Source organism: Thamnophis elegans, chromosome 12 (genome assembly GCF_009769535.1).
Source record: "Thamnophis elegans isolate rThaEle1 chromosome 12, rThaEle1.pri, whole genome shotgun sequence".
NCBI classification, from domain to species: domain Eukaryota; kingdom Metazoa; phylum Chordata; class Lepidosauria; order Squamata; family Colubridae; genus Thamnophis; species Thamnophis elegans.
Window position 1 is genome coordinate 5,886,252 of NC_045552.1, and position 144,179 is coordinate 6,030,430.

The 144,179-nt window shown below is 42.5% G+C and overlaps 4 protein-coding genes and 2 pseudogenes across 6 annotated transcripts in view; all 6 read left to right on the plus strand.

The window, feature by feature from the left end:
• LOC116515452 (guanylate-binding protein 1-like) overlaps positions 1–14,821 on the plus strand; it is a 16,114-nt gene extending 1,293 nt beyond the window's left edge. For both annotated transcript variants that reach the window (XM_032227503.1, XM_032227502.1), the window contains 10 exons: positions 2,296–2,423; positions 3,754–3,863; positions 5,905–6,101; positions 6,970–7,212; positions 8,498–8,778; positions 9,880–10,092; positions 10,263–10,365; positions 12,389–12,582; positions 13,674–13,844; positions 14,627–14,821. In XM_032227503.1, the coding sequence (XP_032083394.1) occupies positions 2,296–2,423; positions 3,754–3,863; positions 5,905–6,101; positions 6,970–7,212; positions 8,498–8,778; positions 9,880–10,092; positions 10,263–10,365; positions 12,389–12,582; positions 13,674–13,844; positions 14,627–14,656 (1,670 nt within the window). In that variant the 3' untranslated portion in view covers positions 14,657–14,821. The remainder of the gene's footprint in view (positions 1–2,295; positions 2,424–3,753; positions 3,864–5,904; positions 6,102–6,969; positions 7,213–8,497; positions 8,779–9,879; positions 10,093–10,262; positions 10,366–12,388; positions 12,583–13,673; positions 13,845–14,626) is intronic.
• A 4,023-nt stretch (positions 14,822–18,844) lies between these two features.
• LOC116515453 (guanylate-binding protein 1-like) lies at positions 18,845–34,946 on the plus strand. Of its 2 annotated transcripts, none has more exons than XM_032227505.1 (11): positions 18,845–18,921; positions 19,534–19,727; positions 20,533–20,660; positions 21,077–21,186; positions 22,246–22,442; positions 23,385–23,627; positions 24,521–24,801; positions 25,859–26,071; positions 26,227–26,329; positions 33,235–33,428; positions 34,521–34,946. In XM_032227505.1, the coding sequence occupies exons 2-11, from the start codon at positions 19,556–19,558 to the stop codon at positions 34,716–34,718; spliced, it is 1,839 nt and encodes a 612-aa protein (XP_032083396.1). In that variant the 5' UTR covers positions 18,845–18,921; positions 19,534–19,555; the 3' UTR covers positions 34,719–34,946. The 2 variants fall into 2 exon arrangements, with proteins under 2 accessions (XP_032083396.1, XP_032083395.1); XM_032227504.1 differs by having other exon boundaries at positions 18,882–18,957.
• A 3,572-nt stretch (positions 34,947–38,518) lies between these two features.
• Positions 38,519–52,871, plus strand: LOC116515454 (guanylate-binding protein 1-like). The gene is made up of 10 exons (XM_032227506.1): positions 38,519–38,716; positions 39,915–40,042; positions 40,563–40,672; positions 41,333–41,529; positions 43,338–43,580; positions 46,636–46,916; positions 47,338–47,550; positions 50,078–50,180; positions 51,159–51,352; positions 52,545–52,871. Exons 1-10 carry the CDS (start codon positions 38,545–38,547, stop codon positions 52,779–52,781), a joined length of 1,878 nt encoding a protein of 625 aa, XP_032083397.1. The 5' UTR covers positions 38,519–38,544; the 3' UTR covers positions 52,782–52,871.
• Positions 52,872–57,575: 4,704 nt separating this feature from the next.
• LOC116515565 lies at positions 57,576–74,737 on the plus strand (annotated as a pseudogene).
• A 15,388-nt stretch (positions 74,738–90,125) lies between these two features.
• Positions 90,126–103,840, plus strand: LOC116515455 (annotated as a pseudogene).
• An 18,403-nt stretch (positions 103,841–122,243) lies between these two features.
• On the plus strand, positions 122,244–131,460 carry LOC116515569 (40S ribosomal protein S19-like). The gene is given in 7 exon segments (XM_032227688.1): positions 122,244–122,274; positions 122,277–122,316; positions 124,257–124,312; positions 124,315–124,356; positions 127,260–127,443; positions 128,295–128,349; positions 131,398–131,460. Coding segments are annotated over 7 exon segments (471 nt in total).
• The last annotated feature ends 12,719 nt before the right edge of the window (positions 131,461–144,179 follow it).

Here is a 144,179-nt window from a genome sequence, read left to right on the forward strand (position 1 = left end):
TTTTTAGGCAGTGTCTCCAGGCCTAGATGCCCAAGGCCTTTCCCACATACCGTTACACAAACTTTAAACTGCTGATTTAATCAATGCATATTTATACTTTTGCTCCTGAGGTTTTTTTCTTTCTTTCTGAGAAATGTAGCCCCTTCCCTCTTTCTTTGAGGATTATTTCTTCGAGCATTTCCACTCACGGCAGTAATACTATTATCAATAGTAGATGCAGATGATACATCAGTGGTGGGACTCCTCTCTGGGGGTGGGGGTTGAGTCTGCCTATTGAGATGTGGTGGACCGGTTGCGACCACAGAGACATCTTTGGACAGTGCTGGCTCTTCGGCTTTGAAACGGAGCACCACCTCCTAGAGTCAGGAGTGATTGGCATATAGGTGCAAGGCAGTGGTGGGTTTCAAAAATTGTTTGAACCTACTCTGTGGGTGTGACCTGCTTTGTGGGAGTGGCTTGCCACCCATGTGACCGGATGGGAGTGGCTTGCCACCCATGTGACCGGATATGAAGATGCCGACAACACTTGTCAGAACCACCTTAAATTACCTCACACACAGCACTGGCATGCATAAGAATATGATGTAAACTTGTTTTTTAAAAGGCATCTTTGGTTTGCGTTAAAACAACTTCAACACACGCAATGTTCTGATTGCACCACAAACGCAGTAGTCATCCTTACCTTTCACAGAGGCGCTGAGTTTTATAAATAGGAGCATGATAGTGTAGAATAATCATATCCAAGGACCAGTGGTGGGTCCTTCTGTAGGTGTTGCCTGCTTTCCGGGTCCAGTGGTGGAACCTCTTCTAACCGGTTTGTTAGATTTGACGAACCGGCTCTACCGAATAGGTGCGAACTGGTAGGAACCCACCTATGGTGCAAGGGGAACCTTTACCTTTACCTATAGAAGAAATAGATCACCCATCCAGCCCTTGCTTATCAATGGAGACCAAGTGGAGCAAGTGGCCAGTTTTAAGTTTCTGGGTGTTGTCATAAAAGAGGAGCTGACTTGGGGTACCCACATTGCAGCACTGGTCAAAAGGGCCCAGCAGAAATTACACTACCTGGGACTTCTCAGGAAACAACAACTGAATGAAAAACTGCTGGTGACCTTCTACTGCACCATAGAGAATATTTTAACCTACTGAACCCGTGTATGATTTGCCAATTGCACAGTGGCAGATAGGACAGCACTCCAGAAGGTTAACATCATTGCCCAGAGGATCATTGGTTGCCCTCTCCCCTCTTTGGAAGAGCTTTGTAGCCCTTGCTGCCTTAAGAAAGTTCAAAACATTCTTAAAGATCCATCTCATCCTGGGCACCCTTTTTTTTTAACTATTACCATCTGGCAGCCGGTACAGGGCAATTAAAACAAGAACAAATAGGCTGAAAAACAGCTATCCCAGAAAAGTAACTATATTGAATTATACTATATAGTGCAATATTAATGCAATATCAGGGGTTTTCAATTCAATAGTTTAGAATGTGAAGGATGTGTGCTTTGTCTTATTTTTTATGTATATTGTACATTGAAGTTGGCATTTAATTTTGTTGTATGAGTGCTGTTAGGTAAGCTCCCCGTTTCAAGAGCAAGTACGTTCAGCGAAGTGTTGTGAGAGTTGTGTTGGAGAACACACAAACCAGCATAGAGAGACACTGCAGTTTAAATAGGCTTTTACTTTCGTGGGAATAGAGGTATCTGAGTCCATCAAACAGTCCAAGTTATACACGGATAATTCAGTCAGTTATCAACATCTTTCAGTTAAGGGATAATTCAAATAACATAGTCCAGTATCATATAATCAGTTCGGCATTCAAAGTTTGCTCACCGTTGCAAAATTTACAATAGCTGATGGCACTTTCAGCTTCCAAAAACACTCAGATCAGATCAGCCCAGCATCTAACGGAGAACTAACAGTCGTTCTGGCTCCCTCTTATGGCCGATTGAGGAAAACAGCAACCAATCACATTTTACAGTATGATTTAAAAAAACAGGTATAGCATTGCTATATGATTTATATATATTGCCAACCCAACCGTTAGATTATATTCCTAACATTTGCAATGATAATAAAATAACTGAACTAACTAAACGTCTGTTCAACATGATATATATTTGATTATTTTCATCTGGGAAACCGCACCCTTGCATAACTTCCTGCTTCAAGGAGTAAAGACAATGAACAACCAGAAAAACTAGTAGTGAAAACCTGTATCTTATTATTAACTGTAGCTCACATATTACAAGACGGCCGTTTGGGATTTAAACCGTATCACATTTTTTCCATTTGTAGGTTTCTGTTTGGGCTCCACAGTGCAAGCAAAAACGAAAGGAATCTGGATGTGGTGTGTTCCCTATCCGGACAGGCCTAACCAAACCCTTGTCCTGCTGGATACTGAGGGGTTAGGTGACGTGGAAAAGGTGAGTTTGTGTTTGTATATTCCTTTTTACAAAAGAATGCCATTACACATAGTCCTTGACTTACAACAGTCACACGATAAAAGCTGAGAACCGGCATGTATGGTATTTAGGATGGTTTCCCAGGATCACGTGTGATTGCTTAGATAGATTAATCCTAGATTAATCACTATGGCAAAAAAAAAAAGTTGTAAAAGTAGGTAAGACTCATTTAAAAACCACCTTGCTTGACAATGAAAATTCCCAATTGTGATCATACATTGAGGACTATCTGCACTAAATATGACTTTCCAGAAAAAAGATTTCAATATTAATATCAGGCCCAATATACCTCTACCAAATCTAAAGATAAAAATCTAAAGGCTTCTAATTGTCTCTGAACTACAACTCCCAGTACCCTGTATAGATGAATGAGTTAGTGAATGAATTCTGGACTCATTCTCCTAAGACATTACCTTGGGTATTCCAACACTAGAGATTTTAAAGAAGACATTGAACAACCTGTGTCTGAAATGGTATAGGGCAGTGGTGAGAATCAATTTTTTTTACTACAGGTTCTGTGGCCGTAGCATGGTGGCCGTGGCAGGGGAAGGATTCTGTTAAATCTCCATTCCCTCCCGATTGATTGATTGATTGATTATATTTATATGCTGCCCTTTTCCCCCGAAGGGGACTCAGGGCGGCTCACAATTCAAATCAGGGAAGGGGGTACAGACAAAAAAATAAAAGACGAAACATAACAATACATAATTTAAAAACACACAACAGTCATACCATTCGAAACGGGGGCAACAGCTCTTTAGCCCCAGGCCTGTCAGAACAGCCAGGTTTTAACGGCTTTGCGGAAGGCCTGGAGGGTGGTGAGGGTTCGAATCTCCACGGGGAGTTCGTTCCAGAGGGTCGGAGCAGCCACAGAGAAGGCTCTCCTCTGGGTAGTCGCCAGTCGGCACTGGCTGGCGGATGGAATTCGGAGGAGGCCTAATCTGTGGGATCTAATCGGTCTAGTGGAGGTGATTGGCAGCAGGCGGTCTCTCAAGTACCCAGGTCCAATACCATGAAGGGCTGGATCAGCTGGGACTCAGGAGGCAGAGAATAGATGGGGGCGGGGCCAGCCAGAGGTGGTATTTACCGGTTCTCCAAGCTGCTCAAAATTTCCGTTGCCGGCTCTCCAGAACTGGTCAGAACCTACTGAATACCACCTCTGGTATAGGGTTTCCTGCTTGAGCAGGAGGTTGGACTAGAAGACCTCCAAGGTCTCTTCCAACTCCGTTATTTTGCTATATACTCGGAAGAAGTCAGAAAGAGATGATAACTTTTTCTTATCCCTCTTTAGGGCAGTCCTCAAAATGATACCTGGATCTTCGCTTTGGCCGTGTTGCTGAGTAGCACCCTCGTCTACAACAGTATTGGGACTATTGATCAGACTGCTCTGGACAAGCTTCAGTATCCTTCTCACGGATAGCTTTGTTGTTCGATGCCAGAGGTGGGGAAGTATAGCTGGCCCAGGAATTCTGGAAGTTGAAGTCCACAAGTCATAAAAGGGCCACAGTTATTCGCCCATTTTTTAAAAAATTATTATATAAAATATAAAACCCAGGAAAGAAAAGAGAAGAAAAAAAATAAGGGCGTGAAAGAGAACAGGAAAAGGGTGTGGGGAATACAAGAGGGAAGAGAAAGAGAAAGAGAACTCTTCCTAGCTTAGTACAAGACAAACTTTTTGCTTTTACTCATTAATATGTAATTAGCCGTTTCTATAACACCAAATCGTTCTAATCAACAAAACCACGATCAAAGTTCTTTTTTCTTCAAGAGCGCAAATCCCAGTAGTGATATCCAAATAAGAACATATTTTCCTCTTTAAGTAAAATAATCACGTTAACCATTCCTGCCTTATCTTCCTTGCTATGGAAATAACATATATTTCTATTTGCACCTAGTAATCTTTATAAACTCTCACCATTTTTTTTATAAAGTTTATTATATTCTTTCAAATTCTTTGGCCTAAAAAAAGGGGGGGGGAGGAGGAATCTTTTTTTTCTCCTCTCCCTTTCGCCCCTTTTTTTTCCTTCAAGGTAGTAAACATTTAAAAAAAAATTTTTTTTTTGCTTCTGTCAAAACTTTCTAATACATCTTATTGTTTAACTTTTGCATACGAACTTTAAACTTCAATGTTATTTTTAGCTCCCTACCTCCCAACTAGCCTTATATAATAATTATTTTTTTCTTTTATAAATATCCTTTTTAAGATACAGAGTTTTTCTTTAAACTGACGTATCATTTTCTTTTACTTCCTCTTAATACAGGTACTCTCAAATATATTTTCAATAGCTTTTGCCAAACTTTAAGAGTTGTTTAATATATATCAGTGTTTTTCAACCTTTTTTGTGCAAAGGCACACTTTTTTCATGAAAAAAAATCACGAGGCACACCACCATTAGAAAATGTTAAAATTTTTTAACTCTGTGCCTATATTGATTATATATAAAGTAATTTTCCCACGGCACACCTTACACTATGTCACGGCACACTAGTGTGCCGCAGCACAGTGGTTGAAAAACACTGATATATATATATATATATATATATATATATATATATATATATATATATATATATATATATATATATACATACATACATACATATATATATATTGCATTTGTGCTGATAAATAAATAAAGGGAGACTAGTATAGATCTATTTCAAGCTATTTAGCTCTCATCAGCTAGCCATACCCTTACTGGGATTCGAACCTGGGCTGTATTACATATTAGGCAGTTGTATTAACTACTAGGCCACAGGCTCTCCTCCTATCTATCTATATCTTCTATATCTATATCTATATCTATATCTATATCTATATCTATATCTATATCTATATCTATATCTATATCTATATCTATATCTATATCTATATCTATATCTATATCTATATCTATATCTATATCTATATCTATATCTATATCTATATCTATATCTATATCTATATCTATATATCTATATCTATAATCTAATCATCTATATCTATATCTATATATCATCCATATCCATATCCATATCCATCTATCCATCCATCCATCCATCCATCCATCCATCCATCCATCCATCTATCTATCTATCTATCTATCTATCTATCTATCTATCTATCTATCATTCCCCATCCCTATTCTATGCAATCAGATTTGGAGTGAGGCAGCTTTCAGGAACATCCTTGCCTACGTCATTTCCAAATTCATCTGTTTGCATTTTCCCAGCATGCTAAACTTGATTGATTGAATGTTAACTGGTTTGGGATATTGTGTAGAGGCAGAAAATGGGTTGAGGCAACGAATAAGCAAAGCCTGTTATTAGAACCACATTGCTCTTCAACTCTTTCGTTTTGAGAGCTATATAATGTTGTTTCATTTATTTGACAATTGCTTGGCCACCCTCTTTATTCACTGCACTTTATATACATGTATGGATTCCTAAACTGGCCCAACAGTTTTGTGACAGAGCTGTCTGAACATATCAAGACCAAGGCTTCCTCCATTCCTGGAGATAGAAATGATACTTCTGAATTCGTTGGCTTCTTCCCAGCTTTTGTCTGGACGGTGCGAGATTTCACACTGCAGCTGGAACATGATGGGAAACCCATCTCGGAGGATGATTATCTCGAACATGCTCTGGAATTAAAAACAGGTACCGATGACAGATGCCGTGTGAAGATCTCCGTGGTCGTTTGGATAAGGAATAGGAGCCATTGGGCCTAAATTTTCCTTCTTCAGGGAGAAACAAAATGGTCCTCGGTTATTAGTGAAAAGAGTCTCTTGAGCCAGTTTTGGAAAGAGCTGAGGTGGCGCAGTGGTTAGAGTGCAGTACTGCAGGCCACTTCAGCTGACTGTTATCTGCAGTTCAGCGGTTCTAATCTCACCAGCTCAAGGTTGACTCAGCCTTCCATCCTTCCGAGGTGGGTGAAATGAGGACCCAGACTGTGGGGGCAATGTGCTGACTCTGTAAACCACTTAGAGAGGGCTGAAAGCCCTATGAAGCAGTACATGTCTAACTGCTATTGCTAACTGCTATTGCTAGTTCCAATTTTTTCTTTGATCTCTCTCTTTGAAGTCACCAGGCTAGAAACCAGGAGATAGTAAGTTCTAGTCCCACTTTAGCCATGAAAGCTGGCTGGTTGACTTTGGCCAATCACCAGGAGACTGTGAGTTCTAGTCCCACATTAGCCATTAAAGCTGGCTGAGTGACTTTGGACCAATCACCAGGAGACTGTGAGTTCTAGTCCCACCTTAGCCATGAAAGTTGGCTGGGTGACTTTGGGCCAATTACCAGGAGATGGTGAGTTCTAGTCCCACCTTAGCCTTGAAAGCTGACTGGGTGACTTGGGCCTTCACTGGAAGAGTGTGAATTCTGGTCTCACCTTAGCCATGGAAGTTAGCTGGGTGACTTTGGGCCAATCCCTAGGAGACTGTGAGTTTTAGTCCTGCCTTCGCCAATGAAATGTCCACTAGCAGATGCAATTCAGACTCACCTTGAAGATGGACATGTTATTTTCTAGGGAACACCGAAAAGGAGCAGACATTCAATCTGCCACGCAAATGCATCCGGCTATTCTTCCCCACCCGGAAGTGTTTCGTCCTTGAATGCCCTACAAAAAGGAAGAAGTTACCTTTCCTAGAACAGATGGAGGACAGTGAGCTGGAGCCTGAATTTGTGGAACAAGCGAAGTTGTTTTGTCGTTACGTCTATTGGACTTCTCGAGAGAAGACTCTTCCAGGCGGGCACGTTGTCACTGGCAACTGTAAGTTCCTCTAGTTCTACTTTTACTACAGATAGTCCTCCACCGATTGAGCCCAGAATTTCCATTTCAAAGTGAGACCTTTGTTAAGTGAGTTTTGCTCCAATTTATGACCCATTTTATGACCACTGGGACCATCTGGTTGAGAAGGCCTCAGAGGAGAGCCTTCTCTGTGGCTGCTCCGACCCTGTGGAATCAGCTACCCCTAGAGGTCCGGACCTCACCCACCCTTATGGCCTGTTAAAACCTGGCTGTTCTGGCAGGCCTGGGGCTGTTGACCTTATCATGTAGGGTCCAGCCCCGATCAGAACGTATGCATGTTGGGGAATTTTTTTTATTTTTTTTATTTTTTTTATTTTTTTATTTTCTTGTTCTTTGTAAGCTGCCCGGAGCCCTCTGGGATTGGGCGGCCTACAAATCTAATAAATTGAATTGAATTGAATGAGAAAGGCAAAATTTTGTGGGACTTCAGAATCCAGATACTGACAAGCACTTGGCCTACAACACACCTGACATAACAATAGTTGAAAAGAAAAAAGTATGGTTCATTGACATTGCAATACCTGGTGATGCACAAATTGAACATAAACAGCAAGAAAAAAATCACAAAATACCGGGACTTGCAAATTGAGGTTGAGCGACTGTAGAAAAAGAAATCATGTGTTGTCCCAATTGTAATTGGAGCCCTTGGAGCAATACCCAAAGGGCTACCTCACTATTTGGAAATTCTAAATTTACCTGACTTGAACATCCAGACTCTACAAAAAAACACCCTACTTGGAACAGCTTATATCCTCCGACGTTACCTTAACAGTTCCTAGGTCCTTGGTTAGGACTCGAGCTGTTGAGCTACCAACCAGCCCCAAAGGCTGTGAATTCTCACCAAAGATTAAAATAATAATAATAATAATAATAATAATAATAATAATAATAATAATAATAATAGATCACATACTCAGCTGCTGTAAAAAAAAATCATGCAGATTGATTATAAAATGCGACACAATTCAGTAGCACAAATGATCCATTGGAATTTGTGCAAAAATTATAATATTTAAACAGCAACAAACTGATGGGAACATAAGCCTGAAAAAGTCACCGAAAATCAGATGGTCAAGATCTTGTGGGATTTTCGCATACAAACGGACAAAATACTGGCGCATAATACATCAGACATTACACTGGTTGAGAAAAATAAGGTTACAATCATAGACATCGCAATACCATACTATCTACACCCATATATGCAGCTGATGCTCCAAACAATCTATTATGTTTGTCTATGCAGTGTTGGCAAAGTTAGCCAAGGGCTATGTGGATGCAATCTCTAGTGGGAACGTTCCCTGCCTGGAGAATGAAGTCTTGGCCTTGGCGGAGATTGAGAACAGGGCAGCCTTGCAGGAAGCTGTTGCTTGCTATGCACAACTGATGGAGCAAAGCATGGAGCTACCCACTGAGACTCTCCAGGAACTCCTGGATGTACACAAAAAATGTGAGGAACAAGCCCTCAAAAAGTTCATGGCTCGTGCCTTTAAGGATGATAAACGTCTGTTCCAGGCTGAATTCATGGTAGGTAATAATAAGACAGCAACCTTCATAGAAGATGTTTGTTTATTTGTGTCAGAAGCATCATAATTAAAATAAGGCATACTATACCACATATAAATTAAAAAATACGATACAAGATTAAAATATGTGCGAATTAAATAGATCTTGCCCAGAAACCAGCAACATTAATTGTGTTTTGTCACACTGCTGTGAGGTCCTCAAGTGTGTACTGATGAGGACACGAAGGGCAGGTAAACATCCATGAGGCTGTCTGCATGTCACCACAATCGCAAAGTGCAAAGGCCAGGAAGGACGGGGTAAAATAGCCTCATTTGTCCAGAGTGTCTCTGGATCTTGCTGGATCCGTGTGAAGTTTATTCAAGATTTCCATCCTGCTCAACTTTCTCCAGACCCAGGTGCCAGATCCAATCATCCCGCGTTGGTTCTTGTAGCTTTCCACAGGTCCTCTATTCATAGACAGTATTTAAGGCTTATAGGTCTGTGGGATCTGGTATCCTGGCCTCCATATCTTCTGTATAAGGATGGGTACGTAGACAATATTTAAGGCCCGTGGCTCCTAATGCTTGGCCTCCAGTAGTTTCTCTATTTTTAAGAATACAGAGCATAGTATTCTTGTTATAGTTTCACACAGATTGTGTAGATTTTCTTCATCAAGTGGAGGATGGCTGCCACCAGATATTTTGCTTAAAAACATTCATGATTGCCCAGAAAGATACAAGATGGGTGCGGTTAGGAACAGCCAGTAAGACTGACAAGATGGCAAGCAATGTCATCCTCAAGCTTTTATGGACAATCATGTTCCTGCTCTAAGGCTTAAATATCCTTTTGTTTACTGTTTCTCAACCTTGGGGGCTTTAAGATATATGGACTTCAATTCCCAGAATTCTGGCTGGGGAATTCTGGGAGTTGAAGTCCACACCTCTTAAAGCCTCCAAGGTTGAGAAACACTGCTCTAGTTAAATTGAAGGAAGAGCACGAGTCATTTCAAATTGTGATGAAGTTCTGTTTAATCACGGGACATCACTCAAATTTATACAATGTACAAACATGGATTTCTTTGTTAAATCTCAGCTCTTGCTTTGTTTTGTTTATTCCTAACAGAAAACTGTGGATAGCAAAAAGGAAGAGTACTGCAGGAAAAATGAGCGGGAATCTTCTAAAATCTGTTCAGCTTTATTGAATTCACTCTCTGAGAACCTGGAGCAGAACATCAAGAACGGAAGCTACTCCCGATCTGGTGGCCACCAGGAATTTGTAAATGACCTCCAAAAAGTGGAGAAACAATTTTTGGAGACACCTAAGAAAGGAATAATGGTACAAAATGATGAGGGTTGCCAAATTAATACTCATTTTGTCGCTCTCATTTTGAGAGCCAGGCCATCCTCTGGGGAGATTGTTGATTTACTTTGGATTGGTTTACTTTGGCAAAACTTCTTTCTCATTCTATACTGCTCCAGATTATTCTCTTTTTCCCCTTCAATCAGGGAGGGAATATCCTGAAAGAATTCCTCCAGAGCAAGGAAAACATCAGCAAAACCATCCTTCAAAGTGATGTGAGCCTTCAAGAGAAAGAGAAGGAAATAGAAGGTAAATGTGTGAACAAGCTGTTGGATGATGGTGGGATGTTGGTTCTGCTTTGAAGGTGGGAAAAGACCTATTTATCATTAAACCCATCACTCATCGGAAAAAGGCTTTCCTCTCCATTTAACTTCGTAATAGAGAGGTTTTCTTTTTCTGCCGTATTATTCAATATTTGCAAATGTACTCATATTCTCAGGTAGTCCTCAATTTACAACCATTATTTAGAGATCATTCAAAGTTACAACAACACCAAAAAAAGTGATTTGCAACTGTGGTTCCTCTCACTTAAGACTGTTAGCATTTTCACAGTCATGTGATCAAAATTTGGAGGCTTGGCAACTGGCATGTGTTTATGACTGTTGCATCAACCTAGGTTGTCATGAGCCGTGGTAGTGCAATGGTTAGAGTGCAGTACTGCAGGCTACTTCTGCTGGCTGCCTGCAATTTGGCAGTTCAAATCTCACCAGGCTCAAGGTTAACTCAGCCTTCCATCCTTCCAAGCTGGGTAAAATGAGGAATTGTTGGGGGCGATAGGCTGACTCTGTAAACCACTTAAAGGGGGCTGTAAAGCACTGTAAAGCAGTATATAAGTCTAAGTGCTAGTGCTATCTCAATTTGTGACCGTCCCAAGTGGCTTCCAACAAGCAAAGTCAAAAGGGGAAGCTGGGTTAACCTAACAACGGGGATGATTCACTCAACAACCATGTCAGAAAAGGTCATGTGGTCAGGTGATCACCATTTGTGATCTTCCCTGGCTTCCAACAAGCAAAGTCAATGGAGAAGCCAGTAGGAGGTTTCAAGTGGGGATTATGTGACATCATACCTAATGATGGAACTCTGTAGAGATTCTCAGTCATCCAAGTCATGGTTTTTCCCAAAGGTGCTTTTTTCAGGAGGCAACTGGACTTTCTTGTTTTTTTCTTTTGAAGACATTCTGCTTCTCACCCAAGAAATTTTTTCAGCTCTGAAAGGATAGTGGGCAATGGAAGGATTTATATTCCTTGTAGACTCAGGGGGATGTGCTGTGAAGCAACAAGGAAGAACAAAACTAGTCACTACAGTTCTGCATCCTTTCAGAGGGTCGTTGAAGTCCTTGGAGGTTTATCTGTGTCCTGTGGGTCACCAGAGTAGTCTTCCTGGTTCTTGGAGTCAAAGGGTGTTCATCCCAAATTGAGCCAGCAGTGTGTAGCAGCTGCCAAAAAAGCCAACACAGTTCTAGGCTGCATAAACAGAGAGATAGAACCAAGATCACGTGAAGTGTTAATACCACTTTATAATGCCTTGGTAAGGCCATACTTGGAATACTGCATTCAGGTTTGGTCTCCACGATGTAAAAAAAGATGTTGAAACTCTGGAAAGAGTGCAGAGAAGAGCAACAAAGATGATTAGGGGACTGGAGACTAAAACATATGAAGAACGGTTGCAGGATGAAGAACGGTTGCTGGGTATGTCTAGTTTAATAGAAAGAAGGACTAGGGGAGACATGCTAGAAATGTTCCATATCTCAGGGGTTGCCACAAAGAAGAGGGAGTCAGACTATTTTCCAAGGCACCTGAGGGTAGAACAAGAAGCAATGGGTGGAAACTAATCAAGGAGAGAAGCATCTTAAAACTGAGGAGAAATTTCCTGACAGTTAGAACAATTAATCAGTGGAACAGAAGTTGCCTCCAGAAGTTGTGAATGCCCCAAAACTAGAAGTCTTTAAAAAGATGTTGGATAGCCATTTATATGGTGTAGGGTTTCCTGCCTAGGCAGGGGGTTGGACTAGAAGACCTCCAAGGTCCCTTCCAACTCTGCTATTGCATTGTATTGTATAACTAAAGTGGCTAATGATGTGATGCCAGAACTGGTGTCGCTAAGCATCCCAGTCACATGACGTTGTGGCTTATTTCGGTCCCAATTACTACAGTTGAGCCAGGACTGCCTGTATGCCAAATCTATTCACTTATCACAGTATTTGCAGACTACCAAATCGAGCCACCTTGCACACCACCTGCAGATGTTTGTCCTTTTTTTATTCCTGGTTTAGAGGAAAAAATGAAGGCCAAAGCCAAAGAACTAGAGGATGAGGTCCAGAGGCAGGAAATGAAAATGCTCCAACAGAAGGTGGAGGACCAGAAACAGAGTTATGAGATGAACCAACAGAAGCTAATGGAGAAGATGGAGGAAGAAAGGAAACAGATGAAGGAAGAGTATGAGAAGATGATGCAAAGCAAACTCAGGGTAACGCTCTCAGCAATGGTTTGTTGTAATTAGGCAGTTGGGTATTAACAAATATGCAGACTTTCAAAAGAGAAAAGCAATGGATTTAGAACAAGTTTGTATACCACAAGTGCTTCTTTCTTTATTTTTGTCACTTTCTCTTCACTTCATGTCATTTTGATAACGTTGGAATACATTTATTTGCACGGGGTACATTTTAAAGTCAGTGGGACCTTATTAAAAAAAGGAAATTGTACCATCAGGGGAAGAGGGAGCATCCGAAAACTTTCTAGTGCTCAGGGGGATGTGCTGTGAAACAGCAAGGAAGAACAAAACTAGTCACAACAGTTCATAGCACTTACAGAGTTACTCTAGTAGTAAAGAAAGTCAAGGAACAGAAAGTCAAGAAAATGTTGAGCTCAATTATGATCGTAAGTCAAAGACTAATTGCATTGACAGTGGAGATATTGAAGCGTTGAATAGCTTCTGCCTTTTAGGGACCAACCATCAACAATTAAAAAAACACAGCAATCAAGAAACATGCTGTAATGCAGGGGTGTCAAACTCAATGTCATATTGATGGCCGCATCCGAGCTGTGGTTGACCTCTGGGGTCCGGGTGGGTGTGGCTCACAGGGTGGGCATGGCCAGTTTGGCACCACTCACTGGGTGTGGCTGACTGGGTAGGTGTGGCCAGCTTGACACCACTCCCCAAACTGCTGGCATATTTCCTCTTTGCATTGGGTAGATCAGGCCGAAGGGACGCGGGTTGGCTGCATTTTCCAGGACAGCCCCATGTGTCAAATCTGACCACATCGCAGGCCAAATCCGGCCCACGGGCCTTGTGTTTGACACCCCTGCCATAACGGATGAGCACGTGGAAGAGGAGCAGCAAAGACCTTGGAAGAGATGTGTCTGTACCTTCAAAGCTCAGAATTGTGTATTTATTTTCATTTGATGCCTAATTTCCATTGACCTCACATGGGCCTCTAAAGGACTGGATGTGGCCCAGGAAAGAGGGGGTAAAATGGCCAAATCTATTGTTGAACCTGGTCTGCAAAACTAGTTGCATGTCTCCTTTCACTCTAATAATGATGCTTGCTCTGCCTGCAGGAACAGAAGGCTTTATTGGAAGAGGGTTTCTGGAAGGACGCAGACCAACTGAGCAAGGAAATCCAGCAGCTCAAAACCGAAAAGGAAGCTGCGGAAGGACCAAGTTGGCTCGACACAACTCTTGACTTATTTAAAACTGCACTAAATATTGCAGCACCCATACTTTCTACGGTATGTTTTAAATCAATTAAGCGTTTCTAATCCAGAACTTCTGCATGGATTTTTTAAAAAGATGTCCCCGCTTTAAGAGTTGTATAACCTTTCAGGGGTCAGGTTTTTTTTTTTTTTAAAGAAGTGAGAAACTCAAAGTGGTCTGGCAGAAGAAAAACAAGTTAATTAGGACAATAAATAGCATTTTCTGAATCGATTTTCTAATCCAGATAATTTTATTTCAAGTGAAATTTCTCTCCCAGGAAGTGCCTCTACTTCCTAGAAAGGACCTGGCTGCCCTCATGATACAGTTATTTTACATTCATTACATAGATTTAAACTCATGGCGTGCAAAATCATTCTCGGACCTTAAGGATTTCTTTAAGAAGCCTGAGATTTGATTTCAAAGCGTCATGAAAGGTTTCATAAGTTGAATTCAGGCTTCATGTTAATCTCCTCCTATGATCTTGATCAAATCAAGATCACGTAATGTGTTAATACCACTTTATAATGCCCTGGTAAGGCCACACTTGGAATACTGCATCCAGTTTTGGTTGCCACAGTGTAAAAAAAGGTGTTGGGAGTGCAGAGAAGAGCAACAAAGAGGATCAGGGGAGTGGAGGCTAAAACATATAAAGAACAGCTCCTTGAATTGGGTATGTGTCAACTCTGAAGCTGGCCTGGCCGAAGCCATGTTGGAGCTTCAGTGCACTGTCACACTGGAGCTGAGGGTTAGGAAGGAGGGATTAGAGATAGCTTGGGTTTTTGTATCCATAATAAAATACTTTCTCTTGTGAACCAAGGTTTTTCTCACACGTGACCGAAAAAAGTAGGAGCATGGTCGCCAGGCAACTGGACAACACCGTGATTGGATCATGTGACAGATTCTTTGGAGTGGAGAGAAAACATTGACTTTTAATTAGGTGAAAAACAGCAGGAACCTTCAGAGCTGTTTTTCACCAGGGCTGTGCCAATATGATATATCCAATAAAGCTACTTTTGAAGGAATTCATCTGCCTCGGAGTTTTTCTTGGTATGGGTCTATTACTTGGAACTCTGACAATATGTCTACTTTAACGTAAAGAAGGAGTAGAGCAGGAGTGGGTTCCGGCAGGCACTACTGCCGGTTTGCTCATGTCCAAGCTGCATGCGTGCACGCATGCGCAGTGCAATTAAAATTGTTCTGAACATGCGCAGAACTGCAAAACAAGATGGCGCCACTGTAGGCGTTGCTGGAGAACTGGTCGCTGCCGGTGCCAGCAACCCAGGCCGCCAAACTACTACTGGTTCGGCCAAACCAGTCCAAAACGGTAGGAACCCATCACTGGAGTAGAAGTGACATGATAGCAGTGTTCCAATGTCTCAGGGGTTGTCACAAAGAAGAGGGGTTCACTATTCTCCAAAGCACCTGAAGGCAGGACAGGAAACTAATGAAGGAGAGAAGCAACCTAGAACAATACCTGACAGTTAGAACAATTAATCAGTGGAACAACTTGCCTCCAGAAGTTGTAAATGCTCCAACACTGGAAGAGTGTTTTAAGAAGAGGTTGCACAAGCATTTGCCTGAATTGGTATAGGGTTTCCTGCTTGGGCAGGAGGCTGGACTAGAAGACCTCCAAAGTCCCTTCCAACTCTACTGTTCTCTGTTATCCTGCTTGTTTGTTTTAATCTCAATGCTTTTAGTCATGTTTGGAGGGGTTTACATATGACAGGAAGCCCAAATTAAGCCAATCACTTAAGTGCTAGTAGACCAGTTCTTTCAACATAGACCAAACTTAGGTTATACATCAGAATGCCCTTCGCATAATTTATTTTACTTCCCCTGACAATATTGATCCGTGTTTTTCAACCTTGGCAACTTTAAGATATGCCAGAATTTCCCAGGCATTGATTCAGATTTTTAAACATTTTCTTTAATAACAGTGCTATTGTTCCGTCTGTTGAGTGAGAAGCCTATTTACACTAGTTCACAATGGATGAATGGCTGCAAAAGTTGATGGAGTTAGCAGAGATGGCTAAACTGACTCTTTTGGTCAATGAAAAAAAATACTTTTATGTCTACTTGGAAACCACTTCTGGACTTTGTGCTTGAGATGGGGAAAAATGAAAGTTTGATTTTGGGTTTTGCCGATTAGATCAATTTGTAGTCATAGAAATGGCTATGTTATTATGTAAAGGTAAAAAGTTGAGGTTTGATGTTAATGCCTTATTCTACTGCACCAAAGGAAGTCGGAAGTCAATGCCTTCTTTTTCTTATTTCCCCTTGCTTTCCCCCACTTTTTTCTTCCCCTTCCCCTTCCCTAACTTTTGTATTCTCTTTGTATGCTATATTATAAAGGAATAAAATATTATTTAAAAAAAACAGTTGCCATGTTGATTAAACCATAAATTGACTCCGTCAAATGCCCAATTTGTTGTTCCCTGATGTGATGTAGCCAATTATCACACAAAGGAGGAAACCTCAACCTGTTCATTCTGTACATGGCAAAGAGCTTCCTCTCATGATTAAATCACAAAACAAGAGAGCCCCAATTGGCATAGCTTTAAACACTTTTGGAAAACCAAGGAACGCGATCATTAGCAAGCAAGTGGCGACAAGCAATAACGTATTGTCATATTGAGAGTGACCCTCCAAAAGTGGGTTCAATATTAAAATATTCCAGCCTGTGCTCTCTACAGTGTGAAGTCTACATAAATTGGTTTCCTTAGTTTTTAAATTCCTGCTCTGCGTTACGGAGCAGAGTAGAAGGAAAACACCCATTTCGGTTTGGTTTTAGGTTTAGGTTTTATTGGGATTTATATGCCGCCCTTTTCCCTGAGGGGACTCAGGGCGGCTTACAACCACAGGGGAGGGGAAGTGCAAGGTCAAAACAAACACTTTGTGAACAAAAGAAAAATAATAAAACACAACTTTCATTCAGCAATCAAACACTCGGGCGGGTAATTGGAAGCCTATCCCCAGGCCTGCTGGGAGAGCCAGATCTTGAGGGCTGCGCGGAAGGTCTGGATCGTGGTGAGGGTGCGGATCTCCATGGGGAGCTCGTTCCATAGGGTCGGGGCAGCAACAGAAAAGGCTCTCCTCCGTGTGGTCGCCAGTCGACATTGACTGGCAGATGGAATTCGGAGGAGGCCCAGTCTGTGCGATCTGATTGGTCGATTTAGGGAGGTAATCGGCAGAAGGCGGTCTCTCAAGTACCCAGATCCACTACCATGGAGTGCTTTAAAGATGGTCATCATTATCCTGAAGCGCACCCGGAGACCAACAGGCAGCCAGTGCAGCTCGCGGAGGACAGGTGTAACGTGGGCGAACCGAGGTGCGCCCACTATCACTCGCGCGGCTGCATTTTGGACTAGCTGTAGTCGCCGGATGCACTTCAGGGGCAACCCCATGTAGAGCCCATTGCAGTATTCCAGTCTAGAGATCACAGTCTAGATCACAGTCCATTTCAACAGCGATTCAGTTATTTATCAAAGCAAACTAGGCTTTTTTCAGGCTTCTGCATGGATTTTTTTTTTAAAAAAAGATATCCTCTCTTTAAGAGTTGTATAACCTTTCAGGAGTCAGTTAAAAAAACAAAAACAAATCAGAAACTCAAAGTGGGCTGGAAGAGTAAAACAAGATAATTAGGACAAAGTCCCAGACATTTGCAATAAACTCACAAATCATCTTGGGTTGGGTTGCCCAAGAATCATTTTGAATATAGATAAGAGATAGAACATGCTCAGATAATGATCCAGCCCCGTGACCAGATCCCCCCCAAGAGATTTATGTTTTCTGACCATAACTCTGAATCAAGTTGTTCCTTTTAAGCAGAGGTGGGAAGCCTCCAGATTTGGAGGTCGCCAACCTGTAGGAGTTCATTTCTTGGAGGCTGGGTGGGGAATATTATTTTTATAATGAATAAATATATTATTGATATTGAGAGAGTAGAATTTGCTCTTTGTTTATGAGAACTTGGTTTCTTTCCTGGAATTGAAGAGACCGACCAGCCTCGCTTTCAGTTTTGGTCACTGCTGATTTATAAAAGCTATGTTTATACCAGGTTTTGGCAAGGGCATATTGGCACAATGCCTTAAATTCTTGAGTCTGCTCCTCCAATGAACAATGATGGCCGAAGATGTCTGGCTGATTGTCCAACAATCTGTATTATTTTTCTGTATGCAGTGTTGGCAAAGTTGGTTGAGACCTATGTGGATACTATCACTAGTGGGAAAGTTCCCTGCTTGGAGAACACAGTCTAAGCCTTGGTGGAGATTGAGAACAAGGCAGCCGTGCAGGAAGCTGTTGCTCACTATGCACAACTGATGGAGCAAAGCTTGGAGATACCCACTGATAGTTTCCAGGAACTTCTGGATGTACACAAAAAATGTGAGGAACAAGCCCTCCAGATGTTCATGGCTTGTCCTTTCAAGGATGATAAACGTCAGTTCCAGGCTGAACTCATGGTAGGTAATCTTGTATGATACTAGCCTACATAGACAATATTGAAAACTCGTGGGTCCTCTGTTCTGGTACCTTATACTCCAGTATTTTCTGAATTTATAAGAATATAGAAAATATGGAATTGATGGAAATGGCAAAGCGGTTTTAATTAAAGAGAAGAACTTTTCTCCTTTTGTTTCTACCTGGAAAATGCTTCTGGACATTTTTTGCTCAAAATTGCCTTTTTTCTTATTTCCCCTTGCTTTCCCCCACTTTTTTCTTCCCTTTCCCCTTCCCTAACATTTGTATTTTCTTTGTATGCTATATTATAAACAAATAAAATATTATTTTAAAAAACAGTTTCCATGTTGGTTAAACCATAAATTGACTCAGTCAAATGCCTTTTAAGGCCCTTTTAAGCAGAGGTGGGAAGCCTCCAGATTTGGGGGTCACCAACATGTAGCAGTTCATTTCTTTGAGGCTGGGTGGGGAATATATTATATTTATAATGAATAAATGTATTATTGACATAGAGGGAGTGGAGTTTTCTTTGTTTATGAGAACTTAGTTTCTTTCCTGGAATCGAAGTGACCGACCAGCCTCGCTTTCACTTTCGGCCGCTGCTGCTGTGGAAAAGCCCCGAGACGAGGGCAGGAAGGAAAAGATCGCGCAGAGGTGCGAAGAGAATCCATCGATTTCTTTGGAAAGACGGTAAAAGGGGGGACCGACCGAGGGGGGCGGCTGCTTCCCCCAACCTCCCCTCCGGGCTTTGGTCCTTCGCCACAGCGGCAGGAGCTTTCTGGGCGTGGGGTCCTCGGGGCGGCTGGATGGGCCCCCTTTGCTGGCTCTGGCCAAGCAGTTGCGGGGATCCGGGGAACAGAAGCGCCCTTGGAAATCGGGATAGGAGGAGGGAAAGGCTGGCGGGAGGGTTTGCGGGATAGAGAGGTTTCTCCCCAGCGGTCGGTGCGGGAGGGTGTTGGAGGCGGTGGGGAGGGGGCTTCTGGGCGGAAATGCCTCTTGGGAAATTGCGGGGAAGGTGGTCCAGTTTGGCCCCCCACTCCCTTCGGACGGGTTTGCCGCCGACGGCTGGGTTGGATCTGGAGACCCCCTGCCCTTCAACTGAGTGGCTTCTGGAAATCTGGGAAGAAGAGATGGCTCGAGGAGGGATCTGGGATTACAAAGCTCATGTGCTCACTGACCTGGGATGGGCTTGATGTCACCTGGAAGTCATGAAGTGTCTCCTTCTTTGGGAAGAAAGTTCTTGCAGCTGCCACATCTTCTCTGCAGCTGCATCTCCTCCAAAGCCAGGATGGAAGCTCCTGTGTGTCTGATTGAGAACAGGAAAAATCACCTCCATGTTTCTCCGGTGGCCCTTCAGTTGCTCTCAGACATCCGGAATCCGGTGGTGGTGGTGTCCATCGTGGGACCGTATCGCACGGGCAAGTCCTACCTGATGAACAAGCTGGCTGGCAAAAATTCAGGTGAGAAGGACAGAAATGAGCCAGGCCAATATCCACAAGGTGAATCCCTGGGTGGGAAAAGGAACACCCCCAATTCCAGGGTTCTCTGCTCCAGTAGAGAGGTTGTACATGGAGCCCAGGACTTTCCTTTTCCAAAATGCCCATTGTGGACAAATGACAATCAATCTTTTAGGCTGATGGGATCTTGCAGAATTTTATCATAAGCTTTATGATAGTAAGATTACAAAATGTCAGCCTTGTGGGGAAAACCAGCCAGGAAACATGACCAAAGGAGCTATTTTTACATTGTTGTGAAGCTGCCTTGACAAATGTTGCATGTCTGAAAGTGCAATTCTTCACCCATCTTTACCACTGGAGAAACTAGGGAGGGTCCCTTCTGAGCCTCTTGTCCCTCCAAGTATTAGTCGACAGCCTGTATTGTTTCTTATCTGATTGTTGTTTAGGTAGCATCTCTCTGTCCATCTCCCAAGGACTTTCACACACACCATTACAGAGTGTTTTAATTGTTTTTAATCAATACATATTTATAAGTCTTCTTCTGATGTTTTTTAGTTTCTCAGAAATGCAGAACCCTTTATCTTTTGAGGGTTCTTTTGCTTTTTTGTATATTGCAAAATGAAATATATTTGATAAGCATTTTCATCTGGAAACTGCACCCAAGCATAACTTCCTGTTTCCAGGGGTAAATTCAGTAAACAACCAGAAAAATCGGTTGTGAGAACTTGTGTCTTATTATTAACCGTAGATCACATATTACAAGATGACCGTTTGGGATTTAAAACATATTACATTTTTCCATTTGTAGGTTTCCCTTTGGGCTCCACAGTGGAAGCAAAAACGAAAGGAATCTGGATGTGGTGCGTTCCCCATCCGGACAGGCCTAACCAAACCCTTGTCCTGCTGGATACTGAGGGATTAGGTGACACAGAAAAGGTTATTTTGTATTTGTTTATTTCTTTGTATAAAATCGCAATGATGAAACATCTGTTTACAGGTAGCCCTTGACTGACTATTTGACTATTTGAAGTTACAGCAGCACTGAAAAAAGTGTTGCATTGCAACTATCACAGCATCAGTATGGTCACATGATCAAAATTAGGTACTTGGCAATTAGCATGTATAGTTGTAGAGTCCCAGGGACATTTACCATCTTCCTAGCCAGCTTTTGACAAGCGAAATAAATGGGGGAGACTTGCTTTTATGTAACACCCTGCAACTGTCATTTGAAACTCCTACAATGCATGGCCTCAAAGCTTCCTAAACTACAACTCCCAGCACCATAGGGCTGAAGATATATATATTCAGCAGAAATCCGGAACAGATCATAACTTATTCTTTTTCCTCTTTAGGGCAGTCCTGAAAACGATACCTGGATCTTCTCTTTGGCCGTGTTGTTGAGCAGCACCCTGGTCTACAACAGTGTGGGGACCATTGATCAGACTGCCATGGACAAGCTTCAGTATCCTTTGCAAGGATAGCTCTGTTATGGCCTTCAGGAACATCCTTGCCTACATAATTTCAAAACTCACCCACTGCAATTTCCCACATGCTAAGCTTGATTAGATTGAATGTTGACTGGCTTATATTTTGGGGTATTGTGCAGACACAGGAATGGATTGAGGCAAGGAGTAAGTGAAGTCTGTTATTAGAATTTTGTTTTGTTTTATTTGGGGTATAAGTTTTATTAAAGGTTTCAAGAAATGAGGTAAAAATTAAGAAAAATAAATATAGAATAAGAAAATGAAAGAGACAAAAAAGGAAGAACATTTTGTTTTGTTTTAAACAACTCAAGACGTTTAAAATGGTGTCTGATCTCGTCAATCTATCCCAACCTTCTCATTGCAACTCAAATTAATCGGCACTTTTGGATTCTTTCAGAAATCTTTCAGTAGCACTGAGATGTGTGGCACTTGGTCTCCTTAACAGTAGAGAAAAGGGAGAAATCTATGGGTAACCTTAGCTGTATGTTAATTATATTTTATCTATATACAATATATTTTAATAAATAATGATTGAAGAGAAACTAGTTTTTTGCATCATGAGTAGAATTAATACGGAAAAACAAATATTAAGAAAAGAATTTTGGCAAATAAATATAAATACAGAAACTCATTTCAAATACAGTAAGTAGTTTTTAGGAACCAACCAACCCATGTGCTTCTCCTTACTCAATCAACCATGTCTGGCTCTGTGGCAGGGAAAGAACTGGGCTTTTCACAGACATGTTTTCTTTGGATGTCAGCATTATCAGGTTGACCAGAATAAGAATCAGACACCATGTAGACCTAAAGTTACTTTTATTAGAATAGCTACAATTATAGCATCTTGACAGTCTGCTTCTGCTTCCTTTCCTCCCTCCTTTTACTTCTCAAGAATTGAGATCTCAGGCGTTTTTGCAATCTCCTTTTTTGCCTGATCTAAGTTTCATTTATTTGATGGTTCTTATCTCCATCCTTCAAGACCATCCTCTTTATTCACTGTACAAATATATTGTTTGATTCCTAAATGGGGCCAACAGTTTTGTGACGGAGCTGTCTGAACATATCAAGGCCAAGTCTTCCTCCACTCCTGGAGATACAGATGACACTTCTGAATTTGTTGGCTTCTTCCCAACCTTTGTCTGGACTGTGCGAGATTTCACACTGCAGCTGCAACGGGATGGGAAATCCATCACAGAGGATGAATATCTTGAAAATGCTCTGAAATTAAAAAAAGGTATGGATGACAATTCAGTGTGAAGATCTATGTGGTCATAGGAGGAATGGAATAGGAGCCATTGGGCCTAAATTTTCCTTCTTTAGGGAGGCTCAGAATAGACCTCAAGAAGAAAAAGAGTCACCAAAGGCTTTTTGGTGTAGAATGAAGGCATCAGACTAGAGATCAGGAAATTGTAGATTGCACCAATGCCTCAGGCATGAAAATCACCTGGGTACCTTGGGGCAATTACTAGACATCCTGATAATAGAAAACAATTATATTAAAAATTTTCTGTTGGAATGACTGAGATGCTGCCATTCTACCTGATTATAGGGCATTTTAAAACGAACAAAATAAAAGCAGATATAATAAGAATAATTGAATTAAAAAACCCTAAATAAACAAAATATCCAGTAGGAATCTGTTTTCCTTAGGAAATCCATTTCAAGGTCAGTAGTCATGGCACGGAAATAAAAACTGAATTGTCTTCCTCAGTGTTCCCTGACCACATTATTTGTTGGAAAACAAGCAATGGTATTATTTCTTCATTGCTCTGTTTTCTCGATTAATTTAAATCAGGGTTGGAATTTCAGAAGGCACCGCATGGAATTTCGGATTGCAGCTTGCATATACTTTGTTGGCTGAGTTGACACTTTGAAAGACCAAATCACCCTTAATTTGTGCATTGCTTTTCCACAAAGTCCTTCTGGGCAAATCACAGTGCAGTGTGTTAAATAGAGATTATCCAAAATCCCTGATTTGGAAACAAGAAAAACTCACATTATAGATTTGTGGCCTCTATAAGAGGGGAACGGTGAGCAAAGTAAGAGGATATACTTGTATTTGGAAGGATAACAATTAAATAGTGCTAATTAATACGGATGGGGACATTCCCCAGTGAAATGCCCACTGGCAGATGCAATTCAGATTTACTTGCAAGATGGACATGTTGCTTTCTAGGTGACAGCAAGAAGGAGCAGGCATTCAATCTGCCACGGAAATGCATCCGACTGTTCTTCCCCACCCGGAAGTGCTTCGTCTTTGATTGCCCTACTACACGTGAGAACTTATGCAATGTGGAACAGATGTCGGATGATCAGCTGCACAAAGGTTTTGTGGAACAAGCAAAGAAATTCTGTCATCATATCTATGAAACATCTCAAGAAAAGACTCTTCCAGGAGGGCACATTGTCACTGGCAACTGTGAGTCCTTCTAGCTCTATTATAATTATGCTTGGTTGCATACTGAGCCAGATGTTTACATGGATTGGGCATTTTTGTCCACCTATCAAGGATCTGGGATAGGCAGATGTGCATATTTGATGACGTTAAAGGTATCGTCTTGGGTTATACTCTGATCTGAGTAAAACGGCCATTTGCAATTGACTGATGGGGATTTTGTCAATGCTGATAGTGTTGAAGTGATGCTCCAGTTGTTTTGAGTTTGCATCCCAGGCACCAATTACTATTGGTTCCACTTTTGCTTTCTTCTGCCCCAGTCTTTCTATTTACAAGTCTCTTATCCAGTCCTTTATTTTTTATTCTGCTGTCTCCATGTTCTGTCATTTCCGCTATTCAGACTTTTTTGTCTTATCAGCTATTGTTAAGTCTGGAAGATCTGCGCTCATTATGCTTCATTCTATTGAATGAAATGTCCTCCAGAAAGCCATGCAGGTGGAAAAATATGGCAGTGACCCATCCATCCTATCTGGCAAACATGTCCCAACAGTACTTTTTCAAAAGGCAACTGGACTTTCTTGGCTTTTCATTGACATTTCGACCCTCATCCAAGAAGCTTCTTCAGTTCAGCTCAGTTCAGTGAACTGAAGAAGCTTCTTGAATGAGAAGAGAAACATCTTCAAGGACAGACCAAGAAATTCCAGTTGCCTTTAGAAAAAGCACATTTGGGACAATCTGGGACAACCATGACCTGGGTGACTGAGAACCATGACCTGGGTGACTGAGAAGCTCCATAGATGATTGGCAAGCATGTTATGGCACAATGCCTTAAATATTTGAGTGTGCCATAATGAGTAATGATGATTGAAGATGTCTGGCTGATTGTCCAACAATCTGTACAATTTTTATCCATGCAGTGTTGGCAAAGCTAGTCAAGACCTATGTGGATACTATCTCCAGTGGGAACGTTCCCTGCCTGGAGAATGAAGTCTTGGCCTTGGCAGAGATTGAGAACCGGGCAGCCATGCAGGAAGCTGTTGCTCACTATGCTCAACTGATGGAACAAAGTGTGGAGCTACCCACTGAGACTCTCCAGGAACTCCTGGATGTACACAAAAAAAGTGAGGAACAAGCCCTCAAGAAGTTCATGGCTCGTGCCTTTAAGGATGATACACATCAATTCCAGGCTGAATTTGTGGTAGGTAATCATAAGACACCAACCTTCATAGAGGATGTTTGTTTATTTGTGTCAGAAGCATCACAATTAAAATAAGGCATACTCTACCACATATAAATTAAAAAATGCGATACAAGAATAAAATATGTGCGAATTAAATAGATCTTGCCCAGAAACTAGCAACATTAATTGTGTTTTGTCACACTGCCTTGAGGTCCTCAAGTGTGTACTGATGAGGACACGAAGGGCAGGTATACATCTGTGAGGCTGTCTGCATGTCACCACAATCGCAAAGTGCAAAGGCCAGGAAGGACGGGGTAAAATAGCCTCATTTGTCCAGAGTGTCTATGGATCTTGCTGGATCCGTGTGAAGTTTATTCAAGATTTCCATCCTGCTCAACTTTCTCCAGACCCAGGTGCCAGATCCAATCATCCCGCGTTGGTTCTTTTTAGCTTTCCATAGGTCCTCTATTCATAGACAGTATTTAAGGCTTATGGGTCTGTGGGATCTGGTATCCTGGCCTCCATATGTTCTGTATAAGAATGGGCACGTAGACAATATTTAAGGCCTGTGGCTCCTGATGGTTGGCCTCCAGTAGTTTCTCTATTTATATGAACACAGAGCATCAAATGGAGGATGGCTGCCACCAGATATTTTGTTTAGAAACATTCCTGATTGCCAATAAAGATAAAAGATCGATGTGGTTAGGAACAGCCAGTAAGATTGACAAGATGGCAAGCAATGTCATCCTCAAGATTTTATGGAAAATTATGTTCCTGCTCTAAGGATTAAATATTTTTTTGTTCAGTGTTTCTCAACCTTGGGGGCTTTAAGACATATGGAACTCAATTCCCAGAATTCTGGCTGGGGAATTCTGGGAGTTGAAGTCCACACATCTTAAAGCCCCCATGGTTGAGAAACACTGCTCTAGTTAAATTGAAGGAAGAGCACGAGTCATTTCAAATTGTGATAAAGCTCTGTTTAATCACGGGACATCGCCCAAATTTATACAGTATACAAACATGGATTTCTTTGTCAAGTCTCAGCTCTTGCTTTGTTTTGTTTTATTCCTAACAGGCAACTCTGGATAGCAAAAAGGAAGAGTACTGCAGCAAAAATGAGCGGGAATCTTCTAAAATCTGTTCAGCTTTATTGAGCTCACTCTCTGAGAACCTGGAGCAGAACATCAAGAACGGAAGCTACTCCCGATCTGGTGGCCACCAGGAATTTGTAAATGACCTCCAAAAAGTGGAGAAACAATTTTTGGAGACACCTAAGAAAGGAATAATGGTACAAAATGATGAGCGTTGCCAAATTAATACTCATTTTGTCGCTCTCATTTTGAGAGCCATGCCATCCTCCGGGGAGATTGTTGATTTACTTTGGCAAAACTTCTTTCTCATTCTATACCGCTCCAGATTATTCTCTTTTCCCCCTTCAATCAGGCAGGGAAAATCCTGAAAGAATTCCTCCAGAGCAAGGAAAACATCAGCAAAACCATCCTTCAAAGTGATGTGAGCCTTCAAGAGAAAGAGAAGGAAATAGCAGGTAAAGGTGTGAACATACTGTCGGATGATGGTGGGATGTTGGTTCTGCTTTGAAGGTGGGAAAAGACCTATTTATCATTAAACCCATCAGTCATCGGGAAAAGGCTTTCCTCTCCATTTAACTTGGTAATAGAGAGGTTTTCTTTTTCTGCCGTATTATTCAAAATTTGCAAATGTACTCATATTCTCAGGTAGTCCTCAATTTACAACCATTATTTAGAGATCATTCAAAGTTACAACAACACCAAAAAAAGTGATTTGCAACTGTAGTTCTTCTCACTTAAGACTGTCTTAGCATTTTCATAGTCATGTGATCCAAATTTGGAGACTTGGCACCTGGCATGTATTTTTTTTTTCTATTCAGATATGTTTTTATTTTCTCATTTTCATTTTCATTTTTATACAGTCACATATATACTGTGCATAACTGGGGCCATATAACATTGAGCAATAAACACAGCCATCCTTGTCAAAAATACTCCCCAAAATACAAAGCCAATATACCACTTCAACCCTCCATACACCCTTTCTTTCACCCCCCTCCAACTTTCCTTTCTCCCCTCCAACATTCCCTCTCCTACTTCACTCCTTTCTCCCAATACACTCCCTCCCTTCCATCTCACCCTCCTTCCATCCTCTCTCCCACCCTCTCTACCCCTCTTTCTTCTTTCCCTCTGCTCCTCTCTTCGGTGTATTTCTACTATCTATCAATATATTCAGCTTCTTATTTTTACACTAAAATTAAAAAGGCAACAGTATACAAATGCAATCATGTTACTTTAAAATCTGGGACATACTATATTTCCCCCCTCCCCCCTCCCCCCTATGACCCCACCTCCCTTCCCCCCCCCCGACTTCCCAGAGCCCGTACACGGTATAGCTTTTTATCAAACATAGTCTAAGATATATTAAAACCAAGGAAATTTAAAAAAAAAAAAGGGGGGGGGAAGAAAAAAGAAAGAGAAGAAAAAAAGTCAGTAAAATCTCTGCGTTGAACTCAGCTTCTTACCATTACACAAACTTTAAGCAGTTTACATTGTTCCTAATCTTAGTTGTTTGATTACCTGCAGGATTTCCCCAGAAGTTATTTGTTGGTTCAACTTTTGCCTGTACTCTTCTCTAACTAGGGGCCTTATCTCTTTATCTAAGTATCTGTCTATATCTAAACCCTTAATTTTGTCCCCTTTGTACCTCCTTCCTCTATAACACAATTTGGATACATTTCAAATTTTTCTTTTGGTTTCCTCTTCCAATTCTTTTCGTTTTTGCCCTTGTTTATGTCTATGTATTTTGTTTATATTCATCAGTACTCCTCTCATATATGTTTACTTACATCCCCTACAAATTCCATGAATATACCCTTATTCGTAATCAGAACAAAGTATTCAGATGGCAATTTTTTACAATCATTAATATACTTTTCATATCAAGATAAACTCTCATTCGACCTCCAAGACCTTCTTGCCTGCACTACCCTTCCCAATTCCGTCCAGACTGGGTTATGATCCAAGAGGACCCTCGCCGCAATCTTTGTCTTCTTCGCCCTGGAAGATAAATCATTAGTGATTTGTATAAGATCAATCCTTAAAAGGGATTGGTGTCCATCAGAAAAAAGGGGTGAAGTCATATGCCTCTGCGTTTCTTTCTCGCAAAACATTTCTCAATTCGAAGTTGTCCATCAAGCCTTTTTCCCTTCTAGAATTAGGTCTAATGCGATATATCTTCCAAAGGGATCTGCTTGAATTAACTCAGCCTTAATGTCTTTTCTTAAGTATACAACTATACAATTTTTCTTTTTCGTAGCAGAGGTCACAAAATATTGACCAAGTTCGGGGTTGAACAGATATTTTTGATCAGTTAATTTGATATGAATTTCTTGCAGACAAATTATATCGTTCTTGAACTGTTTGAGATAGTGAAATATTTTCTTTCTCTTCTGTAAAGAGTTCAGACATAACTCCTTGATCAATGGCCGATGATTATTAAGGTTGTTGCAATATGCCTTGTTTTCCCATTCGTCTGGTAGTCATATGGCTAGATCTTTGTTCTCTGGTCCCTTGCCCTTCCGGAAGGAGGAAATGGTGCTTTTTGTCTGGTAGTTGTGTGATTTGCTGTTTATCTTGTCCTTCTCGTAGCCTTTCTCCAGATCCAGATAATTCAGGGTGTCCCACCTTCAGGGTCTTGTGATAAAAATCTCGGGCTTCCCATACAGAGTTGAGACGATATTTTTGCTTATCAAATGTAATTATGATACCAAATGGCACATCCCATCTATACTGTATCTGACGGTTTCTGAGTTCTTCCACTAGAAAAGCATAATCTCTCCTGGCTCTTAGCATTTGGGGTGGTATTTCTTTCAAGACAATCAAGTCCTGTCCGCCAATTTGTAGCCTGGTATTATAAGACTTTTGTAGTATCATGTTTCTAAACTCTCTTGTAGTAAAATATATAATTACGTCTCGAGGGAGTTGCCTCTGTTTTGCCACCCAAGAGTTAGTGCGGTAAATTTTTTCGATCTGCCAGTCAAAGTTGGTCCCCGGTCTTCCCACCAGACGGTTAAAAGCCTCTGAGAAAATCTGCTTCAAGTTCTCCTGTTCGTTTTCACGCAGCCCCCTGACTCTTAATGCAAGCTCCATCTGTTTGTAGTGTATCATAACAATTTGTTTTTCTGCGTTTTCAACTTTTTGTTGCACCACTTCAATTTTGGATGTCAAGTTAGTGTTGGCTTCATCAAGAACCTCTAGCTTATCTTCCATTCCAGAAACATATTCTGTCAATACAGTTACAAGTCCCACCATATCGTCCTTTGTTTTGGCAATCCTAGTATCAAGCTTATCATATAAGTCTGCATTAAATTTCTTTATCTCCTCTCTGAATTCTCTGAGAGTTTCTAGATTCTGCTCTCTAAATTCTCTAAGAGTCTCAAAAAAAAGTTCTTTCGTTAGCAAATCTCCAGTAGGGGGCGTAGAGGGTGGAAGCTGCAACTTTGTGCCAAGTGCGTGAGGCGTATTCCTAAAAAGAGGTCTCCCCGACTTTAATTTTGATGCCATTATATCTTTTCTTCAAACAATTATTCAACAATTATTCAAACTCTGCTGGCCCGTTGTGTAGCTTGCGAGAGAAGAAAGTATTAAGTCCCCCCTTTATTTGTTCTTAGAAGTTTTTCAAAAGGTTTCAGAAAAGAGCATTGTAACAAAGCAAGTTCAAAAGATTAGCATTGTAATGAAACAGTTCATATTCATCTCTGTTTAGAATGTGTCTATATTAACAAGGAGACTTTTACAGCTTTTAAAAGTTGATAAGAAAAAAAAATCTTGGAAGCTCTTCAGAGAAACGAAACTAATTAGTCAGAGAATGCTATCTGGCTGTTCCTTTGATCTTTTTCTCTGTCGGACAGTTAAGAATGTGGCACCCACCATTTTAGGAGCTTATTTTTTTAGAAACGCGATGCACAAAGAAAGCTCTTTCTTTAAAAAAAAAAAAGGCAGATAAGGTTCTCGGGTACGGACTCTGCTTGTATTAATCTCAAATAGATATATCAAAAATTGTCCTAAGCGGGGGTTCCTTACTTTGCTCCGTAGTGGTTACGGCATAGGTTCCTGGCACGGAGATGTGACTCAGCCTTCGGTAGGCCCCCCTTCCGTTCGCAGCAAAAAAAAAAGCTGCAAACTTCAAAGAAAAGCTCTTGCCAGCTGGATCTCTCTCTCATTCTTCTTTGCCTGAAGAATGAGTTTATCTACTGGGTATTTAGGCAGATAATGCAACCAGGAACCCGGGGGCAGCTCGTTAAGCTGCCGCCATCAGCAAGGTCCCGCCCCGGAAGTCTCACACCTGGCATGTATTTATCACTGTTGCATCAACCTGAGTTGTCATGAGCCATGGGGGCACAGTGGTTAGAGTGCAGTACTGCAGGCTACTTCTGCTGACGGCTGGCTGCCTGCAATTTGGCAGTTCAAATCTCACCAGGCTCAAGATTAACTCAGCCTTCCATCCTTCCAAGCTGGGTAAAATGAGGAATTGTTGGGGGCAATAGGCTGACTCTGTAAACCACTTAAAGAGGGCTGTAAAGCACTGTAAAGCAGTATATGTCTAAGTGCTAGTGCTATTTCAATTTGTGACCGTTCCAACTGGCTTCCAACAAGGAAAGTCAAAAGGGGAAGCTGGGTTCACCTAACAACGGAGATGATTCACTCAACAACCATGTCAGAAAAGGTCATGTGGTCAGGTGATCACCATCTGTGATCTTCAATGCTGGCTTCCAACAAGCAAAGTCAATGGGGAAGCCAGTGGGAGGTTTCAAGTGGGGATTATGTGACATCATACCTAATGATGGAACTCTGTAGAGATTCTCAGTCATCCAAGAAATGGTATTTCCCAAAGGTGCTTTTTTCAGGAGGCAACTGGACTTTCTAGACCCCTTCCAGTCAGGCTTCAGACCCGGTTACAGCACAGAAACCGCTTTGGTCGCATTGAGCGATGATCTCTGGAGGGCCAGAGATGGAGGACATTCCTCCATCCTGGTTCTCCTCGACCTCTCAGCGGCTTTCGATACCATCGACCATGGTATCCTTCTGCGACGACTGCGGGAGGTGGGAGTGGGAGGCGCCGTGTTGCGGTGGTTCTCCTCCTACCTCTCGGACAGGTCGCAGTCGGTGTTAGTGGGGGGGCAGAGATCGTCCCCTAGGCCCCTAACTTATGGGGTGCCTCAGGGCTCGGTCTTATCCCCCCTACTATTCAACATCTACATGAAACCGCTGGGTGAGATCATTCGCAGGCACGGGATTAGATACCATCAATATGCGGACGATACTCAACTGTATCTGTCCGCCCCGTGCCAACTCAATGAAGCGGCAGACGTGATGAACCGCGGCCTCGAAGCTGTTATGGACTGGATGAGGGTTAACAAGCTCGTGCTCAACCCAGAAAAGACCGAGTGGCTGTTGTGTTTCCCTCCCAGAGATTCGACCAATATTCCATCACTCAGGCTGGGGGGTCAAATTCTACACCCCTCAGAGAGGGTTCGCAACTTGGGAGTCCTCCTGGACTCACAGCTATCGTTTGACCACCATTTAATGGCTGTGACCAGGGGGGCATTCGCCCAGGTTCGCCTGGTGCGCCAGTTGCGACCCTACCTGAATCGGGAGGCTCTCACAACAGTCACCCGGGCCCTTGTGACCTCTAGGCTGGAATACTGCAACGTGCTCTACATGGGGCTGCCCTTGAAGAGCATCCGGCGACTTCAGCTAGTACAGAATGCGGCCGCGCGAGTGATTGTGGGTGCACCTCGGTTCACCCGCATAACACCTATCCTCCGCGAGCTGCGCTGGCTACCTGTCGATCTCCGGATGCGCTTCAAGGTGCTATTAGTCACCCATAAAGCCCTACATGGCAGTGGATCTGGATACTTGAGAGACCGCCTTCTGCCAATTACATCCCTGCGACCAATAAGATCACATAGATTAGGCCTCCTCCGTATACCATCGGCCAGCCAGTGTCGGCTGGCAACTACAAGGAGGAGGGCCTTCTCAGTAGTAGCCCCGACCCTTTGGAACGAGCTCCCCGTAGAGATTCTCACCCTCGCCACCGTCCAGGCCTTCCGCACAGCCTTGAAGAACTGGCTCGCCCGTCAGGCCTGGGGACAAGGATAGTTCCCCTCCCGAATGATGAATGTATGTTGTTTATTATTTTATTATATGTCTTATCTTAATGTCTGTATCTCCCCTTCCCCGATTTTATGTGAGCCGCCCTGAGTCCCCTCAGGGAAAAGGGCGGCCTACAAATATTAATAAAATCTCTAAAAAAAAAAAAAAAAATCTCTTGTTTTTTTCTTTTGAAGACATTCTGCTTCTCATCCAGGAAACTTTTTCAGCTCTGAAAGGATAGTGGGGAATGGAAGGATTTATATTCCTTGTGGACTCAGGGGGATGTGCTGTGAAGCAACAAGGAAGAACAAAACTAGTCACTACCATTCTGCATCCTTACAGAGGGTCGTTGAAGCCCTTGGAGGTTTATCTGTGTCCTGAGGGTCACCAGAGTAGTCTTCCTGGTTCTTGGAGTCAAAGGGTGTTCATCCCAAATTGAGCCAGCAGTTTGCAGCAGCTGCCAAAAAAGCCAACACAGTTCTAGGCTGCATAAACAGAGAGATAGAACCAAGATCACGTGAAGTGTTAATACCACTTTATAATGCCTTGGTAAGGCCATACTTGGAATACTGCATTCAGTTTTGGTCACCACGATGTAGAAAAGATGTGGAGACTCTAGAAAGAATGCAGAGAAGAGCAACAAAGATGATTAGGGGACTGGAGACTAAAACATATGAAGAACGGTTGCAGGAACTGGGAATGTCTAGTTTAATAGAAAGAAGGACTAGAGGAGACATGATAGCAGTGTTCCAATATCTCAGGAGTTGCCAAAAAGAAGAGGTCGTCAAACTATTCTCCAAGACACCTGAGCGTAGAACAAGAAGCAATGGGCGGAAACTAATCAAGGAGAGAAGCAACTTAGAACTGAGGAGAAATTTCCTGACAGTTAGAACAATTAATCAGTTGCCTCCAGAAGTTGTGAATGCCCCAACACTGGAAGTCTTTAAAAAGATGTTGGATAGCCATTTGTCTGAAACGGTATAGGGTTTCCTGCCTAGGCAGGGGGTTGGACTAGAAGACCTCCAAGGTCCTTTCCAACTCTGCTATTGTATTGTATTGTATAACTAAAGTAGCTGATGATGTGATGCTAGAACTGGTGTCGATAATCATCCCAGTCATATGACGTTGTGGCTTATTCCGGTCCCAATTACTACAGTTGAGGCAGGACTGCCTGTATGCCAAATCTATTTACTTATCACAGTATTTGCATACCACCAAATCGAGCCACCTGCAGATTTTTGTCCTTTTTTTATTCCTGGTTTAGATGAAAAAATGAAGGCCAAAGCCAAAGACCTAGAGGATGAGGTCCAGAGGCAGAAAATGAAAATGCACCAACAGAAAGAGGAGGGTCAGAAACAGAGTTATATGATGAACTGTCAGAAGCTAATTGAGAAGATGGAGAAAGAATGGAAACAGATGAAGAAAGGGTATGAGAGGATGATCCAAAGCAAACTCAAGGTAGCACTATTATCTCAGCAATGGTTTGTTGTAATTAGGCAGACATGTATTAACAAATATGCAGACTTTCAAAACAGAAAAGCAATGGATTTAGAACAAGTTTGTATACCACAAGTGCTTCTTTCTTTATTTTTGTCACATTTTCTTCACTTCATGTCATTTTGATAACGTTGGAATACATTTATTTGCATGGGGTACATTTTAAATGGGACTTTATTAAAAAAAAGGAAATTGTACCATCAGGGGAAGAGGGAGCATCTGAAAGCTTTCTAGTGCTCAGGGGGATGTGCTGTGAAACAGCAAGGAAGAACAAAACTAGTCACAACAGTTCATAGCACTTACAGAGTTACACTAGTAGTAAAGAAAGTCAAGGAACAGAAAGTCAAGGAAATGTTGAGCTCAATTATGATCGTAAGTAAAAGATTAATTGTATTGACGGTGAAGATATTGAAGGGGTGAATAGCTTCTGCCTTTTAGGGACCAACAATCAACAATTTAAAAAACCCAGCATTCAAGAAACATGCTGTAACGCAGGGGTGTCAAACTCAATGTCATATTGATGGCCGCATCAGAGCTGTGGTTGACCTCTGGGGGCTGGGTGGGTGTGGCTCACAGGGTGGGCATGGCCAGTTTGGCACCACTCACTGGGCGTGGCCGACTGGGTAGGTGTGGCCAGCTTGACACCACTCCCCAAACTGCTGGCATATTTCCTCTTTGCATTGGGTAGATCAGGCCGAAGGGACGCGGGTTGGCTGCATTTTCCAGGACAGCCCCATGTGTCAAATCTGACCACATCGCAGGCCAAATCTGGCCCACGGGCCTTGTGTTTGACACCCCTGCCATAACGGATCAGCACATGGAAGAGGAGCAGCAAAGACCTTGGAAGAGATGTGTCTGTACCTACAAAGTTCAGGATTGTGTATTTATTTTCATTTGATGTCTAATTTCCATTGACCTCACACGGGCCTCTAAAGGACTGGATGTGGCCCAGGAAAGAGGGGGTAAAATGGCCAAATCTATTGTTGAACCTGGTCTGCAAAGCTAGTTGCATGTCTCCTTTCACTCTAATAATGATGCTTGCTCTGCCTGCAGGAACAGAAGGCTTTCTTGGCAGAGGGTTTCTGGAAGGATGCAGACCAACTGAGCCCGGAAATCCAGCTGCTCGAAGCCCGAAAGAAAGCTGCGGAAAGATCAAGACAGATCAAAGAAGCTCTTGGTTTATTTTTTGAAGCAGTCATTATTGCATTGCCCATAATTCTTCCGGTAGTTGTGAAATTGATTATCCATTAAAAAGGTGTTGAGAGTGCAGAGAAGAACAACAAAGAGGATCAGGGGAGTGGAGGCTAAAACATACAAAGAACAGCTCCTTGAATTGGGTATGTGTCAACTCTGAAGCTGGCCTGGCTGAAGCCATGTTGGAGTTTCAGTGCAATGTCACACTGGAGCTGCGGGTTAGGAAGGAGGGATTAGAGATAGCTTGGGTTTTTGTATCCATAATAAAATACAATACTTTGCTTGGTACGGGTCTATTATTTGGAACTCTGACAATATGTCTACTTTAACGTAAAGAAGGAGTAGAACAGGAGTGGGTTCCGGCAGGCACTACTACCGGTTTGCTCATGTCCATGTCTTTTCAAACTTGTAATCAGTGAAGCTGGGCTTATATAGTTTTATCCAGCTGTGTGTGTGTTTGTGTGTGTGTGTGTGTGTTTGTGTGTGTGTGTGTGTTTGAAAAGGCAACGTGCCTCTGCCTGCAATCAAACTACACTTGGGGAGGGATCTACACTTGAGGATGAAGTTTGAATTCCTCCCCCTCCCTCCGACCCACACGTACCTTTTCCAGCTGTTTCAGAGAGGATTTCAACTCTGCTCTTGCCTGTCATCATGAAAAGAAAAAAAATGTAAAAGGAAAAAGGCAAGAGCTGAGGTCAGGCTGAGCTAGTTGCTGCCAGAGTCACTGTAGATGACTCTGCTTAACTGTTTAAAAAAAGCATCTAAAAAGCGCCCTCTACAGGAGGAGGCAGGAGAACGACATACCTCATCTAGTCTGACTTTAGGCGTTTTATGATCTCTCGAGCAGAGTTAAGCAAGGGTCAAAAGCCTAAAAATTCCTGACGTAGGTGAGGCAAGTCGTTCTCCTGCCTTCTCCTGTAGAGGGCGCTTTTTAGAGGCTTTTTTAAACAGTTAAGCAGAGTCATCCACACGGTGACTCTGGCAGCAACTAGCTCAGCCTGACCTCAGAGCTCTTGCCTTTTTCCTTTTACATTTTTTTTCTTTTCATGATGACAGTGGTGAGGCTCTGCCTCCCCTGCCTCCCCTGACTGCACGTCCCTGGTAGGAACCCACCACAGGAGTAGAAGTGACATGATAGCAGTGTTCCAATATCTCATGGGTTGCCACAAAGAAGAGGGGTTGACTATTCTCCAAAGCACCTGAAGGCAGGACAAGAAACAATGGATGGAAACTAATGAAGGAGAGAAGCAACCTAGAACTAAGGTGACAATACCTGACAGTTAGAACAATTAATCAGTGGAACAACTTGCCTCCAGAAGTTGTAAATGCTCCAACACTGGAAGAGTGTTTTAAGAAGAGGTTGCACAACCATTTGTCTGAAATGGTGTAGGGTTTCCTGCTTGGGCCAGAGGCTGGACTAGAAGACCTTCAAAGTCCCTTCCAACTCTACTGTTATCCTGCTTGTTTGTTTTAATCTCAATGCTTTTAGTCATGTTTGGAGGGGTTTATATATGACAGGAAGCCCAAATTAAGCCAATCACTTAAGTGCTAGTAGACCAGCTCTTTCAACATACAGCAAACTTAGTTATACATCAGAATGCCCTTCGCATAATTTATTTTACTTCCCCTGACAATATTGATTCGTGTTTTTCAACCTTGGCAACTTTAAGATACGTATACTAGTGGCTGGCTTTGTTAGTGATGGTGGCTCCACTCCCTTCTAGCACCGATGCTGTTACCTAGTTGGGTAATGAAACGTCTGCAAGAAAATCAAGCTCAGGGAGCACCAAGGACTCCACAAGTTGTAGATTGTTGGCGCAAACCCCACTGAGCTCCTGGCTTTCAAAAGAACAGAACCCTGTACCAATGACACACTTAAACATCTAATGAGGTTCAATAAGTCAAATCATCTCCTTTCCGGCCTTTCCCCCAAGTTATGGGGTGACAAGCAAGTGGCATCTCCTGCCCAACTCTCAGAAATTTTTTTTGGAAGATTATATTTACTCACATACTTAATCGGCTTTTCACCCACCTAATCTAGGTAGTGACCCTAACAGTTTGAGAACATGTATTTTCTTAATAGGGATATTATTATCCACTATTAATGTCAGCACTATTTTTTTAATATTATGACCGTGATAAAGTTCTCTTCTGTTCTATTCTATTCTATTCAAGATTCTTTATTCTATTCTATTTTATTCCATTCCATACCATTTTCTATTCTGTTCTATTCTATTCTATTCAAGATTCTTTATTCTATTCTATTTGATTCTATTCAAGATTCTTTATTCTATTTTATTCCATTCCATACCATTTTCTTTTCTATTTTATTCTATTCTGTTCTATTCTATTCCACTCCACTCTACTCCACTCTACTCTGCTTCCTACTCTACTGTACTCTATATTCTATTCTATTCTATTCTATTCTATTCTACTCTATACTCTATACTCTACGTTCTACTTTTCTCTTCTGTACTCTAAATTCTATTCTATTCTATTCTATTCCATTCCACCCTACATTCTACTCTACTCTACTCCACTCCACTCCACTCCACATTCTATTCTATTCGATTCCATATTCTATTCCATATTCTATTCCATTCCATTCTATTCTATTCTGTTCCATATTCTATTCCATTCCATTCCAACTCTCAGAAAATGTCAGAAGTTGATGCTGCTGAACCCACCTTCCCTCCTTGCGGCTTCAAGCTGTGCCCTTTTAAAAATTATAGACGGCTTAGGTGTAATATTGGAGGGGATCCCTAAAATATCTGGCCGAAGCAACGCAAGCGGCTCCAGGCATCTCTATATAAAGTTGTTCGTGTCCATTATACTCACACATACGAATGGCACACACATGGATGCAACCCCCCCTAAAAAACCCTAGGCGTGCAAACCAGAGAGAGAGAGAGAGAGAAAAAATAACGGGGTTGGGGACGGAGAGGTTCAACCGACCTTCCCCCTCCTTTCTGCACCCCTCCCCTCCCCAGCCAGAGCTGTTTCGCCGCAGTTCGCACGCGGAGAGGCTTTCGGGCTGGGTCCCGCCTGTCCCTTTGACCCGCCTGCCCGAGAAAGCGGCTGCTTTGGATTTCTGCCGCCGCTTCTGGAGAAGAGCGCCGAGGCGAACGCAGGTGGAGCGAAGAGAGCCGGCGGGCGATGCCCTGATTTCCTTTGCAAAGGCGGTATAAACTATAAAAGGGGGGAGCAGGCAGGGAGGAGAGGGGGGCGACGCTTCCCCCCTCCCAGCTCCAGTCCTTCGCCCACGCTTTCTGGCCTCGGGGGTCTTCCGGAGGGGCTGCGAGGGTCCCCCTTGCTGGTTTCTAGCCGAGCAATTGCGGGGGATCCGGGAAATAAGGACGCCCGCTGGAAATTGGGGTGGGGGAATGAACGGCTGGTGGGAGGGTCCGTTGGGGGCCAGACGGTTGCTGCCCATGGCAGGGGGGGGGGGGAGGAGGCGGGGGGGGGGGGCTCCTGGGCAGAAATGCTTTTGGGGAAGCCGCTGGGAAGGTGGTCCCGGGGAGTTGGGGAACAGAGAGAGTTTCTACCCATCGGGCAGTCGGAGGCGGTGTGGGGTTCTCCGGGGAACCTGCGGGGAAGGTGGTCCCGTTTTGAGCGTGGGAACCTGGGGCCCATCACTCCTTTCGGACAGGGTCTACCACCAGAGTCTGCCTTGGCCCTGAAAACCTTCGGGGGGGGGGGGGGGAGAGATGGCTTGAGAAGGGATCCGGGATTACAAAGCCCATGCTGTCACTTACCTGGGGTGGGTTTGATGTCACCTGGAGGCCCTGAACTTGGCGGAAGGGTCTTTTATAGTCCTTCTTTGGGAAGAAAGTTCTTGCAACTGCCACATCTTCTCTGCAGCTGCATCTCCTCCAAAGCCAGGATGGAGGCTCCGGTGTGCCTGATTGAAAACACACCCAATGGCCTCCACGTTTCTCCGGAGGCCCTTCGGTTGCTCTCAGAAATCCGGCAGCCGGTGGTGGTGGTGTCCATCGTGGGACTGTATCGCACGGGCAAGTCCTACCTGATGAACAAGCTGGCTGGCAAAAATTCAGGTGAGAAGGACTGATATCCAGGGCGATATCCACAAGGTGAAACCCCTGGGTGGGAAAAGGAACACCCCAATTCCGGGGTTCGCTGCTCCAGTAGAGAGGTTGTAGATGGAGCCCAGGACTTTCCTTCTCCAAAATGCCCAATGTGAATGATCCAGTGATAAGCGATCCCTTGGAATAATGTGATCTTGCAGAAGATTAGCATCCTTTATGATATTAGGATTGACAGTAAGTAAGAAAGCACCAGGAGGCAAGGTGAGAAGCAATGGAGGGGAATTAATCGAGGAGAGAAACTCTAAGGAGAAATTTCCTAATGGTGAAAACAATTAACCAGTGGAAAAGTAGCCTTCAGAGGTTCTGGATCCTCCATCACTGAAGGCTTTTAAGAAAAGACCAGACAGCCACTTGTCTGGAATGATTGGGTCTCCTGCTTGAACAGGGGGTTAGACTAGAAGACCTCCAAGGTCCCTTTCAACTCTGTTATTCTATTTGTTATTATTACATGATAGCAATAGCACTTAGACTTATGTATCACTTCATAGTGCTTGACAGCCCCCTCTAAGCGGTTTACAAAGTCATAATATTGCCTCCAACAATCTGGGCCCTCATTTTAACAACCTCGGACGGTTGGAAGGATGTTGGCCTCATGGAACAAACCAGTCAGAAAACATGACCCAATGAGTCCATTTTCTTTATGGTAAAGCTACCTTGACAGAATCTGAAAGTACAATTCCCCATCATCTCCTTTGCCACCAGAGAAACTAGGGAGAGTCTGAGTCTCTTGCCCCTCCCACTATCCATTAGCAGGCTGTGCTGTCTCTTATCTGATCCTTTTCTAGGAAGTGCCTCCTTGCCCTTCTCCCAAGGTCTTTCCCACACATCATTGCAGGAGGTTTCAATTGCTGTTTTAATCAATGCATATTTATAGTTCTGGCTTTTTTTAACTTCTCGGAATTTTCCACCCCTTATCATTTGAGGGTTCTTGTTCTTTTTCTTATATTACAAAATGAAATATTTTTGATAAGCTTTTTCATCTGGGAAATGGCACCCTTGTATAACTCCCTGTTTTAAGGGCTAAAAGACAGTTGAGCAACCATAAAAACTGGCTGTGAAAACCTGTGTCTTATTATTAACCGTAGCTCACATATTACAAGATGACCGATTGGGATCTGAACCATATCACATTTTTTTCTATTTGTAGGTTTCTCTTTGGGCTCCACAGTGCAAGCAAAAACGAAAGGAATCTGGATGTGGTGTGTTCCCTATCCGGACAGGCCTAACCAAACCCTTGTCTTGCTGGATACTGAGGGGTTAGGTGACGTGGAAAAGGTGATTTTGTGTTTGTATATTTCTTTATATAAAAGAATGCAATTACTTCTGTTTTCTCTTTGCTGGTTCTCATATGGTTTGTCTGGCATTCTTGGTTATAAGATGTTGTTGTCATTTCTTAGCTATACTTGCTATCAATGCCTGATCCTCTGCAAAGAGAAATTCGTTGATATTATTTCCATTCTTGGGTTATGCTTCTTTGCTTATTCTGTCAATGTATGTGATAAAACAATAGTAGTGATAGTTGTACTCCAGATGTTATTGTGAAGGGTTGTGATGTTTCTTAGTTTGTTCTGTTTGGACTTCTGCAGTCAATATGTAAGCTTTTGCATAATCTAATAAGATGTTCTCTTACTCCTATTCAACATGAGTCAACATTTGCCATCAACTCTTCTAATCAACTCTATTGAATGCTTTCTCTCGGTCTACAAATGTGAGAAAGAGATTCTTATTGTATTCCATATTCTTTTCTATTAGTTGTTTAAGCACAAAAATGCAGTGTATTCTTGTCTCCCTTTAGGGTAGTTCTCAAAATGATACCTGGATCTTCGCTTTGGCCGTGTTGTTGAGCAGCACCTTGGTCTACAACAGTGTGGGGACCATTGATCAGACTGCCCTAGACAAGCTTCAGTATCCTTCTCAAGAATTGCTCTACTGCCTGCCATTTGGCAGTTCAAATCTCACCAGGCTCAAGGCTTCCATCCTTCCGAGGTGGATAAAATAAGGACCCAAATTGTTGGGGGCAATATGCTGACTCTGTAAACTGCTTAGAGAGGGCTGTGAAAGCACTGTAAAGCAGTATATAAGTCTAAGTGCTATTGCTATTGTATGCCAAAGGTGGCCCCTTTATGACTTGTGGACTTCAACTCCCAGAATTCAGCTCCATAATTTCCAAATTCATCCACTGCATTTCCCCAGCATGCTAAACTTGGTTAGATTGAACATTGACTGGCTTATATTTCAACGTATTGTGGAGACATAGAAAATGGGTTGAGGCAATGAATAGGTGAGGTCTGTTATTAGAACCACATTACTTTTCAATGGGGATAACTACACATTAGACTAAAAATTAAGAAGAGAATGTTGGCAAATAAATATAAATATGAAAACTGTCATTTCAAATCAGTAGTTTTTAGGGCCCAACCAATTGATGTGCTTCTCCTCACTTGATCGACCATGTCTGGCTCTGTTATAGAGGCAGAACTGGGCTTTTCACAGATATCTTTTCAATCAATCAATCTATCTTCTTTATTCATTGTACGCTGCTTGATTCCTAAACGGGGCCAACAGTTTTGTGACAGAGCTGTCTGAACATATCAAGGCAAAGGCTTCCTCCAGTCCTGAAGATACAGATGATTCTTCTGAATTCGTTGGCTTCTTCCCAACATTTGTCTGGTCCGTGCGAGATTTTGCACTGCAGCTGGAACGGGATGGGAAACCCATCACGGAGGATGAATATCTCGAACATGCTCTGGAATTAAAAAAAGGTACTGATGACAGATGCTGTGTGAAGATCCACTTCGCTGTTTGGATAAGAATTAGGAGCCATTTAAATTTTCCTTCTTTAGGGAGGCACAGAATAGATCTCAAGAGATAAAAAGAGTTGCCCAAGCTAGTTTGGTATAGAGATGAAGACACCAGCATAAAAACCAGGAAATTATAAGTTATACTATGGTAATTTAGGCATAAAAGCCATCTGCGTGACAGAGAATTGCAAAATAAGACTCAGCTGATATGATACAATAAAAATAATTGAACTTTGAAACAGGCTAAATAGACAACAAAAATACCCAGTAGGAATCTGTTCTTCTTAGGAAACCCATTTCAGTGTCAATAGTCATTGCACTGAAATAAAAACTGATTTGTCTTCCACAGTTGTTCCCTAACCACATTACCTGTTGGAAAACAAGCAACGGTATTATTTCTTCAATGCTCCGTTTTCTCAATTAATTCAAATCAGGGTTGCAATTGCGGAAGGCACCGCTTGGAATTTCAGATGGCAATTTTCATATACGTCATTGGCTGAGTCGACACTTTAAAAGACTAAATCACCCTTAAATTTGTACATTGCCTTTCCGCAAAATCCTTCTGGATGAATCACAGTAGAGTGTGATAAATAGAAATTATCCAAAAATCACAGATTTTAGAACAAGGAAAACTCACTTTATAGGTAGTTTGTTTTGTGACCGTTTGAATTTACAACATCACTGAAAAAAGGCGACTTATGGCCGTTTCACCCTTACAACCATTGCAGCCTACCCATGGACATAGGACCAAAATTTGGATGCTTGGCAACCGGCATGTATTTAGGATGATTGCAGCATCCTGAGGTCATGTGACCCCCCTTTTGTGAGCTTCTGTTAAGAAAAATCAATAGGGAAGCCAGATTCATTTAACAACCATGTTAATAACAATTGCAGTGATTCATTTCACAAATGTGGCAAGAAAAGTCATAAAATGGGGCAAAACTCATTTCAGTGTGTCCCTGAGCAACAGAAAGTTAGGGCTCAATTGTGGTCATAAGTCGAGGACTATCTGTATAGATTTGTGGCCTCTGTAAGAAAGGAAGGGTGGACAAAATAAGAGATGGACAAAGTAAGAGGAGACACCTGCAGTTGGTAAGGATAACCACTAGATGGCACTAAATAATAGCTATGAGAAAGGATATGGACAAAGTAGGAGGAGACACCTGCAGTTGGTAAGGATAACCACTAGATGGCACTAAATAATAGGTATGAGAAAAAGGAGATGGACAATGTAAGAGGAGACACCTGCAGTTGGTAAGGATAACCACTAGATGGCACTAAATAATAGCTATGAGAAAGGATATGGACAAAGTAAGAGGAAACACCTGTAGTTGGTAAGGATAACCACTAGATGACACTAAATAATAGGTATGAGAAAGAGGAGATGGACAAAGTAAGAGGAAACACCTGTAGTTGGTAAGGATAACCACTAGATGACGCTAAATAATAGCTATAAGTAAGAGGAGATGGACAAAGTAAGAGGAGACACCTGCAGTTGGTAAGGATAACCACTAGATGGCACTAAATAATAGCTATGAGAAAGAGGAGATGGACAAAGTAAGAGGAGACACCTGCAGTTGGTAAGGACAACCACTAGATGGCACTAAATAATAGCTATGAGAAAGGATATGGATAAAGTAAGAAGAGACACCTGCAGTTGGTAAGAATAACCACTAGATGGCACTAAATAATAGGTATGAGAACTTTCCCCACTGAAATGCCCAGCTGCAATTCAGATTCACTTGCACCATGGACATGTCGCTTTCTAGGTAACAGTAAGAAGAAGCAGATGTTCAATCTGCCCCGGAAATGCATCCGACTGTTCTTCCCCACCCGGAAGTGCTTTGTCTTTGATTGCCCTACTAAAAGTAGGAATTTACCCTACCTGGAAAAGATGGTGGATAATCAGCTGGAGCCTGAATTTGTGGAACAAGCAAAGAAATTCTGTTTTTATATCTTTGCGATGTCCCAAGAAAAGACTCTACCAGGCGGGCACGTTGTCACCGGCAACTGTGAGTCCTTCTAACTCTGTTATTGTTATTATGTTTGGTTGTATACATCTAGACCTCCACTTACAAAAATTCATTTAATACCGTTCCAAGTTACAATGTTGCTGAAAAAAGTGACTTATAACCCTTTCCCCACACTTATGACCATTGCAGCCTCCTCATAGTCAGGGGATCAAAATTCAGATGCTTGGCAACTGGCTCATATTTATGACGGTTGCAATGTCCCGGGGTCATGTGATCTCCTTCTGATAAGCAAAGTCAACAGGGAAGCCAAATTCACTTCACAATTGTGTTACTGACTTAACAACTGTAGCAAGAAAGGTTGTAAAATAGAGCAAAACTCACTCAATGGGGGGGGGGTCTCACTTAGCAACAAATATAGGCTCCATGTGGTCGTACTCTGCCAGATGTTTACATTGGATTTGGCATTTTTGTACACCTATCAAGTCTTTCCCGAGAACCTGGGATAGGCAGATGTGCATATTTGATGATGTTAAAGATATTGTCACAGGATGTAAGCTGTTGCAAGCAAAGCTGCCTTTTTGCAATTGACTGATGAAGATTTTGTCAATGCTGATGATGCTCAAGTGGTGCTCCAGTTTTGAGGTTGCACCCCACGTGCCTATTACTATTGGTTCCATCTTTGTTTTCTTTTGCCATAGTCATTCTATTTCTATTTACAGGTCTTTGTATTTTGTTACCTTTTCCAGTTCTTTCCCTTCTCTTCTGCTGCTTCCAGGTATTGCCTCATCCACTATTCAGTCTTTTTAAAAGTCTTCCTTATCAACAATTGTTAAGTTAATATCATAGGCCAGGGACAGCTGGAAGATCTGCATGCATTATACCTCATTCTCTTGAATGAAGTGTCTTCCATAAAGCCACACAAGCTGGAATAATATGGCAGTAATAGCAATAGCAGTTAGCAATAGCAGTTAGACTTATATACCGCTTCATAGGGCTTTCAGCCCTCTCTAAGCGGTTTACAGAGTCAGAATATTGCCCCCACAGTCTGGGTCCTCATTTCACCCACCTCGGAAGGATGGAAGGCTGAGTTAATCTTGAGCCGGTGAGATTTGAATCACCGAACTGCAGCTTAGCAGTCAGCTGAAGTGGCTGCAGTACTGCATTCTAACCACTGCGCCACCTCGGCTCATAACCCTCCATCCCAGCCGTCAAGCATGTCCCAAAGGTCCTTTTTCAATTGAACTTTCTTGGTTTTCCCTTGAAGATATTTTCTTTCTTCAGTTCTAACTGAATAATGGGGAATGGAAGGATTTATATTCCTTGCCATCATCTGATCATTGGTACTCTTCCTGAGAGCTGTTGAGTCAGGACTGAAGAAGCTTCTTGGATGAGAAGTGAAAAAACAAGAAAGTCCAATTGCCTTTTGAAAAAACACCTTTGGGACAACCATGACCTGGATGGCTGAGAAGCTCCATAGATGATTGGCAAGCATGTTGAGGTGAAATGCCTTAAATTCTTGTGTCTGCTCCACAATGAGCAATGATGGCTGAAGATGTCTGGCTGACTGCAGCGTTCCCTCTAAGCTGCGCGTGTGCGCGGCCGCGCAGGTAACAAAGAAACACCGCGCACAAGTTTCAAACTGCAGTGCAGTGTTTTTTAATGTCTTTAAATGTGACTGAAAATATCCCCCTTCCCTCCCTTCTGAACTCTGATTTCTGATTGCCCAGAGACCGATGACGCTGCAGAAGCGAGAATTCCCATTGGTCCTCTGGGGCTTCGTCAGTTCCTAGGAAAATGGGATTTGCTGGTTGTAGCCTGCGTTTCTCTGCACATCCGAGGTTTCTCAGGCATTGCCTCGTCTTAAGCCCCGTTCTGGGCTCAGCATTTTTTCTGCGATCCCTTCGCTTTGGAGAGAGAGGGAAGCAGCATGGGATTGGACTGCCTGAGCCAAAGGGGTCCATGGGATCTTGAGACTTGATTTTTGAGCAGTACCAATCCTTTCCACTCTTTCCTTTTCCTTTCTGTCCTTCTTCTAACTTCCTTTCTTTTTCCTTTCCTTTCTCTTTGCTTTTCCTTCTTTTCCATTTCCTTTTCTTTCTCCTTTCCTTTCCTTTCCTTTTTCCTTTCCTTTCTCTTTTCCTTTCCTTCTTTCCTTCTTTTCCATTTCCTTTTCTTTCTCCTTTCCTTTCCTTTTTCCTTTCTTTCCTTTCTCTTTCCTTTCCTTTCTCTTTTCCTTTCCTTCTTTTCCTTTCCTTCTTTTCCATTTCCTTTTCTTTCTCCTTTCCTTTCCTTTTTCCTTTCCTTTCTCTTTTCCTTTCCTTCTTTCCTTCTTTTCCATTTCCTTTTCTTTCTCCTTTCCTTTCCTTTTTCCTTTCCTTTCTCTTTTCCTTTCCTTTCTCTTTTCCTTTCCTTCTTTTCCTTTCCTTCTTTTCCATTTCCTTTTCTTTCTCCTTTCCTTTCCTTTTTCCTTTCCTTTCTCTTTTCCTTTCCTTCTTTTCCTTTTCCTTTCCTTCTTTTCCATTTCCTTTCCTTTTTCCTTTCCTTCTTTTCTATTTCCTTTCTCTTTTCCTTTCTCCTTTCCTTTTTCCTTTCCTTCTTTCCCATTTCCTTTCCTTTTTCCTTTCCTTCTTTTCCATTTCCTTTTCTTTTTCCTTTCCTTTCTCTTTTCCTTTCCTTTCTTCTTTCCCATTTCCTTACCTTCTTCCTTTCCTTCTTTTTTATTTCCTTTCTCTTTTCCTTTCTCCTTTCCTTTCCTTTTTCCTTTCCTTCTTTCCCATTTCCTTTCCTTTTTCCTTTCCTTCTTTTCTATTTCCTTTCCTTTTTCCTTTCCTTTTCTTGTTTCCCATTTTATTTTCTTTCCCTCCCCCTCCCATCCCTTCCTTCCTGGGGGTCTGAGGGAGAGGGAGGGGACCCTTTTCCTCCTTGCCCCACTCCCAACATCTGCTCTGATGGCAATTATGGCTAAAAAAAAAATCAGGTGCTCAGGCATGAAAATGTGCTGCTCGAACACTATACTTTTCCGCACACACGGGAAAAAAATTAGAGGGAACATTGGCTGACTGTCCAACAATCTGTACTATTTTTCTGTATGCAGTGTTGGCAAAGTTGGTTGAGACCTATGTGGATACTATCTCCAGTGGGAACGTTCCCTGCCTGGAGAACACAGTCTTGGCCTTGGCGGAGATTGAGAACACGGCAGCCGTGCAGGAAGCTGTTGCTCGCTATGCACAACTGATGGAGCAAAGCTTGGAGCTACCCACTGATAGTTTCCAGGAACTTCTGGACATACACAAAAAATGTGAGGAACAAGCCCTCCAGATGTTCATGGCTCGTGCTTTCAAGGATGATAAACGTCAGTTCCAGCTTGAACTCATGGTAGGTAATCTTGTATGATAATAGCCTACATAGGCAATATTGAAAACTTGTGGGTCCTCTGTTCTGGTACCTTATACTCCAGTATTTTCTGAATTTATAAGAATACAGAAAATATGGAATTGACGGAAATGGCAAAACGGTTTTAATTAAAGAGAAGAACTTTTCTCATTTTGTTTCTACCTGGAAAATGCTTCTGGACTCTGTGCTCAAACATCTTAAAGTCTGATTGTCGTGAAGAAACACTGTTCTAGTTAAATTGAAGAAAGAGCATCTGCTATTTCAAATTGTGGTGAAGTTCTGTTTGATCATGGGAGACCACCTACATGCATACAGTCTACAAACCAATTACATGATGTATACAGTGTACAAACATGCATTTATTTGTCAAATCTTTTGCTTTGTTATCTTTTATTTCTACCAGAAAACTGTGGAAAGCAAGAAGGAAGAGTACTGTGAGAAAAATAAGGAGATATCTTCTGAAATCTGTTCAGATTTATTAGACAAACTATCTGAGGGCTTGGAGGAGAACATCAACAACGGAAGCTACTCCCGAGCTGGTGGCCACCAGGAATTTCTTAATGACCTCCAAAAAGTGGAGAAACAATACTTTGAGACACCCAGGAAAGGAATAATGGTACAAAATGATGAGGGTTGCTGAATGAATAATCGCGGAGGCTTTTGTAAATCTATCAGGCCAGGATCTGTAACGTTTGAGAGTGCTGTTGGGAGAATGAGGCAGGTAACATATAAATGGGTGTGGTGGCTCAGTGGTTCAAAATGTCAGCTGGAAAAGTTTGAGATCTGCGCTCCGCACTACGGGTGAGCTCCCATTCCTTGCTCCAGCTCCTGTCCACCTAGCTGTTCGAAAGCATGTAAATCTGAGCAGATAAATAGGTACCACTTAGGTGGGAAAATAACAGCCTTCCCTACCTCTTGACTATATGATCATGAAAATGACAATGGTGGCTCCCTGGATTAAGAAACAGAGATAAGCACTGCCCTCTAGAGTCAGCCACTATTATTATTATTATTATTATTATTATTATTATTATTATTATACAATTGTATCACAGCGGCCAGTTGTTTCGCCGGATTTGGCATTGGTTACTAGTCGGGCCCCACCCAGGGGCCTAGGTCGCCGTAACGTATTTTCGTAATATGCGTGCAGATCCAAGCAGTGCGGCTTTTTGCATTTGACTGATGGTGATTTTGTCAATTTTTAACTATTTTAAATGTAATTCCAGTGCTTTTGGAATAGCACCCAGTGTGCCAATTACCACTGGAATTACCACTGCTGCTTTGTGCCATAATCGTTGAATTTTAATTTTTAAGTCCTGGTATTTTGCGATTTTTTCATATTCCTTCTCGTCGACCCTGCTATCATCTGGTATTGCGATGTCTATGATTGCAACCTTATTTTTCTCAACCAGTGTGATATCTGGTGCATTATGCGCCAGTATTTTGTCCGTTTTATGCAAAAATCCCACAAGATCTTGACCATCTGATTTTCGGTGACTTTTTCAGGCTGATGTTCCCACCAGTTTGTTGCTGTTTTAATACTATAATTTTTGCACAAATTCCAATGGATCATTTGTGCTACTGAATTGTGCCGCAATTTATAATCAGTATGCGTGATTTTTTTACAGCAGCTGAGTATGTGATCAACAGTTTCATCAGCTTCTTTGCAAAGTCTGCATTTGGCATCATCAGAGGATTTTTTGATTTTGGCCTTAATGGCATTTGTGCGGATAGCTTGTTCTTGCGCAGCCAGGATTAGTGACTCTGTTTCTTTCTTTAATGTATCTGTTGTTAACCATAACCAAGTTTGTTCACTGTCCACTTTATCTTTTATTTTTTCCAGAAATTGGCCATGCAATTCTTTGTTCTGCCAACTCTCCATTCTTGATTTTATCACATCTTTTCTGTATTCTTGTTTCATATGTTGGGCCTTCAATAGATTTTTGTTCTTTACTTCGATTAATAGATGTTCTTGACTTTCTTTTAAATAATCAGCCAGTGCATGTTTTTCTTCTTCAACTATTTGCTTCACTTGTAATAATCCTCTGCCACCTGATTTTCGGGCAGATATAGTCTATCAGTATCACCATGTGGATGTAAACTGTAGTGCATTGTCATTAGTTTCCTGGTTTTTTGGTCCAAAATGTCCAAATCAGCTTGTGTCCAGTTAATTATACCAGCTGTGTATCTTATAACTGGTATTGTCCAGGTATTTATGGCCTTGATTGTATTTCCACCATTCAATTTAGATTTCAAAATTTTCCTAACTCTGTTGCTGTACTCTCGCCTGACAATAGTTTTTACTTCTCCATGCTTGATGTTATCCAACTGCAGAATGCCTAAGTATTTGTAGGCTTCATTTTCATTGCATTTAATTAATTGGCCATTATTGTTGTTGTTGTTGTTGTTATGATGTTAATCTTTGGTGAGATTCACAGCCTTTGGGGCTGGCTGGTAGCTCAACGGCTTGAGTCCTAACCAAGCACCCAGGAACTCTTAAGGTAATGTTGAAGGATGTTTTATTCATTAAACATGAAACTCAGTCAACTGAACATTTAAAAATGTATCACAAATATCACTGACTGGTGCTGATGCTGATGCTGATGGTTGATACAGGTTGCTGCCAGCAATGTAGATCTCAACCAAGTATCTTCTTAAAATGTACAATGTTCTTAGTAGCACAGGTTTTTTGCAGTTCTGCTGGTGTTATTGCCGGTAGCTGCAATTTCTTGATGTATTTTGTAAAATTCTTGGACATGGTACCAAGTGCCCCAATGACAATGGGTGTCACTGTTACATGTTTTATCCATAATCACGTAGTTTCAACAGACATATACAATAAGATAACGGATGTTTGAAGAGAAGAAAATGTTTTTCTTTTTTTGGTGATTTTTGGTGAAATTCCCATCATTGCACACCTCACTGGCATTAAGACTAAGCTTTTGCATTTCAAATGTCCTTTTGAAGAGCTCCAGAAAGCCAAATTTCCCCCATTTGGCATGAGAGTTCACTTTGTCAACCATCTCACAGCGGTGGTGCCACCCTCCAGGGAGATCTTTCAGTGTCCTGCATTAACAAGGGTCCCACCTCATCACTGATGTCTCTGCATCGCTCCAGTTCACTCTTTCTTTTCCTTCAACCAGGCATGGAGGATCCTGAAAGGATTCCACCGGGGCAAGGAAAGCATTAGCAAAACCATCCTTCAAAATGACGTAACCCTTCAAATGAAAGAGAAGGAAATAGAAGGTAAAGGTGTGAACAAGCTGTCGGATGATGCTGGGATGTTGGTTCTGCTTTGAAGGTGGGAAAAGACTTGTTTATCCCTTAAAGCCATCGCTCATCGGGAAAAGGCTTTGTTCTTTATTTAAACACTTGATAACGAAAGAGAGAGAGGTTTCCTTTTTCTGCAGCATCATCCAATATTTGTAACTGTATTCATTTATATTCCAATACATGGATTGCAAAATGCCAAGCAGGAGAGCCCAGGACCTTATGAAGGAGCTGATCCAAGGGTATCACACCCACATTTGAAAGATTTTTTTAAGGAAAAAAAAACGTTTTTAGGGGAAATAATTCTCTTTCCTAAAATGTTCATGTACCTGTCATTCGTTTCGTGCCTCTTTGGACAATAGTCTTGTAATTCCCCTATATCACTTTATAGCGTTCTCTTGTCCAAGTTCCGAACACTATGGTGAGGTTGGGAATGTGTAGAGATAGTCCTCAACTTAGAGCAGTCCATTTAGTGACCGTTCAAAGTTACAATGGCACTGAAAAGGTGACTTATAACTAGTTTTTCAATTTATGACTATTGCAGCTCCCCCCCCCCCCCATGGACACGTGATCAAAATTCAGATGCTTGGCAACTGATTCATACTTATGATGGTTGCAGCATTCCAGGGTCATGTGATCACCTTTTGTGAGCATCCGACAAACAAAGTCAAAGGGGAAGCCAGATTCACTTAACAACTGTGTCACTAACTTGACAACTGCGGTGATTCACTTAACACCTATGTGCAAGAAAAGAAAATTGGGAAAAATTCACTTATCAAACGTCTCGCTTAGCAGCAGAAATTTGGGGCTCAATTGTGGTCATAAGTCAAGGATGACCTGCATTGTACTTTATGACTGAATGGCTTAGCGATGGACGTTCCGACCCCAGTTACCATCACTAAGCCAGGATTGCCTGTCTGCAGGTGTTTGTCTTTTTTTTTGTTCCTGGTTTAGATGAAAAGATGAAGGCCAAAGCCAAAGAGTTAGAGAAGGAAGTTCAGAAGCGGGACAAAGAAATGTTGAAACAGAAGTTGGAGGACCACAGACAGAGTCAGGACATGAACCTTCAGAAGCTAAAGGAGAAGATGGTAGAAGAAAAGCAGCAGATGCTGGAAGAGTATGAGAAGATGATCGAAAGCAAACTCAGGGTAACACTATAATCTCAGCAAGGGTTTGCTGTGGTTGGGGTGTGTGTGTATGTAGGGTGTTAACAAATGTGCAGACTTCCAAAACTGAAAAGCGATTAAGATTTAGGACAAGTGTACCATAAGCATCTCTTCCACGAAGGTAGGCGAATACATGTGACCCAGGATAATGCTGCAGGATGCAATCTGAGTTGGTCACCAGGACCAGAGGTTTTGTCTTCCAAGCTTTTGGACTTGTGCTGGATCCCATCTTCAGGTAACTTATCTCTAGCTAGAACTTCTCTCTTTTGGACTCATGCTGAAGTCCATCTTCATGGAATTTCTCTCTAGTTAGAACTTCTCTCTTTTGGACCCATGCTGAAGTCCATCTTCATGGAATTTCTCTCTAGCTAGAACTTCTCTCTTTTGGACCAGTGCTGGAGTCCATCTTCAGGTAGCTTCTCTCTAGCTAGAACTTCTCTAGTTCTAGTTAGAGAGAATTTCCCTGAAGATGGGCTCCAGCATGAGTCCGAAACGGAGAGGTTCTAGCTAGAGAGAAGTTCACCATTTGCAACCTTCACTGCTGGCTTTCAACAAGTAAAGTCAATGGGGAAGCCAGCAGAACTTTGTTAGTTCTAGCTAGAGAGAACTTCCTTGAAGATGAGCCCCGGCATGAGTCTGAAAGCTCGGTAGACAAAACCTCTCGTCCCAGTGACCGACAAGTATCTCTTCCTTATTTTGTCACAGTAATTAATAGGTGAGACAGCAGATGACTATGCTGTAGTGACTTATGATATCAGTTTTGGCTGCAGTCTGTTAGCAGTGAAAGAAGAATTAAAAAGAGGATTTTCTCTACCCCCCCCCTTAAAGTGGAAATCATCTTCCGTTATTTGGGGAATGAAGGTTTCTGACACAGACAGCCTATAATTCCCATTTCCTATGCAACTTTATATGCTAACTGGTCCAGGAGCCACATGAATTGATCACTGCGGGACACAGAGATTAACTGAGCTGAACTGCAGGGATCTAAGGGGACGCATTTCATAAGAGGTGATTTCCTGCTTTTCCCCTTTACACAATTAGAGTTTGACAGGAATTAGCCAAATAGATCTTGAATCTTCCTTCTTTATTGGGTACATTCTTGAACATGGTCTGCAACAACAATTATGTTACGTTGCTTTCAGTCTAATAATGTTGATGTTTGCTCTGCCTGCAGGAACAAAAGGCTTTATTGGAAGAGGGTTTCGAGAAGGAAGCGAGCCAGCTGAACGAGAAGATTGAGGAGCTGAGAAAGAAAAAAGACGAAATGGAAAAACCGAGTTGGATCTCCTCAGCTTTGGAAAACCTGAGAACTGCGATCCGTGAAAAATTAGCAATAATTCATGATGAGGTTGTTGAACCGGTTGTAGACCGGTTCAAAAATCTTATCAAGAATATAACTTCAAAGGCCTGAGTTTCCATCCCAAAAATGACCTGGCTGCATTCTTACTAGAGTTATTTTAGATACGTTCTGTAAATTTAAATTCATAGCAGGCAAAATCATTCCCAGACTTTAGGGCATTATTTTAAAAAATCGAGATTTAGCATTTGAAGGCTTTGTAGGCTTCATTGGGTGTCACAAGTTTAGCTCAGGCCTTTTGTTAAGCTCCTGTTGTTTTAATCTTGATATATCAAGTCATGTTTGGGAGGGGTTTATAGATGACATGAAGGCCAATCACTTAAAAACTCTTTGCATAACTCTCTTTCCCTTACTTGACAATATAGTTCAGTGTATCTCAAGCTTGGTAACTTTAAGATATGTGGACTTCAACTGCCAGAATTGCATGGATACAAATTTTTACATATTTTCTTTAGTAATAGTGTTTTTGTGTTGCCTGATGAGCCCATTTAAACTGCAGAAATTTCATAAACCAGAACTCTAAAAGTCTACTTCAGATTCAAAGTTCTATTTTTTTTCGCTTTTAAACTATGCCTTTTAACCTTGTTCTTAATTCTGTTTTTAACTTGAAGTTTTTATCTGCAACAATAAACGGGGAAAGAGGGAATTTCCATTGCTGTCTTTCTTCATTTGGTAGATGTTTTTTTTTTTTTTTAAATAAGGCTACATAGGATATGGTTTTAAAGTTATTTCAAGGTCAGGATGTAAGCTGCAAGATTCAGAGGCCCCAAAGAAAGGAATGAAAAAAACCTCTATAAAAATAGAAATGAGCACAATGACATTTTTCAACAAAATGGGGTTTCTCTGGCTAAAACTAGTGACACCACATTCAAGGTTCAGATAGCAATAGCAATAGCAGTTAGACTTATATACCGCTTCATAGGGCTTTCAGCCCTCTCTAAGCGATTTACAGAGTCAGCATATCGCCCCCACAGTCTGGGTCCCCATTTCACCCACCTTGGAAGGATGGAAGGCTGAGTCAACCTTGAGCCGGTAAGATTAGAACCGCTGAACTGCAGATAACAGTCAGCTGAAGTGGCCTGCAGTACTGCACCCTAACCACTGCGCCATCTCGGCTCAACTAGATAATGATCCAGCTGCAGATCCCCCCAAGAGATCTATGTTTTCTGTTCATAACTCTGAATCAAGTTGTTCCTTTTAGGTGGGAAGCCTCCAGATTAGGGATTCACCAACAGGTAGCAGTTTATTTCCTGGAGGCTGGGTGGGGAATATTATATTTATAATGAACAAATATATTATTGACATTGAGGGAGTGGAGTTTTCTCCTTGTTTATGAGAAATTGGTCGCTTTCCTGGAATTGGAGTGTCTGACCAGTTTTGCTTTCAGTTTTGGCTGCTGCTGCTTTATAAAAGCCATGTTTACACAGGGTTTGGCCCTCCTTTACCGTGGGGTTTCCCTGGCTCCCGTGTGTCCTTTTGTTCCCGAGGGAAGGGGTGTTGCTGGCCTGTCGTTGCCTATGGCTGGCTCCGCAACTTTCGCTGCTATATTCATCGCCTGTGGCCTACTTGCCTCCCAGACATTTCCTGGCCTTTCTCTCTGGACCATCGTTGGGGAGCAAATTGGGGCCTATGACTTCACTGTCATCCTGGGCTTCCTGTTCATCCCCCCACTGACTTTCTACAGCAACGAGAGAGAGGACTGGAAGTGGGACTCTCTCTTTTATTGCTATCATCATATGTCTCTTTTATCATTCCCTGGATCTCGGGCTATCGTCTTGGACACTACTCCCTCCTCGGCTTTTTCGGACTATATTCGATCAATTTGCTATATTGCGCAATTTTTATAATTTTTATAAATTTGTAATTTTTGTAATTTTTAACTGTATGGAGAGTGCGTGGTATGACTGTGGTTGACCGAATGTTCCCACTTTTATTATGTAAGCTGTAAGCTGGTCCGAGTAAAACTTCCATTTGCAATTGACTGAGGGGATTTGGTCAGTACTGATGGGGTTCAAACGGTGCTCCAGTTGTTTTGAGTTTGCACCCCAGGCACCTATTGCTATTAGTTCCATGATTGCTTTCTTTTACCACAGTCGTTCTATCTCTTTTTACACGTCTTGGTATTTTGTTATCTTCTGCTGTGTCCAGGTATTCCCGCATCCACTATCTGAACTTTTTTGTCTTACTAATATCTGTTAGGTCTGGAAGATTTGCATGTAGTTTGCTTCATTCTATTGGATGAAGTATCCTCCAGAAAGCCATGCAGGTGGGAAAGTATGGCAGTGACCATCTATCCCGACTGCAGGCATGTCCCAAAGGTGCTTTTTCAAAAGGCAACTGGACTTTCTTGGTTTCTCCTTGAAGATGTTTTGCTTCTCATCTGAAGCTTCTTCAGTTCAGTTCAGTTTGGTTCAGTGAACAAAAGAAGCTTCTTGAATGAGAAGCAAAACACCTTCAAGGAAATACCAAGAAAATCCAGTTGCCTTTTGAAAAAGCACCTTTGGGACAACTATGACCTGGATGGCTGTGAAGCTCCATAGATGATTGGCAAGCACATGTTGCGCAATGCCTTAAATTCTTGAGTCTGCTCCACAATGAGCAATGATAGCTGAGGATGTCTGGCTGACTGTCCAACAATCTGTGTTCTTTTTCTCTATGCAGCATTGGCAAAGTTGGTTGAGACCTATGTGGATAGTATCTCCAGTGGGAACGTTCCCTGCCTGGAGAATGAAGTCTTGGCCTTGGCGGAGATTTCATTTCATTTTCATTTCATTTCCTTTATTTGTATGCCTCCCTTTTCCCTGGGGGGACTCAGGGCGGCTCACAATTCAAAAAGGGAGGGGGGGAAAGACAAACAGTATTCCAATATGGAAACAATACAACATATTAAAAGAGAGCATAACAGTCATACAATTCGGGTGGGGTTGGAATCTTAACCCCAGGCCAGCCGGGACAGCCAGATCTTCAAAGCGGCGTGGAAGGATTGGAGGGTGGTGAGGGTCCGAATCTCCACGGGGAGTTCGTTCCAGAGGGTCGGAGCAGCCACCGAGAAGGCTCTCCTCTGGGTAGTTGCCAGTTTGCACTGGCTAGTAGATGGAATTCGGAGGAGGCCTAATCGATGCGATCGTATCGGTCTAGTGGAGGTAATTGGCAGTAGGCGGTCTCTCAAGTACCCAGGCCCACTACCATGAAGGGCTTTATAGGTGATAAGTAGCACCTTGAAGCGCACCCGGAGATCGACAGATTGAGAACAGGGCAGCCGTGCAGGAAGCTGTTGCTTGCTATGCACAACTGATGGAGCAAAGCTTGCACCCACTGATAGTTTCCAGGAACTTCTGGACGTACACAAAAAATGTGCACATTTAGTTTGGGCAGTGAAATTTCTGCAAGAAAACCACCAAGCTCAGAGACCGAAAAGGACCTCTCATTTCAACCCTGAGTTATGAATATTCTCCTTTATTGAGTGACATTTGTTATCAAATAGTTGAAAAAAACGTATTTTATTTTCATCCCTGTATTTTGGAGGGGATGTGAATAAAACAAAACACTTTATGGAATTATTTACTAGATAAGTATAAAAATATGTGCCTATCAAACTGTCTTGGTATATACAGTATAACCACCTAAGCTGGTTTCCTTAGTTTTAAAATTCTTGTTCTCCCTTTCAGGAACAGGGTAGAAGGAAAATGCCCATTTCGTAAGTGATCCAGTTATTTATCAAAACAGGCCATCCTTTTTTCAGGCTTCTGCATGGATTTCATGGATGAAAATCCCAGACATTTGCAATGAACGCACAAATCATCTTGGATTGAGTGGCCCAAGAATCATTTAGAATATAGATAAGTGATAGAACATGCTCAGATAATAGTCAACCTGCAGATCCCCCCAAGAGATTTATATTTTCTATCCATAACTCTGAATCAAGTTGGTTCTTTTCAGCTGAGCTGGGAAGAAGCCTCCAGATTAGGAGGTCAACAACATGTAGCAGTTCATTTCCTGGAGGCTGAGTGGGGAATATATAATGTTTATTGACATTGAATACATACATTGTTGACATTGAAGGAGTGGAGTTTGATCTTGGTTTATGAGGAATTGGCCTCTTTCCTGGAATCAAAGTAACTGACCACCCTTGTTTTTAGCTTTGGCTGTTGCTGCTGTATAAAAGCCCGAGACGAGTGCAGTAAGCAAAAGATCGGGAGGGCCGGGAAGAGAGTCGACGAGCGATCCATTGATTTCTTTGGAAAGACGGTAAAACGGGAGGCCCGACCGAGGGGGGCGGCTGCTTTCCCCAACTTCCCCTCCAGACTTCGGTCCTTCGCCGCAGCAGCAGGAGCTTCCTGGGTTTGGGGTCCTCGGGAGCGGCTGGATGGGCGCCCATTGCTGGCTCTGGTCAAGCAATTCCAGGGGACCTGGGAAGCAGAGCCACTTCCTGGAAGCTGGGATGGGAGGGGGGAAGGCTGGCCAGAGAAGTGTTGGGGGCCATATCGGAGCCGGGTGGATGGGGATCAGAGGCAGCGCGGGCCTCTAGGGAGGTTGCAAGAATAGTTTCAGCTCAGAGACTTGGGGACTCATCACCCCCTTCGGACCGGATCTGCTACCGGGGTCTGGCCTGGCCATGAAGACCCCGCTGCCCTTCAGCTGAGTGGCTTCTGGAGGTCTTGGGGGAAGAGATGGCTTGAGAAGGGATCTGGTATTACAAAGCCCATGTGCTCACTGACCTGGGATGGGCTTGATGTCACAGTGAGGTCATGAATTTGGGGGGGGGTCTTTTATAGTCCTTCTTTGGGAAGAAAGTTTCTGCAGCTGCCACATCTTCTCTGCAGCTGCATCTCCTCCTCCAAAGCCAAGATGGAGGCTCCGGTGTGCCTGATTGAGAACAGGAGTAATCACCTCCGTGTTTCTCCGGAGGCCCTTCAGTTGCTCTCAGACATCCAGCAGCCAGTGGTGGTGGTGTCTATTGTGGGACTGTATCGCACAGGCAAGTCCTACCTGATGAACAAGCTGGCTGGCAAAAATTCAGGTGAGGAGGATTGAGATGAGCCAGGAATATATGGACAAGGTGAATACCTGGGTGGGAAAATGAACATCTCCAAACCCTGGGTTTTCTGCTCTGATGGACAGGTATGGAGTCCAGGACTTTCATTTTCCAAAATGCCCATTGTGGTCCAACAACAATGAATGGACCTTTTAGGCTGATGTGATTTTGCAGAATTTTATCATAAGCTTTATGATAGTAAGATTACAAAATGTCAGCCTTGTGGGGAAAACCAGTCAGGAAACATGACCAAATGAGCTATTTTTATATTGTGAAGCTGCCTTGACAAATGTTGCATGTCTGAAAGTGTAATTCTTCAGCCATCTTTACCGCTGGAGAAACTAGGGAGGGTCCCTTCTGAGCCTCTTGTCCTCCATTTAGGCAGCATCTCATAGTCCATCTCCCAAGGACTTTCACACACACCATTACAGAGTGTTTTAATTGTTTTTAATTAATACATATTTATAAGTCTTCTTCTGATGTTTTCTAGCATCTCAGAATTATAGGCCCCTTATCTTTTGAGAGTTCTTATGCTTTTTGATATATTGCAAAATGAAGTATATTTGATGAGCATTTTCATCTGGAAACTGCACCCAAGCATAACTTCCTGTTTCAAGGGGTAAATTCAGTAAAGAACCAGAAAAACTGGTTGTAAAAATCTATGTCTTATTATTAAACTTAGCTCACATATTACAAGATGACCGTTTGGGATTTAAACCATATCACATTTTCCCATTTGTAGGTTTCTGTTTGGGCTCCACAGTGGAAGCAAAACGAAAGGAATCTGGATGTGGTGCGTTCCCCATCCGGACAGGCCTAACCAAACTCTTGTCCTGCTGGATACTGAGGGATTAGGTGACACAGAAAAGGTGATTTTGTATTTGCTTATTTCTTTGTATAAAATAGCACACCGATGAAACATCTGTTTTCAGGTAGTTCTTGACTGACAACTATTCATTTAGCAACTATTTGAAGTTACAGCAGCACTGAAAAAAGTGTTGCATTTGCAACTATCACAGCATCAGCCTGGTCACTTGATCAAAATTAGGTATACTTGGCAATTAGCATCTATAGTTGTAGAGTCCCAGGGACATTTACCATCTTCCTAGCCAGCTTTTGACAAGTGAAATAAATGGGGGACACTTGCTTTTATTAAGGTGACCAACTTTTTTACAATGAAAAGGAGGACAAATAAATTGAAAAAAAATCATAAATAAAAGAAATATTTTATTCATTGCAACAATAATACACTATAATATGATATATGCATAATAAAACATTTGTAACATTTTATATTGTAATTATGCTTACATGCCTGTTAATTATTATTTAAATGAGTACGTTTCCATTGAATTAATATTTTTTGTCAATGCATCATCTTCTAACAATATATTGGAAATATCTGAACAAGAAATATCCTTCATATTGAATTTTACGGCAAGTGCTGCAGCTAGAGTATCAACATTCAATCTCGATTCTTCACTTGTCCAAAAATCATTGACAATTGAAAAAACTCTTTCAACTGCTGCATTAGTTTCAGGGCAGCACAACATAAATTGAACAAGTATAAATAAATTTTCACATGGAATATGTTCATTTTTGAAATGGCTGAAAATATCCACCCATCTTTTATCAATTTCAACGTGTTGATTTTCCCATTGTATTAATTTTTCAGAATTTAAATATACATTCAGTCTTCTAATTTCTTCAGACAGACAATTGTTGTCTATTTTAATGTCTGGCATTTCTTTAGATAAAAACTCAACATAAGATTCAATATCTGTCCTATATACTTGCGATGAAGTCAAAAAACACCATTGAAAACTGTTATTTCCCGTGATCTTTGTTTCAGACCATTCTTCAATATATTGACAACATGTTTGGTAAAATTCTGCACTTCTTTGATAAACTTTTCCGTTATGCCTGAATTTGATTCCTCTAAGTCTGTCAATTTTCTTTTATAATTAAAGGAAGAAATTTATCTTCAAATCGAGATTTGTATGGAAGGATAAAGTCATTCAAAATAAGACTAACTTCTGTAGCTGAAATGTGTTCACCTTCAATCTTTTGAATCGTTTTGTGAAAAATAGATGCTTGATTATGTACAAAATACATTAATATCTCAGATATTTCATTATTGAAAAAACGATTCCAGGATTTTAGGACATTTGTCTAAACTTAAAAAATATGAACGGAGAGGCTCAAATAATTGTAGAACACGATCTACAGCAGGTGTTAGAGCAAACCATCTAACTTTTGAATATCCTAAAAGTTTTTTGTATTCAACATTCGCTTCTTCACAAAATTGTTTGAAATAGCCACACGAATGGTAAAATGACTAAAATACAAATAAATTGTAGTTATTATTACTTCTACATCAATTGGCATGGCACATGATGCTGTGTTGATTGCATTTGACAAAATATGTGCATTACAACCTATTCCTAGTACTTTCTTTTGGAGTAAATCTTGTAATTTTACATACACATTATCCACCCCTTTGCTTCTTCGTCCACCAAAATTTGTGTTTGTATTATCAGCTGTTAGTGCAACAACTATGGATTTCAAATTGTTTTCATTTATTATTCTGTATAGATGGTTTGACAAAATTTCAGCAGTTTCACCCTCAATGGATTCTAATTTAAAATTTTTACTTGAATCTCCTTGGTAACATTAAAATATCTTACTAGTATTGGATACAATTTGGTTTCATTATGATTTGATGCATCAGATAAAAACTGTTATAAATGCTGCAATTTTCAAGTGCTGTAAGTATTTTATCACAGTAATTTTTAAATACTGATTTAACAATAGCCTCGCATTTTGTCTTGGTGCATGAAAATTTAGCATTGTGAAACTTTTTCAATGATTTAGTTGTACAATCCATACTATGAAAACTTTGATTGTGAATTGTGGTATGAAATGCAAATGTTCCCTCCATTGCAGCTAACTGTTTCTCATCTTCAGAATAATTTGAAGTTTTTAAAAAACCTGTTACTTTATGACGGGAAGCTGATGCATCTAATGATGTTTGTTGGTGGACAAGTATTTCGTTATAGCTGCTCCGCCCCCAACTCCAACTGCAATACAAAATTCTCCTCTGCAAATATTGCAGAAAACAATGGCATCTTTCTTTAATATGAGGAATGAAAATTCCTTTTTCAATTGATTGTTTCCTCTTTTTTTATTTTTCCATCCCTTAAATGAAATTTAAAATTTAAAATAAATTATAAAGCTACACGAATGATGCAAGCACATTATGAATAAATAAAATTAATTATTACAACTGAAACTTTAATAACAAAAGCGAATAAACTTCACTAAAATTTCAAATTTAAATTATTTTACACTTCTGTTGACAACAGGGTTGTATAAACTTGTAAATAAAATTATACATATTTGGAAATTATTAAATAGAGAATGAATTAATAAAACGTGAATTGCATTTACCTCTGTATAGTTGAATATTCACTGAGAAAGAAATAATTACCGTGAGTCATTCAATTGCCGACGTGCCGTGAGTCTACTTCGTGCGTATGTGCCGTGTCGTGTTTCGGTAAGAAGTAAACAAAGCCACTTGCGTGTGGCACTCTCTCTCAAGGTCTCCTGTGCGGAGCACATGCGTCTCATAATCGCGTCTTATACCGCACTATACCGAGCCTTGACAAATCTTCATGTCAAATAGAAATACGTCACATAACGCACAACAGATTAGTCTTCAAATATTGAAAGGAGGACATGTAGGAGGACACTTTTCGAGAAGGACAGAACTTACAAAAGAAGGACTGTCCTCCCTAAAGGGGGACGATTGGTCACCTTACTTTTATGTAACACCCTGCAAATGTCATTTGAAACTCCTACAATGCATAGCCTCAAAGTTTCCTAAACTACAACTCCCAGCACCATAGGGCTGTCTGAATAGATGAATGACTCAGTGAATGTATCCTGAGCTGGTGAATGAATGGTATCTATTCTTATAAAATGTTGCCTTCTAATAGGCATATATATATATATACTCAGCAGAAATCAAGAATCGATCATAACTTATTCTTTTTCCTCTTCAGGGCAGTCCTGAAAACGATACCTGGATCTTCTCTTTGGCCGTATTGTTGAGCAGCACCCTGGTCTACAACAGTGTGGGGACCATTGATCAGACTGCCCTGGACAAGCTTCAGTATCCTTTGCAAGGATAACTCTGTTATGGCCTTCAGGAACATCCTTGCCTACATGATTTCAAAACTCACCCACTGCAATTTCCCACATGCTAAGCTTGATTAGATTGAATGTTGACTGGCTTACATTTTGGGGTATTGTGCAGACAGAGAAATGGATTGAGGCAAGGAATAAGCAAAGTCTGTTATTAGTATTTTGTTTTGTTTTATTTGGGGTGTAAGTTTTATTAAAGGTTTCAAGAAAAATAAATATAGAATAAGAAAAAGACAAAAAAGGAAGAACATTTTGTTTTGTTTTAAACAACTCAAGACGTTTAAAATGGTGTCTGATCTTGTCAATCTATCCCAACCTTCTCAATGCAACTCAAATTAATCTGGCACTTTTGGATTCTTTCAGAAATCTTTCAGTAGCACTGAGATGTGTGGCACTTGGTCTCCTTAACAGTAGAGAAAAGGGAGAAATCTATGGGTAACCTTAGCTGGCATGTTAATTATATTTTATCTATATACAATATATTTTAATAAATAATGATTGAAGAGAAACTAGTTTTTTGGATGTTGTGCTGCATCATGAGTAGAATTAATACGGAAAAGCAAATATTAAGAAAAGAATTTTGGCAAATAAACATAAATACGGAAACTCATTTCAAATACAGTAAGTAGTTTTTAAGGACGAACCAACCCATGTGCTTCTCCTTCCTCGATCGACCATGTCTGACTCTGTGGTAGGGAAAGAACTGGGCTTTTTCACAGAAATGTTTTCTTTTGATGTCAGCACTATCAGGTTGACCAGAGTAAGAATCAGACACCATGTAGACCCAAAGTTACTTTTATTAAAATAGCTACAGTTATAGCATCTTGACAGTCTGATTGTGCTTCCTTTCCTCCCTCTTTTTACTTCTCAAGAATTGAGATGGGGTCTATCTCAGGCATTTTTGCAATCGCCTTTTTGCCTGATCTAAGTTTCATTTATTTGACGGTTCTCCTCTCCATCCTTCAAGACCATCCTCTTTAATCACTGTACATTGTTTGATTCCTAAATGGGGCCAACAGTTTTGTGACGGAGCTGTCTGAACATATCAAGGCCAAGTCTTCCTCCACTCTTGGAGATACAGATGACACTTCTGAATTTGTTGGCTTCTTCCCAACATTTGTCTGGGCTGTGCGAGATTTCACACTGCAGCTGCAATGGATGGGAAATCCATCACAGAGGATGAATATCTTGAAAATGCTCTGAAATTAAAAAAAGGTATGGATGACAATTCAGTGTGAAGATCTATGTGGTCATAGGAGGAATGGAATAGGAGACATTGGGCCTAAATTTTCCTTCTTTAGGGAGGCTCAGAATAGACCTCAAGAAGAGGTCTATTCTTTGGTCTAGAATGAAGGCATCAGACTAGAAATCAGGAAATTGTAGAGAAAAACTCACATTACAGAGTTGTGGCCTCTATAAGAGAGGAAGGGGTGGCCAAAGTAAGAGGAGATACTTGTATTTGGAAGGATAACAATTAAATAGTGCTAATTAATACGGATGGGGACTTCCCCAGTGAAATGCCCACTGGCAGATGCAATTCAGATTTACTTGTAAGATCGACATGTTGCTTTCTAGGTGACAGCAAGAAGGAGCAGGCATTCAATCTGCCACGGAAATGCATCCGACTGTTCTTCCCCTCCCGGAAGTGCTTCACCTTTTATTGCCCTATACACCTGAGAACTTATGCAATGTGGAACAGATGTCGGATGATCAGCTGCATAAAGGTTTTGTGGAACAAGCAAAGAAATTCTGTCATCATATCTATGAAACATCTCAAGAAAAGACTCTTCCAGGAGGGCACATTGTCACTGGCAACTGTGAGTCCTTCTAGCTCTATTATAATTATGCTTGGTTGCATACTGAGCCAGATGTTTACATGGATTTGGCATTTTTGTCCACATATCAAGTCCTAAAGGATCTGGGATAGGCAGATGTGCATGTTTGATGACGTTAAAGGTATTGTCTTGAGTTATACTCTGATCTGAGTAAAACTGCCATTTGCATTTGACTGATGGGGATTTTGTCAATGCTGATAGTGTTGAAGTGATACTCCAGTTGTTTCAACTTTGCATCCCAAGCACCAATTACTATGGGTTTCGCCTTTGCTTTCTTCTGCCTTTCTATTTACAAGTCTGGGAATTTTGTTATCTTCCCCAGTCCTTTCTTTTCTATTCTGCTGTCTCTATGTCTCTATTCAGACTTTTTGTCTTATCAGCTATTGTTAAGTCTTGAAGATCTGTGCTCATTATGCCTCATTCTACTGAATGAAGTGTCCTCTTGAAAGCCATGCAGGTGGGAAAATATGGCAGTGACCCGTCCATCCTAACTGGCAAGCATGTCCCTACAGTACTTTTTCAAAAAGAAACTGGACTTTCTTGACATTTCAACTCTCATCCAAAAGCTTCTTCAGTTCAGCTCAGTTCAGTGAACTGAAGAAGCTTCTTGGACGAGAAGAGAAACATCTTCAAGGACAGACCAAGAAAGTCCAGTTGCCTTTAGAAAAAGCACCTTTGGGACAACCATGACCTGGATGACTGAGAAGCTCCATAGATGATTGGCAAGCATGTTATGGCACAATGCCTTAAATTCTTGAGTGGGCCATAATGAATAATGATGGTTGAAGATGTCTCGCTGATTGTCCAACAATCTGTACTATTTTTATCCATGCAGTGTTGGCAAAGTTAGTCAAGGCCTATGTGGATATTATCTCCAGTGGGAACGTTCCCTGCCTGGAGAATGAAGTCTTGGCCTTGGCAGAGATTGAGAACAGGGCAGCCGTGCAGGAAGCTGTTGCTTGCTATGCGCAACTGATGGAGCAAAGCTTGGAGCAAAGCATGGAGCTACCCACTGAGACTCTCCAGGAACTTCTGGATGTACACAAAAAATGTGAGGAACAAGCCCTCAAGAAGTTCATGGCTCGTGCCTTTAAGGATGATACACGTCAATTCCAGGCTGAATTCATGGTAGGTAATAATAAGACAACAACCTTCATAGAGGATGTTTGTTTATTTGTGTCATAAGCATCACAATTAAAATAAGGCAGGGGTGTCACACTCAAGGCCCAGGGGCCAGATTTGGCCTGTGAGGTTTTTAGATCTGGGCTTATGGGATGCTTAGGCCTTACGCGGCCGTCCTAGCAACAACAAAGGCCCAGCCCACGGTTCCTCTGCCAGAGAAAATGCAGTTTGCGACCCCATATTCCCTGGCAGAGTGCTCGGGCCACCACAGCTGCGCCCAACATGAGTGACATCAAGCCGGCCACACACACCCTGCCCCCCCCAGGTCAACACAACCCTGATGCGGCACTCAATGAAATCAAGTTTGACACTCCCGACATAAGGCATGATATACCATACAAAATTTAAAATATAAGATACATGATTAAAATATGTACATATATACATATGTAAATAGATCTTGCCTAGAAACAAGCAACATTTATTGTGTTCTGTCACACTGCCGTGAGATTTTGAACTGTGTACTGATGAGGACATGAAGGGCAGATGTACATCTGTGAGGCTGTCTGCATGTCACCACAATCGCAATGTGCAAAGGCCAGGAAGGGGCGGGTAAAATGGCCTCATTTGTCCAGAGTGTTTCTGGATCTTGTTGGATGCGTTGTGTAGAATTTCTTCATCAAATGGAGGATGGCTGCCACCAGATATTTTGTTTAGAAACATTCCTGATTGCCCAGAAAGATAAAAGATGGATGCGGTTAGGAACTGCCAGTAAGATTGACAAGATGGCAAGCAATGTCATCATCAAGCTTTATGGAAAATTATGTTCCTGTTCTAAGGATTAAATAGCCTTTTGTTCAGTGTTTCTCAACCTTGGGGGCTTTAAGATATATGGACTTCAATTCCCAGAATTCTGGCTGGAGAATTCTGGGAGTTGAAGTCCGCACCTCTTAAAGCTTCTAAGGTTGAGAAACACTGCTCTAGTTAAATTGAAGGAAGAGCACGAGTCATTTCAAGTTGTGATGAAGTTCTGTTTAATCACGGGAGATCACTCGAATTTATACAATGTACAAACATGGATTTCTTTGTCAAGTCTCAGTTCTTGCTTTGTTTTGTTTTATTCCTAACAGAAAACTCTGGATAGCAAAAAGGAAGAGTACTGCAGCAAAAATGAGCTGAAATCTTCTGAAATCTGTTCAGCTTTATTGAGCTCACTCTCTGAGAACCTGGAGCAGAACATCAAGAATGGAAGCTACTCCCGATCTGGTGGCCACCAGGAATTTGTAAATGACCTCCAAAAAGTGGAGAAACAATCTTGGAGAAACCTAAGAAAGGAATAATGGTACAAAATATTGAGGGTTGCCAAATTAATACTCATTTTGTCCCTCTCATTTTGAGAGCCAGGCCATCCTCTGGGGAGATGTTGGTTTACTTTGGATTGGTTTACTTTGGCAAAACTTCTTTCTCATTTTATACCGCTCCAGATTATTCTCTTTTCCCCCTTCAATCAGGCAGGGAAAATTCTGAAAGAATTCCTCCAGAGCAAGGAAAACATCAGCAAAACCATCCTTCAAAGTGACGCAAGCCTTCAAGAGAAAGAGAAGGAAATAGCAGGTAAAGGTGTGAACAAGCTGTCCGATGATGGTGGGATGTTGGTTCGGCTTTGAAGGTGGGAAAAGACCTATTATCCTTAAACCCATCACACATCGGGAAAAGGCTTTCCTCTCCATTTAATTGGTAATAGAGAGGTTTTCTTTTTTCTCCCATATTATTCAACATTTGTAAATATAGTCATATACTCAGGTAGTCCTCACTTAAAATCCCTAGTTAACGACTGTTCAAATGTGTGACAGTTCTGAATGAATAGAATGTATAAATGGTCTTGGAATGAAGGACCATGAAAGTGTCCAATGATCAGGTGATCATCATTTGCAACCTTCACTGCTGTCTTCCAACAAGCAAAGTCATTGGGGAAGCCATCAGGAAGTTGCTACCGGGGAATAACTGATGTGTGCTCAGTGAGGGTGTGGTATTCGCTTAATGAGAGCAACCAGAAATGCTGGAACTACTGTTGCTAAGTGGCACAGTCAGGCCTGGAAGCCGTCTTTTGCATTGGACCTTCAGGCCTGCCACATTTACTACTGTGGGAAACTGGGATGAGGGATTGTGTGGAGCAGGGGTGATATATAGTCATAATGACATTCCTTTCTCAGAGAGTCAAGGTCATCTTGCCCTGCACCTGGAGGGCTGGAACTGGGAGGCATCTCCAGTTGGGATGGTGCTTTGGTTGGACCATGTGATGGAGATGTGGGTGATGGGCAGGGACTTCTCGGTGTCCTCTTTCATTGGGGGTGTAACTTGGAACCCTGACATTAACTCGAATCTCTTTTAAAAATTCAACCAGCTCTCCTGAACTCCAGGGTGCTGTTGGGGGTTGTGAGTCCTGACCGTGGACCTGAAACCAGGAAGCACGAAGACTCAGAGAAGATGCAGGAAGACAAGAAAGCCATGGAGGGAGCCACAAGAGCTCGTTTAGCAATTTATGTTGAGACCATGTACTCCCATTCCGAAGCCATGATGGAAGAAGAAGAAGATGATGAGAGGGAGTGCCAGCTGGGTGTCTGGCCCAAAAAGCTGGCATCTGAGCGAGTCACACAACCGGACTGGACCCTGTGGGGTTAAAGCTATGGGAGCCACGCCATTCCAGGAGATGGTGGCCGGGGAAGTGCTGTCAGAACCAGAGATGAGTCCACTCATCCCAACCCTCAAATGGAGAATACCGGGGCAAATGTACTATGAGCACTTCCCACTGCCACCATGGAGCCAGCGACCGGTCGGTCTCCTGGAGCAGTTTGGCCAGCTCAATGTGAGTAGCCTCGCTCAACCCCTTGGGACCGAGCAGCCCAGATGGACCCTTGCTCAGCCTACGTTCACCTTCCTGGGCTGGGAACCTGCAGTGCCACTGACCAGGATGTCTACCTCCCTTTCACTCAGCAGGGAGTGGTTTGTTCCCTAGCCTCACACATTGGGCCCGACCTGCTGGGATGATGGTCACCATGGGATTGGGGATGACCCAGCAACAAAGCTTGCTCAACCAGCCCACCCAGGTTCTACAGGGGCCACAGCAAGGACTCTGGGACCAAGCACTCCACCCCAGTAACTGGACTTCAGACTACCTCCAGCATACCAGATCCCTTCTGGATGGGCATTGTACCCCGGCAATTGTACCCACAACGGTGGGTGCAATATCAGTGGACGCCTGCACCGATTCTGCAGCCGATGCCCATCCATCAATGGTCACTTCCAGCCACCAGTTATAGCTCCACAACTGGTACCAGCCCAGCCATCACTGCAGCTTCAATCATCGGTCACAATAGATTCCAGCCCAACAGCTGGTGCCAGCCCAGCGCACCAGCAACCCGCACAGGCCCAGCAACCGGTCCTGCCAGCTGCTCCCCCACATGGTTCAGAGTGACATTTGACGGGATTCCAGGGAAGCTAGCCTATTTCCTCAACCGAGTGTGGCTTACATTGGCCAATATGGAAATCAATATCCATCAGATCGGGAATTGATTTCCGTGATGACAGATAGGATGAAGGAAATTGAGGCAGCAGAGTGGATAGCAGAACTTCATGATGAGGAAGCCCCTGAGCTGGAAGATGCCGATGAATTCATCTAATTGATGCGGGGTTGGTTTTCCCAGATGTGCCAACATGACATCTCTAATAAACAGAACTTTGAGGAATGCCTAGCCTCGGAGTCTTCTTTCATTGGGGTGTTACTTGGGACCCTGGCACTATCATGGCTAAGTGGCACAGTCACATGACATTCTGTTTTATGACCATGTCACTTAGTGATGGAAATTCTGCACCCAATTGCCATAATTAAGCAAGGACTACCTATATGCCAAATCAACTTAATTATCTACATTATGCACTTATCCCGTGGTAAGGTGATCACCATCTGCAATCTTCACTGCTGGCTTCCAACAAGCAAAGTCAATGGGGAAGCCAGTAGGAAGTGGCAAGTGGGGATTATGTGACTTCCTACCTAATTATGTGACTTCTACCTTCATCTCCGGGAGATGAAGCACCAAAAGAGATGCCTAGAGCCTGTGTTCTGACCGAACACAATTAAGAGCCTTCATTGGGACTTATCTAGTGGTGATACAGGCGGCAAAATGTGCTCATTTTTCTGCTCTTATTGCATCCGCAGAATCTCGCCCAGCCGCCCTGTTTAGGATAACCCGCTCCCTCCTGGAAGGGAGGGATGTGGGTGAGCCTTACAGGGCAGAGCTGAGGAATTCATTCAGTTTCTGTTGGATAAAGTCGCTCGGATTCGGACGGACCTGGACTCCACTTGGACAGTACCAGCCGAGATGCCGGGGGAGGGCCTTGATCAGATTTCTTGGAGCGAGTCACTGTTCCCTCTAAGGTGCGCGCCTGCGCGGCCGCGCACATGGAAAGAAATCCCGCGCAGCAGTTTCTAACTGCTGCGCAGAGATTTCTACCAAAGCAAACGTGGGGAAGTCCTTTGCAGGCGGCTAGAACTGGCCGCCCGCCAAGGACCTCCCCAGACTTGTTTTGATGAGCCGCCAGTCCTCTTGCTTCTTCTCCTTCACCAGCAAAGCTCCCGCTGGCGCCCCCGCCCATGGCAGTAGCAGTGGTGCGTTATCCCTCCCCCTTCCTCCTCTGCCGTGCTTTTGAGGCCGTGGGAGCTGGGCTCTGGGTTACCCCTGCCGCCGCCTCCACCTCCGCTGCTTTTCTACTAGCTCCCGCGGCCTCAAAAGGAGGAGAAGAAGCAAGAGGACTGGCGGCTTGAAATGCAACCCCCCTGGTCCGCCGGGCCGCGGATTTGATTCAGCGTAAGTGGGGGCCGAACACATGCTGAGCCGACTTTGCGCAGTGAGCGGAGTAATTCAACACCCCCCCAAAGAACGTATGTGTGTGTGTGTGTGTGTGTGTGTGTGTGTGTGTGTGAGTGAGTGAGAGAGAGAGAGAGAGAGAGAATTGGATCAAAATTGGTGGCCAAAGGAGTGGAGGGAGGGAGGGAAGGAAGGAAGGGAGGGAGGGAGGAAGGAAGCCCTGCCCCCTGTGAAAAAAAAACTGAAGATGGAGCAGTGAATGAATAAGCCATAAAAGCAACAAACAGTTAATGCGTAAGTAAGCTGAGGAGCAAGTTCTCAACTAAGGAAGAAATATAAGAAAGAAATATAAAAAGCTCAATATGCCAAAACACTTATTTTAGTCTTCATTTAATTACTTGTATTGTAGTCTGATGTAACATCTTTTTTAAAGTTAACGTTAGTTAGAAAAGATAGGGTACAAAACTTAAATAATAAAAAAATTGTACATTCATTTTGAAAAATAAATGCAATACTTGATTAATTTCATATCTTTATTTAAAATAGTTTTGGCATGGCATATGATTTTATTGACTCAGTGGAAATGATGTGGATGTTGTATCTGATTCTGAGGTATATATATTCTTAAGTAACTCAACATATAGCATATAGTCCAAACTTGCTAGACTATTTAATGATCTTACTACTTTAAAGGGGGAGAGTTTCATGATAAATTATTTTATTACATTTATGTTGCATGTATCTATTATATTTATTACATTTATATTCCACATTATATATTTGTATTGTTATTTTAGTGTATATTGTCAATTTCAATAGATATTATATTGATATATCAATACTGATTTTATCATACTAAATAACAATTACTGCTATATTATCAGCATTAAATATTACAGTTTTAATATCGCGTTAGTCGTATTTTAGAATAATAGCGTTATCTTTTAATAGGATAATTGGCAAAATCTAATTCACATGTGATGGGTGCATTCCAAAGGAATGTGAGAGGACAGGTTGCCTGCAAAATGCCAGGACCCAGGACCCTGTTGGTGCCATGTCTCTCTCTAGCCAGTCTAACAATCTAAAAGCTGAGCAGAGAGCCTTTTTTTTTTTCAGGGGTGAGAAGAAAAGTATAGTGTTTGAGTGGCACTTTCATGTCTGGCATTCATCGGGCTGAAACCTCGCTCGCAATTGGCGCTTGACGCTTGGAAGGTTGCGCAAATGTCCAGCCAGACGCGACGCAGTTCAAACTGTGGCTCTCTTAGGTGCTCAGGCATGAAACTGTGCAGCTCACACACTATACTTTTCCGCTCACACTGAAAAAAAATTAGAGGGAACATTGGAGCGAGTTCCAACTTGTTGTTCCTGAGGAAGTGGACAAGGCCATGGGAGCGGCAAGTGCCTCCAACTGCTTACTGGACCCGTGTCCCTCCTGGCTGGTCTCAACCAGCAGGGAGGTGACATGAGGCTGGCTCCAGAGGATTGTTAACACCTCTCTTTTGGGAGGGATCTTCCCGCACCCTCTAAAGGATGCGGTGGTGAGATCCCTCCTTAAGAAACCTTCCCTGGACTCAGCCATCCTTAATAACTATCGTCCAGTCTCCAACCTCCTTTTTGTAGGGAAGGTTGTTGAGAAGGTGGTGGCCTTTCAACTCCGACGGACCTTGGATAAAGCAGACTATCTAGATCCCTTTCAGTCGGGTTTCAGGCCTGGTTACTGCTCCGAAACTGCTTTGGTCGCGCTGACCGATGATCTCTGGCGGGCCAGGGATAGAGGACATTCCTCTATCCTAGTGCTTCTTGACCTCTCAGCGGCCTTCTATACCATCGACCATGGTATCCTTCTGCAACGATTACGGAAGGTGGGAGTGGGAGGCACCGTTTTACATTCTCCTCCTACCTCTCGGATAGGTTGCAGTCGGTGTTGGTTGGAGGACAGAGATCGACCCCTAAGCCCCTCAAATATGGGGTGCCCCAGGGTTCAGTCCTGTCCCACCTCCTATTAATATCTACATGAAGCCTCTGGGTGAGATCATACACCGGCACGGGATCAAATATCATCAATATGCGGACGATACTCAATTGTATCTGTCCACCCCGTGCCAACTCAGCAAAGCAGTGGAAGTGATGTGCCAGTGCCTGGAGGCTGTCAGGGTCTGGATGAGAGCGAACAAGCTTGCACTCAATCCCGACAAGACCGAGTAGCTATTGATGTTGCTTCCCAAGGATAATCCAGACATTCCATCTCTTAGCCTGGGAGGTGAAATTTTACACCCTCAGAGAGGGTCTGCAACTTGGGTGTCCTCCTGGACTCGCAGCTGACTTTAGAACACCACTTGTCGGCTGTGACCAGGGGGGCCTTTGCCCAGGTTCGCCTGGTGCACCAGCTGCAGCCCTACCTGGACTGCAGCTGGAGGCACTTCGAATGGTCACTCATGCCCTCGTCACCTTACGGCTTGATTACTGTAATGCGCTCTACATGGGGCTGCCCCTGAAGAGTGTTCGGAGACTACAGTTGGTCCAGAATGCAGCCGCGCGACGCGATATTGGGTGTACCTAGATACACCCATGTTACACCCATCCTCCGTGAGCTGCACTGGCTCCCTATTAGTCTCCGAATGCGCTTCAAGGTGCTAGTCATTACTTTTAAAGCCCTACATGGTTTAGGACCTGGCTATCTGAGAGACCGCCTCCTGCCACTTACCTCCCAATGAACCACAAGATTGCACAGGTTGGGCCTCCTCTGGGTGCCGTCAGCTAGACAATGCCGGCTGGCAGCCCCTCGGGGGAGGGCCTTCTCTGTAGCTGCTCCGGCCCTGTGGAACGATCTACCCATTGAGATCCGGACCCTTTCCACTCTCTCGGCCTTCTGAAAAGCCACCAAAACCTGGCTGTTCCGGCAGGCCTGGGGCTGTTGAACAATGTCCAGCCCCATCTAGACAGAATGGATGGTGTGTTACTTTTAAATATTGTATTTTTTACTCTAATTTTTAACTTTTTATCTTGTCTCTGTAAGCCGCCCAGAGTCCTATGGGATTGGGCGGCATACAAATAAATAAATAAATAAATAAATAAATAAATAAATAAATAAATAAATAAATGAACTCTGTAGAGATTCTCAGTCATCCAGGTCAGTGGTGAAATTCAAAATTTTTATTACCGGTTCTGTGGGTGTGACTTTGTGAGAATGGCTTGGTGGGCGTGGCAGGGGCAGGATACTGGGAAATCTCCATTCCCACCCACTCTGGAGGCAGCCAGAGGTGGCATTTGCTGTTTCTCCAAACTACCTAAAATTTCCACTACCGGTTCTCCAGAACCTCAGAACCTGCTGGATTTCACCCCTGATCCAGGTCATGGTTTTTTTCCCAAAGGTGCTTTTTCAGGAGGCAACTGGACTTTCTTGTATTTTCCTTTTGAAGATGTTTCACTTCTGATCCAAGAAGCTTCTTCAGCTCTGACAGGATAGTGGGGAATGAAATATTTTAAATTCTTTGCAGGCTCAGGGGGATGTGCTGTGAAGCAGCAAGGAAGAACAAAACAGGCACTACAGTTCTGCATCCTTTCAGAGGGTCGTTGAAGCCCTTGGAGGTTTATCTGTGTCCTGAGGGTCACCAGAGTAGTCTTCCTGGTTCTTGGAGTCAAAGAGTGTTCATCCCAATTGTATAGCTAAAGTAGCTAATGATGTGATGCCAGAAACTGGTGTCAATAAACATCCCAGTCACATGATGCTGTGCCTTATTCCAGTCCCAATTACTACAGTTGAGCCAGGACTGCCTGTATGCCAAATCTATTTACTTATCACATATTTGCAGACTACCAAATCGAGCCACCTTGCACACCACCTACAGATATTTGTCCTTTTTTTATTCCTGGTTTAGATGAAAAAATGAAGGCCAAAGCCCAAAGAACTAGAGCACGAGGTCCAGGAGCAGGAAATGAAAATGCTCCAAAGAAATTGGAGGATCAGAACAAAGTTATGAGATGAACCTTCAGAAGCTAAAGGAGAAGATGGAGGAAGAAAGGAAACAGATGAAGGAAGAGTATGAGAGGATGACCCAAAGCAAACTCAAGGTAGCACTATTATCTCAACAATGGTTTGTTGTAATTAGGCAGACGTGTATTAACAATATGCAGACTTTCAAAGAGAAAGCAATGGGTTTAGAACAAGTTCGTATACCACAAGTGCTTCTTCCTTTATTTTTGTCACATTCTCTACACTTCATATCATTTTGATAACGTTGGAATATGTTTATTTGCATGGGGTACATTTAAAGTCAGTGGGACTTTATTAAAAAAAGGAAATTGTACCATCAGTGGAAGAGGGAGCATCCGAAAACTTTCTAGTGCTCAGGGGATGTGCTGTGAAACAGCAAGGAAGAACAAAACTAGTCACAACAGTTCATAGCACTTACAGAGTTACACTAGTAGTAAAGAAAGTCAAGGAACAGGGTGCAAATACAAAACTGTGATAAATATAAAGAGGGCCAATCTAATGAAAATAGGTGTAGCAACTGGTCCTTGGCTTACAACAGTTCTTTAGTCACCATTTAAATGACAACAGCACTGAATTTAGTGACTTTCACACCATTTTTTCACACACATAATCCTGAGGGTGGAGGTTTGTTCTTTGAGATTGTGGGTTGGTTTCCGAATATTTTCGCTATCCAGGCTACGTAACATCTTCAGTGGAGTTTAGGGATGCCATTGTCAGTGTTCCTCTGTTTTATACGGGCTTTGTGTAGGACACAAAATAGAGAAACTGAGACACCTGACATCCCCTAAACTCCACTGAAGATGTTACTTAGCCTGGTAGCGAAATGTTTGGAAACCAACCCTCAAGCTCGGAGAATGAACCTCCACCCTTATCTCCTACACCAGAGCTACAGATATTCGGTGATCAAAATTTGGACACTTGGCGACTGGCTCATAACACAGGTCTGCGACTAAAAGCTGTATGATTATTTTCATCTAATTCCATGCATTTTGGTGTGCTGAAAACAAATAAATGTTGAGAAAACTCCTAGACGTCATGATTTGCCACAACATGCAAAATTGTCTTCAAATTTATCATTAAAAAAAAATGGTATTTTTTTATATTATGGGTTTTTAACCAAATTTAAAGTCCAAATTACTATTAATTAATTCACATAAGTGCATTTGAGTTATAAAATGCCAAAAAAAAACTTAAAGGGTTTGTCCGAGTTATGTAAAAAAAATATAGCACTGTAAATCTCATGGTCAGCAATATATACATAAGCTAAGCAAGTTTTAAGTCTGTGCTTCTAATGGTAGAAGGGGTTAATCTTTCCTGAATAATCCAGTGGGAGGGAGACAGGGCAGATAGCAGCATCTCCGGTCAGTGCAGGGGGCGTGGCCAGCACTGTGATGTCTCATGTACAGACACAGAGCTGCTCTCTCCTGCATGCCACATTTGTGCACAAATCATCTTCAGGTTCTTGGTTCTAGGCTTTTCACACTTTTTCATCGCAATTCATGATAGCTCGTCAGTCTTCAACTGTCATGTTATGGCTCCGCGAAAGTGTATTAATTCGCCAGACAGTTTCTGTTTCATCTGTGGTGAATATACAGTGTTGAAGCAACAGCAGAATATTATAGACTTTGTGAAAAAAGTATACTTTGCATACTTTGGACTAAAAACTGGAGATCAAAGTTTGGGCACCTCATAAAGTGTGCAAACGGTGTATTGAGGACCTCCAAAACTGGTTCAAGGGTAAGAAAAAATCTTTCCGTTATGGGATTCCTATGGTATGGAGAGAGCAAAAGAACCATAGTGATGACTGTTACTTTTGTTCTTGCGATGTGAAAGGGTTTAATTCCAAATGGAAGCATTCCATTTCATACTCCAATTGTCACTCAGCAATTTGTCCCATCCCCCATGGCACAGATATACCAGTACCCAAGCCCCCTGCTACCTTGGAAGAGATACCTAGCTCCAATGAAGGTGAAGTCATACCTGAACCAAATGCCGAATCAAGTTCTGACTTTGAAGATGATACAAGACCAAAATTGTTTTCTCAGGAGGAGTTGAATGATTTGGTAGGAGACTTGAATCTTCCCAAAGTTGCCACTGAGTTACTTGGATCAAGGCTGAAAAGCAGGAATTTATTGTTGCCAGGAGTGTCATCTTCATGGTTCAGACATCGTGAAAAGGAGTTTGTTGTTGTTGTTGTTTGTTGTTTATTAGTTTTGTATGCCGCCCACTCCCGAAGGACTCCGGGCGGCTCACAATAAACAGGGGAAGGGAAATAAATAAGACAATACAAAGAATTTTAAAAATACACAACATTCACAATTGAGGCAGGGCTGGATATTTCAACAGCCCCCAGCCTGTCGGAACAGCCAGGACTTGGTAGCTTTACAAAAGGCCGGGAGGGTAGTAAGGGTCCGGATCTCCACGGGGAGCTCATTTCAGAGGGCCGGTGCAGCAACAGAGAAGGCTCTCCCCCAGGGGGTTGCCAGCCGACATTGGCAGGAGGTGGTCTCTCAGGTACCCAGGTCCGACGCCATGCAGGGCTTTATAAGTAACTAGCACCTTGAAGCGTGTCTGGAGACCAATGGGTAGCCAGTGCAGCTCGCGGAGGATAGGTGTAATGTGGGTGTACCTGGGTGCACCCACAATCGCTCGCGCAGCTGCATTCTGGACTAGCTGAAGTCTTCGAACACTTTTCAAGGGCAGCCCCATGTAGAGCGCGTTACAGTAATCCAGTCTTGAGATGACGAGGGCGTGAGTGACTATCTGAAGTGCCTCCCGGTCCAGGTAGGATCGAAATTGGTGCACCAGGCAAACCTGGGCAAAGACCCCCATGGTCACAGCCGACAAATGGTGACCTAAAGTCAGCTGTGGGTCCAGGAGGACTCCCAAATTGTGAACCCTCTCTGAGGGGCGTATAATTTCACCCCCCAGCCTGAGAGATGGAATAGTTTGCCAATCTTTGGGAGGGAACATCAATAGCCATTCATTGTTCCTTATTTCACCCAGGAAGACAAGTTGCTTTATTGCATCGATATGAAGGTCTGATGGGTCAATTTAAAATCCAATATGATTCAGAGCAATGGCATCTTTTTATAGATTCTTCAAAAAGAAGTTTCAAAGCAGTTTTACTCCACAACGGTTTTTACGCTTCCATACCTGTAGGTCATTCCATACAATTGAAGGAAACCTACGAGAACTTGGAATTGGTTCTTCGTAAACTTAAATATGAAGACCATGGTTGGCAAGTGTGTGGGGACTTGAAGGTCTTGTGCATGCTGCTCGGGAAACAAGCTGGGTATACCAAATACCCTTGTTTTCTGTGTCCATGGGACAGCCGAGATCGACAAAATCACTGGACCAAGAAGAGTTGGCAGCCGAGGGTACTAACAGTCGGTGAAAAAAATGTCCTCCGAGAAACTTTGGTACCTTCCCATAAAGTTCTTCTACCACCTCTCCACATAAAATTAGGATTGATGAAGCAATTCATGGAGAATACTTCAAAAACTTGGTCACCAAGTTTCCATGCTTGTCGGAGGCAAAATAGAAGGAAGGTGTGTTCGTCGGACCAGACATTAGAAGGCTTATAGTTGATCAACAGTTTGTCAATACCATGACGGATCCTCAAAAAGAAGGGTGGATTGCATTTAAAGAAGTCGTACAGAAATTTTTAGGCAATAACAAAGATCCTCTCTACAAAAAGATCGTCGGAAGAATGCTGAAAGCATTTCAAGCTCTAGGTTACCTGATGAGTTTGAAAGTGCATTTCCTCCAGTCCCACCTTGACTACTTTCCTGAAAATTTGGGAGCTGTGAGTGAGGAACAAGGTAAATGATTCCACAAAGACATTAAAGAGATGGAAAGGAGATACCAGGGAAAATGGAGCATTACAATGATGGCAGACTACTGTTGGATGCTTCAGAGAGACATTCCAGATGCTACTCACAAGCGTAAATGCACCAGGAGGAGCCTCACAAGGAAGAAGAATCGAGTTTAGTGTGTGTAGGTGAGCTCATTTCAGTTCAAAAAAGGATTTTTATGAAAATATTGTAACAAAACTTTAATTTTATAAGTCTATTTCCATTTATTTTGAGGTATTGCCTTATTTAACCTACTTACCTACATGTCAGGAAACGTGATGTCCTATTCAGCGCACCAAAAAACATAAAGATTACATGGAATAACCAAAACAGCTCTCGAAAATGTTTTTGTTTGCAGACCTGTGATTGATGATGCTTGCAGTATCCTGAGGTATCCTGGGGTCATGAGATCCACTTTTGCGACCTCTGTCAGCCAAAGTCAATGGGAAGCCAGGTTCGCTTAAGAACCGTGTTATTAGCTTAACAACTGCAGTGATTCACTCTAGCAACAGTGGCAAGTAAAGTCATAAAACAGGGCCAAACTCACTTAACTAATGTCTCACTTAGCAACAGAAATGTTGAGGTCAAGTATGATCGTAAGTTGAGGACTAATTGTATTGACGGTGAAGATATTGAAGAGGTGAATAGCTTCTGTCTTTTAGGGACCAACCATAAAAAAATTTAAAAAACCAGCAATCAAGAAACATGCCGTAATGCAGGGGTGTCAAACTCAATTTCATTGAGGGCCACATCAGAGCTGTGGTTGACCTCAGAGGCTGGGTGGGCTGGTGGGCATGGCCAACAGGGTGGGCGAGGTCAGCTTGGGGCCACTCACTGGGTGTAGCCGACTGGGTGGTTGTGGCCAGCTTCACACCATTCCCCAAATTGCTGGCAGAGACCAGCAGCAAAGACCTTGGAAAAGTTGTGTCTGTACTTACAAAGGCCAGAATTGTGTGTTTATTTTCATTGGATGCCTAACTTCCATTGACTTCACACAGGACTCCAAAGGATTGGATGTGGCCATGGGACGAGGGGGTAAAATGGCCAAGTCTATTCTTGAACCTGGTCTGCAAAGTTAGTTTCATGTTTCTTTTCTGTCTAATAATGATGCTTGCTCTGCCTGCAGGGAGAGAAGGCCTTTTTGGAAGAGGGTTTCCGGAATTATGCGAGCCAACTGAGTGAGGAAATCAAGCAGCTCAAAGCCAAAAAGGAAGCTGTGGATAAACCAAGTTGGATAGAGAGAGGTGTTTATTTCCTGCGAACGGCACTTACTGTTGCAATTCCCAAAGCTGTGAAGAAAGGTTGCAGTATTTGCTAAATTGATTAATCCTTTCTAATCCAGAACTTCTGCATGGATTTTTTAAAAAAGATGTCCACGCTTTAAGAGTTGGATAACCTTTCAGGAGTCAGATTAAAAAAAAAGTGAGAAACTCAAAGTGGGCTGGAAGAGAAAAACAAGATAATGAAGACAATAAAGTATTTTCTAAATCGATATTCTAATCCCGATAATCTTCTTTCAAGTCAAATTTATCTCCCAGGAAGTGCCTCTACTTCCTAGAAAGGACCTGGCTGCGCTCATGCTACAGTTATTTTAGATTCTGTTGGAAGTTAAAACCCACCCCTCTCCTAGAAAAATAAAATATTTTAGGATATGCTAAAAAAGCAGAATATTTCCCCCAAAAGAGAAGTAGAAACTTGGCTGCCCCCACCTTTATTAATGGGCCATTAAGGCCTGGGGCAGTCTCAAGCCGAGGTGGCGCAGTGGTTAAATGCAGCACTGCAGGCTACTTCAGCTGACTGCAGTTCAGCAGTTTGGCTGTTCAAATCTCACCGACTCAGCCTTTCATCATTCTGAGGTAGGTGAAATGAGGACCCGGATTGTTGGGGGCAATATGCTGACTCTGTAAACCGCTTAGCAATGTTCCCTCTAATTTTTTTTCAGTGTGAGCAGAAAAGTATAGTGTTTGAGCGGAATATTTTCATGCCTGAGCACCTGAACTTTTTTCACAGATGTCACCTAAGACAACAACGAAATCAGTATTATTTGAAACTCAAAGTTATGTTTATTCAAGGTACCCGCTTAATTAAAAGTGTTATATAATATCAGTATCACTTAACAGCAGTCCTGCTTAGCAACCAAAATGTTGGCTCAGAAACTCTGGCATTGAAGCATGCAAGTCTTAAAGTTGTCAAGTTACAAGACCCTTGCACCCCTAACCCTTTTGAAAAAAAAACCCAGGGGTCTTCAAACCTGACAGTTTTAAGATTTGTGGACTTCAACTCCCAGAATTCCTCCTCCAGTCATGTTGGCTAAGGAACTCTGGCATTGAAGCATGCAAGTCTTAAAGCTGTCAAGTTATAAGACCCTTGCACCCCTAAACCTTTAGGAAAAAAACCCCAGGGGTCTTCAAACCTGACAGCTTTAAGCCTTGTGGACTTCAACTCCCAGAATTCCTTCTCCAGTCATGTTGCGGCGACATCATCTGCGTGGATCTGCTCCATCTTCGGTTTTTTTCACAGGGTGCAGGGCTGCCACTGAAGATGCCAACGAGCCCCCGCGCCTCCACGCAGAGCACCTGAGCTGGCCCCCGCATTATCCCTCCCCCTTCCTCCTCCGCCGTGCTTTTGAGGAGCCATGAGGCCGTGGGACCTAGTAGGAAGGCGGCGGAGGGGGCGGGAGCAGGAAAAAAGGCCTCATGGCTTCTCAAAAGCACAGTGGAGGCAGTGACAGGGGTAACCCAGAGCCCAGCTGAGGTGCTCCGAGCGGAGGGGGAGGCACCGCTGCCGCTGCCATGGGCGGGGGCGCCTGCGGGAGCTTTGGAGGCTTCACCTCGGCTGCAGCGCTGGGCAGCAAATATGTTGGTGCTGTTGGAGGAGGAGGAGGCGGCAACAGATATTCCCCTCAGCTTCCGGAGCCTGTGACAGAAATCACTGCGCGCAGTCGGCTGCGCGGTGTTTTCTTGCCACGTGCGTGGCTGCGCAGCCGCGCACCTTAGAGGGAACAGTGCCACTTAGAGAGGGCTGAAAGCCCTATGAAGCGGTATATAAGTCTAACTGCTATTGCTATTCTACATAACAAAGATCTACCCCATTTCATTGCCCTTCATTGCACCACCCACCAAGTTTCAACCAAACTTAACACAAAGACAATCTAAAAAGCCAGCTATGACCTCTGACCTCTGGCAGCAGCCAATCAGGATACTCTTCTTGTGCCCCAGGAAGTTCAAGGCCCAGTGGAGGGCATAAAACCCAAGAACTCTCAGTATCCCTTCCCTTTTCTGTTCGGGAACTGAAGCCATGCAGTCCTGTCCACCATTAAACCATTTTTCCAAACAGCCTCCATGTTTCCAGTGTCTTTTTCCCCACTTGGAACTGAACCCAGATGGACATCTCTTCCAACAATTCATTCTGTAGATTTAAATTCCTGCAAAATCATTCTCGGACCTTAGGGATTTCGTTAAGAAGCTTGAGATTTGATTTCAAAGCTTCATGAAAGGCTTCCCGGGGTGTCATAAATTGAATTCAGGCTTCATGTTAAGCTCCTCCTACAATCTTGATTGAATCAAGATCACATGATGTGTTAATACCACCCCTAACCCCCATGGAGTGAAATCTGCCCCCCCCCGAGTCACCCCATAGAGGGATGGGTGGCAAATAAATAAATAAATAAATAAATAAATAGTCCACGCAGTTCCGTTTTCCCCTCCTGATACCGATATAGAAATCAAGTAATGATCCAGAAGAACCAGGAGATTGGGCGAGAACCGAAGGAGAAGCCAAAACAAAGTTTTACATGATTTAGAGAAAGATCTGAAGAGAAAGTAAAAGTTTGCTGGAAGAGCAGAGGAAAACAATCATTGGAAAATCCCAGACAAAGGCAGGAAGAAACTCAGGAAACAGTTTGGTTTGGGTTCCTTAAACATCTGTTTTGTTACCATATAGATAAGAACTAAAACATGGATAGATAATCTGGCTGCAGAGTTCCCAAGAGATTTAGGTTTCCTGTCCCTACTGTGAAACAAGCTAGTTCCTTTCAGCACAGCTGGAAAGCCTCCAGATTAAAAGGGGGGGGGTCATCAACGTGTATTGATTTATTTCTAGAAAGTGGGTGGTGGTTCATGGACACTTATATTCACTTCTTTGACATCAACCCAAGGAGCAGCACCCAACTGCAGTTTTAGGCATGGCTGGCCACATTCAACAATTTGTAGGGTCCAATAAAAGAGGATATTTACAACTGGGAGAGCCCTCCGAAGTTGGTTGTATTCTAGCAGTGTTCTCCAACCTCTCCAGCTTTGCGGACTGGAGGAGGAGGACAGAGGGGATGAGAACGGTGTGTGCGCAAGCAGCTCTATTTGTGCAAGTGGTGGGCACACACACAAACACAAACACATACACACATTTAGTTTCTAAAAAATAATACTAATAGAGTTATAGTTGGATAAAATGCTAGATATTACACCTCCTAACAGCCTTCGTGCTGTGTGGCTTGTGGAAGGCTGAGGGGTCATGTTATGCTGGGGCCCCTGGGGTTCTGCAGGAATAGTGAGATCCACAAATGCCTGATCGTCCACCCATTCTGGAGGAAAAGAACCCCCCCCAATAGTCAGAATTGTTGCAGAATGTTTATAAGAATCTAAATATATGAAAGTATGAAAGATAAATACCTTCATATGCCCTCAAACATTCTGAGTCTGTCGGACTTCCTGGGAGGAGCTTGCTGGTGGTGGCAGCAAAAAAATCAGCTGCCTCCGAATTCCTGGCTACGTACCTGTTTAGAGGATCTTCCATCTGACGTCTTATCAGGTTTTCTTATCCTTCAGGCAAGAAGGAAAGAAGAAATTGTTTTGCTGGCAAATGCTCTTCGATTTTTGCAGCTTTGTGCTTGCAGGGAAAGGGGGGCTAGCCCAAGGCAGAACGGCTGTCCGTGCTGGGAATTTCAAACTGCCTTGTGCAGGACAAAGTAGGTCTCCCCCACTCAGTTCCAAGTTTTGTTTGATTTAATCTTATCACGAGCTGAATCCATTTCCGTGGACAATAATTGTTTATCAACATTTTAGCTTCTTTTCTTTTTCTCCTCCGAAAAATTATTTACTTAGAGGCTTTTAAAATGGCGCCGAGCAGGCTGGTTTCTCCGGTAATAATGAACACTTTTTGTTAATCCTCACAAGAATTCACAAGAATTCAAAACAAAAGAGATTGCTTATCATATGTTTTGGTTTCACAATAGGCCAGCAGAAGCTTTTAAATTAGTTTCATTTCTACTCCTTCATTAACTTTGCTTATCTGGAAGTTAAATGGTGATGAATCTGCTGAACGGTCTTGTTACAATGTTTACTCACTGAAAGTTCTGCCAAGCCTTAAACTTCAAAATAAAAGCCTCTTTACTTAAAGCTGCATATTCAGGCAATAGAGTTTTATTAACTGCAGGCAGATAAATTTTGAAATGGCTTTAAAACCAAATATTAACTTGAAGTTGTAAATTTTTTTCTTATTACTATTCAAAATACCAGCTTCAATTTTGTAAAAGGCTTTCTTATCCAGCTGCGTTACAAGATGCCGATTTATAGCTTCTGCGTTTGATATATGACACACTCAATCAGCTCTATTCTCCTGAAGACTTCTCCTTATTAACTGTTAAAAGTCTATAAATAGTATCCCATTTAAAACCGAGGGGAGCAGAGACTTTGTTTGTGCGTTTTTTTATAATGGCTCCCAAATCGAAGCAGTCTAAGCGTCTCCTTAATAATACATCTCAAGAAATTGTTACAAAATCGCTGCCCTTGCCTCCCACGCCCTCTACTGGAGATCTCTTAACGCAAGAATTTCTTTTTGAAACCCTTAAAGAGTTCAGACAGGAAATTAAACAACTTTTATCGGACTTATATGATAAACTGGACGCCAAGATTGCTCAAACAAGGGAAGATACGATCAGAGTTATGACTGTTATGACAGATGTTTCTGAAATGGAGGACAAATTGGAACTTTTGGAAAAAACTAATTCTAATTTGACATCTAAAATTTCAAACGTTACAACAGGAAGTTGAAAATGCTCAAAAACAACTCGTTATGATAAATTACAATAAGACTGCGTTTGCAATAAGAGTCAGAGGATTGCGTGAAAAGGAACAGGAGAACTTGAAACAGACCTTTTTTGAGGCTTTCAGACGTTCGGTGGGAAGTCCGGGATTTAACTTTGATTGGCAGATTCAAAAAATTTATCGCCAGAACTCGTGTGAGCAAAACAACGACAGCTTCCGAGGGACATAATTATATATTTCACCACAAGAGAATCCAGAAATGCGATAATACAGAAGTTCTACAATAACAGGCTGCGAATCGATGGACAGGACTTGATTGTTTTTAAAGAAATACCATCTCAAATATTAAGAGCAAGGAGAGACTACACTTTCTTAACTGAAAAACTCAGAGATTCTCAGATACAATATAAATGGGAAGTGCCATCTGGTATCACAGTCACATTTGAGAACCAAAATATCGTCTCAATTCTGTTTGCGAAGCCCGAGATTTTTACAACAAAACTCTGAAGGCGGGACTTCCTGACTTACCCGGACTTGGAGAAAGACAAGGAGAAGGAGAAGATAAGTAGCGGGACATGTGGCTACAAGGCGGAGGGTGTTGTTTTCCCCTTCTGGAAGGGCAGAAGAGTAAAGAATAAAGATCCAGCTATGCCTTTAAAATACTTCTTAAATTTTTAATTTGAATAAAATTTCAGGACTCCTGTCTGGTATAAAATGACAAAGCTGTATACCGATGAAGAGATATTGAGACTGAAAGAAGCGGTGCTGAATTTGGACATATTGTATGGGACTTATAAGACTTGTTTGAATCTTAATTTAAACTGCGCATGATCTATTCTTGGGGTGAGGAGAGCGGAGATCGTAGTTTTTTTTGGATTGTGGTTTGGGATGAATGGAGTCGGGTGGCGTGGGGTAGATGGAAGGGTAGTGAAAGTTCAATTAGATTACCTTGATCCAGAATGTAAGCTGATTTTGTATAAATTGTTATTTGAATACAAGGTTAAGAAAATTATCCGGAGAGTCTACACGAGGGTGGAGTAAATATGGGAGGAGCAATGGATGAGGATAAAATATATGCGGACACGGGTAAAGGCAGGATGGGAGGTATAGAATTTATATGCGGAAGCAGGTAAAGATATTGTTTAAGATTTTAAAAATAATGAGAAGCTGAGGTTAATGTTAGAGAGTATTGACTTCTCTTTCTTGGGGGGGGTTTTCCCCCCCTTTTTCCTTTTATTATTCTCTTCTTTGTCTTTATTTTTTTTTATTTTTTTTTTATTTTGTAACTTCTAATCTATTTGGTTTCAATATACTCCAGACTTTGCTTGATAAAGAACGATGCCGGGAATGGGACCTGGGAAGTCGGAAGGGGGTCAGGGAGGGGGGTTCAGGGGGTGGGGGGGTGGGGGAGGGTGGAAATATAGACTCAATTTTCAGAACAATGAATGCACTTGGATACTGTTGCTTTTTTTCTTTTTTTTTTTTTTCTTTTTCCTTTTATTTTTCTTTTGTTTAGTACAAAACAAATAGACCAATGAATACTAGAAATACACCGAAGCGAGGTGTAGAGGGAAAGAAGAGGGGGGAATTAAGAGGGAGTGAGAAGGGAATGTAAGGAGGGTGAGATGGTGGGAAGGGGAGAAAGGAATGGCTGAGGGGGAAGGGAAGTAGAAGAGGGGATTGTTGGAAGGGGGAAATGAAAGGGGGGGTAGAAGGAAGGGTGTATGTAGGATAGAAGTGTTATGAGTTGTTTATTGTTTCTTTTTTTTTTAACTGCACAGTATTTAAGTGATTGTATAAAGGAAAATGAAAATGTAATAAAGAATCTTTGAGAAAAAAAAAACATTCTGAGTCTGTCAATTCATTCTAATGAAAAAACCAAACAAACAGTCAAACAAACAAGCAAGAAAGCAAGAATGTTATAAACACTTTTTACATCTAACAAGGGGTCAGTGCATCAAAAAAAATTAGCCATAAATCTATTACGATTGTAACACCCATCAAACATTCTGAGTCTGTCAATTCATACTAGTGGGGTGAAAAAAAATTCAATCAAACAAATAAGCAAGCAGAGAAGAACTCTATAAAAACCATTTTGCATCTAAGTGTTTCAAAATTAGGCATAAAATTACTTACAATAGCAGATTCCATTCTGAATAGGGGTCTTCTTAGCAGTTCAAATTGCTCCAGAGGTATGGTTATGCCAGAAACCAGTAAACATGACTAGACATGTATAGTCTCCTGCTTTTATGCACCTTAGTGACATCACAAATTAATCACATAAGAAAAGGGGAGTTCTTCACACCTTTTGCAAAAACTGTCCACCCGCCTATCCGGAAGATGCATTTGAATAATAGCTAATGTAGCAAATTAATCGCATCAGAGTTGATGAGTTCTTCACACCTTTTGCAAACACTGACCAGCCCCCCCCAACCAGCATAGGAAATCCCGAATGAATAATATCACATGAGCTTTAATTAAATAGTCTCTCTGTGTTTAACAGCTGACAAGTTTAAACAGAAGGATCAACAAAAGCACATTTTATTTGTAAAGCACATTTATTATAAATTTCATAGCTTTAACAGTTTCTTGTAATTAATTTCTGTTACATTCTGGCATATGATCCTCTTCAGAGCCAATGGCAATTCAGCTTCATTCTTTGACATTAATGACAGTGGTTTATGACTCTTCTCGATACACTGTATGAATGTCTTGAGATCGTCAAGTGTATCCCGGGTGAAATATAATTTATTCACTTTGTCAGTAATACTGATGATGACCCAGAGAACATGTGGCATAGAAAGCCGAATACATAAGCTGTTAATAAGTTCTGTTTCATTGTTTCCATCCACATTATCTTCTGATTTTAAACATCCCATTAAACAATGATGTATTATTTTAATAACACACGCTTTCAGAACCTGCGGCATGCTGACATTTTGAGGCTCCACCGTTTCTAAAACAGGAAATAAGGTAGAATTAGATTGGGGTGTTTCAACTAATCAAAATACTGTTTTCTTAATTTTTATATTGACTTACCATTTGATATTTTGCAGAATCTGCAAAAACAAAGCTTTATATGTTCATTCTCTTCAATGAAGCCCGGTCTTTTTCTTATTCTACGCCCATGCTTGGGAGGTTTGGGAGTCAAATTTATATCAAACAAATCCCCTTCTGAGGTTGCCATACAGGGTTTGTTGCATTCTGGTGGCAGGGGTCTTGTGTCAGATGCTAGCTTTTGCTGTTGTTTTAAAAACATCTTTGGCATCAGAGGTTGCCATCTGCAAGTGACTGCTGAAATTAAGGCAAACTAACCAGCTCTTGTAATGACAAGTGCGCCTTGTGCATGCCCAGAATCACAGGGGAGGGGTGGGTGGGTGGGGCAGGTAAGACATGTCCGGGCATGTCCCACACATGTCTCTTGCGCATGCCCAGAATCACAGGGGTGGGGTGGGTGGGCGAGTAAGGCATGTCAGGGCATATTCCAGGCATGAATGAACAGGCTTATCCACTGCATGCAACCTGGCGGGGTTGCCTATTGTGAACATTTTAATTCCTGTTAATATTCCTTGTCTTTTCCTGTTGGTGGGCTTCGATCTACCTAGAAATAAATACCTTTTAGAGAAAGAATGGTTAAATGCAGACCCCATGTCTCAACAAAAATTAAAACCAACATTGCCTAGAAATAAATTCCTTCTAGGGAAAAAGTGGGTTTAAATGCAGCCCTTAGGAGATTGATTACAAATAAAAAACATTTTTTATTTCACAACCCCGTCCCACCACCCTTGAATGTCCATAGAATTAATCTAGGGTTAAACTAATCATGTACACAGAGTCTTGGCATCTTTCTTGATGGGGTAAGTTTCAACAAGTCTTATCTGAAAAATAGGGCTAGGATATTGCACAACACCTTATCTGTTAGGGCTACTCATCATGATGGGCTTAGGCCATTACACATATCCGGCTAGGGTTATGATCTTGTGAAACCTGCACCACATGGGGTCAATTACGCACACCCCAGCCGGGGAGGAGGGCTATACACGTCACATCCGGAGGGTGGGGGCTGTGCACGTCACTTCCGCTTAAGGGGCATGATCTGGTGATGTAATCAGCACGTGGGTTTGTTTACTTTGATGACGTCACTGATCAAAAGTACAGATAATTTTCATTAAAAAAAGGTATGAACTATATCTACTCACTAGATTAGGGGTCATCAACACACAGCATATTGATTCATTTCTAGATGCCTGGGGTATGTGTGCTGGGCATTTATATTAACTTATTTGCCATCAACCCAGCAGCCAATTGCAGTTGGAGACACAGCTGCCCACATTCAACAACATGTTGATTTCAACAAAAGAGGATATTTTACCTGTGGGGAGCTTGGTGCTCTCTGAAGTTGTTTTTTTTAGGTTTACAGATATGATATTGTTGCCATTAAGGAAACCTGGTGGGATGAAACCCACAAATGGAATGTACAGCGAGAGGGATTTAAATTATTTGAAAGAAATAGACTAAGTAACATCCTCAGTGCTACAAAGAAATAGGAGTGGGATAACCACAACGTTCCCACCAACAATGACAGGGCAAATGCATGTATGTAAACAGAGAGCAAACCCCCCTCCCTTCTAGCACTGATGATGTTATCTAACTGGGTAATGAAAAATTTGCAAGAAAGCCACCAAGGTCAGAGAGCATCAAGGACCACAGTCCTCCTCCTCCTCCTCTCTTCTAGCATGATGGTGTTACCTAGTTGGGTAATGAAAAGTCTGCAAGAAAACCACCAAGCTCAGAAAACACCAATGACCGCAGTCCTCCTCCTCCCTTCCATCACTGATGATGTTACCTAGTTGGGTAATGAAAAGTCTGCAAGAAAACCACCAAGGTCAGAGTACACCAAGGACCACAGTCCTCCTCCTCCCTTCCATCACTGATGATGTCACCTAGTTGGGTAATGAAAAGTCTGCAAGAAAACCACCAAGGTCAGAGTACACCAAGGACCACAGTCCTCTTCCTCCTCCTCCCTTGTAGCACTGATGATGTTACCTAGTTGGGTAATGAAAAGTCTGCAAGAAAACCACCAAGCTCTGAGGCCCCTACAGTCTGCAGAGTTTTGGTCCAAGCCCCATTCATCTCACGGCTTTCCACAAGAGTACCACTAACACGCGTAAACCTTCAATTCGCCTCTTTTCCAGCCTTTCCCCAAACTCTCAGAAAACGCCAGAAGTTCTTCCACACGGATGGGTTTTAGGACTTGGATTCACTTGTCGAGAAATTGGGCCGTTTTCCTGGAATCGAAGCGATGGCTTTCATTTTCGACCGCGGCCGCTGTATAAAAAAGCTCCAGCCAGCGTCGAAAGGGCGAGATCGCGGAGGGCTGCGAAGAGAGCCGGCGGCCGATCCACTGATTTCCTTTGCAAAGACGGTAAAAGTGGGACGGGCGAGCGAGCGGAGCGACTCCCAGCTTCCCCTCCGGTCCTTCCCCGTAGCGGTAAGGCGTTTCTTTGGACTGGGGAGGGGGGTGTCGTCCGGAGGGCGCTGGGTCGGAGGGGATCCGGGAAGCAGAGCTGCCCCCTCGAAACCGAGGTGGAGGGGGGGGGAGTGGCGGGGTGGCGGGAGGCTCCGTTAGGGGCCAGAGGGTCTCTCCCCATCGGACACGTACGGGCGGGGGTCGGAAGCTGTGCGGGGCTCCTGGGGGGAATTTCTTTTCTGAAGGCTGCGGGGAAGGTGGTCCCGTCCAACCAAAAAGACTCTAGAGATTCTCGGTTTGTCCCAAAGACGCTTTTTCAGGAGGCAACTTGGATGTGGTTTCTTCTTTTGAAGACGTTTCTCTTCTCATCCCAGAAGCTTCTTCAGCTCTGACTGGATGGTAGTGGGGAATGGAAGGATTTGTCTTCCTTGCAGGCAGCTGGTCATTTGCATCCTTTTTAGAGGGTCTTAGAAGACCTTGGAGGTTTATCTGTGTGCTCGGGGTCACCCGAGTGGTGCTCCTGGTTCAAGGACCCTCTAAAAGGATGCAAATGACCAGCTGCCTGCAAGGAATCCCTTCCATTCCCCACCATCCTGTCAGAACTGAAGGAGTTTCTCGGAAACGTCTTCGAAAGGAAAACCAAAAAGTCCAGTTGCCAGGTGCTGAAAAAGCCCCTTTGGGGCATCCTGTTTGGCTAGTCGCTCCCTTCAGACCGGATCTGCCACCTGGTGTTGGCTTGGAAGACCCTCTGCCTTTCAGCTGGGTACCTTCTGGCGTGCCAGCTGAAGATGGCTAGAGAAGGGATTACAAAGCCTGATATGGGCTTAATGTCACTTGGAAGTCATGAAGTCATGGTGGGAAGGTCTTTTATAGCCCTCCTTTGGGAGGCCACTGTGAAGAAAATGCTTCAGCTGCCACTTACTCCCCAGCTGCACAACTCCCTCCACAAGGCTGATGGAGGCTCCGGTTGTGCCTGGTTGAGAACAGAAGAAATCGCCTCCAAGTTTCTCCGAAGGCCCTTCGGTTGCTCTCAGATATCCAGAATCCGGTGGTGGTGGTGTCCATCGTGGGACTGTATCGCACGGGCAAGTCCTACCTGATGAACAGGTTGGCTGGCAAAATTCAGGTGAGAAGGACTGAGATGAGCCAGGGTGATATCCACAAGGTGAAACCCCTGGGTGGGAAAATGAACATCCCCAATCCGGCGTTTTCTGCTTCGATGGAGGAGTTGTACATGGAGCCTAGGACTTTCATTTTCCAAAATGCCCATTGTGAGTCATCCAGTGTATAGGGATCGTTTTTATTTTTTATTCTCTTACATACAGTTATAAGTATACATTCACACAATTCTTCTTTCTTTCCATTTGTCATTCTTCTACATTTATTATTCCATTTAAAAGGTTATTATATGCAATTTGGGTGCTTTGTTTACCATCCCATCCGCTGGTTTAACACCACCTTATTTTCCCTTTCTTTTCTCCTCCCTCCTTCCGCTGCTCCTTCCTTCCTCCTCTCCCTTCCCTTCCTTCTTCCCTTACCTCTCCCCTACTCATCTCTTCTCCTTCCCACCCTCTCTCCTTCTCTTTCTCGTCCACCGCCTCCCCTCAGTGTCAAGGAATCTTGGACTGATGCGATCTTGTAGAATTATGTCATAACTTTTATGTTAGTAAAATTACAAGATGCCGGCCTCATGGGGCAAACCAGTCAGGTAACACGACTAAATGAGCTATTTTACTTTATTGTAAACCTGCCTGAAGAATGTTCCAATTCTGAAAATGCAATTCTTCATCCATCTTTTAGGTAAAGGAGGATGCAGATTTGCAGTTTCCATCTAAACTTCTTTCTGTCCAGTATTGATCTGCGGGCTGCGGTGTCTCTAATTTTTAGGACGTGTCTCTTTATTCAATCTCCCAAGGTCTTTCCCACAATCCATTACAATTTTTTTTAAAAAAATTAATTGATACATATTATAACTTTCTTCTGGTATGCTTTAGCTTCTCAGAAAGGTATGTGAAATAAAAACCCAATTATGAAATCCTCACAACACAGAGGCAAGTGTGGTTCACAATTCAAAAAGGTTTATTTAAGAAAAATAAAAAGCGCTTGCAAAGGTGGCCTCCAAATCTTCTCCAAAGTGGATCGAGTACAAGGAGAGCAAATATTGTCATTCAAACAATACCTTTTATACATTCTACTCCTCAGAAACTCCTCCCTTGCTGCGTATTCATTTACTTCATTTCTTTGTCATCCCATATTGTAAAGGGTCAACTTGACATTTCTTGAGAGGCCCCTATTTCTTATTGGGTTTTTTGGTGCCTTTCGTTTGAGCAGATGGTTTCCTATCTAACTTGTATGTAGGCTTGGAATAACAAAGGTTTTTTGTTTACTGTTTACTGAACACATTTCGTGGTTATCAAAAGCACAGTGACATTACACATTTTAGGCAACAATATAATGGTGAACTTCCTGTTTCAAGGGGTAAATTCAGTAAACAACCAGAAAAACTGGTGGTAAGAATCTGTGTTAATTATTAACCGTAGCTCACATATTACAAGACGATCGTTTGGGATCTAAACCATACCACATTTTCCCATTTATAGGTTTCTCTTTGGGCTCCACAGTGCAAGCAAAAACGAAAGGAATCTGGATGTGGTGCGTTCCCTATCCGGACAGGCCTAACCAAACCCTTGTCCTGCTGGATACTGAGGGATTAGGTGACGTGGAAAAGGTTAGTTTGTATTTTTTAATTTCTTTGTATAAAATAACACACCAATGGGATATCTATTGGGCACCAAGTATAAGTAGCCCTTGACTGACAACTATTCATTTAGCAACTGTCTGAAGTTACAGTGGCACTGGAAAAAGTGTCTTATGACTGATCTTACGGCCATCACAGCATCACCTTGGTCATGCGATCAAAGTTTAGGTGCTTGGTAACTGGCATGTATGTACGACAGTTATAGAATCCCAGGGTCATTTACAACCTTCCTTACTCTGATGAGCAAAGTAAATGGGAAACCGGGCTTGCTTCTATGAAATCCCCGATTGTCATTTGAAACTCCTACAATGCATAAATATACTTAGCAGAAGTCAGAAACTGATCATAATTAATTCTTGTCCCTCTTTAGGGCAGTACTCAAAATGATACCTGGATCTTCGCTTTGGCCGTGTTGCTGAGCAGCACCCTCGTCTACAACAGTATTGGGACCATTGATCAGACTGTTCTGGAAAAGCTTCAGTATCCTTCTCACGAATAGCTCTGTTATGCTCTGCAGTCAGATTTGGAATGAAACAGCTTTCAGGATCACCGTTGCCTACATCATTTCTAAACTCATCCCCAGCATGTGTTTCCCTAGCAATGCTAAGCTTGAGTAGATTGAATGTTGCCTGGCTTACATTTCAGGGCATAGTGGAGACACAGAAAATAGGTTGCTTGATCAACCATGGGTTTTGTGGTGGAGGCAGAGCTGGGCTTTTCACAGACATCTTTTGATGCCAGCCCTATCAGGATAACCAGAGTAAGAAACAGACATTATGTAGACTTAAAGCTACTTTTATTAAAATAGCTCTAGTTACAGAATCTTGGAAGTCTGAATGTGCTTCCCTTCCTCCTTTATCTTCAGAAGTATTGAGGGCATTTTTGCAACATACTTTCTTGTTCATTCATTGTACAAATATTTTTTGATTTCTAAACTGGGCCAACAGTTTTGTGATGGAGCTGTCTGCACATATCAAGGGAAAGGCTTCCTCCAGACCTGAAGATACAGATGATTCTTCTGAATTTGTTCGCTTCTTCCCAAACTTTGTCTGGACGGTGCGAGATTTCTCACTGCGGCTGGAACATGATCAACCCATCACAGAGGATGATTATCTCGAAAATGCGCTGGAATTAAAAAAAGGTACCAGAGACAAATGCAATGTGGAGCTCCATATGATCATTTAAATAAGGAATAGGAGCCATTGGGCCTAAATTTTCCTTCTTTAGGGTGGCAAAGAATAATCCTCAATTGTCAAGAGGTAAATGAGTGACTTGAAACAGTTTGGTTTAGAGATGAAGGCAACAGACTAGAAACCAGGAGATTGAAGGTTCTACTAATGCATTAGGCATGAAACTCATCTGGGTGACTTTGGGCCAGTCACCAGGAGACTGTAACAAGCAATAGACATTCTCTGTTGGAATGACTGAGATGCTGCTATTCTACCTGACTACAGAACATTATAAAATAAGACCCAGCAGACATGATACAATAAAAATGATTGAATTTTGAAACAGGCTAAATAGACATACAAACACCCAGTAGCAATCTCGTTTTCCATAGGAAATCCATTCAGTTAATAGTCATGACACTGAAATAAAAACTGATTTGTCTTCCTCAGTTGTTCCCTAACCACATTACGTGTTGGAAAACAAGCAATGGTATTACCCTGTTTCCCTGAAAATAAGACCTCCCTGGATAATAAGCCCAATCAGGCATGGAAACACAGTTTCTTCAATGCTCCGTTTTCTTGGTTAATTAGAATCAGGATTGCAATTGCAGAAAGCACCTCTTGGAAATTCAGATTGCAATATGCACATTTTGTTGGCAGCCTCTATACTTTAAAAGATTAAATCACCCTTAATTTTTACACTGCCTTTCCACAAAATCCTTCTGGGTAAACTACAGCACAGTGTGTTAAACAGATTTGGAAACAAGAAAAACTCACTTTATAGATTTGTGGCCTCTGTAAGAGAGGAAGGGTGGATAAAGTAAGTGGAGATACCTGCAGTTGATAAGGATACCAATTAAATGGTACTAAATAATAGGTATGGGAACATTCCCCAGTGAAGTGCTCACTGGCAGATGCTATTCAGATTTACCTGCAAGATGGACATGTTGCTTTCTAGAGGACAGTGAGAAGGAGCAGGCGTTCAATCTGCCCGGAAATGCATCCGACTGTTCTTCCCCACCCGGAAGTGCTTCTCTTTTATTGCCCTACTAGAAGTAGGGACTTACCCTATCTGGAAACGATGATGGATAATCAGCTGGAGCCTGAATTTGTGGAACAAGCAAATAAGTTCTGCAATTACATCTATTGGACATCTCGAGAAAAGACTCTTCCAGGCGGACACATTGTCACAGGCAATTGTGAGTGGTTCTAGCTATATTATTATTATTATTATATTATGTACAATTGTATCACAGCGGCCAGTTGTTTCGCCGGATTTGGCATTGGTTACTAGTCGGGCCCACCCAGGGGCCTAGGACGTCGTAACGTATTTTCGTAATATGCGTGCAGATCCAAGCAGTGCGGCTTTTTGCATTTGACTGATGGTGATTTTGTCAATTTTAACTGTTTTAAATGTAATTCCAGTGCTTTTGGAATAGCACCCAGTGTGCCAATTACCACTGGAATTACCACTGCTGGTTTGTGCCATAGTCGTTGAATTTCGATTTTTAAGTCCTGGTATCTTGCGATTTTTCATGTTCCTTCTCGGCGACCCTGCTATCACCTGGTATTGCGATGTCTATGATTGTGACCTTATTTTTCTCAACCAGTGTGATGTCTGGTGTATTATGCGCCAGTATTTTGTCGGTTTGTATACGGAAATCCCACAAGATCTTGACCATCTGATTTTCGGTGACTTTTCAGGCTGATGTTCCCACCAGTTTGTTGCTGTTTTAATATTATAATTTTGCACAAATTCCAATGGATCATTTGTGCTACTGAATTGTGCCGCAATTTATAATCAGTCTGCATGATTTTTTTTACAGCAGCTGAGTATGTGATGAACAGTTTCATCAGCTTCTTTGCAAAGTCTGCATTTGGCATCATCAGAGGATTTTCGATTTTGGCCTTAATGGCATTTGTGCAGATAGCTTGTTCTTGCGCAGCCAGGATTAGTGACTCTGTTTCTTTCTTTAATGTACCTGTTTTAACCATAACCAAGTTTGTTCACTGTCCACTTTATCTTTTATTTTTTCCAGAAATTGACCATGCAGTGCTTGTTCTGCCAACTCTCCATTCTTGATTTTATCACATCTTTTCTGTATTCTTGTTTTGTCTGTTGGGCCTCAGTAGATTTTTGTTCTTTACTTCGATTAATAGATGTTCTTGAGTGTCTTTTAAATAATCAGCCAGTGCATGTTTTTCTTCTTCAACTGTTTGCTTCACTTGTAATAATCCTCTGCCACCTGATTTTCGGGGCAGGTACAGTCTATCAGTATCACCACGTGGATGTAAACTGTAGTGTATTGTCATTAGTTTCCTGGTTTTTCGGTCCAAAAGGTCCAAATCAGCTTGTGTCCAGTTAACTATGCCAGCTGTGTATTTATAACTGGTATTGCCCAGGTATTTATGGCCTTGATTGTATTTCCACCATTCAATTTAGATTTTAAAATTTTCCTAACTCTGTTGGTGTACTCTCGCTAATAATAATAATAATAATAATAATTTTATTATATATTATAGATTAATCTTCAGTTCAATTCATAGTCTGTGACTAATAAAAACTTAACACTTCAGGTTCTAACCAAGGATGTAAGAGCTGTTAAGTAATGTCTGAGTAAGTAGACTGTTTAAATTAAAGGTTTTTTTTTAAAGTCAGAATATTCAGGTCTAATAAGTTCAGAATTTCCCCATGTATCTAGGCAGCCCTTTGGGTAGCTGCTTCTCTTCAATTAGTGTATGACCGGTTTTGCAATACCAATGAACCAGACTTTTTTCTTTTCCACAATAGCAGTATCAGGCATGTTGTTGGTGAGATATCGGTCTGCTTGGATTTGAAAGTTCCACAGGATCTTTCAACATGTTCATTTTCAAGAACTTTGTCAACTTGGTGTTCCCAGTAATTTTTGCTGCATTTGAACTCAAAACTTCTGGCAAAGCTTCCAATGTATGATTTTGGCAACTTGATCATGATGTTGTAGATCAGGGGTCCTCAAACTTTATTTGCAGGTCTTTGTATTTGTTATTTTTCCAGTTCGTTCTTCTCTGCTGCTGTCTCCAGGTACTGACGTGTCCACTATCAATACTTTTTTGCCTTTCTTATCTGCAATTGTTAAGTCTGGGGTGTTATTATAAGTCAGGGACAGCTGGAAGATTTGCGTGCATTACGCTTATTTCTGTTGAATGAAATGTTCCCCCAGAAAGCTTTGTAGGCTGGAAAAATGGCAGTTGCCCTCCGTCCCAATTAGCAAGCAAGTTGTGGCACAATGCTTAGATTCTTGAGTCTGCTCACCATGAACAATGATAACTGAATATATCTCGCGGATTGTCCAACAATCTGTATTATTTTTCTTGCATTAGTGTTGGCAAATTTGGTGAAGATCTACGTGGATACTATCTGTAGTGGGAAACTTCCCTGCCCGGAGAATGCAGTCTCAGCCTTGTCTGAGACTGAGAACCGTTTAGCTGTGGAGGAAGCTGTTGCTCACTATGAAACTGATGAGCAAAAGGTGGAGCTACCCACTGAGACTCTCCAGGAACCTGGACTACACAAAAAATGTGAGGAACAGCCCTCCAGAAGTTCATGGCTCGTGCTTTCAAGGATGAAACGTCAGTTCCAGCATAAACTCATGGTAGGTAATCTCGTAAGATGCTAACATTCATTGACAATAATTAAGACTTATGGGTTGGTCTCCAGTAGTTTCTCTATTTATAAGAATACAGAACAAGGGGATAGCAAAACATTTTTAATTAAAGAGAAGAACCTTCCTTGTTTTATTTCTACCTGGAAGATTCTTCTGGACATTTTGCTCAAAACCAGAAAAAAATGAAACTTTGCTTTTAATTCTTTTGATGACAAATGAATTTGTTGTTAAATAAATGGCTTGTAATATCTAGAAAAGTGAAACAAAAGATTGGGTTTGTGGGTTTTGTTGGGGGGGGTGTTGAATTTTACGGCGCTGGCAAAAGTCAGAAATCACTTTCTCTTTACATTTTTCTTCTTTCTTCAACTTTTAAATTTTTTGCTTCTCCTTGTACTTTTATAATAAAGTTTAATAAAATATTTTAGAGAAGAATACAAAACATAGAGTTCTTGCTATAGCTCACACAAGTTGTGTAGATGTTCTTAGCTAATAAATTGGTGGTGCCAGGTGTTTTGCCTGGAAGTGTGCCTAGAAGGATAAAAGATGGATGTGGGAATGAACCCCCAGAATGATTGAGAAAATGGCAAGGAATGTCATCATCAGCCGTTTTGGACAATTATGTTCCTTCTATAAGAATTAATTGTTGGCTGGGAAATTCTGGGAGCTGAATTCCACACATCTTAAACCGCCAAGGTTGAGAAACACTGCTCTAGTTAAATTGAAGGACGAGCACAAGTCATTTCAAATTGTGATGAAGCTCTGTTTAATCACGGGAGATCACCCAAATGTATACAGTGCACAAACATAGATTTGTTTGTCAAGTCTCAGCTCTTGCTTTGTTATCTTTTATTCCTGCCAGAAAATTGTGAACAAGAAGAAGGAAAAGTACTGCAGGAAAAATGAGCAGGAATCTTCTAAAATCTGTTCAGCTTTATTGAACTCACTCTCTGAGAACCTGGAGCAGAACATCAAGAACGGAAGCTACTGCCGATCTGGTGGCCACCAGGAATTTGTAAATGACCTCCAGAAAGTGGAGAAACAATACTTGGAGGAACCTAAGAAAGGAATAATGGTACAAAATGATGAGGGTTGCTGAATGAATATTCACAAAGGATGTTGTCATTCTTTAGGCCAGGAAAACACTTGAGGGAGCTGTTGGGAAAGTGAAGCATGTTGTAATGTGTAGGTAATCTTCGATTTACTACCACAATTGCGACCAGAATTTGCATTGCTAAGCAAGGCAGTTATTAAGTGAATCACGTTGACTTTTACGAAATTTTGTGTCACAATTGTTAAATAAGTCATTGTAGTTAAGTGAATCGTACAGTCATTAAGAGAACTTCCCCCATTTATTTTGTTCATCAAAAGCCAATTGGGAAGATCACATGACCGTGGGATGCTGCAGCTGTCATAAATATATCAGGTTAGGTTATTTTGACTGTAAGGAAGCTGTGATGGTCATTGAAGTACAAGGTCTGATCTTTTTAAGTGCCGTGGTAACTTTGAATAGTTCTTAACGGAATGCAACCATTGTATATGTGGAGCCTGGTCATGTGAGAGTGCGTCCTAACAAGAACCATAAAACAGAATTCAAAATAGGGAAAATACATTACAGATACAGTGTAAATGATGAAACACTGTCATGCTGATATAATGCAAGCTGCACTGCTTTTGTGTGTCCAAGCAAGATCACAACATGCACAAAAGGGTGACAGAGCTTTTGTTATTTGCTGCTTCCTCTAACCTTCCCTCAGATATCTCTGACGAACTGTTTCCTACGATTCCATGTTTGAAATCCTCAGAGAAAGGTGTTTGCCCATATGGGTCAAAATTTATGTACCAAAAAATGAATCTGAGATAGCAAAGCATATGCAAACCAAGAACTATTGAAAAGAATAAGAACAAACGGACTGATACCGGTAGATGGATAAACCTTAGAACAGGGGTCCCCATCCCCCAGGCCGTGGCACCAGAAACTTGTGCAAATGGAGCTGCGTTTGTGCCTGCCTCTTGCACACAGCTCCATTTATATGAATTGACACTTGAGTGCAAGTGTGCTTGCACAACTGGAGCTACACGCACATGTATGGTCTCCTGAGGTTCGCATGGCCCAGTTCTGATCAGGCTGCAGCCTGATAGAAGGCATGGCTTGGGGACCCTGTTCTAGTCCAACCCCCTGTTCAGGCAGGAAACCCTACACCTGTGTTGGTGAACTTTTTGGCAAGTGCCGAAATGGGAGTGCATGTGTGGGGGAGTGCCAAAAACTGGAAAAGCCACTCTCCGGTGTGCCCGCACAATAGCTCCGGAAACCGGAAGAGCAGTTCCCTGGTGTGCATGTGCGTGCCGGGAAGCTGAGCTTCCGGTTTCCGGCATGCACATGAGCGCCAGTCACCAGGTATTCTGGTTTAGGGTGTGCATGCATGCTCGAAGACCAGCTGGCTGGTGCGCATGCATGTGCCAGAAACCAGAAGCTCAGCATGCATGCTTGGGAGCTGCTTTCCAGTTTCCAGCACTCCTGTTTGCGAAGACCAGCTGGTCTTCCAACCCAAAAGAGCAACGGGCGACGGCTGGCATGCCCGGAAAGATGGCTCTGTGTGCCACTTATGGCACGCATAGGTTCACCATCACTGCCCTACACCATTTCAGACAAATAGTTGTCAACCTCTTCTTAAAAGCCTGGTGATGGAGCATCCACAACCTCTGGAGGCAAGATGTTCCACTGGTTAATTGTCCTCCCAATTAGAAAGTTTCTCCTTAGTTCCAGGTTAGTTTCCATCCGTTGCTTCTTGTCCTGGCGCCAGGTGATTTGGAGACTAGGTTGACCCCCTCTTCTTTGGGGCAGCCCCTCAAATATTGGAAGACTGCTACCATGTCACCCCTAGTCCTTCTCTCCGTTAAACAAGACATTCACAGCTCCTGCAACCTTACTTTGTATGTCCTCATCTGATAGCCGTGCTGTCATCCTCCAGGGAGATTGTTCAGTATCTTGCTTTCACAAAACTCATTGTTGGCAATTCTATACTGCTCCAGATTATTCTCTCTCCCCCACCCCCCACCCCGCCTTCATTCAGGCAGGGGAGACCCTGAAAAAATTCCTCTGTAGCAAGGAAAACATCAGCAAATTCATCCTTCGAAATGATGAAAGCCTTCAACAGAAGGAGGCGGAAATAGAAGGTAAAGGCATGAATAAGCTGCCAGATGATGCTGGGATGTTTCTTTTGCTTTGAGGGTGGGAAAAATCTTTCCTTACACCAAACCCACCACTAATTGGGGAAATGCTTTCCTCTCTGCTTAAACACTTTTTGTACTGTAAGATGAAGTTGTTTCCTTTTTTTCTGTAGGATTATCCAATATTTGTAACTGTCCTCATTTATATAATGTATTATATGTATTATATGATATTACTTAAATGTATTGCAAAATATTCAGGAGGAGAGCCCAGGACCTTTTGAAGGACAGCTCATGAAGGAGCTGATCCAAGAATATCACCCATGTTTAAAGGTTGTTTAGAAAAGAGGATGCTAAGACAAAGAATTCTCTTTTCTAAAATAATCATGTCATTCTTTTCTTGCCTCTTTGCACATATTCTTGCAATTCCCCCATAGCATATAACCTTCTCTTGTCCAAATTCCATGGACAAGTGAGGTGAGGCTGGAAATATGCTGATAGTCCTCATTTAAAGACAACTTGTTCCACTATCACTTGAACTTGCAATACTGCTGAATGAATAGAAGGTACGACCGATTCTTACAAAGATGGCAATCAATGTTTCTTGGGGTCAAGTGATCATCATCTGCAACCTTCACTTCATGCTTCCAAAAAGTAAAGTCAGCAGGAAGTTGAAATTGGGACTATGTGACATCATCACAAGATGATGCAGGATTTGCTTAATGATGTCAACCAGACCTGCTAGAACTGCTGTCATTAAACAGCACAGTCGCATGATGTTGTATTTTATGACTGAGTAGCTAAGTGATGGAGATTCTGATCCTAGTTAGTATAATTAATCAAAGATTGCCTGTATGCCAAATATACTTATTTATTGCATTATTTGCATACCATAAAGCGTAGCCAACTTGCAAACAACCTGCCGATGTCTCACTCTCTTTTTCCCTGTCTAGATGCAAGGATGAAAGCAAAAGCAAAAGAATTAGAGGGTGAGATTCAGAAGCAGAATGAGGAAATGTTGAAACAGAAGCTTGAAAGCGAGAAAGAGAGTTATGAGATGAACCTTCAGAAGCTAAAGGAGAAATTGGAGGAAGAAAGGAAGCAGATCCTGGAAGAGCAAGAGAAAATGATCCAAAGCAAACTGAAGGTAACACTATAATCTCAGCAAGATTTTGTTGTAATTAGGCAGTAGGATTAACAAACAAGTAAACTTCCAAAACTGAAAACCAATAGATTTAGGACTAGTGTATCAGACCTATGTCTTTCTTATTTTGTCACATCCTCACCATTTTAAGTCTTTTTTTAATCTTCTCTTTTTTTCTTCCCAAAAGTTTCTTTTAAACATACATATAATATAATCCAAAGTATACCATTACATCTTAACAAACATTTTTTGAATATTCAATAATATATCAATTCCTCTTGCCATGAAGCCTCGTCAATTTTTGTTTGTTCTTCTGCTTTCCATACACCATATTATAGTCTATTTCACCTTCAACCCTTCTCCTCCCTCTCTCCTCCCTACCTCCTTTCTTCCCTCTGCCATCTCTCTCTTCTCTATTTTGCTCTCTCCCTCTCCTCTCCCCTCTTTTCACACCTGCCCTCTCTCCTTCTCTTGCCCTCCCTTCTACTTCCCTCTCCCCTATCTCCTCTCTCTTTCCCTCTCTTTATCACCCTTCCAGTCTCTATTTTACATGGTGTATTTATGCCTTTTAGCTAGCCCCATTTAATATCAGTGGCATTAATAATTATATTCCAAAAAAATAAATATACTAGTTTTCCTTTTAAAGATATACCTTTATACAAATTCCATTTGTTTCCTCTCCCCCCCCCATTACTTTAAGTCATTTTGATGAGGTTGAAACACATTTACCGTATTTGCATGGATAAGTCAATGGGACTATCTAAAGAAAGCAAATTATAGAATCGGTGAAAGGGGGAGCACCCTAAAGGTTTCTATGGTCAGGAGGATGCTGTGAAACACAGCAATGAGGAATAGAACTAGTCACAATAGTTCATAGCACTTCCAGAGTTTTCGTATAGGTCCTTAACCAAAGTCTTGAAGAATGAAGGCAGCATTTCAAACACTACACCTTGTTTACCAGTTACCCATTCTGCAATTATTTAAAATTACATCACAGGAAAAGAAGATACATAACTGGTCCTTGACATTGTGACCATCACAGCACCACCATGGTCACATCATTGTGATTTGCTCATATATTTCTAACTTTTCAGCGTCCTAAGTAACGCAATTGCCATTTGCAACCTTCGCAGCCAATGTCTGATAAGTAAAGGGTCAAGTTATCATATTGTGGACATGTTATGCAAAGAGCTTTCTGGGGAAGGTTCTAATGCTGGGAAAGGTGGAAGTCAAGAGATTATAGCATCTGTTATAGGAGTGATTGATGTACCAATGGAACACTTGAAGGATCAGGTAGGAAACAGATTGTTTTGAAGAAAATCCATCTGTGTAATTGCTAAGAATTGACATCAATTTGACAGCATATAATCCATCCATCCAATCAAAAGTCAATTGAGCTTAATTTCTTCCATGCAGAAAATAGATCCAGTCATGCTGAAGACGTAAAAAACAACAGAGAAAGGCAAAGAGGGAAATGTATTGTTAGAGGAACAAGCAAAAAGAAAATATGGGGACAGACTTTGCTAAAACCAAAGATGGTAAAACAAGAGGAAATGAAGAGAGGATTTCCCCCCTCTTAAAGTTATGGTGGAAAAGAATCTTCTGTGATTTGGAGAATGTGGGTTTCTGACACAGACAGACAGGGTTTAGGGTTTTTAGGGTTTTATTAACACTTATAGGCCGCCCTTTTCCCTGAGGGGACTCAGGGCGGCTTACATAAAATCAAGGGAGGATATACAAACAATAACACAAACAAACATAGAATAAAATAATGAGCAACATTCATTCATCATTCGGGTGGGGGCAATTATCTTTGTCCCCAGGCCTGACGGGCTAGCCAGGTCTTAAGGGCTGTGCGGAAGGCCTGGACGGTGGTGAGGGTACGAATCTCCACGGGGAGATCGTTCCAAAGGGTCGGAGCTACTACTGAGAAGGCTCTCCTCCTTGTAGTTGCCAGCCGGCACTGGCTGGCAGATGGAACTCGGAGGAGGCCTAGTCTATGAGATCTAATTGGTCGCAGGGAGGTAATTGGCAGAAGGCGGTCTCTCAAGTACGCAGACCCACTACCATGAAGGGCTTTATGAGTGGTAAGTAGCACCTTGAAGCGCACCCGGAGATCGACAGGTAGCCAGCGCAGCTCGCGGAGGATAGGTGTTATGTGGGTGAACCGAGGTGCACCCACGATCACTCACGCGGCTGCGTTCTGGACTAGCTGAAGTCGCCGGATGCTCTTCAAGGGCAGCCCCATGTAGAGCACATTGCAGCACTGCAGACAGACAGACAGACAGACAGACAGACTGACTTTAATCCCGACTTCCTATGTAGTGTAGAAGCCACATGAATCGATCACTGCAGGATACACTTCGCCCTGAAAGAAAGAGTAGCCTAGCTGAACTACAGGGAATTAATGGGGTGCAGTAGTTCATATGAGATGCTTTCCTGCTTTTTTCCTTGCAAGATTTTACTTTGATAGGAATTGTCCAAATACATCTTAAATTTATTTCTTCATTGGCTACATTCTTGAACATGATCTGCAACATTATTCACATCTTTTGCTTTCAGTCTAATAATGTTGATGTTTGTTGTTTCCAGGAACAAAAGGATTTCTTGGAAAAGGGTTTCGAGGAAGAAGCAATCCAGATGAATAAGAAGATCGAAGAACTCATAAGTGAAAAGGAAGAGGTGGAAGATGAAAATTGGCTAATCTCAGGTTTAGGAGCCCTGAAAGGATTTTTCACTGAAAAAATTATTGAACCAATTGTAGAGTGGTTTGAAGATCTAATGGACAGTGACTGATCAAGTGCCTTTTCATCCTAGAAATCCTGGTGTATTCTTACTAAAGTTATTTTGGATAAGTTTTGTCAATTTAAATTTATGGTGTGCAAAATCATGCTCAGATTTTCGGGACATTTCTTTACGAAATCTGAGATTTAGCATTTTAAGGCTTTGTGTCTCAAGGTTCAGGCTTTATGTTAAGCTCCTGTTTGTTTGTTTGTTTTAATCGGGTGACCATTTCATAGCGACGTAGGCTCCTCCTCTAAGTAAATATACTCTTCATTTCCCACTTCCTCTGTATTTTTTTTCTTTCCTGGCCATTAGATGAAATCAAAGTGATTGAAAGTAGAGAATCACTTGCAAAATTTTTAAACTGCCCTGAGTTCTAATCCCACCTTAGGCATGAAGCCAGCTGGGGTGTTCTTGAGCCACTCCCTCTCTCTCAGGCCCAGGAGGGAGGCAATGGCAAATCACGTCCCAACAACCTTACAAGAAAACTGCAGGGCTTAATTGGGGAAGTCATCAGGGGTCAACAATGATTCCAAGGGAGAAAAAAAGTGAAACTGAAAAGTAAAACAGACTCCAAAATTCCTGTCCTGCACTGTCCTCTTCTGGCTGCAGATCAGTTGCTAAGGATGACTTGGTATATACCTAGACATAAAGTACTGTATAGCAATTGTTTCAAAGATTGTTGTCATCTCTTTAAGGCAGCTTCCTCCCTATTGATACTCCCTGTCTGGCCTGGATTTCAATGCCAGTAAAAGTTGCAATCCAAAATCTCTCATGGGCAGAAAGTTGCCTGTAAGAAATATCCTATCGGGTGGGACAGTTTTCCTGGAGGAGATTGTGGTTTTGGATCATTACCTCTGGACCTGTTTGATTGCAAATTTCTCCGCCTTTTGAAGGAGGAGGCCAGTGGTGGGTTTCAAAAATTTTTGGAACCTCTTCTGTAGGGCTTGCATTCCGGGTCCACTGGTGGAACCTCTTCTAACCAGTTCGGTAGATTTGATGAACCGGTTCTACCGAATAGGTGCGAACTGGTAGGAACCCACCTCTGGAGGAGGCATAACCTTGATTGCATGTCAGGATACTCTGGGAGTTGAAATCCACCTTTCTGGAAAGCTGGACAAGGAAGGAAATTTGAGATTTAGCATTTCAAGGCTTCCTTGGGTGTCACAAGTTGAGTTCAGATTTTAGGTTAAGCTCCTGTTTGTTTTAACCTTGATGTATTAAATCATGTTTGGAAGGTTTGTATGACATGAAGGCCAAATTAAACCAATAACTTAAGGCCCCTTTGTACAACTTTGCATAACTCCTTGCTTTCCTTGACAATATGCAGTATAATTCAGTGTAGCTCAACCTTGGCAATGTAAAGATATGTGGATTTCAATTGCCAGAATTCCCAGGTTTCAACACAGATTTTTAAATATGTTCTTTAATAGTATATTATGTTACTAGATGGGTGAGGAGCCCATTTCCACTTCAGGAACTTCAAAAACCAGAACTCCACAGGCCTAGTTCAGATTCATATTTCTGAAAGTTTTAACTTTGATTTCCAGTTTTAACCTGTAGATTTCAACCTTGTTTTTAATTCTGTTTCAGTTGTGGTTTATAGTGGCTCTTGTAATCTGCCCAGAGTCACTTAAGTGAGATGGGTGGTGCAGAAATTTAATAAATATAAATAAACTTCAACAAATAAACTTCAACAACATAAATAAACCACGAGTTCATTTAATTAGCCCAATTAGCTAAGTATGCCTGCTGTATCCCTCTCAGCCATCACATAACTACATTCGATGCTTTTGTATTGAAACTGACCGCTTGAATTTGCCGTGCTGTGAACTCATCTTTGGAATGATGAGGAATTTGGAATCCTCTTTGGAATTTGCCTATGGTCCCTGTTCTACTGTCACCACATATTCATATCCATTTCCTGTATTCATAATCATGTTTATACTTATATCTGTTATCTTAAACATGCTTGACAAATAAATAAATAAATATGCTGAAAAATTATAGGATTCAATCCCATGTTCTTCCATGCAGCTTTAAAAACCGGAAATACCATAGGTGGCAGGAAGAGTAGAATGCACATCTGGTTTGTAACACTTAAAGTCTGTGGGCCAGTTTGCCATCTGTCATGGAGGGAAATTAGGGGACTGGAAGTGACTGGGATGAGAGGCGATAGCAGCAGGAGAAAAATCTTTAGTAGGCACACAAACATTATCTCCTGATTCCAGGTGGGAGGACAGCAGCAGCATAAGATAGTAGTGGAGAAGAGCTCTAAGTAAATATACTCTTCATTTCCCCCTTCCTTGTATTTTTTCTTCCTTTCCTGGCCATCCAGCTTAGATGAAATCAGAGTGATTGAAAGTAGAGAATCACTTGCAAAAATTTTAAACTGCTTTTAAAAAAAAAAAAAAAAAAAGGAAACACAACTCAGAGGCCCTGAGTTCTAATCCCACTTTAGGCATGAAGTCAGATGGGGTGTTCTTGAGTGCCTCTCTCTCAGGCCCAGGAGGGAGGCAATGGCAAATCACGTCCCAACAACTTTACAAGAAAACTGCAGGACTTCCTTGAGGAAGTCACCAGGGGTCAACAATGATTCCAAGCAATGGTGGGATTCAAATAATTTAACAACCGGTTCTCTGCCCTAATGACCAGCTGGGTATGTGAGGCTTGGTGGTCATGTGACTGGGTGGGCATGGTCAACTCAACGTCATTCAGGTCAATGGGCGCTTCGCCTTAGCTGTTATAATGTAGTAAGGGTTAACTGGAGAGGCAGTTTCTGTAAGCAGAGCATTCAAGATGAGGCTAGAAACAATAGAATGTTTCCTTCCTGCCTTCCTTACAGGGTTAGCCCTGGAAAGTGGAAAAAAACAAAAGGAGATTTCTTGCAACAACCGGTTCTCTGAACTGCTTAGAATGTTAACAACCAGTTCTCCCGAATAGGTGCGAACCAGCTGAATCCCACCACTGATTCCAAGGGAGAGAAAAAATATATGAAATTGAAAAGTAAAACAGGCTCCAAAATCCCTGTCCTACACTGCCCTCTGCTGGCTGCAGATCAGTTGCTAAGGATGACTTGGTATATACCTAAGACATAAAGTACTGTATAGTAGTTGGTTCAAAGATTGTTGTTATCTCTTTAAGGCAGCTTCCTCCCTATTGATACGCCCTGTGTGCCTGGATTTCAATGCCAGTAAAAGTTGTGGTCCAAAATCTCTCAGGCAGAAGTTGCCTGCAAGAAATATCCTATCGGGTGGGACAATCTATCACATGGCATTTTCTGGAGGGGATTGTAGTTTTGGTCATTACTTCTGAACCTGTTTGATTGCAAATTTGTCCACCTTTTGAAGGAGGAGGCATAACCTTGATTGCATGTCCGGATACTCTGGGAGTTGAAACCCACCTTTCTGGAAGGCACTCCGTTTAGAAAGGGTGGTGTAAATCCTTAGAGAGGCTCAACACAGTTTTTGACACAGCCTTCCTCAAACTCCTCCGTGTCTCCAAAAGAGAACAATCAGAAAACCTGTAACAGCATGTGGGAAAGACCTTGGGGGAAAGAGCCTAGAAAACAATCAGATAAGGGACACCGTAGCCCACAGCTGCATAGCGGACAGAGCAAGTTGCTTAGAAGGGACTTTTCACAACTTTTCACAACTTTTTTAGACTCTAAAGGGTTAGGACCAGAGGTGGGTTCCTACCAGTTCGCACCTATTCGGTAGAACCGGTTCGTCAAATCTACCGAACCGGTTAGAAGAGGTTCCACCAGTGGACCCGGAAAGCAGGCCACACCTACAGAAGAGTTCCAATTTTTGAAACCCACCACTGGCAAGGATCTTGTAACTTGACAGCTTTAAGACTTGCACGCTTCAATGCCAGAGTTTCTGAATAGCTACTTGGAACCTAAGTACTAATTCATAATTTCATATCCGGTCACATGGGCGGCAAGCCACTCCCATTCGGTCACATGGGTGGCAAGCCACTCCCACAAAGGAGGCCACACCCACAGAGTAGGTTCCAACAATTTTGAAACCCACCACTGGTTAGGACAATTGTACTTTCAGACTTGCAAGATTCTGTAGCTTTGCAATAAAGCAGAATGAGGACATCTGGTTATATTTCCTGTCTGCTCTACCAAGTAAGGCTGACAAACTCCCAGTGTTGTAGGTCACCAGTTGTGGGTGATTGCCCTGTTATAACCCAAATACAATCTTGCTGAAGAGAAGACGGTTATCTCTGATTTTCCCCTTTCCTGCTGGTTTTTAAGTTCTCCTGCCCTTTAAATGCATAGAAAGTTGGCAGCCCAGGGGCTCAAGACCGGGCACCATAAGATGGGATGAGCTCCCGTTACTTGCTCAGCTCCTATCCATCTAGCAATTTCAAAGCAAAGTGGTGGCATTCTGCCAGTTCACACCGGTTCAGGCGAACCAGTAGCGGCAGCAGCGTAAAGCTCCACCCACCCACTCCCGCTACCGAACCGGTAGCGAAGATAAGAGGATTTCATGCCTGATGCAAATACAAGTAGATAAATAGGCACCCCCTTGGTGGGAAGGTAACAGCGTTCCGCGTGCCTCAATAGAGCCGAGGTGGCGCAGTGGTAGAGTGCAGTACTGCAGGCCACTTCAGCTGACTGTTATCTGCAGTTGGCTGTTCAAATCTCACCGGCTCAGGGTTGACTCAGCCTTCCACCCTTCTGAGGTGGGTAAAATGAGGACCCAGACTGTGGGGGCGATATGCTGACTCTGTAAACCGCTTAGAGAGGGCTGAAAGCCTTATGAAGCGGTATATAAGTCTAACTGCTATTGCTATTGCTATATAATGCTGGCCACTTGACTACAGAAATATCTTCAGATAACGTTGACTCCCTCGGCCAAGAAGTAGAGATGAGCACTGGCCCCTAGAGATGGACACAACTGGACAAGGCAAACTTTTACCTTTAAATGCATAGATGTTGTTTTGCAGCCCATAATTCCTTGTCACTTTAGTGCTCTCTGCACACAGCTCACAATTGAGAAAGTTAGCCCAGCCTTTTAAAGTCCCAGCCCTTCTTTACTGCAGGAAAAAGCAAACTGGAAGAGCTCCAGTCTGTTATAACTTCTCATCTGCAGTAAGCCACCAGTGACATGGAGATTATACACATATATTTTTCCCTTATCCACGCAGTTGCAAGGAAGTCTCCCGAGAACTGTTGCTATTATTCGTGGAGCGTGCAAGGAGGCCTTCGCCATATTAAATCCTAACATATTAACGATGAAGCAATAGGGGATTATGGAGAAATACACCCCCCCTCTTCTTTTTACTGCCAATTTTGGTTGTGGGATTATCGGGCTGATTCTAATCGGTCTCCTGTTTCACGGAAGGGCAGTTAGCAATCTGCGCAGACCTGTCCTCATCCAGGATTTTCCTAACGAGCTTGCCTTCGATTTCAGCGCACGTTTTCCCCGATGAGCTGTATTTTCCCTTCCATAATTAGGGAAAAGAGCCAGACCGCATGGGGTTTCCCATTTAGGTAGGCACCCGATGTGGGGAACAGCCGTTTAGGGAGTACGGAATTTACTCGTGGAATGGGAGGCTTGCAATTCAGGTTGTCCATTTCCGCAGTCTGTGTCTGTATACTAAAAATTAAGCAATTAACCTGAATCTGAGGAGAGGAAAAAATAGAAACTCATTACACCTGGAGAGTGCCATTAAGCAACATGCTACGGTACAAATGAAAGAGGTGTGTGTGTGGAGGGGAAGAGAACAGAAGAGCCGAGGTGGCGCAGTGGTTAGGGTGCAGTACTGCAGGCCACTTCAGCTGACTGTGATCTGCAGTTCAGCGGTTCAAATCTCAAGCCTTCCATCCTTCCGAGGTGGGTGAAATGAGGACCCAGACTGTGGGGGCAAGTTGCTGACTCAATTTGCTAAAAAAAATCTGTACCACTTAAAGAGGGCTGAAACCCCTATGAAGCGGTATATAAGTCTAATAAATAAATAAATAAATAAATAAATAAATAAATAATAAATAAATAAATAAATGATAGATAGATGATAGATAGATGATAGATAGATAGATAGATAGATGATAGATGATAGATAGATAGATAGATAGATAGATGATAGATAGATAGATGATAGATAGATAGATAGATGATGATAGATAGATAGATAGATAGATAGATAGATGATAGATAGATAGATAGATAGATAGATGATAGATAGATAGATAATAGCTTTATCAGAAAAGGAGCCTCTAGATTGGCTTTTTCTCCCACAAGTCCACAAAACCACAGCCAGTTGCTGATTTGGATTTCCACATCTTCCTTTTGCAGAAGGTGATTTTTATTCGGTAGGAATGGGGTATTTGAGATTAACAAAAAAAAAAAAAGGAGGAGATGTGTGATAGTAATGAGATGGGAAGATTAATAGTAATGCAGCCTTAGTGAATAGTTTGACAGTGGTGAAGGAATTATTTGCATAGCAGAGTGATGGCGTTTGGGAAAAAAACTCTCCTTGTGTCTAGTGTCTTGGTGTGCAGTGCCCTATAGCATCGTTTTGAGGGTAGGAGAGTTGAAAAATTTATGTCCAGGATGTGAGGAGCCTATAGTTATTTTCACGACCTTTTTTTTTTTTGACTTGTGCAGTGTACAGGTCCTCAATGGAAGGCAAATTGGCAGCCATTGTTTTTTCTACGGTTCTAATTCTCCTCTGAAGTCTCTGTCTGCCTTGTTGGGTTGCAGAACCAAACCAGACACTTATCGAGGTGCAGATGTTGGCTGCCATTTTGTCTTTTGGGACCCCTTCTTCCAGATGTCCCTTGAGTGGAGGTCACCTATCGTTGCGTGGAAATAATGTGCCATTTGAAGGCGGTAGCAAGTTCAAACGATGTCAGGAATTTTAATTCCTTCTATGGTTTTCCAATCTTGATAACTGGACCACTGAACAAGGCAGTTACCCAACGGTTTTGTGTACACTCACACCCACAATTTAGTTGTAATTTTACTCTTTTTTTCTCTTTGGCTCTCTTTGAAAGGTAGATGTTTAATGCAAGGGATGTTTAATCTGAGAATTGGCATGATGATAACCTCTCCCTGCAAATATATCCTTCAGTTCAGGTTTTTTATTATCTCTAGCTCTGCCCCCCAATTCACTTAAGCTTACATTGATTGGTTACTCTGGAAATACATCTTCTAATACATTGGACCGTTAATGCACTACCTGACATAAAAGTTATCTCGTGTCCATGACACGTCTGATCTATGGGTTGGCAATCTGCTAAGCAAACAGAGATAGGTCCCTGTTATTGGTCATGGAGAGCAAGGAGCTGGGATTTCGCGCGGCAGAAGTCAGAGAAATAGATGGCTCTTGAGAAATAGATGGCTCTTGAGGTGCCTTTTGGATTTCAGATATTAGGACGGAAGAGATCAAATTCAGGAAGATTTTTTTCTTTGCCGTCAGTGATTCCCCCAAGAACAAGAGCCGCCATGGATATTGGTTTATGGTGCTTGAGACCATCCTGGCCATGGCCTCATCACAATCAACCTGCTAGTGTGTGCCACCATCTACCTGCACAAGGAACTGAGATGCATCAACTACCTGATTGTCTCCTTGGCGGTGGCTGACTTTGGCGTGGGCGCTCTAGCCATCCCTTCTCCAGGTGCTCAGCATGGAGTACACCTTGTATTTCTACACCTGTCTCTTCCTCACTTGCTTCCCACTGGTCACCACCCAGTTCTCCATCCTCCTCTTGCTGGTGATCGCCATCCATACCCACCTGAAGATCAAGCTACCCAACAGGCAAGTCATGTTCTTGGATTGTAATCCAGTGTGTGAAGCTTGAATGTGTGTGTATAGAGAGATTATCCATTGTCACAGCCACCTGGGTGGTATTCTGAAGTTCTCAGATGTCTATGGGACATATTTCCATCAATCAATCCAAATAGAAGGGACCTTTGGAGGTCCAACACCTTGCTCAAGCAGGAGACCCCATACCATTCCAGACAAGTGCCTGTCCAGGCTCTTTTTAAAAACCTCCAGTGATGGAGCACCCACGATTTCTGGATGGAAGCTGTTCCACTGGTTAATTGTCCTCACTTGTAGGAAATTCCTCTTTACTTCTATGTTGCTTCTCTCCTTGAATAGTTTCCATCCATTGTCTCTTGCCTTCTGGTGCTTTGGAAAATAAGTTGACCCCCTGTTCTTCTTTACTTGAACCAACATTCAAGTAAAGAAGACAGAGAACAGCCACTTGGAGACATGGAAGGATGAAGCACGAAGCCTGAAGATGACGAATGAGATTTTGTCGAAACGTCACCAAGACACCTCCAATTTTACGCGGGAGAAAACCCGAATAACCAAAGACATACATACTAACACCCGAAAACCTCAGAAAACATATATATATATATATATATAATGTATATATGTTGTGTGTATGTATGTATATAGTATAATATATATATATAATATATTATTTATGTAGATGATAGATCTATATCTACCTCTCTCTCTATCTCTCTATCTCTCTCTCTATCTATCTATCTATCTATCGATCTATCTATCTATCTATCTATCTATCTATCTATCTATCTGTTTGTGCTGATAAATAAGGGAGACTAGTATAGATCTATTTCAAGCTATTTAGCTCTCATCAGCTAGCCATACCCTTACTGGGATTTGAACCTGTGCTGTATTACATATTGCACAGCATATTGCAGTTGTGTTAGCCATTAAGCCACAGGCTTTCCACCTTTATCAGCTAATACATATACTTATACATATACATATATACATATTCACAATTATAATGAATCACTTCTCTCTTCCTGTTTAGAGAATTAAAGGCAGTTTGTAGTGCTAGTGGACAATTCATCTTTGTTTGGTTGTTTCACACCTGAGATAATTGTGCAACGAAAGAAGAATGGGTTTACACAAAGAATATCTGGCCTCAAATCAGCTCTCTCTTTAATTGTGCCACTTCTATATTTCATCTTGTATTTGGGGGGGCAAACAAACGATTGCCTTTCTTCAGGATGAGCTGTCTTGAGGCCGGGAAAAAGCTCTTATCCACCCAAAAACATAATCTGTTTTTCAGCCGTTAATTGCTCGCTAGCTATTTGATCAGGTACCTGCCTGGTTTGTAATTGCGGAGGAAAGCTAATGGTGTACAACAGTGATAAAAACCTACAAAAGCCCTTCTTTTAAGTGGCCCTCCTTTGGACAACCATGTTCTTGTTTTAATATAAGAGAAAGCAAGAAGTGAACTAATTCATCAGCAGCGATTCAGACCTTACATTGCCTGACCACGGCTTATTAACTGCTAGCTGATAACCCGTGGCCTAGGGTATTTATCCCAATCCTGTGTTAGATAGCCCTCTTGTGGAGTAATGCGAAGCCGTTACACTGTCCTGTACAGTAGAAGCCATTTTAAGGCACAACAGGCTGTATTTTCACAACTTGAATCCAAAATTCAAGAGGGGTGGACACATGCGGGGGGGAAGGGCACATACACGGGGTGCTTGTATTGCATTTTGGGGGTTCGTGCATGCTTTGGGCACTCGGCACCAAAAAGGTTCGCCATCACTAGTGTAGGGTTTCCTGCTTGAGCAGGGGGTGGACTAGATGACCTCCAAGGTCCTTTCCAAGTCTGTTAGTCTGCTTTCTCTCCATCCAATACTAATGAATGTCTTTCATTGGGCAGCTACCCTCTGCGTGTGAAAAAAAGCTGGGTGATGTTCGCCGTGGCTTCCTGCTGCTTTCCCTGCTGATCGGCCTCTCCCCTATGATGGGATGGAACCAATTTCAGCAATATGGAAGACCAGGAACAAGTCGAGGGGATCAGCTTCCAGAGCCTCTTCATTTTCGTAATCCGGACAAACCTCCCAAAGACTTCCTCACTCAAGCCTACCAAGATCCAGAGGCTCTGAGCTCCAGTCACAGCCCAGTCGAACATCTGGGCCGCTGTTCGTTCACCTCCATCTTTAGTCCCGAGTTTCTGGTTTATTTCATTTTCTTGATCTGCACTTTGCTGCCCCTGGCGGCCATGCTGGGTATTTACGGCGACATCTTCCGCGTCGTCCGTGACCATTTCCGCTCACAGCCGCTTTGGCCGCCAAGAGGAAGGAAATGCAGATGGCTTGCACCCTTCTTCTCCTGGTGGGTGTCTTTTCTTCATTTGCTGGATGCCTCTGCATATGATCTACTGCATCCAGCTGCGTGTCCCAGCTGTGAACAGTACGAGTCTCTGGAACATCTGGCGTGTTGCTCTCCTCACCTGAACTCTTTGGCCAACCCGCTGGTCTATGCTTTGAGGAAGAGAAACTTAGACTGGCCCTCCGGTCGTGTTCCTCTGTCGAGTCTTGCGCTGGCCTTCCATGAAGACCTGCTGTGGTCCTAGTCCCAAAATCCATCCTCAGGCGAGTGGGACGTCCTCTTAATGACTCTTCACGGATGAACAGACGGCTTGGTTCTACGTGAAACAAGAAGAGATTACTGGAGGACCCTGGAAAGGTCCAGACCTACCTGCCGAAACAGATAAAACAAAGCTAATTTGGTCGAGTGGTGGCCTAGAAACCAGGAGACTATGAGTTCTAGTCCTGCCTTAGGCATCAAAGCTGGCTGGGTGACTTTGGGCCAATTATCAGGACTGTAAGTTCTAATCCTGATTTAGGCATACAGCCCCATTGAATGACTTTGGGCCAATCACCAGGAGACTGTGAGTTCTAGTCCCAGTTTAGGAATGAAAGTCCCATTGGACGATTTGGGCCAATCACCAGAGACTGTGAGTTCTAGTCCCAGTTTAGGAATGAAAGTCCCATTGGACGATTTTGGGCCAATCATCAGGAGACTGTGAGTTCTAGTCCCACCTTAGGAATGAAAGTCCCATTGGATGATTTTGGGCTAATCATCAGAGACTGTGAGTTATAGTCCCACTTTAGGAATGAGGTGACTTGTGCCAATACTCCCGAATTGGCCCTTGTTCCTTAACTGTTCCCTTCTCCTGGCAGCTCTGTGCATGCGCACATCGGGAACAGCTCCAGTTGTTCTTCTGCCCCACTGCTCCCCATTCCGAGCAGCTGATAACTGTCGGACAGCCCAGGCCCCATCTCTGCCTCCAATGCAGAGCCCTCATCAGAGCCTTCCCCAGACTCCCGGACTGGTCCATGTTCCTCCCCAACCTCCTCGCTGTCTGAGTCTGCCACCAGATCCGCTGGCCACTGACGGGCCAGAACAATCAGAACCTTTTTCATCTACAATTGGAGCCCGCCATACCACAAAGGGCAAATGTGAAATAGCGGGACGAAATAATTAATCCATTCTGGTTTTCCCCCATCCTTGTTCTCATTCACTGGCAGCATCTGATGGGAACAGAGAAACTCAGCGTATAATGCTCAACTCCATTTGTCTTACAACGAATTGCTGAGCAGAAACAAGGGGGATGTACAACACGCCTAAAATATTTGCAGCGCTCAACGATAATTGAAAAGAGACAAATCAGCAATCCCTTGAAAGCCCATTAAGCCTGAAAAATATTTATTTGTTTTCATTCATTAGAAGCAATTACATTGACCAATTACTAAATGAAAACAAATAACAATAAGGTACATCAAATCCAAATCATTTTTGCTTATACGGTATAATTCTCTTAACCGTTGCTAGCCAGATGAATTCTGACCTTATTTCTTTGGCGGTTAAGCTATAAATTATGTTAAATGTGTGGTCGCTGTAGCTAGCAGATAGACGCATTGGAATAATACAAATATTGCCTGTTCTTCTCTGAAAAAAAAAGGGGGGAGATTTAAGCAATAGATCAATCTAGTGCTGATTAAATTTTTGTCTGGAAAGTCTTGCTCTCTGTCTCTTGACCCTAGGATGGCCTTGTCCTGCAAAAGAGGTCACGGTAAGTGATTGGTTCTCCTCCTAATTCCTAGGAAGCAAATTCAGGTAGTCCTCAACTACAAGCCGAGGTGGCGCAGTGGTTAGGGTCAGTACTGCAGGCCACTTCAGCTGTTCGACTAGAATAAGGTCACAATCATAGACATCGCAATACCAGGTGATAGCAGGGTCGTCGAGAAGGAACATGAAAAAATCACAAGATACCAGGACTTAAAAATCGAAATTCAACGACTATGGCACAAACCAGAAATGTAATTCCAGTGGTAATTGGCACACTGGGTGCTATTCCAAAAGCACTGGAATTACATTTAAAACAGTTAAAAATTGACAAAATCACCATCAGTCAAATGCAAAAAGCCGCACTGCTTGGATCTGCACGCATATTACGAAAATACGTTACGACGTCCTAGGCCCCCGGGTGGGGCCCGACTATAACCAATGCCAATCCGGCGAAACAAGGCCGCTGTGATACAATTGTATAATAATAATAATAATAATAATAATATAATAATAATATATATCATCATCATCATCATCACATCACATAATCATCTGCAGTTCAGCGGTTCTAATCTCACCGGCTCAAGGATGACTCAGCCTTCCATCCTTCCGAGGTGGGTGAAATAGGACCCAGACTGTGGGGCGATATGCTGACTCTGTAACCGCTTAGAGAGGATGAAACCCTATGAAGCGGTATATAAGTCTAACTGCTATTGCTATTGCTATTGCTAACTTATGACTGATTGCGGAATGACTGACCGAAGTTACAACAAACCCCCCCCCCAAAGTTAATTACAACCCACTATTGAAATTTGAACAGCTGGTTCCTTCCACCCACCCGATGGTCTATGCAGGGGTAGGATTGAAAAATGTTAGCAACCGGTTCTCTGCCCGTTTGCTGGGTGGGCATGACCATGGGGCATAGCCTAGGCTGTTTTCCCCTCCCCAGGCTCCGGAGCTTTCCTTGAGCCTCCGGGAGGGCGAGAACCTCCCCCAGCCTTCGAGGCCCTCTGGAGGCCGGAAACAGGCCTGTCGGTAGGCCCATTTTTCGCTCTCCCAGAGCCTCTGCACGGGCCCTGCATGTATCTCACATCCAAAACGAGCTGCTTGGGGACTCCTGGGAAGGGAGAATGGGCCAGGATAGCAATAGCCGTTAGACTTATATACCGCTTCATAGGGCTTTCAGCCCCCTCTTAAGCGGTTTACAGAGTCAGCATATTGCCCCCAACAACAATCCGGGTCTTCATTTTACCCACCTCGGAAGGATGGAAGGCTGAGTCAACCCTGAGCCGTGAGATTTGAACAGCCGAACTGCAGAACTGCAGTCAGCTGAAGTAGCCTGCAGTGCTGCATTTAACCACTGCGCCACCTCAGCTCTTATACTGGATCAGCCAGTCCTTGCAACTAGCGGTTTGGTGAACCAGATAAAAATTAACGTCCGGTTCGCCCGAACCGGTTGGAAACGGCTGAATCCCATCCTGTCACATGACTGTATTTGGGGTATGTATGTCCCCCCTTTGAGTTGTTCACGCCCTGAGTCCCTCCCGGAGAAGGGTGCATACAAATAAACTAAATCTGAAATCTGAAATCTGTATGGCCATTTCGGTGTCCCGTGGTCATTTGACTATGATTTATAATATATTTTTTTCCAGAAACTGGAGTTTAGCTCCCCATAGTGACCAATGGTTTGCTTAACAATTGTGGCCTTCGCTTAACGATCAGGGCATTTGCATCAACTTTGACTTAATGACAGTGACAAAAAGTGTAAATTGGGCACAAGCACAATGATCTCACTCACTTAATGATTGTCACAACTTAGGACTATAACTTCGGGCTCAATTACGGTTGTAATTCGAGGCCAACTTGTAAATGGAGCAACCGCAAAAATCGAAGAGAATGTACATTGCTCGAAATTTGAGATTTGAGATTGAGATTTGTTTTATTTATATGCTGCCCTTTTCCGGAGGGACTCAGGGTGGCGAACAACTCAAAGGGGGGAAAGGGAACATAGAACACAATACAAGTAGTTAAAATAGCCAAGAATCACACACCACACAGTCGAGAGGGAGGGAACTCGTCAACCCCAGGCCTGCTGGCACAGCCAGGTTTTGACGGCTTTCCGGAAGGCCTGGATGAGAGGTGAGGGTCCGAATCTCTGTGGGGAGATTCCTGACATTGACAACAATTAACCAGTGGAAGTTTGCCTTCAAGTTATGGGTGCTCCAACGCTGGAGGTTTTGAAGAAGATTGGACAGCCACTTGTTTGTAATGATATAGGGTTTCCTGCTGACCAAGGGGTTGGACTAGAAGATCTCCAAGGTCCCTTCTGTTATTCGGTTATTCTGAATAGCCCCGAGGCTGATGCCCATTGATGCTAGCTCCGAATAAGCTAATGAGGACAAAATATCCCACTTTTCTAACAGGGCAGAAAGATAATTTGGCTACCCCTCCTTTACTCATTTCTATCTGTGTGCTTTGTCTGCTTCTGGATGTCGTCAGCTGAATGCATTAGACCGAGGCCCACTTAAGACAGCAACAGGAAAATCACTTCCACCCACAAGGCAATTATTGAAAACGAGGGAGTTGAACTGCACAAAGCTATTGAATATTGCGACATTAAGGCACATAATGGACATCAGTGAATGTCGATAAGCTCATTATTTAAACAAAGGTGGTAGCTTGGCCCCTATTTTTAAACCCTTAAATAAAGAGATGAAATTGATTTGGTTTAAAATTCAGGGCAATAAATCTTATTGTTATCTCAGGGAGGTAAAAAGGAAGGGAGGGAGGGAAAAGAAGGAAGGAAAGAAGGAAGAAGAAGGAAGGGGAAATTAGCGCCAGAAAACGTGGGTTTGAGTTATTGATCTCTGGTTCTTAAAATGCTCGGGATACCCAAACTTTCATTCTACAGATAATTTACCTCCAGGGTTCTTGGCTTGTGATGTTCTTCTCCCTATTAACTTTCTGCCAACAGAGGCTGTGTGCCCCCCCCCGGCTAACTAGCCAGCGTAAATCAATAATGGAACTTCAGCTGGCAAGATTTGCCTATTGATTTCCATCTGTTGCAGCCATCCTTAATAGCTGGTTCCAGGCAGTTGCTAGGAAAAGCCATCAATCCTCGGTACTTCCATTTCAGCTTCAATAGCGTGGCCGCAGGTAATTCATGGGCCTTTTAGAATACTCAAACACTCCAATTTCTAACTTTCCAATCTTGGAACTGGGTATTTACATATGACGGGGCAACTTCCTCCAAGATCTTCTGCTTCGTAAAACAGCCCAAATGGCTCTCAGCCTCTCTCCACCCCACTAAAGTTCAATCCACTGCACTGTTCAACCACCAATGCCTATTTTCATGTGTACAGGTAGTCCTCAACTTATGACAATTCATTTGGTGACTGTTCAGAGTTACAACAGCACTGAAAAAGAGTGTCTTCAGTTACAACCTTTGCAGCATCCCCATGATTGTGTGACCCAAATTCAGATGCTTGGCAACTGGTTCATACTTATGACCGTTACTGTGTTCCCAAGGTCACAAGCAGCTTTTGAGACCTTCTGACAAGCCAAGTCAATGGGGAAAACCCCTTGGAGAGATTGAAAATGGCAATCAGGTGTCCTCGGCAATCAGGTGCTGGTTGCTAAGTGTGCAAATGTTAGTCATGTGATGCGTAATGCTAGAATGGTGATAATTCTCTTCTTTCAGTGTCATCATAAACTTCAGTCATTAAAAGGATGTAAGTCGAGGACTACCTGTATTTCATAGAACCCTTAGAAGAAGCATGACACTCCATGGTTTAGGGGGGTCAGATTTCACGCCCAAAGGCATGGCATTTGAATCATAATCCTCTGCCCTCCCCAATCTGTAGCTTAAGGCAAGGTCTCACTCTGAACCATGGGTGGTCTGGCCAAGTTTTGAATCGACATCCTCATTCCCCAAATATTGGTAGTGTAAAATTAGGAACACAGTGGTTCAGTGGCTAAGACTCTGAGCTTGTTGATCAGAAAGGTCAGCAGTTCGGCGGTTCGAATCCCTAGCGCCGCATAACAGATGAGCTCCCGTTATTTCTCCCAGCTTCTGACAACCTAGCAGTTCGAAGCATGTAAAATGCAAGTAGAAAAAGGAGCCACCTTTGGTGGAAGGGAACAGCATTCTGTGCCCCTTCGTGTTTAGAAATGCCGGCCACAGAGACGTCTTCAGACAGTGCTACCTCTTCGACTTTGAAATGGAGATGAAGTATGACTAGCACAGATGTGCAAGGAGAACCTTTATCTTTTAAGAACATCTTTTCTTGCACCAATTGTACTTTGGCAGTTTCAAAGAGAAATACTATTAATTTTTTTTTAATTAAGCGATCAGGAACTTGGGAAGACCTTTAATATTTATTACAGAACTTCAGCAATAAGAGACACCACTGCTTAGAAAAGGAAGATCAAGGGAATGCCAACACGTTAACAAATAATCAAAACTTATTATAGAATATAACAGAGTTGGAAGGGACCTTGGAGGTCTTCTAGTCCAACCCCCTGCTTAGGCAGGAAATCCTATATATACCAGATTTGAAGACGTTTCTTCTTTTTAAAGAAGTTTAAAGAAAAACAAAGGAATTCCAGCTGCCTCCTGAAAAAGCACCTTTGGGACAACCACGAACTGGATGACTGAGAATCTCTATATACCATTTTCGTGATTAGGAAAACAAGAGAAAAAAAAGTGAACGACTTCCGCCCTTCGATGGGCGAATTGCCTCCCCAACTTCCGGCTTGGCAAACCGTTCTCGTCGCATGGCGCGGAAATCGCGCGATGCCTTGCCTCTTCCCTCCCTCCGGTAGCGATTGGGCGAGCTCCAGATCTCGCGAACGACCATTGGTCGAGACAAACCACGCGACGCTTGGAGCCCTGCGAGGAGCGGGTGGGGCCCCGTGCGTTCTTTTTCCTGCCCGGTAGCGCTGAGGCGGCAACACGTGAGCGAGGTGGCGGCTCGTGGGGAGCAGGCCGGGAGCCCGGCTGACCCCGGCGGGGCCGAAGACGGGTTCCCTAAGTTTCCTCGGTGCTCTGGCCTAGCCTCCCTTGGCTCTGGCTTGCCGGGCGAGGCCAGGCCATGTGGCGGCGTGGGAGGGAAGCGGCTCTCGTGGAATAAGCGGGTGGAAAGGAAGAAATGTATGCAGGGAGACAAGAATTAAAAAAAGCAACAACCATTCTTCGACTGGATTTATTATACCTCAGTTATAGTTTATTAAATAATTATTTAAAATATAGTATATTTAAAATTAATACTATATAATAATAATATATATAATACTATAAACTGCAGTTACTGTTTCAGCGTAACTGCAAGGAAAATGCATATTCATATTTTTATATTAGAAAATTTAATATACTCTTTTTTAAAAAAATTGCGAAGCTTAACATCTTAAATCCATCATTGTTCCTATTGGTTATTACTTTTTTAAAAATTTATTTATTTTTACTATATAAAAAGAGCAATAGTTTCAAGGTAAACAACGTTTGGTTATTTCTTTGAAGCATTTGCTTAGAAGAAGAAGAATATTATATTCATTTATAGTAGCATTACATGCCTGGATCCTTTGCTGATCCTTAAAAAGCTGACAAAACAAGGCCCCCTCAATAAACAGAGCTGGTAGCAGAGGCTGTGAAGACAGAAATTATTATTAAAACCCGATGTTTAAGTGTCTTGTAAACATCCCTAAGGGGTCTGTGAAGTTTATATTTCTGATCAAAAAGTTGTAGAAGAGACTACAGAAATTGAAAGTAGAAATTGAGACTTGGAGAATCTGTAACAATCACCAACATCATATTTTATATAGATAGGATATAATTCTATTTTTATATATTTTATTTATTTAGAATTATATTTTTATGGTGCGATACTTGGCTTTTCTTTGGGAAAGAACAGGATTAGATTTTTGATAGTGGTGACAATATGATCTATAGATTAAAGAAGAAGATCCTGTTCTATAGAAATTTTACGGATACTAAATACTGATATTAATATTCAAATATTCTCCATTATTACAGATATTAAAACTTACAGTGACCCTTGCCTGTAAGCTCACAGTGTAATAGAAGTCATATAATAATTGTTCTACTTATTCATTCCAATAATAAGAATTGTAAGATTCAGGACTACAAACAAATATTGCAATCCTTGGTCCCTGTCCAAAATATTCGTCCCTTTTTCTCTGAAGACGTTGCCTCAGAGTGGTGTTTCTGGGAAAAGCAAACATATTCCTTTTCTGGACCTTAGATGGGACAATATGGATTTCCTCTGCCATGGAATCTGCTGGCGATGGAGCTGTCTATCTTTGCTTGACTCCTCCAATAGTTATTATCTGTATATTATATTGTTTATTGGGCGTGCTGCCGGGGGTCCTTGGAATTGTAATGATATATATAAACAGGTAATAACAAATGAATAAATATTGTGAAGAGAGGAGTGCTTTCCTGGCCTCTCCGTGGCAGTGGTGGTTCAACTCCCAGAAGTATGAAACTGATTAATTTTCTAAATTGGTGAGATTGTGTATTTTCCCCCATCTGCAGATGCCTGGAGTAACTGTAAAAGACGTCAACCAGCAGAGTTTGTACGGGCCCTTGCAGCCTTTCTCAAAAGTAAGTTGTGTGAAAAATTAATTAGCACATACAAATTGGACTTTTGATGTAGTGAGTTGTATTTTCCCAAAAGGTAGCACTCTTTTCTGAGTCTATACGAATCTATAAAGCATTCTTGATTAGCATATTTTAATGGTTTTGACGGAAAATAGACTTAAATAAAACTAAATTTTCTTTGCAAGGAATATTTCAGGAAATAAAGGTGGGTGTTTAAAACTATGATTCCTGTAACTCCAGGCAGAAAATGAATAGGGACTTAAAAGGACCATATTATTTTGGTTGCTTAATAATACGATAATAGTTTGAAGTATATTTCTTCTCACTGGAATCAGCTTTATTAGTGGTTAAAAGTATACTTCCATGCAACTATCATGCCAGAATGGAGTTGGTGTGCAAATGCGAATTTGTGTCCCATTAAGATGCTGTGGGGTTTGCATCTGTTATTACCAAATAAATTAGTTTTTATAAATTTGATTTGCTAAACAAAAACATTGTTAAGGGATTGTGTAGGAATGTGTCCAATATGGAAATTCTTCCTCATAACTCCCAACATGACATATCCTTCCCTTTCCTGCTTCTCAACCACATTGCTACTATCCTAAAATGACATATCTTATCGGTCAAAAATTTATTCAGTTCTTTCCCTCTGCTCAGCGGCTACTGTCAGTTCTCACTCAGCACAGTATAGTCTATTTATCTCCTCCCCTTCCTCCAATCTTCCTGGTTCCTCTCTTCCTTGCTTCTCCTTAATTGCCTTTGCTGATGTTCCTGGCATTTTCTTGCCCTTTCTCTCCCATCAGCACCTTTCCCCAGAAACAGTTCATGTTTCAGACTAGAAGCTGAAATTGAGTCGTTTCATTTATGTTTCTGGACCAAACACACATGGTTTCATTTAGCTGTTCTATGTGTGGAATATTTCATATTTCATGTGTAGAATAGTTCATGCGCAAACTGTTTTGCTCTGCTCTAATATACCGATAACTGCCTTAAGTACTTTCTGGATAATTACATGGGGTACAAATTGCATATATGTTTGTAAATCAATTATTTGAGTGTTTAAATAGCAGTAGATTTATAATTAAACAGGCATTTAAACCAAAGCATCTTCTATTTTTTTTTTAAAAAAATGGGTGTTCCTAGTATGTGCTGTCATTGGTATTTCAGACCACAAGCATTGTTTATAACTGGGGTTTGATTGGTGAGGGTGGGCAGGTGCCACACAAGTTGAGTAATATCAAATTCTCAAAAAATCCCATCTTACACAGGACTATTTTCTTCCAAATACTACTTTGTAGCTTTAGTGGATCTGTGCTTCAGCTATTTTCCCTTTGAATTATTTCATGAATATTTGGATCAATTTAGTTGCCTAAATTTTACGACACTTAGGTTTATAGGTTTATAGGTTTATTTCATTTATATGCCGCCCTATTCCCGGAGGGACTCAGGGCGACTAACAAACCCAGGGGAGGGAGTAATACAAACAAGGGAAAGAAACAACGAACAAATACAGAGAAAATTAAAACCATCAACAGTCACACAATTCGAGCGGGAAGGGAACTCGTCAGCCCCAGGCCTGTCGGAACAGCCAGGTTTTAACGGCCTTACGGAAATCCTGAAGGGAGGTGAGGGTCCGGATCTCCACGGGAGCTCGTTCCTAAGGGCCGGAGCAACCACAGAGAAGGCCCTCCTCCGGGTAGTCGCCAATTGACACTGGTCGGTAGATGGAATTTGGAGGAGGCCTAGTCTGTGGGATCTAATGGTCTTTGGGGTGATTGGTATCTCTCTGCAGTCCTTTAAGGCAGTTCTCTGCAGTCACTTCCCAGGAAAGAGTTGGCTGCTTGAAAGAGTTACACTGTTGTGTTGGTATCCCATTTGCTTTGAACCACCTTTTTGGAAACAACGAGGAAGAAATTCACAGTCCTCATAACTTGAATTGTTTTGCAGGTCAGGTAAACTAAAGGTACCTGAATGGGTGGACACAGTCAAACTAGCCAAGCACAAAGATTGGCTCCATATGATGAAAACTGGTTTTATACCAGAGCTGGTAAGGAATGAAATATTTCAGTGCTATGCTAATTGTAATTTTTCTATAATGCGTTCTTTTGGTAAGAGGGCCAAAATGAATATGTTTTATTCAAATTACCTCTAGGTAGATATTACAACGTGCTTCTTGTTGGGCAATTCTGGGAGTTGAAGTCCACAGGTTATAAAGTTGCCCACTCTGCATTAGTATCTATGGATGAAAATAAGTTCATCCTCCTAAGAAGTTTCAGTGGGAGCGGAAGGACAGAAGAAGAAGAAATGAAAATAGGCAAACGTATTAAACATTCATGGCTTAGTTGATTATCATGCAATAACAGGCCATACTGTAATTCGTTTGGTTTTGACTAAGGTGGTATGCATATTAGGCATTGCAGATTTTAAAGAAGGTTTGGTTCTTTAGCATTTTGCATGGACCTGTGGTAGAGAGTACAAAACTCTGTGAGGGAGATGGTTGTTTTCCAAATTTGATAAATAATACTGTCTGTCTTGTTTTGTATATGTGAAATGCCCTGTGTTTGTGGGTGGCTATAAATAGAATCAAAATAAACCATGATTGTGGTCAAAATCATGGCTTACTACAATTTAATACATCAATTGTCCTATTAAAATGAACCAGTGCTACTCGCATTATTGCCAGGAGAGAGTTGCTGAGGCTATTTGAAGGGTGATGCTCATTTTTGTGTGTTCCAATCTTGATTCCCAGTAACTGCCTGGATGAATTCCTGCAATTCTCTGGCAAAATTTTCAGACGTCGTTTGCCATTCTCTCTAAGCCTGAGAGACAGTGTGACTGGCCAAGGTCACTCAGCAGGTTTTGTGCCTAAGACAGGATTAGAATCGAGATCTCCTGCATTCTAGCCTGGTGCCTTAATCATTATACCAAACTGGCTTTATGGTGTTAGTTTTTATTTGTGTTAAGCAACAACAATGATTTACATACTGTTGCTAGAGTTAAGTCTATAGATGATGGGTTTTGAAGAAAATTTGCTGGACAGAATGCTGCAATTCCTACTTTTCTAACCCAGCCCCTGATATCCTTGGAAGTGTCATTTTTGCCTCTGCCTTCTGGTGACACTGCAGGGTTTTAAAAAGCTCTTTACTTTGAAAGAAGGGTGTGACTTTTGGCACAATAGACAGTCCTCTATATCTGGGTCTCCAACCGTGGCAAATTTAAGACTTGTGGGCTTCAGTTCTGGAAATTGAAGTCCACAAGTCTTAAAGTTGCCAAGGTTAAAGACCCCTGTTCTATGTCACAACTGTCCTGTTTAGACCCTGGTCTGTGGTGTCCTGGGAGACATACAATGAAAAGAACAGAAACCTTTCTCATTTCCCCAGGAAATAACCACCACCAGCACAAGATACACATGAAGTAATGGCTGCAGCTTTACTATAAACTCTATGGTTTGCTAGCAATTGGAGACTTTGCTAATGTTATCAATCAAGAAGATAATTGACTTCTCTGCCCATAATTATAAAGCATTTATATCTTGGGGACCAATCAGAAGCACAGATGCTTTGTTGCCCAGCTCTTCAATATGACGTCTCATTAAAAGCCTCAGTTAATTCTAAAATATCTTTTGTGGCTTGTTTTTCTGTCAGCCCTCTAATCTATTACAAATCGCCGCTTGATGCTTTGGACAATCACCGTCCATGTCGGGTGGGCAGCGCTCCCGGCCAGTATGGAAACCATTTTTTCCAAACAGGCCTCAAACCCTTTTGCATTTGATTTGCCTGCCTATAAAACAGCGGATGCACGCAACCACTTGGCTGTCTACCAACAATCTGTTCCATCTTGGGTTGCCTCCATCTCGCCCTGCCTGCGCAAGATGGCTTTATTCGTGACTTCAGATGGTTGGAGAGCCCTGGAGATGCTCTTCGTGCAGAGCTTGATCTATTATTTCACAGGGAACTAAAAGGCCCTTCTCGCATCTGTTTGCATTCACAGTAAATGACAGCTAACCAGCATTCTTGGCTTCTTCAAATGGGCCTCTGCTGCGGGAAGACTTTTGTAGATGCCCTGCAGTCCGAACCCTGCTTTCCCCCCTTCCGTGGTTGCTGTCAGGGTGGCTGTTCAGCCTGGTTAACTTGCTCTTGTCAACTAGTGAAATGTAAGGGAGGGAAGCAGGTTTCTGACTAGCAGGAATATAGCCTCAGGGTTTCTCCTTTTGTCTGGGCCTGTGGAGTAGCCTCAAAGGAGAAGGCAGGCGCAGAAAAGCTGCCCGACGAAATAACAGCTACTCTGTTTCTGCAGAACTCCATTCCAGGTGAAAGTGGAGGGTTTTAATGCAGTTTGCTTGTTTGTCTCCGAGCGATGTCGTGCTGACACTTCTTCAGTTGGAGGCGGCATTGGGCTGAAAGCAGTTGAAGGCGCTGGGCTTGTTCATTTTAATTACTTTCATTGGGGCCTTTCATTGAAGGAGAGTAATTTACATGGGCATGCAACATCTTGGCGTCAATTGAAAGTTCTTGTCTTTAGCAGTATGAGAAGATGGGCCTGGCTGTTTTGAAGAGGTTGTTTTGGCACGGCGTGGCTCACGTTAATAGATTGCTCAGGGTCATTTTGGGGTTGGGGGTTGGGGAGGAACCCTAAAAAAAAAAAACACTGGCAAACCACTTGAGAACCACCATACTCACAAACAGCCAAGCTTGATTCTTTCATGGCAGGGATCTCCAACTGTGGCAACTTTTAAGACTTGTGGACTTCAACTGCCAGAACTCTGGGAGTTGAGGTCCACAATTCTTAAAGTTGCCAAGGTTGGAGACCCCTGCTTTAAGGAAGAGGTAAGATACTTCCGAGTCCTATGAAAAGTTTGGAAACGGTTCCGTCTCTCTCATGCCGGAAGGTTGCGGTTGAAGTGACCAGTTAGAAGAAGTGTCATAAAATGATGGTTTCTTTTGTTTGCAGCATCCACAGCCCGCCATCTTTATCTTCGGGGTGGTGCTGGAGTCGGATCCATGACCAAGATCTATGGGGGGCGCCAGCGCAACGGTGTGATGCCCAGTCACTTCAGTCGGGGTTCCAAAAGTGTTGCCAGGAGGGTGCTCCAGGCTTTGGAAGGGCTCAAAATGGTGGAGAAGGACCAGGATGGGTGAGTTCCTACCAGATGCAGAGAACGTGGAAGCCTAAGGAAATACACAGGTGTTGTAGCAGGCTCACAAAAGCACAATTGTGGACAACGCATTGGATACCATCTGTGGGAAATCTGTTTACAAGACCATACTGGAAGCTCTGTGTTCAGAGACAATGTGACTTGGAATAGACGGTTATAGAAGTCTTTTGTCTCTGTGGCCTACATGAGAACTTCCAAAGATTGTCCAAACAATATTAGAATATTATGGCCAAGTCCAGCCCTATGACATGAGTATGTTTTCCTGTGTAGTAGACTGTCTTGGATACTGATACTATTGCATTGCCTGTGTGGGTATCTTTGGACAATAGTTTTTATTCAATAGGCTCCATCTTAATGAAGAGGGGAAAGATTGCTGTGGGATTCTATGGTACTTCTGTATTGTTGAATTGTAGCTTCCTATGTTCTTCAATGGCTAGCATTGCTGAAGGTTACAATTAAGCGACATCTACATGTCCCACATTTTCCCCAAGTAGTGTTAAAGACTTGGGAAACTTCCAGAAATTCATACAGGTGATGTGAAAAAAAGTACTCCTTGAAGAATGATTTTAATTTAGGGTTGCATGGAAATGGCGATGTGAAGACAAATAGCATGTTTTGCAAAAAAAAAAAAAACTTCATGCGATAATACATCGGCTTCAAGATCTTCTTAGCGATGTGGGATGCAAGACCACATGTGTTGAATCACATCTTCTCTTTTGAATTGTGAACTTTGCACTGCTACATTGCTTGTAACTGAAATGAGGAATGATCAGTGAGTGTTAGTAGTTTAATTTTAGAAGAGGCTGATCTTTCTCACTGGTTTCTTTCAGGGGTCGCAAGCTTACTCCTCAGGGACAGAGGGACCTGGACAGGATTGCTGGACAGGTAAAATCTAGAATTGCATAGGAGAAATTTGACAAGGGTTGGTTACTGCATCAGACCATTACTGCTAGAACCTTCTTGCCCCTTAATGCAGATTTAGAAGTGGCAACGGCTTTCTTGTGGCATTTCAAATGGCCATCCGAGAAATTTAAACAAGCCATTTTTCTTTTCTCCCTCCTTAAAATCACAAATAGCCTAATCATTCATGACAGTCTGTATAAACGATATCTATTCTTTGCAGAGAATGGACTTGATGGCGCATTCTCATTAACGACAATTATGCATTGTATCGTATATTCTACAAATGACTTCATTATGTAAATAATGTGAATTGTCATGGTGAATACTCTCCAATTTAAGGGGCAGTTCATTAATAAAGCATGCCTCCTGTTAATCTTTTTAAATGAGTTTTTCACTTAGAAGTACTGTTAGGTTAATCAGTTGCGTTCATGGGTAAATTTTAACTTAGGAAATCCTGCATTTAGGCACAGGTGTTGGGAGATTGTTTTTAAAAAGTATGGGGGGAAAATGGACACAACAAGAAAAAACAGCAAAGGGAAAAGCGCAAAAACAACACAACTAGAATTGCATGAAGGCTCCTGATACATGTGCCCACCTGTACATTGTTACACTGCACTGTTAGTAGAGGATGGCCATGTTTCATTGTAATCACCCATACATAAATCTGTTGTCTTAAAGCAACTCATTCATATGTTGCAAGAGACATCAGGCCTTCAGTCCTTTAAATAACAGGCAGTGGGTCTGGTTTAATGAAAGAAGGACTAAGTGGTGGACATGATAGTGTTCCAATGTCTATCAGGCTGTCACAAAGAAGAGAGGGTCAATCTATTCTCCAAAGCACCTGAGGGCAGGACAAGAAGAAGATGGAAAACTAATTAAAGAGAGAAGCAACTTAGAACTGAGGAGAAATTTCCTGACAGTGAGAATAATTAATCAGTGGAACACCTTGCCTCCAGAGGTTGTGAATGCTGCAAACTGGAGGTTTTTAAGAAGTGATTGGACAACCACTTGTCTGAAATGATACAAGGTTTCCTGCTTGAGCAGAGGGTTGGACTAGAAGACCTCCAAGGTCCCTCCCAACTCTGTTCTTACTCTGTTATTGTGATGGTCTAATGTAAACTTGATCATTACATACATGCACCTAATACAGATACATAAAAGTTTCAGATTTTGCATCATGACAAAAATTTGCTTTTAACCCTTGACCTGTTTCTTCCTCTTCCCTTACCGCAACGCTACACTCTTTTGTATATTGCAGGATGGGGTGAAACAGATCCCTGTACTTTTGATTTAGATGAGGCAGGAGAAGAGGAAGAATTCTCGAAATTAACCTTGTTACATTTCTCATTCACCTTGATTAAAGCAGGGACTTCAGCTACTTGACTATTCATCAGGTTTGGGGTATATACATTCTATATACACCAAAGATATATATTCCATCAGATAGGATGACTGGAACTCACAGGAAGTAAAAAAATCAATAACCCTTGAAAGGCAGCAGATTGCCTCCCCCCCCTCCCCCAAGGAAAGATCTTTACTTCCTAAAGAATTGGACAGCCTTGCTTTTAAAGCTTGCAAGCAAAAGCAAAATAGATAATAAATGAGAGTTGGAATCAGCAACTTGCAGGAGTATTTCTGAGCAGCCTTTTTGCTGGGGCCTAAATGAACCCCTGAAGACCCCACTCTATGAAATCTCATTAGGAAGAGCTGCATATTGCATCACTGTTTTGCTCTTAAAACTTGTGCTTGATCATTTACACACACCCCATAAAACTGTCTTTAACAGCCCCATCGCCGTTCAACAAAGTGCTGAGGTGATTGCCCGTTAACCAGCTTTGTGTACTGTACAACGTACTGTTGGCGAGTTATTTCTTAACAAATTATTCCCTTTACGATTGCACGGAGCCTGTCCAACAAAACCAGAATCGAGATCGTGCATCTCTCGCGCTTAACAGGTTTTTCTCACTGCTAACCGTTGAGATGAAATGTGAATCCAGTCAAACATCTTGGCCCTTTCTTGATCACTCCTGAAAATACCTATAGCAGCCCATTAAAATAAAATCTATTGTGCGTTCCTTTAGTGGGCATGGTAAATATGCATTTTCAGGAAAGAAAAGATGCTGATGCGTCATAAGAAAGCTTGCCTTCTCTCTAGTAAGAAGTAGCATAAAATTTCACAAGTGACTCCAAGGTTGACATGAGACCAACATCAAGTAAATAATACTCCAATCGTGGAATTGCCAAGCAAATCAATGGTAAACAGCTCAACCAAAGGACCTTAAGGCCAAACCCATCAACACTGGCAGGGCAGCCACTAGAATTTAACAGATTAACAGAGTTGGAAGGGACCTTGCAGGTCATCTAGCCCAACCCCCTGCCCAAGCAGGAGTCCCTACATCTGCCTCTATGTAGGGAGAGCTCCACCTCTAGGCCACAGCAGCAGGTTCTATATAAACAGAGACCAAACCCCACTCTACTAGCACTGATGATGTTACCTAGTTTGGGTAATGAAACGCCTGCAAGGAAACAACTAAGCTCAGAGAGCACCAAGGACCCCCTTCCAACACAAAGCCGGGATTTAGTTGGTTCAGTCAGGAGCACGATTCAAATTCTTGCTTTGAAATAGGTGTCAGTTCAGTCAAATATGTAACCAGTGTGCATAGTTAGACTCTTTTCCCCCCCTCTCTTGATAAATTGTGTTGGGTGCTTGGTGGGTGATGACTATGAGTTAAGGTGGTGTTAGCCTGTGACAGCACATGTTTTATATTTTCCCAGCAGTAAATTGCCTGAAATGCAGTGTTTGTGACCTTTTTGTCGAACTCTTAATCAAAAGGAAGGAGACAGAAAACCAGATTGGAATTAAAGCATTCATCCTATATAGGTGGATGGTATTTGAATTAAGGTGGTGTTCTTAGCGGTGGAAATGGGCCTTTGAATACTGGGGAGTTGTGCACGTGTTTTTATATTTGTCCATAAATCATTTGAATATGTAAATACATTTAGAATAGCTTTTTTCTCCTCCTTTCCTAGGTGGCAGCTGCGAACAAGAACATTAAAATGGAGTTCAGTTCAATAAAGTTCTTTATTTACTGAAGCTGCGTGTTGTTTTTTTTGTTTTTTTGCGAAAGACTATCATCCCTTACTAGCCCTATCATTTTTTATATAATTAAGGTGTAATTATAAACGGCCTTCCTCTATTCACATATTTGTTTGGCACCACAAGGAAAAGAAACTTCGAATTCAGACTAGATGTTGTTAGCTATGAATCCTCTGTATTTACACAAACAATTGTAGCTTTTTTTATGTGAGCGTTTTAGTGCTCTTTTTAAAATAATTGCCTCCTTGGTAACCTGTGAGCTGAGTACACTTCTGTGCCGCAATCTTTAATTGGTAGATTAACAGATAAATGGTTTGCCAGGCGGTCTTAACTGGAGAGGGCAAAATCTAATTGAAACTCTCTGGCTTAAAAGATTTCTGTTTTTTAAGGGCTACTTTCAGAAAGGCCTGGGAAATAAGCTAGTCTTTCTGCACTCAAAACAAGACAGGTCAATATTTTCTTCCATCTTGCAGATCTAAACATCAATCAGGAATCAGAAGACTTGTTAGTCGAAAACTTGTTATTTCTGAGCAGTTTCTCAAACTCGACTGTTAAGATGCATGGACTTGCAACACCCAGAATTCCCCCTGAATGGGAATGGGGGAATTCTGGGTAGTTGGAATCCACACATCTTAATATTGTCAAGGTTGAAAAACACTGTTTCGGATGGTTCTGTACTTCGTTCTGTTTGGGAAACGGATACCTAAGCATCTTTATTAAATCGTTATCAAATGGCATCTCTCCTCCACCGTGCAGTTCTCATTTTGTTTGCGTAGTCTTTTTGCTTCCGGGGGTAAAAAAACACACTTTTGCCAACAGTTTTTTACATCACCCAGTGTGACAGCTACTTTTAAGTCCTCTGCCTGCCAATTTTATCATTTCTGTCTTTGCTTTTACCTGTCTTTGGTTTGTCAGCTTTATTTTTCCCCCTTCAAAATGGGGGCAGAATGGCGCTAAACGCCATCCGCTTCCCCTTGTCCTCTTAATTTCAGCCCCTCTCTAAATGCAGCACATACGTATATTCTTAACATCAACTTGCCACTGGCTTGGAGAACACAGTGGATAAGAGACTTGGAATTTAAAAAAAAAAAAAATCAATTTCATTTTTCCTCAGTGGGCCTTCCAAAGGAAAATCTCAGCTTTCGGTATCTGTTTTCATATCCTATCTTTACAGAGCAGTTCTGACACTGGCTCTTTCAAAAGAAATGAATTGCCCTCCCTTGGAGACTGCATGAGTGGGGGGGGGGGGGGCTAACCCCAGGGGTTTTCTACCCCCCCAGTTTATGAATGATTTAAGCGATCTGATTCTGGAATCAAAACTGCCTCTTTTCAGCCTTAACTGTGGCTTTAAGGATGGGGCTGAACCCCCCCCTCCCCTCCCCAGTGTTCCCCGTAGCTTGATGCTAATACATTCTTTCAGAATCTCTCTCGGGAGCTCAACATTTTACAAACTCAATTAAGAATTTGTGCCACTCCTGGGGGAGAAAAAAACAGAGATCTCAAGATGCCCTGCAGTCGAGATGAGGACATAACAGAGAAATTGGGTCATATACACAAAAGCTTGCTCAACAACCGTTTTAGTGACCGCTTGAAGTTAACACAACAATTTGTAAGGAAAACTACAGGGGACTCGAGTCTTTCGGTGATCAAAACCACAACGTCTTGTAAATCGAAAAAGGCAAGCGGATTTTATCGCTGGTTTTGTATACATCATCTCGACCTAACCATTTCCTTAGGGACTTTTCAAAGCCACAATGGCGCTGTAAAAAGTGACTCGCGACCGGTTTTCACACAACCATTTGCAGCATCCCCATGGCCAATGAACAAAATGTAGGTGCTTGGCAACTGGCATGTACTTATGACGATTGAAGGGTCCTGAGGTTACGCGGCCACCATTTGTAACTTTCCCGGCTGACTTCTGACAAGCAAAGTCAATGAGGGAAGCTGGATTTGCACATAGCAATAGCAGTTAGACTTATATAGCGCTTCATAGGGCTTTCAGCCCTCTCTAAGCGGTTTACAGAGTCAGCATATTGCCCCCAACAACAATCCGGTCCTCATTTACCCACCTCGGAAGGATGGAAGGCTGAGTCAACCCTGAGCAGGTGAGATTTGAACAGCCGAACTGCAGAACTGCAGTCAGCTGAAGTAGCCTGCAGTGCTGCATTTAACCACTGCACCACCTTGGCTCCTGCACATGGAACACTTCCCCACCAAAGGTGGTTCCTATTTTTCTACTTGCATTTTTTTTAACATACTTTCGAACGGCTAGGTTGGCGGAAGCTGGGACAAGTAACGGGAGCTCACTCTGTTATGCGGCACTAGGGATTCGAACCGCCGAACTGCCGACCTTTCTGATCGACAAGCTAAGCGTCTTAGCCGCTGAGCTACCATGCCCCTAGCCAATGTTTGGTAGACTTGGCCTATTAGATATTCCTTTCCTTGAACTCGATGGGAAAGGAGAGGATATTTCTTACCGACTTGGCATTCTTCTGACTTCCTACAGAGAACAAAGTGTGTGCATCCGTGCTTACTTGACTCTACAAGTTGGTGGTCATAACTTCAACCATAATAGTAGCAGGTGGGTAACCTGTATCTCTTAGCATTGCTGATTTTGAAAAAGCTAAGGAGGGTCAGCTGTGGTTCGTAGTTGCGTGGGTTTCCCCCCCTTGCCCCTCACCATTTTGAATTACATTTTTTTTAAAAAAAAAAAACCTCAATTGATCCGAGCAATGTTTTACAACCTTAGCAACTTGAAGATAATTGAATTTCTAGGGGTGAAGATACTTTCACATTCCTTCAAAGTTGCTAAGGTATTGAAACATTGGATGAGAAGGATGAGTTAAGCATCTTCCAGATGATTGGGATACACTTGTGTATAAAATATTGAAGAGGGACTGCTGGCATGTTTAGGAGAACACGTGAGGCATGGCATGAGGATCTCAGTTAATGGCAGAGCTCATGAGCCACCATAATTATAACTGTTTAGTAATGAATGCCACTGTTTCCAGTCATTTTAGGTCACAGGGTAAACATTCCTCGGATTTGGGGGGAAAACATTGGAGGAGAAACTGTATCTACTAAGTAATTACACACAGCTAGTAGGTTAACTCCCCATTTAACATTTACAAAGTACAATTTAGGAATAACCCCTGGAGGTCCTATGAGACTACAATAGGCTTTCCTTGTGACATCTGGTCTTGGCTTTCGAACCTTTGTCGATTAGAATAGGATTGTGAACTACAGCAATTAGGTGCTTGCAAGGCAAAAACATTTTAATAAGGTTGGGGTAAGGTTATTTACCAACATGGCACATCTAGGAATTACATGTATGGAATTAGAAAATAGCTGAGCATAATTCCACATTAATGGGATTTTTTTAAATAGAGAATCTGAGTTCCAGATATGGGAATATAGGCTGCAGAGACGTTTTTGTATTGACGACCTTGCTCTTTAACATCTCTTATCCTTTGAAAGCCAAAACAATTTTGGGGGAAACAAAAGCAAAGAGCCTCAGACTTCCACATTGTCCCTCGGTGGAATAACTCTCGGTCCGGTTTTGGGTGGTGAGAGAAGTCAGGGAAAAAGAAAATCAGGTTCAGAAATGGGCTGGATCCTGACAGACACTGAAGTGTGGGGGAGGAGATTCCCAAATTCTACAAATTCCTGCGGATGAATTCCTGGACACGCAGAGTATTAATGGCCCCTCCTGACACCTGTACGGCGTCCACAGCAAATGTTTTTTCTTGATGCCCTAGGAGAGAAACATCTGAATTTAGGGAAAATTCAGGGCAGTTAGATGGAGCTGAGCCTTTACTGACCGATTGCCCTTCCTGACACCTACACAGAGTCCACAGCAAATGTATTTTCTTTTTGCCCTAGAAGAGAAACGTCTGCTGCCACCTAGGATTGAACTCTCAACCTTCTGAGTGGGAGGGGGAGCATCTTCAACACTAGGCCACCATGCCGCTAGAGCAGAGCCACGATTAAAGAGTGGGGAAAAATTCCCACTGTTGGGTTCTGCAACTTTCCTGATTCGGTTCGGCTCCTACTTTTTGGCTAAAAAGGATTCCCTTGTTTGTCTTCAAGGACGCCACTAAAACTTTTTCGGGCGAACTGCAGCTGACAAGCGGGGCAGAAGGAAGCCCGAAACGGCAGGAAATTTGCGTGTATAAGAGCCTGCGGCTTTGCAGCGAAACCGATTTTAGCAAAGCGTCGGGAAGAGAAGGAAGGAAATTAGCTCCTTGTTATTAGGAGGTGTTTTGTCATTTGTTTCCGTCAAAGACCGCTGAAGATACGCTCCCAATCTTGACATAGCTAATGAGGAGAGCTCCGGCCTAAGCCAGGGCTTAGGCACCTCCTGGCTTAAAGAGTTCTACGTGAAAAGCACTTTGGGCTCCATGAAAAATTGGCTCTCAGAAGCCTGGACAAGACCTGCTTGTTAAACACTGAGCGGGATCTCTCGGCAAGCCAGTGTGAAGGCGTTTGTGCACGGGAGTGAGGGGAAATCGTGTGGAACGGGTCCTTTTTCTTTTTCTTTTTTTAATATGCTGCAGCCTCTCCTCAGCCGCCTTTGGAGAGAGAAGCCCTTCTGGAAATAATTAGAGCTGCTAAGAATGGTTAATTCAATATACCTAACGGCGGGGGGGCCCGATAGGCCTTCCCCCTCCCCAACTGGTGCTCCTTTGCAAGCCATAAAGAGGCATGGAAATGGGGAGATTTACAGCCTTCAGCATGGAGGAGCATTGCAAATGCTTTTAAAAATGGCGCCTTCCCAAGCCATGCCTTGCGAATACAGTTGCGGGGAATCTGGAAAGGGATGCAGCAGCTGTTGTTTACCACTGCACGGCTTGTGAGAGGAAGGGGGGGGGGGACGACACACACGACTGTTGTGGGTGAGATTTATGTGGGGAGGCAAAACAGTTCTGCAGGGGCTTCGGGGTGCTGCCTTTTGTGATACCCTATAACTCTGGGGTGGGCCCTGCGCTGACAAGGTGGCCGTCCCTTTGCCCCCCATTTAAATCACACCTGGGCATTTTATGGGCCTTCTGGCCCTTTGGCTCTTCCTGTCCACATCACGTGAGATCCGTCAGAAACTAGAAATCAAATGTTAATACAGGTAGTCCTCAACGTACGACAGTTCATTAGTGACCTAAGTTACAACAGCAGTGACTTATAAACTGTTTTTCACACTTACGACCACTATAGTCAGGACCGATTTAGATGAAAAGAGGCCCTAGGCTATTCCACTTATGAGGCCCTTTCACCTCCCATTTTAAGTTTGTAAATTACATGAGAGACAATAAAATACATCATTACTGTGATATATATCAATATATATCAATATAGGTAGCTGGCCTCCCGACGGAGGGTGGCTCTGCTCTGCGGCAAAGGCAGCGAGGCCAGCTGCCTCCCAGGCTGCACTCAGCTGCCCGGCTTGGCCCCCTCGCCCTCACCTGCCTGGCCGCTGGTGGGCTCCGCGTCGACGGGGCGGCTACTGGGAGCGGCCGCGCGGTCTCGCCCGACCGCCAGTGTCGGGAACATGGGCGGGCTCCCCAACTGCCATGTCGCTGGAACGATCTTAACCAATACATTTTATGTTTGTTTATTAGTCATATGCGTAGAATTTCTCCTTATTTTCGGTTCAGTGTTTTAGTGTTCACTGTTTTTAGAATAGTGTAATTTTAATTTTGCTAACAATTTGAATGTAGGCCCCTCTTGATCTTGAGGCCCTAGGGTGAAGTCTAGTTAGCCTATAGGAAAATCTGGCCCTGACTATAGTATCCCCCAGGGTCAGATGATCAAAATTCAGATATTTGGCAACTGACTCCTATTTATGACGGTTGCGGTGTTTCCGTGGTTGCGTGATCCCCTTTTTGCGACGGTCTGGCAAGCAAAGTCAAGGGGGAAGCCCAGATTCATTTCACGACCACGTTATTAACGTAACAACTGCTGTGATTCACTTTACAACTGTGGCAAGGAAGATGGTAAAATGGAGGAGGAGGAGGGTGGACTTAGCAAATGTCTCACTTAGCAAGAGAAATGTTGGGCTGAATTTTGGTCGTAAGCCGAGGACTACCTGTAAGTGTACACCACACATGCAATACATCTGCATTGCTTTTAATTTGCAAGTGACTGCTCTCTTTTCCCCCCCCCCAATTCACATACTATATGTGCCTGGATGAATGCCATGAACCTTTGCAGCCCTCCAGGTTTCACCCTCTACAACTGTGCCAGTTTTTGATGTGGCCCCTTGGGAAAATTAATTGCCCACCCCTGATTTAAATAATTAGAGCTGGAAAGAAGAAACGAGGGAACAGGGATAAATCTTTGTCAACAAGGCAGGATCATGATTCATTCCATAGTTGTAGCCATCATCAACACAGGGCATGATTGAGTAAATGGCTCCGATGATGTTTTGAGCATCATTACGGTTTCCTAGGGATTAGTCTGGCTTAAATACCAAGGTGGGAAGGATGCAGGAGAGATTTCAAATGAGCAGATCTTCTTGCCAATGGAGCTCGGGCAAAAACCGGAGATGCTTCCTGCATTTGGAATTGGGGAAACGCTCACTTCCCGGTTTTAAAATATCACCGGGTTGAAAAGTTTGGCTCCTCGTGATTAGGAACTCACTGCTCAGCCAAAAGAAGAGATGAAGACACGAATGTTCCTCCGCTCGAAAAAAGACATGGGTTTTTAATTGGACTTTCAAATTGTCATGTTCAAGGCCCAAATGCGTGCCTGCTTGAACCTACGGGCTTCTGATTTCCGATGGCGCTGAAATTTAATAAGAGTGAGCATGACATGTGTAAGAGTTGGTACAAGCTGGCTTGTGAAGGCATCGTTGGTTTTCAAGACAATTCCCTCTGCAGAGATTGAAGACTGTGCGGCTTGATGAGATCCACCAGATGGCACTCAAGTGAATCTTTTCGGATCTGCTTACCCCAAAAAGGATATTTTAACCCCCCCCGGGGTTTAGGCAGAGGTAGGTTCCTACCAGTTCGCACCTATTCGGTAGAACCGGTTCATCAAATCTATTGATGAGATTCCACCAGTGGACCCGGAAAGCAGGCCACACCTACAGAAGAGGTTGCAAATTTTTTGAAACCTACCACTGGTCCTTGGATATGATTATTCTACACTATCATACTCATATTTATAAAACTCAGTGCCTCTGTGAAAGGTAGGGATGGCTACTGCGTTTGTGGTGCAATCAGAACATTGCGTGTGTTGAAGTTGTTTTAACGCAAACCAAAGATGCCTTTTAAAAAACAAGTTTACATCCTATTCTTATGCATGCCAGTGCTGTGTGTGAGGGAATTTAAGATGGTTCTGACAAGTGTCGTCGGCATCTTCATATCCGGTCACATGGGTAGCAAGCCACTCCCATCCGGTCACATGGGCAGAAAGCCACACCCACAAAGGCGGCCACACCCACAGAGTAGGTTCGAACAATTTTGAAACCCCCCCCCCCCACTGGGGTTTAGGGCACTTCTCCCGGCTGTGTGGGGTATTTCTGTCCCCACAACGTCTGAGGCTTGGTATCTAGCGATGAGAAAGAACCTCCATCAAGAAGGAGATTTGGCTGAGAGCAAGGCTTTAGGAAGATGTCACTCCTTGGAAGTCATCATCTGAATAAAAATTATCCCGGAATTTTCGTCGCCTGAGTTTAGGAGTGGTGGGGGAGCAGTGGTGGGATTCAGCTGGTTTGCACCTATTCGGAGAACCGGTTGTTGGAAGAAATCTCCTTTTGTTTTTTTCTACTTTCCAGGGCTAATCCTATAAGGAAGGCAGGAAGGAAACATTCTGGTGTTATTTCTAGCCTAATCTTTATTGCCCTGCTTACAGAAACTACCTCTCCGGTTAACCCTTATTACATTGTCACAGCTAAGGCGAAGCGCCCATCAACGCGAGTGATGTTGAGTTGGCCATGCCCACCCAGTCACATGACCACCAAGCCCCACCTACCCTGCTGGTCATTAGGGCAGAGAACCGGTTGTTAAATTATTTGAATCCCACCACTGTGGGGGAGACTCTGAAAATTGACATTTAGTTGGGCTGAACTCAGCTAGGGAGAAACAGCCATGAATGATGGAGATTTGAGGGATGTTCAGGCAGATGAATTCACCTTGGTTGTAAAATGGGGCGAAGCTCCCTTAATGACCGTCTTGCTTGCCAAAGGTAATTTTGGGTTCAGTTTTGATCATGTTGTTGTTAGTTGCAAAGTCGTGTCCGACCCATCGCGGCCCCATGGACAATGTTCCTCCAGGCCTTCTTGTCCTCCGCCATCTCCCAGAGTCCATTGAAGCTCACGGCGACTGCTTCAGTGACTCCATCCAGCCACCTCATTCTCTGCCGTCCCCTTCTTCTTTTGCACTCCATCATTCCCAGCATGAAGCTCTTCTCCAGGGAGTCCTTCTTCCTTCTCATTCGGTGGCCAAAGCATTTGAGTTTCCTCTTCAGGATCTGGCCTTCTCAAGAGCAGTCAGGGTTGATCTCCTCTAGGACTGACCGGTTGGATTGCCTTGCAGTCCAAGGGACTCGCAGGAGCCTTCTCCAGCATCATAGTCAAAATAAAATTAATGAAATAAAATTTATAAATGAAATAAAACTTAGTTGCTTTAGTCCACCTGGCTGCTGTATTTGGCATGGACAATGGGACCTGTCCTTGGCCCACAAAATTTCTTCAGCCAGTTCATTCACATTTATGAACTAATTGTAATCTTTACTATATCCCCAGGAGATAATCTGTAATATTATCTCTTCTATGGTAGAGACACTCATTTGTATTAATATATGCATGCTTTGTTTAATTATTCTTGAGAGGGGTTTTTTTTTTGCCATGGTAGTTAGACCTCATTTTTGAATATGTATAATTTATTCAAAGACTGCTGTATGAATTTCTGTTTTCAATTGATCGCTTAGAGGATTCCCCCGGGGATGGAGCCAAAATGATATTCATAGTTAATAAATATTAATTAATACATTTAATATTAAATAATAATATTATTAGTTGGTATTTTTGGAGAACTAGTTTCTCCTCCTTCTGGAGGGGGTTGCCTTTCCCCTTCCATTTGCTATGTACATTTTAAGAATTATTTATTAACTGGGATTCTTCAGCAACTTTGAAAACTAAATACACTTCTCTGTTGAGAACGGGTGATGTTTGTGTTGAAGTGCGTCATCAGTCGCACAGCCGACAGAACGATATTTCGCTTCTCTTTTTCCTTTTGTTTAGCGATTTCTCCTTAAAGATACCTTTGTTAATAATGGTGACATTTTCCTCTATTTTTTTTCTCAGTGGAGTGAGGGAACATGTCAGGCTAATTTTTTCAAAAGCATTTTTCTATTCATTGCCGCCCATCCATGAATATACAGTCTGATATCCTGAATGTACAGTCTTTAAATCTGGAAAATAATGGGGGGGATAATAATGGCGCGTCTCACAAGGACTTTTGTAGATTTGAAACCCTGAAATTAGGTCTTGTAAGAGCTGTGATAGTCACGGTCGTATTTTTAAGAGGAGAGGGGAAAACCCCATCGCTGGATACTGCTTAAGGGTTTTAGATGCTTCGAACTGCCTCAATATTATGCATTTAATGCAGTCCCTGTCGTAGAATATTTTAAAATGTATGTCCATAACTTGGGGAAAGACTTGGGTTTTGAGAGAAGCCCTTTCTTCTTGTTGGCTGCTGGAGTGTCATTTTAAAGATGCACATGCCGTATTTTTCGGAGTGTAGGACGCACCAAGATTTTGAAGAGGAAAAATTTTAAAAAAAGTTTTTACACTCTGTAGACCCAAAAACGGCCGTTTTTTGCAAAAACAGGCCTGTTTTTTTCCCCAGAAAAAAGGATGAATAGCCTTTAGGAGGCTTGTGGAGTGATCCTGGGGGTGGGGGTGGGGGCAAAAATGAGCAAAAAAATGATCAATTTTTGACAAAAATGGGCCCGTTTTTTGTAAAAAAAAGAAAAAGTGCATGCATAGCCTTTAGGGGCTTATAGAGTGCTCCTGGGGGCTGGGGGAGCAAAATTGAGCCAAAAACGGCCTATTCTTCGCTCATTTCTGCCTTCCCCAGCCCGCAGGAGCTGTCTGAAACCCTCCTAAAGGCTATGCATGGCCATTTTGGTGAAGGGGCGGGGCTTCAGGAAACAAAAAATGCTGTATTCAGTGTATAAGACGCACCCAGATTTTCAGCCTCTTTTTTTGAGGGAAAATGGTGCATCTTATATTCTGAAAAATATGGTAATTTACAAAAGCCGCAAAAGTGATCTGGAGACGTTTTAGATCAGTTTCATTTGGAGATCACTCAAAATGCAAGATTTCACTCTCAGACGACCCTGTTTCCCTGAATATAAGGCCCAACTGGAAAATAAAACCTAGCATGATTTTTCAGGGTGTTCATAATATAAGCCCTACCTCCAAAATAAGACCCAATTAAGATCGCCAACCAGACAAATACATTTAACACTTTTTGTAAGTAAGTAAATCTTTATTACAGTGAAAGACCAGCAATACACATTATGTTAAAAAATACTGACATTAAGATATAATTAAAAAGTATTGACGTTAAAAATGGAAAATAACATACATGTTCTCAGATTGTTCGGGTCACTCCCTGGTTTACCTGGGTGCAACGCTGTTAAGTATAGGAGTAAATACAATGGTCCAAAGATTTTTAGAGATATGTCCAGATAATTGGTATTAGATGACAACTATACTTCTGTAGCCAATTTTTTTCTTATGGACATTGCAGCCGCACAGAACTTTGCCCCTGCATACGTGGTAACCGGGTTAGTGTCCTGGAGGAGAAAGCCTAGATAAAAATGGTCTGCCCTCCCTGGCAATTTATCTAATAAGGGGAGAATATGTGCAGACCTACAAGCTCTGTATAGCTCGCAGTGTAATAGAACACGTGAATTATCTTCCACTTCTCCTTTACCACATATACAAACGTGTTCTGCTATAGGTGTTCTCGTATACCTGCCCTGGAGGAGTGCTGAAGGAACATTTAATACTGTATTTCCAGAAAGCAAGACCTAATGAGAGAATATGCCCCAATGCGTCTTTGGGAGCAAAAAAATATATAAGACCCGGTCTTATTTTGGGGAAAACATGGTAGTCTTCAACAACAGGGCCAAGCAGGAATCAAAGATAACTCTGCAACAAGCCATGATTAGATCTCGGTTGTTCAAGAGTGCAGGGCACAAGCAAGCAGTCTTCTGTTCCAGGAAAGTGGATGCTGGTTAAATATTAGGAATAAAACTTCAAATACAAGTCCTTGGTTTGCAACAGTTCACAGGGACTGTTTGAAGCTATGGCACTGAAAAATGGAGGTTGAGAAAACACTTGATGTAAACTAGGAGTCCTCCCCACATCCTGTGACAATGAAAGGACAGGTGCATTTTAAAGAACTCTGGGAGTTGAAGTCCACACATCTTAAAGTCATTCAGGTTGAGAAACATGGCGATACTGAACTTTAAATAGGCTCAGGGAGGGCCCTTGCAATAATGGAAGGTTCTAGAAAATTTGTCATCATAGTATCAAGTGTCTGACAGAGCAGGGGTGGGTTGCTGACGGGATTACTGCCGGTTTAGTGCATATGCGCCTGAAGCACGCTCTGCGTTTGCCCATGAATAGGTCTGTGCATACGCAGAAGATTAAAATCGCTACCGGTTCGGTGACCCAGGCCCAATTTTCACAACCGGTTCGCCTGAACCCGTGCAAACTGGTAGCAACCCACTAGGAGTGGGCTCCAGCAGGCACTACTGCTGGTTCTCTTGTGGGCGCCCTGGGCAGGCATGCTTGATGCACGCTGTGTGCGCATACACAATGCAATAAAAAAAATGTTAAGCACATGCGCAGAACTGAAAAACAAGACGGCAGCGCCTATGGTGCTGCCCAGAGAACCGGTTCGGGGGTGTGGCAGGCCTGGGTCGCCGCCTGTTCCAGTGACGCAGGCTGCCAAACCACATTTAGTTTGGCTGAACGGGTCCGAACCGGTAGGAACCCATTACTGCAACCCACCTGTGTGACAGAGGACTGGGCTTCTCTGGTTTGACTTTAGTGCAGAATAGACAGAGACCCTAACCCTAATTCTTTTAGCCCGGGGGGGGGGGGGGGCGCTGAAGGGGGGGGTTCCTGGCTTGACTTCTACATTTTGTATTTTCAGTTTTGCATTTTTGCAGACGGATGTCTGGGGTCGTTTGCCTTTTGCACCCCGTTGTGGGGTCTGATTGGTTCTTCCGCCTGCCTGTTGTGTGCGGATTGGTGGAAATTGGGAATTCCAATTCATGGCAGAGCGCGCGACGCAGGGAAAAAAAATAATAACAAAGGGAACTGTCCCCGCACACACACACACACAACGCAAGGAACTAATATCTTCACGCTCTTAGTTTACATCTGTTTTTATTTGTTTGGCTGGCACGAGCGCACTCTCCATGCTGCTCGGGGTGGATTAATGATCTTGTAAGCACACAGACTGTTCAGTTCTTACAACTGGCGCGGTTAAAGAGTGCTAAAATAAATGCCAACCCTTCCCACCCACTTCCTGAATTTACGCTTTATGCCTGCATGGTAATCCTCCGAGATGCTTCGGAATTGAATTATTCTAGCCTAAACTGTGTAGGCGGTGTGTCCTGCCCAACCCCTCTTCGCCGCCATGTTCAGTAGAAGACAAGACGGGGTGGCCATCTCTTCTTGGAACAGCTGCTGAAA

Coding starts and splice junctions, on each gene's coding strand:
- LOC116515453 (XM_032227505.1), top strand. CDS start 19,556: ATGGAAGCTCCTGTGTGTCTGATTGAGAACAGGAAAAATCACCTCCAT. Junction 22,443..23,384: donor TGCTCTGAAATTAAAAAAAG/GTATGGATGACA, acceptor GTTGCTTTCTAG/GTGACAGCAAGAAGGAGCAG. Junction 33,429..34,520: donor TGATCCAAAGCAAACTCAAG/GTAGCACTATTA, acceptor CTCTGCCTGCAG/GAACAGAAGGCTTTCTTGGC.
- LOC116515454 (XM_032227506.1), top strand. CDS start 38,545: ATGGAGGCTCCGGTGTGCCTGATTGAAAACACACCCAATGGCCTCCAC. Junction 43,581..46,635: donor GCACGTTGTCACCGGCAACT/GTGAGTCCTTCT, acceptor TTCTGTATGCAG/TGTTGGCAAAGTTGGTTGAG. Junction 46,917..47,337: donor AGTTCCAGCTTGAACTCATG/GTAGGTAATCTT, acceptor TATTTCTACCAG/AAAACTGTGGAAAGCAAGAA.